Source organism: Macrotis lagotis, chromosome 4 (assembly GCF_037893015.1).
Source record: "Macrotis lagotis isolate mMagLag1 chromosome 4, bilby.v1.9.chrom.fasta, whole genome shotgun sequence".
NCBI lineage: Eukaryota > Metazoa > Chordata > Mammalia > Peramelemorphia > Peramelidae > Macrotis > Macrotis lagotis.
In genome coordinates, this window is record NC_133661.1 from 12,934,594 (window position 1) to 13,078,772 (window position 144,179).

The 144,179-nt window shown below is 39.1% G+C and overlaps 1 protein-coding gene across 4 annotated transcripts; it reads right to left on the bottom strand.

The window, feature by feature from the left end:
• Positions 1 to 3,081: 3,081 nt before the first annotated feature.
• On the bottom strand, positions 3,082 to 105,737 carry A1CF (APOBEC1 complementation factor). 4 transcript variants are annotated; one of them, XM_074232270.1, is made up of 12 exons: positions 105,649 to 105,737; positions 67,181 to 67,324; positions 42,071 to 42,205; positions 38,237 to 38,367; positions 36,845 to 37,083; positions 27,177 to 27,341; positions 19,687 to 19,784; positions 18,282 to 18,555; positions 15,535 to 15,719; positions 10,504 to 10,640; positions 9,521 to 9,657; positions 3,082 to 3,471 (listed from the first exon to the last, which is right to left on the bottom strand). In XM_074232270.1, the coding sequence occupies exons 2-12, from the start codon at positions 67,277 to 67,279 to the stop codon at positions 3,320 to 3,322; spliced, it is 1,752 nt and encodes a 583-aa protein (XP_074088371.1). In that variant the 5' UTR covers positions 67,280 to 67,324; positions 105,649 to 105,737; the 3' UTR covers positions 3,082 to 3,319. The 4 variants fall into 4 exon arrangements, with proteins under 4 accessions (XP_074088371.1, XP_074088370.1, XP_074088372.1 ...); XM_074232269.1 differs by having other exon boundaries at positions 15,535 to 15,743; XM_074232271.1 differs by lacking the exons at positions 67,181 to 67,324; positions 105,649 to 105,737 and adding an exon at positions 44,593 to 45,969 and having other exon boundaries at positions 15,535 to 15,743; positions 42,071 to 42,209.
• Positions 105,738 to 144,179: the final 38,442 nt, after the last annotated feature.

Consider the following 144,179-nt stretch of genomic DNA (forward strand, 5'->3'; position numbering starts at 1 on the left):
ATGTGTATTCACAATATACCAAAAGTGTATTTACAAAAATCTAATAGAAATGCCAAATCTCTTTATGGATTTGTTTTTATTATTCCCCTCATCCATTAATGACCATATATGCATTGGTAGTTCAGGTCATAGCATTAGAAAAGGTTTGTAAAGACAGCTTTCTAACCAGGCACACTGGAATATAAATTACAGAAAATAAAAATCTCACTTCATTTAAACAACTATGTGACCTTCCTTTGAGAATCTGCAATACTCTTAAATTCTCTTTGGTTTCTAAGCAAAGTCTAATCCTAAGACTAGAATATCCTAGAGTGAGGTGGGTGGGTGTGTAGGTGGGAAATGAGCTGGATGACTCTGCAAGGAAGCCATTGATAGGAACTGGCATTCAACAGGCTCTAACACTATGGACATGATACCCAAATGCTCAAAAAGGAAATTTCAACTTTTAAAATAAATTTCCAACCCCACAAATGCTTGAGTGTAAATGACTTCTGTCCTCAACAGAATAATGTCTCAATAGCTCCAAATAGAATTATAAAATAGAATTAGTTAAAAGCCTATTGCCACTCAACATAAACTGAAATTTAGATGGATATTGTTCTGGTGAAAAGTTGTACTCTAGACTGGGAAGCCCATGGGGGCTAGTGCATCCATATTTGTGTGTGCGTTTATATTTATACTATATTAATATCAAAGGAAATATGTTTTAACATGGTCAGTGCTGAAAAATAACTTGTAATCTCATCCCAATCTCAGTGCAAAGGAATGTTTGAAAAGTAGCTGAAAAAAAGATTTGCTTTCTATTACGAGGAATACTCTGAAACCAATTCTCCTGGCCTTAGATTGCTTCCTAGTACCTTTCTTGGTGTTTTGTGAACAAATTCATTAGCTAAATATCTAGTCATTTGGAATCATGCTGAACAAGGACCAGGATGATCATTGAATAAAGTGATTTAATCTTTGAAGTCAATGACTTCCTTCCACTGGCAACTAGGGACTTTGCATCTTGGACCAATGATAAATTTTCTCACCCTAAGAAATATTTTGCAATTCCAATCTCTTGTCAGAACTGATAGAAAGATGGGTTTTCTAGTAAGAGGTGAATTATTTTTGTCCCTTGACTTGAGTTTGTTTGTTTTTTTCAATGTTTTTATATTTCATAGTTTGGACATGTGATTTCATTGGTAAAGAGAATCCCTGGGTGAGGAGATGCCTTCTTCCAATGCAATTGGAAGTCCATCCTTTTCAACTTAAAGTCTTATTGCATTGCCCTAAGCCCTGGGAGGTCATGACTTGCTCAGGGATCCCAGACCCTTGACACATAGAGGTCCTTAGCAAATGTTTCCAATTGGATTTTGATTAGATCTGATGAAAAGAGAGGGAATGATCAGATCAAGAAAGCAAAGTTTGCAGTGAAAGGAAAATAGATCCAAATTGGAGTCCCATTTCTCAAAGGATTTTGGAAAGCCAAATGTGCTTAGTGAGACAGGGCCAACAAGAGAGACAGAGAGGCGGAACACTTAGTAGGTTCTAACAGTGTTTTTACTGCTGGGCTAGGCAGAGCCTGGGGGCTCATGGGGACAAGGTCAGGCCTGGTCTGCTTTGGGATCCCATTATCCCTTTCGAGATATGACATCATTTTCAGCCAGTCTTTTGATTTGAGTCTTATAAATGTTTATGCGGGCCCAGGGATTTCTGAATGGGAATTTGAGTATGTTTTATTGATTTTCCATTAATGAAACTAGAAAGGGGGGGCCTCATCCAGGAAATAGGTGCTTGAGTGGGCCCAAAGCACACAGGCTGCTTGGTCTGTCTCACAAAACATCATTCTGGCAAGTGTGAGGGATTGGGTCTCTTTTTCTTCATCTCCCAGCTCCTCTGTCCCCTTCGGTGTCTCAGGGGAAGGGGGATGCACTCTACTTTTTGGAATGGTGGTAGGGAACCTGGTATTTGGAGAAAAAGCTTGTGATTGTTGGGAGGGTGGGGAGAAGACTTTCCTAGGGAGGCAACAAAACAAATAACTCCAATTTAGCAAAGTTGTTTGATGTTTATGGGAAGAGGAAGAAAGTTAGGGCAATGAACTTTCATGTTGGTTGTTATTTGGTTAGAGTTGAAAGAAAGGTCAGGAACAAAGCCAAGAGAACTTGGTGGTCCATAAGAGCCAGAAGATGATCCATAAGAGCTCCTTCCTCTCTCTTCCTGCTATAAAGGCACATTTTCACCCACTTCTCTGTAGCTGGTAATTCAATTCAGGAGATAAGAAGTAACCTCTTAATTAATTCTACTATGAACAGAGCACTGGCCTTGAAATTGGGAATATCTGGGTTCAAAGTCCACCTCTGACTCTAGAAGTGGACTGCTACTTACCTTAGTGGAGGATTTATCATGCCAGGATTTCCCACACCAATTAAACAGTAAATCTAATATACTGGCATCTGGACATGTGGTAGGGACAAGGAGATACAGAGATGAAAAATGGACAAATTCTCTTGAGGGGTTTACAATCTTCCAAGAAAGACTAGGTCAGAGACTTTGGGGGCTCTTTGGGCTCTCATCCCAATTCCTGATGTAGAGGGCCTAAATAGAATGAATTCAAAAGACATCTACCTGGTTGTCTGTCGGAACTGTGTTGAAAATGGAGGCAACAGCCCGGAGGTAGAAGCATTCTGTGTCTGCACACTGTATTGAAGTCCACTGTACATTATTCCACATTATGAAAGTTCTGGAGAGGTCCTGAATTTACTTGAAAAGTCTTTGTCTTATATAAAATAGAGAGATCCAGCAGTGATTACTAGGGAAATCTCTTGGCCTTTAACTAGGCCAGACTTGTAAACAGAGTCCAGGGTAGAGATGGGCTCTACTGGAGAACTAGGGAATGTTTACTCTCTGAGACTTGGTACCCCATGGTAACCCCATAGGTTAGGGTGGAATTGAATCTGAATTACTGGTCACCCTTTCTGGTCCCTCATCTCTAGAAATGGCTCAGCCTACGCTTCCTGTTGGCTGAATTATCTGACTCCAGAATACACTTTTCTTTGTAAACATACCAAGGGGACTCTTACGGTCTCCAATAATATAGGATATCTCTGGGGGTGGGTGGGTGGAGTTGCCTCCCTTTCTACATTAGAAAACAGATTCATGACCATTTGATTTAATTTTGGAAGCACACTAAAAACCCCATTGTCTAATAAGAACATTTAGGAAATGGATTACTTTAACAATTATGGAGAAAAATTAGGAGAGTTAAGGGAGGCTTTGTCCACATTGAGCTTCAGGTTTCTTGTTTTTAAATAAAAAACAAACATATAAAAACCAGTCCTTAGAAGGTCCCATAGCCATCCCCACGAGCAGCCACGGCAAAGGCAGGGTAGGCTTCGTAAGTAGCATAGGTGGCCAAGTCTTGACCCAGGGCCACAGCTTGTTTCAACTGGGCTGCAGTCACGGTGGCCGCTGCATTGGCGATGGCGTAGCCTGCAGAGGAATGCAAAGGAAACCAGTTAGTAAGCCTGTCTTAGCACTTTCTGACTCACCTAATTGTTAGACCTGAGCTCCAGGGTTGCTCCAGATATCTCCTGGCTGGGTGACCCCAGACAAGATGCTGAACCTCAGAGTGCCCTGATCTATAATAGCTTTTTTGTTCCTTGGGACTTCCTGAACTCATTGCAACAGATCAATGATAATCGGCACTGAGGTTCAAATTTCACTCTACCTTAACTTCAACTTTGTTCAGAAAACCTGTGTGCTCATTTTTAGAGCTACCACTTAAATGTCATATGGATTCTGTATGTGTGTGTGTATGTGTGCTTATAATCAATGACCTCTAAAATTCATACCAGCTCTAAGTTTGGATTGGGCCTGAGGACCTTTATCTCATTTTATAGATGAGTAAAGTGAGACCAAGAGAAATGAAGTGATGTCTTTTCCTACTCTAGCTCATTCTTCATTGGACATCAGCATTGATCTTCCCAAAGCACAGTTCTGTCATGTCACCTCCCTACTCAACAGTCTCCAGTAGCTCCCTATCACCTCCAGGATAAAATCCTTTGTTGGTTAGAGACAGACTTTGTAGCCTGGTTCTTCTTCCACCCCTCCCTTCAAAAGCTTTCCAAGCTTCTCATACCTTAGTCCCACCTAGCCTCCACTCTATGATCCAGGGACACCCCATCTCCAGACTTCAGATGTTCTCATTGATTGTTCTCCATTCCTGGAATGTTTTTAATTCTTCTTGTCCTCTTTCTAGTCCCTTTAAATCCCATCTCGATCTAATATTCTACAATAAGCTTCTCACTATCTCTCTTATTGTAAATGCCTTCCCTTTGGGATTATCTCCAATCTATCTTCTATGGAGAAATTTTACCCACAATTGTTTGCATGCTATTTCCTCCATTAGAGGAAACTCCTTGAGAGGGGAGCTGACTTGTTTTTCTTTCTTTTTTTTGCCTTTCTTTGTATACTCTGTAAATGGCACAATGCCGAAACATAAGTGGGTTTAATACATGCTTGTCGACTCTCTTGGTGTCCTCCTTTCCAGAGAATCCTCCCTTGCATCAAAGTTTTTTTTAAAGTTGAAGGGAAAAGCTCAGAAAAATTAGGCAACACATTTAGAAAGACAAATAGGATTTGATAGGCATTTTTCCAATGAACCCCAGCCTTGGAAAGAAGTAGAGGAAGGAATGGTCTCATGTGTCTTATTTAGAATCAAGCCTGGTCTTCGTTGTTTGGAAAAGTTCACTTTTAATTCTTTTGTGGTTGCCCTTCCCTTTTACATCATTGTATTCGTTGTGTATATTGTTTTCTTGACTCTACAATCAGTTCATATAAGTCTTTTAGTGCTTCTCTCTATTTCTAATGTTTGTCAATCTCATAGCACATAGGCCATTACATTCACGTATCTGTTTGTTTTGCCATTTTTCCAATAGGCATCTAATTTGCTACCAGAAAAATGGTTGCTATATTTTTGTGTATATGAAATCTCTGTTTTTGTCAAAAGACTTATTTGGTGTGTGGGTAGCTAGGTGGCTCAGTGGATAGAGTGCTGACCTTGGAGTCAGGAGGATGGGAGTTTGAATCCAGCCACTTGACTCTTAGAGCTGTGTGACCTTGGGCAAGTCACTTCACCCTGATTCCTATCTGACCACTGGACCCAGATGGCTCTGGAGGAGAAAGTAAGCCTGGTGACTTAGCATAACCCTCCTCACCCAAATCCAACTCGTGTGCTTGTCATAGCATCACCTCCCTAGTGCCATGGTCTTCTTTGAGAACAAAAGACAATGTCTTTAGTATATACACCCAACAGTTGTTGCTGCTTACTCTCCATTTGCAAAGAGGACCAATGACAACATGGTGTAATGTCTTGAATTGTTCATGAATTGGATTAAAGTTACAAAAAATTGCCAGTCTTTCTCTCCCTTTCAGTCATAACAATGGAATCTGTGGGTCAAAGACCATGAGCATTTGTATTTCTCCAAATTGCTTTCCAGAAGGGTTGGATCAATTCATGGTCTCACAAATTTGGGTCATTCTTTCAAATGGCTCTTATTCATTATGATTTTTCTTTTGTGAATTATTTGTTCTTATGATTTGACCACTTTTGACAAATATTTCTATCAATTATCTATATATCTTAGATTATCAAATTCTTTGACACCAAGTTGTGTTTTGCAATTGATATGGTAGGGTGGCTCTAGATGTTTTTTCTCCTACTATCTGAGATGGAGAGAGAGAGAGAGAGAGAGAGAGAGAGAGATTTAAAACTGAGGAAAAAACAAGGACCAGTTTCAAACAATGAGTCCAATTTGACTGATGTGCTGTGTAAGCCTACCCAGCCCCAGACAAATTGATTTTATGCAGCTCTGTGTGTGGCTTTTGCAAATCTCTGTGGCAGGAAACTGGCTGGACCCATCATTGTCATTTTTTTTTCTAAAATTGAAACCACTTCTTAGCTATTCTTCACTGTATTTTAATGCTCACTAATCCACATTCCTTAAGCAGCTGAATCTGTTTTTCATGCCTCTGAGAAGTTCACTGAGAGCAACTTTTATACCTCGGAATTCTTCTGAGAGAAATAATATAAATATACAGTCTAGGGAAGTTTACATCTTAGGGCCTTCTGAATTTTCTTGTTCACATTGGGGTGAGGACTCAAGTCTTTGTAGGCTTTCTTTGGGTTCATGTCCTGGTCTTTGCTTGATTCCATAGGGAGTATGACATATGACTGTATTCCTGTCATTCCCATGGTGATGGGGGCTCTCATGCCCTAAATACTTCTGTCTTTAACTTCAGGAAATAGAATCAGGGACATGATAATGAAAACAAAACATTTGATGAAAAAGAAGTTCCGTTATACATGGAAAAGAGTAAATTTTTCAGGCTGCTGATTAAATAAAATTCTCTCTCTCGCTCGCTGTCTCGCTCTCACTCTCTCTCTCTCTGTTTCTGTGTGTGTCTCTCTTTCTCTCTGTCTTTTTCTACCTCTCTCTCTTTCTCTCTGTCTCTCTCTACCTCTCTCTCTTTCTTCAAGAGCATTTATGTTTGGAAATGTGTGAACATATATATGCCTATACACACACACTTGTCTTTGCAGGCATTAAAGCATTCTGTAAATACTAGCCATCATCATCATCACCACTGTCTGCTGTTATTATCATCATCATCCAAATGGGTAATCATTAGTGTGGAGAACTCCTGATGAGGAAAGTCTCTCCATGAATGCAGATTTCATGCAAGTTATAACCATAGAGAGTTGCCTGGGATTCTCGGAAATAAAGTGACTTGCTCTGGGTCTCACAGTCAGTGAATTAGGAGGAGGTCTTATTCACAGTTCTTCCCATCCTTGAGGACAGTTTTGGGGTTTGACTTCCTACAACATGATAGACGGATCATTGTGGTTCATAGGCTGATAGATTCAGAGCTAATGAGGACCTTGGAGGGCATGGATTCCAACCATCTCATCTTATCAATAGTGGAAGAGACTGAGATCAAAGGAAGTGACTTACTCAAGGTCATAGGTAATAAATAGCAGAAGTAGGCCTTATGACTTTCATTCTAATGCTCTTCCCATGAGACCACCAGATGTCACCTTTCCTCAGGTTTTCAGGATTTTTGCTGGAAAGTCTTAGTAGGTGTTTCCCTTCCTAAATTTCCTTTATTGTCTCTCAGGTTGCCTGATGCTAGATGGGCAGAACCTTGGAGCAGAAGGCCAGTAGATACCTAGCTAAAGGTCTCACACTCTGCTTCTTCCTGGGATCTCTAACTCAGCTAAATAAAGCTATAGGGGATAAAAATAGTTATAAATGAAAATGTATGATCATAAATCATGTAATATTTAAAAATTATAAATATAATGATAAATAATTATGAAAACTCATCAATTTAACCACCAGCCACTGGGTAACGATTAAGACCCAGGCTCTGGAGTTGATGATCTGGGAGGCATGTGGCAGGCCTGGGCTTTCCTCTCTCCATTCCATCCTTCCCAAGTGTGACATGAAGATTCCAAGAGCAAAATTCTGACCTTGTCATTCCTTCGCTTACTAAGGGTCAGTGGCTCTTTGTTGCTTCTTCCTCTTGGCCTTTTAAGATTTTCATGATTTGGTTTCAACGTATCCTTCCAGCCTGATTCTCCATTGCTTCCTTGAATGTCTCCTATGTTTCCGACAATCTGTCATGCTTGGGGTCTCATTACTGTGATGTTTCCTGCCTGCTGTCTCTGAGATGAACTTCTAAGAAAGTCTCAAGTTTGAGACCGAGAAAACCTGACTAGATTTTACAGTGAATTCATTCAAAATGGGCATCATCCACTGTGAGCAAGTAATGAGTGTCAAAAAGTCCTTGGGAATATTCCAGATGGTTCTTACTCTCATCCTGGTCAATTAAGAAGCTCAATATACTGAAATTCAAATTGAAGAAATATCCTAATGATAATCAAGGGGGAACTGGTTCTTGTATAATAATGATAATAATAATAACAACTAATATTTATCTCTACTGCTTCAAGTTTTCCAAAATACATTACATATTAGCTCATTAAATCTTCACAGCGTTATGAAGTAAGTACCATTATTATTATTACCATCTTCCTTTTATGGAAGAGAAAATCAAGGCAGACAGGTTAAGTAACTTGCCCAAGGTCATATGGTTAGTCAATGTATGAAGTCGGAGCTGAACTTGCCAGGTGGGTGACATTGAGTTTCTCTGGGTCTCAGTTTCCATATCTATAAAATGGAGCTAGTAAGAGCATCTACCTCCTATGTTTATTGTGAAGCTAAAATGAGAATGAATGTTCGGTGCTTTGCAACTTAAATGCATTATAGAAATGAGAACAGCAAGGGACCTCAGAGGTTCTGGAAGCAAAAACAACCTCTTTGTTTTGAAGAAGAAATCCATCCTTCCCAAGGTCACATAGGCAGTCACAACAGAAGTGAACATGCACCAGTGCTCCTGACTCCAAATTCAATACTCTTTGCCTTCTTGAAAATAAATGGTCAAAAAATTCCATCTTTTATACAACTTTCAGAAATTCATCCAGAGTGTCCAATGAAATGGAATCAGACTTTTTTTTTTAATAGAGGGGGCATTTGGAATCATTGTTTTAATATTCCTATACATGTATATATTGTAATCTTGGACTACAGGGTGCTATGGTGGATATGACCAGTTCTGAAACAAATCCTGTCTAAAACACTTATTGACTGTATGACCCTGGCCAAGTCACTCTCTCGTCTCAGTTTCCTTGTCTGTTTGGAAGGAGATAATAATACCTGTAGCATTTATTTGCAGGTATTCTGGGGGGATAAAATGAGAGAATATATAAGAAAAACATTTACAAACTTGGATTTGAATTCCACCAAAGACATTTACCAGCTTCTCTTCTCCCAGTCACAGTTTCATCTTTTGTAAAATGAAAGGGTTGGGTTCAATGGCCTTTGAGGTTGCTTCCACCATTGGATCTTGGATGCTATGATTTCCCCTATAAATGCAGACTCCTTGAGAATGAGGGGCTCTTTCATTTAATTTTGAATTTCCAGCATACCATAATTTGCCTGTTACATATTGAGTTCTGAATTGTGATTGATCAATGCAGCTCAGTTTTTCTCCTTCCACTGAACAGATGAGTAAACTGAGATCTAGAGGTGAAGTGATAAATCCAAAGTAACCAAAGTAACGCAAATCAGAGCAAAACCCAAAAGTCTTGGTTCAGCCCTTTGCCATGAAATTATTAATTTTCTTGGCAAACCCTTTTGGTCGTGTGTTTTGCAAAAACAAACAGCATGAACGTGATCCAAATAAATTTTCATGATTCTAAGAAGAATGGAATTACAACTCAAAGATATTTTAGTCCAAACCTTTCATTTTATAGATGAGGCAGCTGGGGATCCAAGAGGGCGAGTCACTTGCCCATGACCACACAGCTAATAAGTTTCAGAGGTTGACTTGAAACCAGAACATTCCAGACCTCTGCTCACACTACTGGAAATGGGATTTCTTTGTGGAACACACATTAGTGCCAGCTTTTACCTACCTGGAAAAGCAGCAGCAGCAGCTGGCAGAGCTTCGCTTCCCTCCATGGGGATGCCCAGGGTTTGAAGGGTGTATTCAGCTGCATATGTCTTGGCTTCATCAACAAAGGCACTGAGTTTTGGAGGAGTGAAGGGGTGACTGTAAGGCAAAAGTCAAATTCGTTTTGGGATCATTTTCCAAGTTTCTCAGCCAAACAGGTACTATTGTTATTCATAGAGGACGCTCTAATAAAGTAGCAAAGATTTGCGGAATCACGGGATTTCGGAGCTGGAAGAACAAGAGACTTGTGGCCTCGTGCTGTCTGATGAAGATGATGGTAACGGTGAAGATACTTTCCTGTTACTACTAGATCAGCTCCTGTCTTTGCACATGAATCATCTTTTTAATTTTTTTAATTTTTAGGTTTTTTGCAAGGCAGTGGGGTTAAGTGACTTGCCCAAGGCCACACAGCTTGCTCATGATTAAGTGTCTGAGGCTGGATTTGAACTCAGGTTCTCCTGACTTCAGGGCCGGTGCTCTATCCACACATAAATCATCTTCATTTTCTATCTATTTTTTTACTACCAATGAAAAGAGAAGGCAAATGTTTTTAGAAGCTATCCAAAGATCACAAGTACATGCATTCAACCCAAGATGTCCCCAATCTGCCCGCTGTTCCTTCGCACTCAAAAATGTCTTTATAATCACTTTGTAAGTAGTCTATATTCATTTCTCTGCACACACACACACACACACACACTGCTCCCTCCAGCATCCCAGTGGAATGTAAGCCTCTGAGGGGAAAGGACTGTCTTGACTTTATTTTCCTAGCTCTAACAGCCAGCAGAGCATCTGACATATTAAAAAGACAAACTTCTAAGTGGCTGTAGATCACCCCATCCTCAAAAACCTTGTATTCTTTTGGGGGCTTTAAAGCTGCTCGTTGAATTGAATTGAACAGAGAGAAACCACCCCCACCAGGCAAAAACAAAGCAAGCTGCCTACATTGCCGGGTTCTGGTTGGCAAGAGCCGGGATGGAGACTTTGTAAAGGAAAAGCTGTCTCTGGTCTTGCCCAATGGCTGAGTGGAGCTGGTACACGGGCTGCCCCCAGTTGTTTTTCTGGCAGATTTCTTCCAAGACCTAGAAGAATAAAAAAAAATAAGTAACTTTTTTCTATTTTTTATTTATTAAAACAAATGTCACACTTGGATTACTTCTCTGACTTTGAGTTCTAACGTACCATCTTCTACATTCACGCTAACGTAAGAAAGCCCCCAAATGCCCCATGGTTTAATGACTCATAGACCTTGACTTGAACCCAGTTTGAACTCAATTGAAAACGGAACAGCCATGAATTCATAAAGACAATTTTCCTACCGTTTGCTCTGTTATGCTTTCTGCATAGCTATTAGCTGTTTAACTTTGTCCACATATCGCAAATTGCAATTTTTAGCTTTAACCTCAATTTTGCTTGCATTTTGACTGCTATTGGGTTGACTTTTCTCCGCTATCATCACATTTAATTTATGTATAGGGCACAGAATGCATTTATAACCCTCCTTTCTTTTTCCCCAATTTTTTTCCAAGTTTACATAAAGATAATTTTCAAAAGTCATTTTTGTAAAGTTTTTTGCCTCCCACTCTTCCCTCTCCTCACTCTAGGATAGCAAATAATCCATTATAAGTTAAACATATGCAATTATGTTACATGTATTTCCCTATTAGTCATGCTAGGACAGAAGAATTAGAGCAAGAAGGGAAAAACCATGAGAAGGAAAAAGTAAAAAAAAAGTATTAAAAAGGTGACAATAGTATGTTTTGACCTCCATTCAGATTCCATAGTTCTTTCTCTGGATGTAGATGGCATTTTCCAATGCAGGTTATACCCTCCTTTCAATTCACAGGGCTACATCCATCAAATGTTACTATTGTGTAGAAAATCTAGGAATGTCCTAAGGTTTGTTCAGGGAAAAAATTCCAAATGGTCAGTCCTATATTGCTTTGTCTGGTTCCTTTCAATTCTCTGATGTATCAAATTGACCATCTGGAATCCTCTGTTTATTAATCATTTTTGTACCTTCTTTCTTTCTAAGGATTTTACCCCCAATCTTACTGATTTAATGATAATAATTGTCTCAGTTTTTTCTCCAGACTAGTGTCAGTTTGGGTGATGACCATTATCTAGGCCAAATGACAGTAGACCTTTGCCATTCAGTAACATGTTTCCAGAAGAGTTCTCAAGGTACAAGACAGAGGAAAGAACCAAGAGCACAGGTGCATGGGAATAATCTTCCAAAGCACCAAGTCTATAGCAAGATCTTATTTCAATAATCCTTCTGTAATCATATCCAGAATCAGCCTGGTCATCTGGTCCAGTACAGATTTGATCAGGAATTACCTCTCTAACATATCTCATGTTATAGCTAATGTCTGTTTTTTTTTTAGGAATTTTTCAAGGCAAATGGGGTTAAGTGACTTGCCCAAGGCCACACGGCTAGGTAATTATTAAGTGTATGAGGCCGGATTTGAACTCAGGTCCTCCTGACTCCAGGGCTGGTGCTCTATCCACTGCGCCACCTAGCCACCCCTATAGATAATGTTTTTAATATATATATATATATATATATAATATTACATAGTATTATATATTATTACATAACATATCTAATGGTCATCCAATCTTTGCTCAATCACCTCCAGTGAGAAAACTTATTCATTTGAGTGGCTCTAATTGTAGCATGGTTTAACCCTTGATATCAGTTAAATTTCTTTCTCCTTATCTTCCATCCATTCTCCCTTGTTCTGCCTCATAGGGACAAGCACAACAAGACTAACTCTTTTATGGAGAATCATAGATCTTGAGTTGGAAGAGCCTTCAGTAGCCACCCAGTCCAACCTCACAATGAAAGAGCCTCCACCATAACGTAGCCAGAGAGCGGTCATCCAGCCTATTCTTTCAAACTTTCTGGGAAAGGGAACCCTCTCCACTTCAACCCAATCCTTTTTAATGTGGACAGTGTTTCATCTACTTGAAGAAACTGATCACATCCCCACCTCAGTCTTCTTTTTTCCAGACTAAGCGTCCTCAGTTTATTCAACAGATTCTCATGTGCAATTTTGGCATTTTCCCCTATCTTGGTGGCCCCACCCCTAGATTCTCTCAAGCTTTTCAAGGTCCTTTTGTAATGTGGTCCAAAAGAGAACAGACCACTCCAGAGACCTACCCAGACACTACTCTGGATGTGGCCCTAAACTGCTTTAGATGTGATCTGGTCGCGATGGCTAGGCGGCACACTGGATAGAGCACTGTCCCTGGAGTCAGGAGGACCTGAGTTCAAATCTGACCTCAGACACTTAATAATTACCTGGCTGTGTGGCCTTGGGCAAGCCACCTAACCCCATTGGCTTTCAAAAAAACCTTAAAAAATGTGATCTGGTATTCCAGATGAAATAGCTTCCCTAGCCTTTAAACACCAGATATGGTCTCACTGTAATCCTACAATGCTCCAAGTATGATCCATTCTAAAGGCCATTTGGATTCACATTTGGCTTTTCAGTTCCCTCCTTTGCTATATTTAGTTTACAGGCTCCATATTCAGCTACCATCATGAAAACACATCATATTTGGGATAGAGATTTCAATTGGAGACAAGCCATCCTCTCTGAACTTGGGAACATTGCTGATCAGAGACCCCTGATTGAGTTAATGTTCTTTTCAGAGCACAATTCTGAGGTCAGTGAAGTTTCCTCTTGGCACTCTCACCTCCACCACCAGCAAGTTGCTTATCAGGACATGCCCACCTCAGCCTCCGAGAACTGTTTGGCTGGCCCTGAGATTTTCCTCAACCCACTAACTGTTAAGGTGTTAGTGATAAGACAATACTCCCAGGTTACTAGTCTCTTAACAAGAAACTCGTGAAAACTCAAGGGAATGAAATGGTTGTGTTGACAGAGAGTGACTCAGGCCTGTGAAGGGTTGATAGTTGGTAGCAGAACTGAAGAACCCTCAAATGACCAACAGTAACTTCTTATCTATTAGGGGAGATAAGCAAGTCTTTACTTGTTCTTAATGAACTTTTTTCAGTGTAAAAAAATCAATTTTTATTCCTATCATTCACCATTGAAAAGAAGAGAAAGAAAAACCTAATCCTTATCTTAATATTGGGCAATTCTTTTTTTTAAATCTTTTTTTAGGTTTTTTTTTTAGTTTTTTTTGCAAGGCAATGGGGCTAAGTGGCTTGCCCAAGGCCACACGGCTAGGTAATTACTAAGTGTCTGAGGCCACATTTGAACTCAGGTCCTCCTGACTCCAGGGCTGGTGCTCTATCCACTATGCCACCTAGCTGCCCCCAAATTAAATTTTTATTAGTATCTTTTTTTGTCATTTTTAGGTTTTGCAAGGCAAATGGGGTTAAGTGGCTTGCCCAAGGCCACATGGCTAGGTCATTATTAAGTGTCTGAGACTGGATTTGATTTGAACCCAGGTCCTCCTGACTCCAGGGCCGGTGCTTTATCCACTGTACCACCTAGCTTCCCCATGATGCTATACTTTTTAAACATTTTTATCAGACTAGAATAAAGACATAGATGGTATGCTCAAAAATTTTGCCAATAGCACAAAGCTAAAAGAAATAATCAACATGTTGAATACAGGATCCAGATACATCTTGTCAGGTTAGGGACAGAATTAAGCAAGGATAAAGTCTTACTCTTGGGTTAAAGAAATAAACATCAGAAGTCCAAAATGGGGGAAGCCTAGGTAGATAGCAGTGTCGAGAGGATCTTGGAGTTTTAAGAGGCTTCAGACTCACTATGGGTCAGACTAATGCCACCTTGGATTGTCTCAAGAGAGGAAAAGCTTTGAGAAATAGGAAAATGATCATTCCATTGTAACCTACTTCCATAAAATGAGCAGCTAGGTACAGTGGGTAGAGCACCGGCTCTGGAGTCAGAAGGACCTGAGTTCAAATGTGACCCAAGACACTCAACATGTACTAGCTGTATGACCTTGGACCAGTCACTTAACCTGATTGCTTCACATCCAGGGCCACCTCCAGCTATTCTAACTCATATCTGGTCACTGGACCCAAGTGGCTCTGGAGGAAAAAGTGAGGCAGGTGACTTAGCACAGACCCCCCTTACTCATATCCAATACATTTGCATGACATGACATCACCTCCTTGATGTCATGGTTTTGAAATTAAAGGACAAACATCACCATCATCTTCATAAGAATTCATTTGAGGGGCAGCTGGGTGGCACAGTAGATAGAGCACCAGCCCTGGAGTCAGGAGTACCTGGGTTCAAACCAGGCCTCAGACACTTAATAATTACCTAGCTGTGTGGCCTTGGGCAAGCCACTTAAACCCATTCGCCTTGCAAAAAACAACCCCTAAAAAAAAAAGAATTCATTTGAAGGATTCACTATCATAGTTTAAGGAGCAGATTAGCTAATGATCCTGCATAGTGAAGGATGACATGACACATGAGGAATCAATTAAGGAACTGCACAGGTTTAGATTGGCAAAAAGGATGATGGTTTTCTTCAAGTATATGAAAGGTTTCCAGGAGGAGGGAAGATTGATTTTATTCTATTTAGAAGGTAAAACTAGGAGCAACAGGTAGCAGTAGTGAAGAAGTCAATTCAGATCCGATCTTAGGAAAAATATATATATTTTTTAATGATTATAGCCATCCAAAAATGATTTGGGCTGCTTCACTAGGTCTTGGCTTTCTCTGCCTGGAAGGTCTCCAGTTAGAGGCCAGAGAGTTACTTTCCCATGTTACTCAAGGAGTTTTCCTTTCATTTATTTTTGGACTAGGGAGCTGCTAGCACCCTTTCCAATTCCCCAGTCCATAACTCTATCCAAATTTATATCTATTTGATGTTGTTTGAACAAACTAAGATAGTTTAGAAGTTAGAGTTTCCATTTGCCTTTAATCCTTATTTTGTTTGGTTGTCTATGAATTTACTTTTTAACTTTATCATTTAGGAAAATCTGACTTGGTGCTTCTTCCAGTTCCTAATACTTACCTGTGGAGCGAGTTTAATCCCTTGAGGCTTTAAGGTAACTGGATTCATGGGAGTGAGCTCCATCCCAGGTAAAATGTCGTAGAGTTTGTCTTCTCCCCTCTTGTCTCCTTTGACCTGATAGCCACGCCCCCGGCCCGGGTAGGCCAAATATCCACGACCGCCCAGTCCTCTAACTCCCGCAGCCCCTACAGGGACATTCATGTAAATTTCTAGGAATGTAAGAAGGTATTAAACTGAATCAAACCACCAGAAAATCACCCTGATTCTTACTGTAATGGAAAAGTTAGTTCCCATCACATTGATTATGCCCCTGAAGTAGGTCATTTCATTCTAATGGAATGAAACTCAATGCAAAGTAGAGTTCACAAAAGAAAACAGAATGACCTTGAAAGGTCACCTTGGAGAGTTCCCTTTGGTACCCATGGCCGGCTGGATCTCTAAGCTAGACAAGGTAACACTTTCAGGTTTGCTCTCAGAGAGATTTAGCCACAGCGTAAGATGGAGGAATGGATGGTGGAATGGATGATTAAGGCATCCCAATGCAATATCACCACCTGTTTATAATACTCCATCTTGCTTTTGGACTTTCCTTCAGCAAAATCAAAGTCACTGTCGGCACATTAGGATATCGGACTAGAAAGCAAACTGCCATTTCGGTGAAGTTCCCCATGTTTGCTTCTTTGTGCTGCCAATGTGAGGTTCAACTTTTCATTGAGTTCATGTGCAGATTACTTTGATTTTAACTTTACTGTTTTTTGGTGTGCACCACATTGCTGATTTTTATCAGAGGCATAAAGGGATAGGAAAATAATTAGGTCAATTACTCTTTCTTCAATCAGCATCATTAGTTCCTAAGTCGTCTTAAGATACAGATTTTTCCCCCATCGCTTAAAGCCCAGAATGACCCCACCTCCTTCTCTTCCCCCATGCATCTATTACAACTGGTTCATTTTAAAGGTTTGGAATTTTGATTCTTCATTGACATGATTTCCCCCAGAATAGTGTAGAGGGCTGCTTCTGGAGACAGAGGAGATCTTTAAGTAAAGGCTGGCTGACCACATGTAGCATGTTATAAAGGAGACTGGGGGAAGGGGAAGGGTTGGATGGCATTCAGCTCTGGGGTCTCTCTGACATTATGGCTCTTTGCACTGTTTGATCGAAGTACAATTAAATGTTCCTAAGTGGCCTTCCTTTCTGCTCAAATGATCCAGGTCCTGGAAGGTTACATATGTGTGGTTCTCCCCCCTCCCCCAAAACCCTCTGTCTTCATTAGATGTTTTATAACAGGAAATAGAAATTATCTGGCAGCCAGACTGATTGTTTCCTTTTCTGATTGGAATTTAATTCCTCATTCTCTAATATCACTCAAGTTAATTTCCTTATTCACATCCCCTTGAGAAGATACAATCCATATTTCTAAATGGAGGTAAGATGAGAATATGCTGCTATATTAGGTGTTATCAGATTAATAATAATGTGCTTTTCATAGACAACGATGGCCCTCCCAAGCCACTATCCGTAGAATGTGCCTTCTGAATTGTTCCTCCATTAGTGGGGAGTGGATGATGCAGAGCTGTTCAGGTTCACACTCAGTCTTTTTGGGTCATAGAATGTAGAGTGGGACAGGATCTTCTTATTTACATCCCTAGCAAACTGCACACTGCCTGGCTCTTGGTAGGCACTTAATAAATGTTTTTTGAGTTGAAATGAATTGAGTCTGGTCCTATCTCCTCATTGGCACAGAGGAGAAAACAGTGACTAAGAGATAGGATGTGACATCTCCAGTGTCTCATGGGTAAATAGTTGTGGGGCTTTCTTAGGCTTCATGGCACACATTTATTCCCGCATTTCTCCCCCCCACCCCAAACAGAGAACATCTTGACTATCCCCTTGATCTTTCCATCATTCTTAAGCGAATTACTGATAATATTCCACTTACATGGTCACAGACTGAAATTCCTTTACTGATCATAATCTTTTGTCATTCCACCTCTCCCTACTACCCCAAGCATCATTCTTGGTCCTCAGGTGAACTCCAGTTCTTTCACCTCTATCCTTTCCCAGGTCTTTACTCCTACACTCTTTCTCCTCTTCCCTTTCCTATCTTGACACATTAATGAACCAATTCAATGCTATGTTGTCCTTTTCTTATTAGTATCTTGCTCCAATTCTCTTTCATTTACCTTGCATGCCAAGGCTCAACTTTAGAAGATTCCTATCTGCATTGGCAGGGACACTGCACTGCCCCATACCAGGGAGAGCTGGTCTCTCTAGAAGCTCATTAAAATGACTTGTTGGTGGTAGGAGTAGAGGGGGGAAAGGAATGAGCTGTGGTTTACATCTCTGGTTGATGTATCTACACTGATGAAATCACAGATGCTTGATGCTTTGAATAATAATAGCAGTCATTACTACTACTCTTAGGATAAGGTTCCAAATTGGGATTTAGATTTATACTGTGCTGTAACCAAATGACCCAGGTCAGAACAAATCATTTATCCATATTTAATTGACTCTGCACTTTTTCTTTCTCTAAATCTCTAGTGAAAATGTGAAAATGTTTACCAGTTGTAATGTGATTGGAAAAAAATTCTTTGCTTAATACAGTGGGTACAATGTGATTTTCAGTGAACAATTTCCATTCTCTAGAACTATATCCCCCCACGTAATTCAGATAATGCTTTTGTAAAACAAATCATTTGAAATCTTTCAATGAATCTTGGAAATTTCTAAGTGACAGATGTTACCTCTAACAGAAGGGGGCCGGATAATGGCTCTGTTGCTGAGGTGTCCCTTGGCCACTGGAAAGTGGAGGTTGGGAATAGCTGCATAGGCCTGTGGGGCATAGAAGACAGGTGCTCCCAGATAGGTTGTGGCTGGGTCATAAACATGTCCCAGTGAATAAGAGTATTCTCCTTGTAGCACAGGACCCCGGCCACCTGTGCCTCGAGTGTATCTCACGTAACTCTCTTTATCCACTGGCTTGGCTAATGTCACTTCAATAGGAGAACCATCCAATATCTTTAAAATAAGAAAAGTAAAGGTAAAGTGAGGAACAGGGAAGACAATCGAGTTCAGGGAATGGCTGTCCCACAGGTTGTCTGCTTTCATTTTCTAGGTTTAATTGGGTAGATATACTCCATGTCTCATAGTTTTATATAATAACTAAGTCATGAGGAGGTGGAAGGTGGTGGGATCGACAATATGGCACCATGAGGGGCATGGCGAAGAATTTGGGTAATTTCTATAAAAGGCCCAATCTTTGGGGAGATGGGTTAAGTAAGGGGAAAAAAGCCCTTTCTGATACTCCTTTATCTTGCCTCCTCATCTGGATTGGTTTGTAACAGATTCTATATGTCTAATATCAATTTGTTGAATCCAATTCTGAGTCTGATACTATCTTCTCAACCTTTTAAATACAAGATTGAATACAAGAAATCCTGTTCCAAACCAGCCTATGGATTTCTATATGCTCTCATCCTGATTTGGATCCTATGTCTCCCCTCAAGGATCCCCCACTTCTCCCACTCTGATGTTTGCCAGAATGATAGGCAAGACAGGTGTTCATCTGGGTGGGATATAGCCCCTGATTCCAATGAAGCCTTTCTCCTTTGTCCCCCTCCTTAGTACATCCCTTCTTTTCATGCACATTACAGGTGACTCTTACAAGTCATGGACCAGTCTGATGGTGGTATGTACATCAAACCCTGAAGGCAACACAGAATTAGATTAAACTTTCATTCTTTCCCTAACCTAGGTTCGGTCCTAAGTATGGAAGAAGCTGGGATTCTCTACCCCAGGCCCACTGCCAGTGCAAGGTAGGTATAACTCCATGATCAAATAGTTGTTGACACGTAACTAAAATATAATGACTGGAATGAGGTTCTGGGTTAAAATCCTGACTCTGTTGGTTACCATAAGGATGATGTTGGGTAAGGAATTTAACCCCTGAGATCCTCAGCATCCTCATTCTTCAAAAAAGATACTTGAGCTACCACTAACTTTGAAGACCTCTCCCCAAACTTAATTCTGTCCATTAAACTGTCATGATAGGCTAACTGAGCATCCACATCAAACTCCTACATTGGACTTTGGTCATTCCATAGGGCAGGTGTCTCTTTTCTCCCTCATTGGTTCACATCTCTGTGTTACCTTTCCATTTAAAGCTTTCATGGCGTTGACTGCATCTTCACGGTTATTGAAGTGTACAAAAGCGTAGTCTCGGATTTTCTTCACTCTCTCCACAGAACCTACAAGGAATGAGAGAGAATGAGAGAAAGAGATTATTACCAGAGGCCGTGTCAAGATGATTTCACATGGTAGCTTCTCAGGCTACTTGAACAACAGAAGAATAGTAAATTATTTAATCCGTGTCATTTAAAATACGTTCTTTTAGAAAGCCTTCTGTTAACAAACACCAAATCAAGTGGCATTTTCATTTGTAGTTTAGTCCAGTAGGAGAGGATAGTATGTGAACTGCACATCTCTGTTATAATGCCCTGCATTTCTTTATGTGTACAAGAAATGCCACAAGTCGCTTTCAAAGCTGTCTTGTCTAAGATTTCTTCTGGCTTTCTTTCTGTTTCTCTTCCTTTTGGGGAAGGAGCTAGGGGGGCATATCCCCACCTACCCTCTAGCTTTCCTCCTTCCCAAATGGGAAAAAAGCCTTCTAAAATATTGATGGCATAAATATCGTTTAAACATATGATATGAATTTAGACTATATATACTATTAATAGTCTATGTGGTATTGATATGTATTCTAAATATCTACTATTAATATTTTTATATATATATATAGTATATATATATAGTGTATGTGTATGTATGTGTGTATATTTATCTAACTACTATTTTTAGGTTTTTTTTTTCAAGGCAATGGGATTAAGTGACTTACCCAAGGTCAAACAGCTAGGTCATTATTAAGTGTCTGAGGCTGGATTTGAACTCAGTTCCTCCTGACTCCAGGGCTGGTGCTCTATTCACTGCACCACCTACCTGCCCCTGATCATTATTATTATTATTATTATTATTATTATTATTATTATTACTATTACTATTGTTATTATTTAGGTTTTTGCAAGGGAACGGGGTTAAGTGGCTTGCCCAAGGCCACAGCTAGGTAATTATTATGTGTCTGAGGCCTAATTTGAACACAGGTCCTCCTGACTCCAGGGCTGGTGCTCTATGTACTGCACCACCTAGCTGCCCTCTAATTACTTTTGATACTGAATATTGAAGGGTTCTTCAGATGTGTGTTAGTGATGATTGGTATAAAAAATAGATGGACCTCAATTTCATTCTACAAAGAAATAGTTGTGTTTGTATGTGTGTGTGTGTGTTTGTGTGTCCATCTCCATCTCCACTCATATGTCCCTGTGTGTGTATAAATGATGCAGCCATTGTGGAAATTTGCTTTAACTATCAATATTTTTAGAAGTTTTTAACATAAAATTTATAGACAAAAATACATGTGTCTATATAAATGCATATGTATTTACATATAAGAATTGTATACACACAAATATTTCTTGGGCTGTGACTTGAGTCCTTCATGTTTTTGCAGGAAACTGAGGAGTATCCATGCTCCGGATTATTGATAATTACTCTTTAGTCTTTCAAAGGTTTTTTACATATTATTTACATATTATCACCGTAGAGCTGTTCTCATGGTTCTGCTCCTCACTTTACTATAGTTCAATTTATTCAAGTTTTCCTAGAGTCCCGTCTCTTTAATAATTTCTGTTGAGATATTAATATTCCATGATTTCTATATATCGTATACTACAATTATTTTCCTATACATTTTCCCTCTTTCTTTGATCTCTTTGGGGCATATAAACATAGCTGTCTGACTTTGTAGGCAGAGTTCCAGATTGCTCTGCAGAATTGCTGAGCCAACTCTGCCAACTACAGGTTAATGTGTTTCCCCTTACCGCCAACCATTTGTCATTGTCTCTTTTTGTCATCTTTGACAATCTGATGCATATGAGGTTGAAACATGGAGCACTTTTTCATATTTATGACATTTTGCTTCCTTCCTCTGAAGAAATTTTGTATTTTTTGTATTCTTTTCCCATTTAACTGTTTGTAATCTTTGTCCATTTATCTTTGGGAGAATGACTCTTATTCTTAAAAGTTTGAGTCAATTCCCTATAAATTTTATATTTTATATATTTGATCTTATTCAGGAATTTATTGCAAAGGCTTTTTTTCTCAGTTAACAATTCCTCTTTTAATTTTAACACATTGATTTTGTTTGTGCACAACCTTTATAATCAAGTCTATTCTATCTGTTATAATCTTCTGAACTCTTTCCCCTTCTTCTGTTCAGAAGGGCATTTTTTCTCCTTGTTGCTCTAATTTGTTTATAATGTAATCTTTTATATCCAAGTCATATATCTCTTTGAATCTTACCTTGATTTATACTGACATATTTGATATATTTAATTTCTACCAGAATTCTTTCCATTTTTTCCCCCAGCAGTTTTTGTCTTATCCCAATTGCTGAGGTCTTTGGCCAAATCTTTCATTTTATAGAAAAGGATTTGTGACCTAGAAAGGGTGTCCAATTTGTCACCAATTTTACAGGTAAAGTAGCAGTGGGCCTTCTCCCTCCAAGCACACCTCTCTCATTCACTGGCCCCGTGCTGCCTCATGGTTTGGCTACCAACGGCCTTTTCAAGAACATTTTGTTGAAAAAACAATATCTATGTTCTGGTGAGAATTAGGCAAGTAAAGGTCATATCTGGAAAACCAGCAAGAAAACGATTTAAAAAAGCAATCTTATGAGGCTTTGCTGGGGTCAGGGTTCTATCTCTAATTAGTCCCTATAATGATGATAATTTGTTTCTTGAGGAGACCTTGGCAATATTTTCAGAGGGCAATGAGATTCTTAGATGTCTTTCAGGCAATGACAACTGAAAATTAAGTTGGAAGTTTCCCTAATCTGGCCCTGCTGCTCATTTTCTTCTAAGACTTTAAGAGAAGTAAGGTCCCAGGGGAGTAAAACTTGGCTCCTTGATAGAACCTCCTGATGCTTTGGGATCTTCCCTCTGGAGGCCATACTTCCCCTTTCATACAGACTTTCACCTCCCTTCACCATCTCTTTGCTATTTATTCTCTTCCAGAGCATGAAAAAGAATAAGCATAATGGGCATCATTAGGGAGCCTGGGCGTCTAGGCAGCAAATTAGGGGACATTCGAATAGCATCAGCTCAAAGGAAAATTACCTTGGGAGAGAAGGTGAATTACTTTTCATCATTCTTGTTCCAACTAATGGGGCTTAGACACAGCACTGACTTACTAGGCTGGGCTGGGTGGAAATGCTGACAAGTGATGAGCCATTCAGCATTTTCTTTGAAATATCTTCCTTTCAAAAAAAAAAGTTCAACTGTAACTGTTAAACATTATGAACATCACTCATTCCTGGTGGGCGGTATGACAGCCAAGAAGGGAGAAGGAAAATGGTTCAAACCATGAAAGACAAGCCAAATTCCAAGTCAATAGGAAAACCCCAGAAAAGGTAACATTTCTCCCTCCTTTTAGTAGAATGATTTTACACTATGGGGACATCAGGCTGCAAAAAATGCAGATGCAATTGCAATAATAGTTGTTTTTTTCTTGGGTTTTTGTTGTTATTTCATGGAAAAATTTCAATTCTGAATGAATGAATGATAGCATCACAGAATTAGAACAGGAAAGGACGAGTCTGATGTCCTTATTTTACAGATGAGAAAACTGAGGCACAGAGAGGTTAAGTGACTTGCTCAGGGTAGTAGAGAGTAGGGAGGAGAAGCAATATCTAGGAATAGCTGTGTTATAAACACAAGAGGTTCAGTTTTAAATGCACTGAGTATTATTAACTCCCTAGCCACAATATGAACCAGGACTGGATGAAACTATCAACTGTTGTTATAGAACGACTTGTCGGCATTTTGGAGGCTCCTAACAACTCAGAAAGTAAGGAATAGCAAACCAACTGCCATGTTTATATTACATCATGGTTGGCAAACTGCTTTCCTCTGTCACAGTGGGTAGAACATTGGGTCTGGAGTCAGGAGGATCTGAGTATAAATTTGGCTTCAGATATCTACTTCAGATTCCCAAGTGTGACCCCGGGAAAGTCATTTATGCTGTTTGTCCCAGGTTCCTCATCTGTAAAATGAGTTGGAGAAGGAAATGGCCAACCACTCTAGTGTCAAGAAAAATCTTTCCCCAAAGGGGTCATGAAGAGTCACATATGACTGAAAATTACTAAACACCACCGCCACCAAAATGTGTTCTAAAGGCACTGTCTCATTTGGCCCTCAAGGTGTTCATTTTCCAGGCAGGGAAACTGAGACCCAGAAAAGATATTTGACTTGATCAACAAGTAAAATTTGAGGCAGGATTTAAACCCAGGTCTTTCCTGGCTCTGAGTTCAGTGGTCTATCCTTTATGGTGGATCCTGGGGATGTTAGCAGCCCTTTAACTTGCAATGGAAGGCAGCAATTCCTAGTTGATGAATGAAAGGAATTGACCAGGTGCACATGGAATTTTCAGATGGGAGGTGTTATGATTTAGAAGGGGACAAAACAATTCAAGGTGATATTGAAAAGTTAGAGAAATGATTCATCCAGATCGTAATAAGTCCTGGAGATGGATTTATACCAAATAGCAAGCTATGGGGCACAAAGCCAAGAGCCCACATACTGATTAAGGAAAGATCCATCTGGGGTTTCTAGCGGAAACACATTAAATGTGATTAGCACAAGAGTAGTCTTGTAACCTAAGACATAGATAAAAGGATATTACATCAAACTAGTCTTTTTATGAGTCTTAATGTTTCTTCTACTTAACACACTGATTCATAGGATCATAGACCTAGAGGTGGCCTGTTAAAAAGAGGTGCCTCTGTGGTTGAAACAAAAATATTATGAAAACAAAAGAGGACAATATATGATAGCTAGGTGGCACAGTGGATAGAGCAACGGTCTTGAAATCAGGAAGACTCATGTGCATGAGTTCAAATCTTACCCATGACAATTACTAACTGTGTGACCCCAGCTAGACGTGTCACCCTGCTTGCCTCAGTTTCCTCATCTGTAAAAAGAAATGGAGAAGAAAATGGCAAACCACTCTAGACTCTTTGCCAAGAAAATTCCAAATGGGGTTCTGAAGTGTTGGACATAGCTGAAAGGATCAGAGAAGAAGATGTGAGAATAATATTAATGGGATATCAAAAGGAAAAAATTAATTACTTCTTAAAATTCAAGTTATTAAGATGTAGTTCATTGTTTCTCAAGTGTCTCAGGCAATAGTTGGCAATATATAGCACATAGGATTAGAAAATTATAGTCTTGGGGTGGCTAGGTGGTGCATTGGAAAGAGCACTGGCCCTGGAGTCAGGAATACCTGAGTTCAAATCCGGCCTCAGACACTTAATAATCACCTAGCTGTGTGGCCTTGGGCAAGCCACTTAACCCCATTGCCTTGCAAAAAAAACCCCAAACCAAAACAAACTAACAAAAAACTATAGTCTGGGGCAGCTAGGTGGCATGGTGGATAGAACACCAACCCTGGATGCAGGAGGACCTGAGTTCAAATCCATCCTCAGATACTTAATAATTGCCTAGCTGTGTGGTCTTGGGTAAGTCACTCTTAACCCCATTGCCTTAAATAAGTAAAAAAAAGTTAAAAGTCTTATGTACTCTACTCTGGGAAAACACATCAGGAGTAGTGTATTGAGAACTGGGCACCACAGTTTAAGAAATGGCACTAATAAACTGCAGAGCCTGAAGAGTAGTTAAGAGTTTGGGCTCTGTAAAGAGCACTTGAATGAGCTGGTGATAGTTATTATGGGGAAGAAAGGTCCCAAAGACAGGAGGACAAGATTGTGCCCTTTAAACATCTTAAGGGTACAGAAGAGGGGTTAGTCTTGTTCCTCTTGCTTTAGGAGAAATGGGAGGAAGTTGGAAAGATGTGAATTTGGGTCTCATATACAACGGATGAGTTTTATCCTTCATTCTTGAGGAAGACCCCAAGAAGATCAAGGGAGGTGATGCATGACATGCATGTGAATTAGATCTGAATGGGGGCGTGTGTGCAAAGTCACTGGCCCTCTTTCTTCTCTGGAGCCATTTGGACTCAGTAATCAGATATGGATCAAGATGACTGGACATGACTCTGAATGTGAAGCAATCAGAGTTAAGTGACTGACCCAAAGTCACACAGCTAATAAGTGTCAAGTGTCTGAGGCCAAATTTGAACTTGGGTCCTCCTGACTCCAGGGTTAGTGCTCCATTCACTATACCATTCCACTGATGGCTAAATTGCCCAAGAATAAAAGCAATCTAACGGTGGAATGGGTTGTCTTGGAAGGTGGCGGGCTTCTTTTTGCTAGAGCTCATTAAGCAGTGGCTGGATAAATACTAGCTGGGGCTTTTGCACTAATTGATGTTCTTCAAGCATGCATCTAAAGTATTTCTGATGGAAATTCTGCAATTCTGTGACCTTTCTAGACATCCGTCAGATAGGTGGCTACCGACACAGTGTCCACTCGTCCTTCATCTGCACAAAGATAGCAATTATTCTTCAATGTTAGAGAGAGGGATTTTAATGATGTTTTCATACAAATGGCATGATCTCCTCATCTCTATGTACATGATAACCCCGCATAAGGAATTTATTTTTTATGAAAAGCAGAAGATAATATTTCCATGGGGTCTTTGGGGAGGCAATAGACTTTACAGGTTATCTTAGCAAATATGAAGAGAAGTCCCATTTCACAGTGTTTCTGATTCAGTCTTAACCCATATTACTTTCAATACTTTAAGAATTTTTCAGAGAAAATCACATTTGAATTAACTCAGAATATCAACAAAGAAGCTCAACATGACCTGGGATTCTCTCAGGGTTCTTTCTAGCATTCAAAATAAATCCTTTTTAAGATCCCTGAAACAGGGTTTCCAATCGTTGCTTAAAAGCCACCAGCCATGGGGACCCCCACTTTTTGAGATATCCCATTCCACATGGGATCAGTTTAATTGTTAGGAAGTTTTTCCTGAAAGCAGTCCCAAGTTTGCATCTTTGTAACTACTACCCGTGGCTCCTCTTCACTGAAGACCACCCAGAACAACACCAGTATAGAAGGTAGTATAGACCTTCAAATGCCCATAGTTCCCCAGATCTTTATGTGTCTGTGCTGTGTCCTCAGTTCCTTCACCCAGTCCTCACACGGCATGCTTGCAGTCAGTTCCACCATCCTTTTGGCCAATGCTCTTCTGTGCTGGCTTTACCTGAGCATAATCCCAGACTGGTCCACCCAGGAGGAAGTACAAGGGGATCACGGCCTTGCAAATCTTGCACACTAGGGCTTCTTGCTGCAGCCGATAACTAGATATAAGATCTGGTCACCGCTTCTCACTATTGACTCATTGAGACTAGAGGCCACTAGCCCCTCCAGCTTCCTCTGAAGAATTAGCTTCTTAGATTAATTCCAAGGCTGAGTTTCAACATGTAATTTACTCTATAAATATTCAGCTATAGAACTCTGAATGAAGGCAATCCCGACCAAAGTGTAAAGACTTGTATCAAGACCAAATGCACGAGCCCTCCCTCCTTCCCCAAATGAAGGAATCGCCCCCTATGGAAGTCCCTACCCGGTCTGATATTGTTGAATTCCTTTTCAATGGTCTCTTCAGAGGTAGACAGCATGAGGTTTCGCACATAAAGGATTTTCACAGAAGACATTGTGTCTTCATCAACTTCCACTTCCGGTTCTGCCCAGTCTACGGCGATGGGATGTCCCCACAGCTGAATTCTCCCTGTTGAGAAGGACCAGAAACATGATTGATAACAGTAGTAATGGAGGTGCCAGGCTTTCTCGTCCTTTGTTACACACCATTAATTATGTGCTCAGAGATTTAGCTCTCAAGGGCAACTTCGTAATCATCCAGTCCAACTCCCTCATCTAGCGTATGTGGAAACCAATGCCCCCAAAGGTAAACTGTTTAAGGTCATCGACAGTCAATGGCAGGCCCCAGCTCCTCTGACTTCCAGTTTCTACAGTACCAATCTGTCAGCTACAGAAATGTTACCCACACTCTGATCCTTTGGTAATTATTGACCTTATGAGAGTCTCTTTGTTTCAGATTCACCCTTTATAAAATGAAGAAGTTGGAGTAGGTAGCCTCTAAGGTTTTCAGTATTAAATCTAGGAATCTGGAGATTAGGAGGCAACATTTAGAGTAGAAAGTGGACCTTGGAATATGTTCTATTCCAGAATCAAAAGTTGTCTGGTGGGGAAATCAGGGTGATAGATTTTTTTTCTCTGCGACTAAAGTGGGAACAGAATTTGAAAATATGTATGAAGAGACCACCATGATGTTTTTAGTTCCTAAACTTATTTACTGGGTTAAATATAGTCAATTAACATTTTATTATGTATTTATTATGTGGCAGATACTGTGATAAATGCATGAGAATCAAAGAAAGTCAAAAGACATTCTCTTTTCTCTCAAGGTGCTTACAGTCTAATGGAGGAGACAACATTAAAAAGAATGATGTACAATAAGGTAGAGGGATAAATTGAAGATGATCATCATAGGGAAAGCACTAGAATTAAGAACATTCAGGGGCATTTAGGTGGTGCAGTGGATAGAGCACTGGCCCTGGAGTCAGGAGGGCCTGAGTTCAAATTCAGCCTCAGAACCTAATAATTACCTAGCTGTGTGGTCTTGGGCAAGTCACTTAAACCCCACTGCCTTGCAAAAAACTAAAAACAAAAAACATTCAGAGAAATCTTTCTATAGACTGAGGCATTTTTGAATGGGACTTGAAAAAAAGCTAGGGAAACTAGGGGTGGTGATGGGGGCAGTGTAAACGATCAGGGAACAAATTCCAAGCATAAAGAACAGTAAGTGAAAATGCCCAGGGTCTGGAGATGCAGTGTTTTATTTGTGGAAGAACAAGGAGGCTGGTGTCATTAGATCACAGAATATATCAATGTGTGGGTGGGATATAAGGTAAAGTAGATTGAAAAGGGGCAGCTAGGTGGCACAGTGGATAGAGCACCAGCCCTGGAGTCAGGAGGACCTGGGTGCAAATCCGGTCTCAGACACTTAATAATGACCTAGCTGTGTGGTCTTGGGTGAGTCACTTAACCCCATTGCTTTGCAACCCCCCCCCCAAAAAAAAAGATTGAAAAAGTGGAGAGGTGAATTTTGAATGACTATTAAAAGAGTTTTTTTGTTCCTCAAGATAATATGCAGCCCTTGATGTTTACTGAGTAATTTGGCGTCATATGGTAGGGTGTGTGTGTTTGTGTGTGTGTGTGTGTGTGAGTGTGTGAAGGTAAAACCTACCCCTTAGGAAAATCACTTTGACAACTGAATTGAGCATGAACTGAAGTGAGATGGATGTCTGTCAGGGAGACCAAGGAAGCGTCTATTGCAATAGTCAAGGTGTGTGGTGATGAGAATCTGCACTAGAGGTGACAAATTCAAATAAGGCATGTATGTAAAAGTTGTTATAAAGACAAAATGGAAATGGATCTTGGGTGTAGGAGTGAAATGTTGACATCTAGGTTGTGAGCATAGATGATGAGGAGAATGATGGCACATTTAACAATACTGAGGAATTTTGTAAGGGGAAGGGCTTTGGGGGTCAGGGAAAGATGAGTTTAGATTTGTGCCTATTGGATTTACTATATCTAGTTTGAGATATCCAAGAGGCCATTGAAGACTAGAATAAATGGAGAAGGTTGTCTAGCAAGTACTAGTTCAGGGTCTGTATCCACGGCAGAATGACCTTCACTGAAAGGAAGGATCCTTGGAGTGTTAGAGTAGGTGCCACAAGGGAGATAAACGTGAGGGAGAATTGCCAAATTGCTGAGTGTTCATCATTTGACATGATCTCGCATTTCCATTCTGGATTTAGGGCACACTTCTATGGAAGGGAAGGGAGGCAGATCACTTAAAAGTTAAAAAAAAAGATTAAGGAAGTAGTAGTGTCTTCTTCCCAGGCAGTGTGAAGGTAATGGACAGGGGGCTGGAATGAAGATGACCTGGGTTTAATCTTGATTGCTGGGCAGGACTTTTAACCTCTCTCTCTCTCCAGCTCTGGCTTCCTCACCTATGAAATGGAGGAGATCATGGCAGTGTAGCACAATATGGTATAGGCCAGGACAATGCGGTGCTGGGTGCTGACGCTGTGAAGACGAGCTAGGCATATGCTAGCTATGAAAACCTGGATATTAGCTCAGCGCTCCCTGTGCCCCAGTCATCTTCTCGCCAGCTCCTGCCTAGCTGTTCTTATAACCTTACATCCGCCACGATCTTTCTAACTCTGGACCATAATCAAACCCACCTTGTCATTGCTCTACAAGAGGGTGTATCAGTGTGTATCTCAGGGGCTCCTCTCCTGATCCCTATAATTCTTTAAACCAAGGTACCCTTCCCCGTTCACTATCCCCTTGTGTGGGTTGTTCCTCTCTTCAAAATGTAAGCCTTTCAAAAGCAATAATTATCTATGCTTTGGCACTTGCACTCCCCTCGCCCAGTGCTTAGTGCAGCATTTGGAACCTAAGCTGAGTTTGTTCATTTATTTCATTCATTTACTCACCTATCCATCCATGCTTCCATTTATTCAAAGTTCTAGAAAGCTTTCTTAGACAATATGTTGCAGCACTAGCACTGATCTGATTTGGTAGAGGGATTTCCTCACTTATAAGGTGCTCATACTAGTGAAACAACAAATCTTTTTTTTAAGAAAAGTGCCCCTTACCACAGTGTTCTGAGGGTAAATTAGGCAAACTACATGGACCATTTTGCCAGTTAAGAAGGCTGTTGTTCTGTGGTTATAATCATGAAACAGGATATATTTCACAAGTAACAAATAATGTTAAATACAACAAATCAAGATGTTGTAAGTTTTGGGGTTGCTCAATTAAAATATGTAGGAAACTAAAATCTCCATTCAAAAACTATTTTTGTTTATTTTGGAAAATGGCAAAAGTTTCCAGGACATGAAAGGAAAGAAGAATAGATAGATTCTGCCTACAAAGAACCCTCTGTTTTCCATGTGTAGTTTATCTAACACAACTAGAGGCTGGTTACTTTTCACTGCCTAGCTAGGCGATGCAGTAAATAGAGCACCAGCCCCAGAGTCAAGAGGACCTGAGTTCAAATCTTCCTCACTTAATACTAACTGTGTGATCTTGGGCAAGTCACTTAACCCTGAATGTCTTGAGTCCAGGGCCATCATCATCATCATCATCATCATCACTTCCTAAACTTATGATGAGCACTTTAGTTGGAATTCTGTCTTCATACACACTAAAGCATATTGAAGACTGGATCGTTATAATTAAATATTGGAGTTTCACCGTCACTGAATGAGAAATAGAACCACATCTTTACCATTTTTTATCTGTTTATTGTCTTTCTTCCAATATGGACTTTAAACATTCTTGTATAATTTATCTTCATTGAGCCACTTTTAAAAATACAATCTGACCATACACTTGTTATTTCCTCTATGATTTCTTTCTGTTTTCAGTTTTACTCTTTTTTTTTCCTTCTCCTGCATTGATTTTCATCTTTTCTCTGACCAGTCATCTATCTGACTGTACAATGGTATATTTTGAAAATGGCTGTTGCATCAGTTAGCAGTCATTTCCTATCTGTTACATTATAATAATTTATTTGATGCTTTCACATCCTGTGTTGACATTTTTCCATTAAGAATTTCATAATCCATAAGTATGATTTATTCACATAATCCACAACCCTTAGGGTCTCTTTAATTTCTTAATATTGAACCATATTTTCCACCATAATTTCTTTTGTGTTATCTTCTTTGTCCAGATCGCCTTGAAGTGCCAGAATATTAAAAATATTAATCTGATTTGCAGGGAATGTTTGAGTTCTTAATACATCTCCACATTTTCATTTTTGACATAGCTACTACTACTATCTTTATGGTTATCTTTTTTGTAAAAGTACTATATTAAGATATGTCCAAGTAGACTACTAAAAGATATTTATCATTTTCTTTGTTATTGCTATACAGTTGTGTCCAATTCTTCATGACCTCTTCTGGGGTTTTCTTGATAAAAATACAGGAGTGGTTTGACATCTTCTTCATCAGCTTATTTTGCTGGTGAAGAAACTGAAGCAAACTGAATTGAGTGACTTGTCCAGGTTAACGTAGCTAGTGAGAGTCTGAGATTGGATTTGAACTCAGATCTTTCTTACTACTCCAGATCCAGTGTTCTAGCCACTGTGTCACCTAGTCACCCCTGCTATTTTCCTTAGATAAAGAATACAAATAAACCCTGCCATATTGCTTCTCTAAGGAAAACCTTTGAATAATCTTTCCATTTGACTGAAAATTCATTTTCCCTTCTGTTTCATTTACAACAGGTAGGTCAATACAGATATGATCTTGTTTCTCCTTTTATTATGCCAATACCCATGTCAGACGTATTGGTGTGGTTTTACTTCGGTCAAGTAAACCCTTCTAATAAACTGCCTTTTCCTGAACACTCCTGCTTGGGGATCACATTTATGCTCATTTGTTTGGGATCAGAATCATTGCAAGGATGAACATATGTTAGCTTCAAGGCACCCAATGACTTGTCGAGATGAAAGAGTGTAACAAAAGGAAGAGAGGGAAAGTCAGCTATATCCCCAGTCATCCAAAAGGGAACTGGAGTTTTTTTCTACCAATCCTAGTGAAAAAAAAAAAAACAAGCTGGACCTAAGGAAAAAAAACATTCAAGGTCAAATTTGTAGCCATGGCGTTCCATTTCTAGCTGTATCAGCACCTTGGCCAGGGCCAGGGCCAAACCTGAACAATGTGGTGAGCTGAGTCAGCATCCTGGCAAAGCTCATTTCTAAACTGCTATCAGTTTTGCCACAGGAACATTATGGAAAAGGGAGGAGGGTGAAGTGTAGTGGAAGATTTAAAGAAGTTTTACAGGGTGTTTGTCTTCAGGTATCAGGAAGGGGAAAAGAGACTTGGCAGGCTGTGTTTAGTTTCAGAAGTGATGGGTAGAAGTCAGAAAAAGCTTAGATGAGGTCAGAGGAAGAAAAAGAGGTGCCATCGAGAGTTGTCCAAATGTGGAATGAGACACCTCAGGAAGTAGCTGAGGATCTTCAGGCAAAGCTTAATGGATGTATTCTAGAGAAAATTCCTTTTCAGGCGTAAGTTGGACTAGGTGGACCCTATGGTGCCATCTCATGTTTTGATTTTATAATTGTATTTAAAAAAAGATGTCAGGCAATAGCCACCATTATTGAACTATTGAGGAAAATGTTCTTGAAATTGTATGCAGAGTGTTTCATTCCCAGGCCAGCCGCCATGAACCTGAAAGGCTGTGGTTGCTCTCTGCAGATTCCCAAGAGATTTCCCTGATATGGGCATGTTTCTCTAGGTCTGAATGGGATGCTCATTCATACCTACGAGTCTTGTGCTAATTCACATCCATCTTGGGCGGCATATGGAAGGTGGCCAGGGCAGCAGGGCTCCTGTCTGCCTTGCCTTTCCTGGATTGCTATGTTGTTCTGTGGCTTCCTTGGTCTCCTGTCAAGCTTCTTTTATCATGTGTTTGTGATTCCAAAGATTTTCTGAGGCAGCCTTATTCACATCTGTCTGAGACTGCCTGGTCATTCCAAGGGTGCTGTGGGAACTCACATGTTTCCTATGCTAGGGTGAGGATCACATAAACTTGTTCTTTCTTCTTTTTGCTGTTTCTCAACCAGTCATAGAACAGAATTTCAAATATTCTGGTCATCCCCTAGTTCAGCAATCATTGGAAATGAAACCTTGATAGCATACTAATGATTGGCTTTATATAGGAGTTAAAGGGTCTATAAAGTGTTAGAATTCCATCATTTCCTACAACAATGTTGTAACATAAAGGCTTCCTCCCTTTTATAGATAATGAACCCAAGGCTCAGCATAGCTGTGACTTGCCCAGGGTCACCCAGGTATCTGTGGCAGAATTCAAATTCAGGTCCTCCTGATTCAAGTCCAGTACTCTGTCCACTATATTATACTAGAAGCACCAGTTGTGGTTAGTTGCTTCTGATCAGTCTAGTCCTTTCTGAAGTCTGGCAGGGAGATTCATGTTGTCATTTCCTGGAGTGATTTAAATAGCCGGTGACTGAGTGAACTTGGACCTTTTTTGTAGCTTGGTCTTACTGAGAGGGCAGCTTGCCTGAATCTTCAAACACAGTAAGTATTTCTGGGCTGGATTTGGAAACAGGAAGACCTGGGTTCAAATGCCATTCTCTGATATTTATTGGATATGTGATCCTGGGGGAGACCGTTCAGCTTTCTGAATCTAAGCATCTTCCTCTGAGAACAGATGCCTGTTGGGGAATGTTCTTACAGACCAATGCTAATGAGTAAAATCTCTACTTCAAAGGGTCAAATCAAAAAAGTTTTGTAAACCTTAAAATACTTTTCATTATCATTATTATCTAGCTTGTTCTTCCCTTCTTCAGGATTCCCGCTTGCACACTCTGGTTCTGTTTCAGACCAGTGAAGACTGGGCAGAGCAATCTCCCCCCGCCCCAACAATGTTGTGTTTTCTAGCAATTGTTCCTGACATTTGGCATGACACTTGAATACAGTCTCTGCCTCTTTCTCTTGTTGTATATGTAACTTGGCCAGATAATTTCAGTCCCAGTTACTTCAGTTGTGGTAAGAGGAGATTCATCTAGATGACCTTAAAGGGTCATTCCTACTTTACATGAACATTCCTAGGGCCCAAGGGGGGCATGCTTTAAATAGAGACACTTTCCATGACGATATCAAAGCCTCTGACGTTTTCACTATATTTGGGTCTATTTTATATCATAAGCAAATCCGGAGTAGGGAACTGATTCAAAGGATGGGATAATCAAGAAAGACTGAATAAATGCTGTGCCACTTTGAGGTGAAGATGATCAAAGTGGCCAAGAGAAATCCTCTCCCAGCCATGGTTCTCTTTGTTCTACCGTTCTTCCCTCCTTTGTAGTTTTTCAGAGAATGTGTGTTCTCCCATTTCTGTGATGCAACAGCACTGACAGTCATGATATTTATGGTGGTCCAACTTTCCATTTTTCCTATTGGTCAATTCGCCTTTTTGTCATTTGGGGTTTTCGTGATCATGTAGGGAGACAACAGTTTTCTTTATCCTCCCTCTCCAGGGATATTCAGTCTCCTTTGAATGTTGCTCTAGTAAAGTTTGTCATCAGTCTAAAATTTTTATTTGATTTCCTGCAATGCATCTAACTTCTAGACTGTTGCTTTTAGTTGCTGAAAAAGAGGATTTGGACTTTCTGATATGCTTTTGTTTTCCAAATCCTTCCTCCTTCCCTCCCTCCATCTCTCCCTCCCTTCCTTAAACCCTTCCTTCCTCCCTCCTTCCCTTCCTCCCTCCTTCCCTTCCTCCCTCCTTCCCTTCCTCCCTCCCTCCCTCCCTCCCTCCCTCCCTCCCTTCCTTCCTTCCTTCCTTCCTTCCTTCCTTCCTTCCTTCCTTCCTTCCTTCCTTCCTTCCTTCCTTCCTTCCTTCCCCCCTCCCTCCCTTGCTCCCTCCCTCCCTTCCTTCCTTCTCTCTCCCTCTTTCTCTACCCCCTTCTCTTTTAATTGGACCATAAAGAATTCAAGTTTTTTTTTTTTTTACTGTGATATTGGCTACAGGTATTGCTGGAATCTTATAAAATCTTTTTACATGTCTTCAGAAGTCACCTCCAGGGTTAATCCTACCATGTGGCGTCCCTAGGAATAATGGGGTAATAATCATTAAGAGCCAGTCATTGTCACCGAGGTTATTTAAGCTCCATCTACCTCAGTTTTCTTATCTGTAAAATGGTTCTAATAATAGTATCTAACTTCCATGGTTGTTGTGAGGAACAGATGAGACAATGCTAATAAAGCAACTTGTAAATCTTCAAGGACTATGAAAATGCTAGTTATTTAGAACTCATGCATATACTTTTGTGTGTAGCTTCCAAAGTATTTTTACACTTTTGTCAAATATTGTGGGAGGCTGCATTTGCTCATGAAAGCTATTGCAGATTGTAGATATTTTCAACAACTCTGTTTTCTTTCATACTAGTTGGACTGGTGCCAGAAAATTCCAAAAGGATTTTTTTTTTGAGATTTTAGTCTAAGCATGTCTGTCTCTTTTTCAAAAATAATTTCAGATGGCAGGCTTCTTTTTGTCCTCTCCTTTATGAGTAGGTGGAAAGGTGGGAGTTTGTGTTGTGTGTTTTGAAACCTGTAGATTCTGTGTCATTTCCCTCTTTCAATTTAGGGATGTTCACAATTGATGCTCTTAATTTTATCTACCCTAGGTCTAGGGAGGGAATGGTATCTTGTGATTGATCTTAGTGGTTTGTAATTCATTGCTGTATGACTTAGAGCTCAGACATTGACAAAAACAGTCTGAAGCCCATATCTTTAACCTGTAATATCTCTAAAGTTTTGAGAACATTATCACCATCACCACCACCACCATTATCAACATCATCATCACCACACCATCCATTATCCCAAACTTAGATGAGCAGCAGAATAACTTGGCCCAAAACAAGGAATGTTCTGATTATGGTTTGTCAGTTTGCAAATGATAACATTTTCAAGACATGTACTGAGAAACAATGTCTTAATTGGGCAACATCTAGTCATCTGCCATATATGCATGCATGTAAATATACAGATATAGAGCTGTTTATGCATATACATATTCATATATGTGTCTATTTCTTTTTTTTTTTTTGGCAAGGCAATGAGTTAAGTGGCTTACCCAAGGCCATGCAGCTAGGTAATAAGTGTCTGAGGCCAGATTTGAACTCAGGTTCTCCTGACTCCAGGGCTGGTGCTCTATCCACTGCGTCATCTAGCCACCCCGGTTTCTTTGGAAATTATTATCAGATCAACTTAATGTGTCTATGCTTCCAAGTATGACTTGTGATATAAAAGAAGGATGAGGTATCCATTTTAGTATCCTGGGAGCTAAAGGGAGATCACTGAGAGCAACTCTACCTACCCCTTTTGAGGCCTAAAAAAGTGGGTAGGCCTTGCCCAGTGTAATAACAGCTATGTGAGCTGCAGAGCTGGGACCTTAAGGGATTCCATTCTTTTTTCTCTTATGTCCCATTTACATGACTTGTGTGAAACATTCTAAAATTTAATGCCCAAGAAGATCAAAACAAAAGAATATTTGATTTTGGATGACAAAGGAGGCAAATCCATTTTCTGTCATTCTCAGTGATAACTGTAGAGAAGGATGTGCTGGGGTTTTTTATGGGGGGGACTGGGGAGAATGACAAACCTGGGAGTAATTTTCTCCTGCCCATGGCTGCAGCTCGGTGACTTTCATACTCCACAAAAGCAAAGCCTCGGTTCTTGGTTTTGTCTGCGGCACTGGGGTAGACGATGACATCAACCACTCCTTCTGTGACCTTTCTCATCTCTGTCAAAATCTCTTCCCTCTTTTTAGTCTTGGGGATTCCCCCAACAAATAATCGACAGTTGTCTACACTGGCACAAACCCCAAGGAGACGTCCATTCCTGCAAGAAAGCAGTTGCTTTACTTGGTGAGAAGCCGTATCATGCCAAATTTTAAATAATTGTTTGTCAAATACCTATTCTTCTGTACCCTGGTGGAGCAGAATGTTTGGAGACACTGAAATCAACCCACCCCCCCACATTTTAGGTCAGGTTGAGTGATTTACCCAATGACTTACCATAGAGAGTGGTGAACCCAAGTCTAGATTCTACGATTCTTGGAGAGTTCATTTTTCTCTCTCTATAAAAATATTCTCTCTCTTTCCTACATGAAAGGTGGGCAATACCAGGCAAATTCACATGAAAAAGCTAATAATTAAGTAGTGGACCTGGGATCTCACTGAAATAAGTGACTCCTGGATGGGTTTCCCCATCCTTTGAGACCTTCAAACTGAAATTGAATGACCACTTATATGTATTAACATGGAGATTCATTTTTAGGTAGGAGTTTAGATGACTGTTGAAGTCCCTCAAAAATACTATAATTTTGTAGTAGCTGCCATTTCCTTAAATTTGCATTCTCTTGATACCACAAACTTCTGTTGTAGATACTCTGGGCCTTCATTTTCCTCCTGATTTTGCCTAGGTTTCAAAGCTAGGCTTCAGTTTCACTTTAGAAGCTCCCCGAGTACCTGGAGCCTCCTCACTCTGTAAATTCCAATTCACCTACAGCCTTCTAACCCTGAAATAATTCTCTATCTGACTGGTCTATTTCTCCCATTGGTGAGTTTTTTCTGGGACTTCCACTTTGTGGAGAGAGGCTCAGGCTGGACCAGCCTTCAGTCCCCAGTGGCTTTGGTGACTTCTAAACCCTGATGCTGCACTGAGAAACTTCATCTATTTTCCTTGCTCCCCCCATATTCTTCAGCTCCCTTTTATATGTTGTCTCCTTAACTTAGAATATAAGAGCTAATCTTTACTTATTCCCCAGTGCTTTGCCTACAGTAAGTATTGAATAAATACTTCTTTCCTTCCTTATTCAATTTTATAGACAATGAAACAATGTCATTGACTTGTCTTCATAATTAATGAATATCTGAAATGGAATATGAACCAATGGCTTTCTTGATCCCCATGGTATCACAGAGACCTTTATACCAAGTTGATTCATGCTTATAATCAGATGGATGATGACATGCAATGAGAGAAGTCTTACCTAATTTCATAATTATTCAGCTGCTTAATGGCATTTTTGGCCTCCTGTTTGTTGGAGAATGTAACAAATGCATAGCCTCGGTTGTTTCCATTAAAGTCCATCATCATCCGCATTTCATAGATTTTACCAAACTATAAAAATACAAAATAGAGAGAAGCCTTAACCTTTTAATACTGGGTTGGGATTCCATGTGACCCCAAAGCTTTTTCCATTTTCATTTTGACATCCGTGTTCCAGGGGGATTGGTTCTAGTTCAAGTTTGCTTTATGACTGGTTTCTGATTCCTTCTTTGCTTTTGCTGGAGCATCTTTTATCAGGAGATGGCAGTAGTTGGGGGGGATGGGAAGGGGACCCAGATCTGTTTTCAGAATGCTGGAGGGGCCTGAACATGCACCCATCAGCAAAAGTCCCTCTAAAGATAGAATCTGAATTTCTGGAGATTCTGACTCTCTCTCTTTTTTCCTTTTATTTAGGGAAAAAAAAAAACACTGAATTTGGAAGTAGCAATTCTAGACTTGAATCTTAGACTTGTCACTAATAGCCTGAATGACTTTGATCAGTAATAACCCTCCTTGGGACCTCAGGTTTCATTGATCTAGACTACCTCAAAGGTCCCTTTCAGGGTAAAAATCTTATGATCCCAATATTTTCATCTCTGTGCAAGGAGCCGTTAACAAAAAATACTGATATCAACCAATCATATGCTCGAGGAAAGCACACCGAGTGTGAGCATACCATCCAGAAATGGAACTAGGATGGCACTATTGGCACAGAGTGCCCAATTTTGACTTTACTAACAATCCTGACAAATTTCTGAGATCCTAGAGAGATTGTACCTCCCCAGTTCAATTCACAATCTCCATGAAGGTATTTCATGGTCTCTTCCCTCCCCACCCCCTTACAACTGCTATTGTACCACTTATCCCAGGCACAAACATTCCTAGTTACACTTGTGATGACTTCTTCCTCTGACCTATTTCTATCCTCATTTCCATATAAAGCAAAGAAGCTAGTTGATAAAGACAGCTGTCAAAGGAAACAGCTGGGAGCCAGTTACTATCATCTTTTGAAAAACAGCAGCATTGTGTGAAAGTAAGTTCAAACATCAAACTAATTAAATTTATACTTACAACTGATTTGTATAGAAATATATATGCATCTTTCCTTTAACATGCATATAATTAGTCCACATACTGATTTGAATCTGCTTTCTTTGCATTATTTTGTATGTTTTCAAATTTATTTATATTCTAATAAAAGTAGTAGAATGAAATTTGATTACATTGAAAAACCAGATTGTTTAGCAATTCCACAGTTAAGACTTATTATATTCTTGGGTTAGGAATAAAATAAATAAAATAATTACCCTTCTCAAGCCCTCTCCCCAGTTACAAATAATGTTAACATCAATGTATGGACAATTTTAACAATGTTTTTAGGTTTTTTTTCCCCTTAAATATGATTATTAGGTCAAAGGGCATGGCTATGATAGTATCAATTTGGAGAGTTTAAACAGATTATTCTCCAGAACAATCCCACCAATTTGAAATTTTGCCAGCAAAGTGTAAGAAATTCCTTGAATGTTAGAGATGGAAAGAGTCATGGAGATCAACTTGGTGAAAACCATCATTTGCTAATAGCAGACATTGAGCCTCAAGAGAAGTTAAATGATTTGTCCAAGATCACACAGTTAAGACCTTAAGCCCAGATTCTCAGATTACAAATGCAGCAGTCTGTCCACTCCCTTAATTGTTTGTTTTCCCCAACCCTGCCTATATTATATTTAGCTATTTATTATTTTGGGGGAGGTATGGATCAACTTGAATGGCGTGAGCTGATATTTGAAATGATTTGTTTGCATTTTTATTAGAGAGCTTAATGAGTTTTAACAGGGCTTATAATTTATTCTTTTGTTAATTGTCTATTTATACTCTTTGAACATTTTTCCACTAGTGATTTTTGTGTTTTCCTGGTAAAGGATTGGTTCTTTGCATAATTTATCATCAATTTTCTCTTCTTTTAGTTGCAGAAATGTTTTCCCAAATTTTTGCTTTGTCTATATCTAACTATGCCCCAAATAATTTGTCCTCTGTTAATTCTCCCATTTGTTTAATAGACATTTCCTTTCAAAGCAATGAATGCTTTGAAAATCATTTTTTTTCTGATTTTCTTCATTTTCTTGTTTTTTTCCATTGAAATACATATTTTAAATTTGTGGAATAAAATAAGAATTTCCATAACATAACACATTTGAAAATTTACAACAAATCTTTCATTTAACCTTTTTATGTACTAGCATAATTTGTTAATCTCTAGAAATACAAAATATTGGGGAAAAAGAGTCCCTACCTTCAAGGAACTTGCATTCTGAGGGGGAGACAGGTTGTAAATAATTTTGTACGGTCATTGAAGAAGTATTTTTGAAACAGTATGCTCTAAGTAGCATGTTAAACTCAGTCTAAAAAGACATAAATAGAATGACACCCTGTCCTTTTTTGTAAAAGGCTTTTGCAAGGCAAATGGGATTAAGTGGCTTGCCCAAGGCCACACAGCTAGGTAGTTATTAAATGTCTGAGGTCAGATTTGAACTCAGGTCCTCCTGACTCCAGGGCCGGTGCTCTATCCACCGTGCCACGTAGCCACCCCTGACCTCTGTCCTTTTAAGAATTATATTCCATTGGGGAGAAACACGTAAAAGAAAATGAAAAATAGATACAAGTAATTACAAAACACATGCAGAATAAATACGAAACGATGGGTTACAGTAGGATGGCATTATGTGCAGGTGATATGAGACGAGCTTTGATGGAGGCTAGAGATTCTAAAAGGGAAAAAATTAGGAGGTATGGGGACCACGGAGTAAATAAATTAAAATTGTTGGATAAGAATGTGGGTGGAGATGAATAATTTGAAACTAAATCTGGGTAGGTAAAACAGACCAGGCTGTGAAAGACTTGAACTCTAAAATTAATAGGGAGCCACAGGAATTTACTGAGTATGGGAATGATGTGGTCAAATCTGTGAATCAGGAATATCACTTTGGATGAAGGATAATTGGAAAAGGAAGTCAACAGATGTGGCCAGGAGCCCCAGAAGAATGAGTTTATAGAAATAATCTGGGCAATGAAAGCTCAACTGTTTAGGTGGACATACCATACTTCAGGTTAATGGAAAGAAAGTAAAGGATACAAAAGGTTTTATGGAGATAGAAGCGACAAGATTTCCAGGCACCCATTTGTCATTGGAGGTACACAAACTTACCTAATGTCTACTGAGAAGGAGGGAAGAGACAGAAAATTATGTGGAAAGTATTTTGTAAACTTTGATTTGTTACAGAAATTAGAGACATTATCTACCCACCCCATCTGTATAGGTAGGAAAGTTTCATCAATGACTCAGTGACTTTAATTTAAAAAAAGCAAACAAGGTGAAAGACTTTATTCTTCCAGTATTGCAACAGAACCTTGAAATTAGTTTATATTGCCTCTTTTTTTTTTCCAAAGAAAATTTTAGGATGAATTTGGACACATTGAATAAAAAGTGATTGTAAAGATCTCTAAGAAGAGATCTCCCAAAGGCAAATGGAGATTCAGGAAGAAGGCAAGTCTGGTGATTATTATGGAAATTGGGGAAGCATTAAAAAAGGGAACAGAGAGCTGGCAATGAGTATCAGGATCCAAGAACTGAGACTTAAAGGATACCTACAATTATGGAAATTAAGCTAGAGAACAAGCGAAGAGGAGGGCAGAGGGAGGTTCAGAGGAAAACAATTGGTCCAGAGATTGCTAGATGTTAAATGATAGTGGGGGGATTATAAAAGGTACCAAAACTCACTTTTTCACAAAGAGGTATAAGTTCATCTTCAAAAAGGTCTCGGGGGAGTTTTCCAACAAAAATTTCACAGCCCCGTTCTGGGGGTGCTGCATCCCAGTCAGGGGGAGGGCCACCATATTTTCTTTGCCCATTTTCCTGCAAGGGAAGAGAGGAAGGAAAAAGAAACATAGTATGAGATGCTTCATTTCTATTCCCTTTGTAGAATTATAGCACATTATATAGCATGTATGGCAAAAAGAAGAGAGTGGCTTTGCTGGTTAGAGCATCAAATATAAACTAAATGATTTGATTTTAATGATTCTAATAGTTTCAGAACTGGAAGAGATCTGAGATATCACCTCATGCATTATACTCATTTTACTGTTGAGGAAGTCATGTTAAAGAAATAGACCCAAGGTCATGCAGTTATTAAATATTATATCCAAGAATTAGACCCATTCAACTGTGTGGTGAAGTGGATTAGAATGGCAAAGCCTGGAGCTAGCAAATCCTGAGTTCACATCTGATCTCAAATATTTACTAAATGTGTGTCCATGGGCAAACAATTGCTATCTGACTGCTTTACATATATAGACAGAGAGAATAATAGCATTTAGATCTCAGGATAATTTTGATGATAAAATGAGAGAGTGGAATCATTTGTAATACTATCTTAAACCTTAAAATTCTGTATGTGATGATGATAATAATAATAGGAATTATAATTCTTCGTACATTGATTTATGGATATGTGAAACTGTTATAATGAAGACTTTAGCATCTTTGATATTTAGAACTTTAGTATTATAAGCAAATTGATTTAAAGTTAAAGTTTTAAGTTAAACTGGATTGGGTAATTGGGTATCATCTTGTCCAATCTCTTCATTTTTCAGATGTAGAAACTAAGTCCTAGAAATATTAAATATCACATAGGGAGAAAATGAGAGGTCAGATTTAAATTGGATCCTCTGATTCCATATTTGGTGTTCTGTCCAATGCAGTATGCTATTTTTGGTTATTGTATTTTTTAAAATAAATTTTAATTTATTTTGCATGAATTTCACTTTTTCTCCCACCACCATCTCTACTCTACTGCTTATTGAGAAACAAAACAAATTCCTGCACTGTTCTTGTTCCTGTCCCCCCTCTCTATATATACATATATATATGTATATATATATATATACATATATATATATATATATATCTATATACATATATATATATATATATATCTATATATCTATGTTAGTCTGCACTCAGAGTCACAGGTTGTATTGATTAAAGTTACTGATGTTATTGTATAAATTGTGCTCCTGATTCTGTTCACTTCTGCATCAGTCCATATAAGTCTTCCCAGGATTCTCTGAAACCATTCCCTTCAAACTTTCCCTTCATATAATAAAATGGCATTTCATCACATCTACATGAACCATCACTTGATTAGTCATTCCTCAATATACTGACTGGATAGTCCCTCAAGTTTCCCATTCTTTGCCGCTACAGAAAGAGCTATTGGCCATATTTATTTATTTAATTAATGAGCATTTATAAAGCATCTACATCAGATGTTCAGTGAGATATAAAATTTTGATTCGGTACTATCCTTGCCTTCATAGGATTTACAGGCCAATACAGAAGGAAAAAAAATCTCCTCTTTCTGTGCCTCAATCTTTCTATATAACAAACAAGAGAGATATAAGGGTGGAGCAATTGGACCCTATCTCAAAGCAGAAATTCAAAATGATAATTTAAAGGGTTTTTAATGCAATTTCAGTCCAGAAGACGGGAAGGCAATGAATTAAGAAAGGCAACAACCCCATGGGTGTGAGGAAGAAACTCATTCCATACCCAATTTCCTCAATTATACCTGTGGTTCCGAGCCAAAGTTGGACCATGGACTTGCACTGTGTCTAGCTCAATGGAAATAGAACCAGCTTAAGTGAGAAGCCTACATTTTGATGCAGGATCTATAGCCTAATGCCTGAGTAATTTTGGTCAAGTCACTTCCCTGTTGTGGGTCTCAGATTTCTCATTTACACAACATGGAGGCTGGATTAGATAGTCTAACTCTGGAACCTCTGGAATTCTTTAAAATAAAAATAGACCTGTTGAATGGTTGAACTATCCTTTTGAGAATGACAGCTAACTCACACAATTAAATATTTTCTCAAATTTTCATAGTGACATACAAGGAGAATCAGGATTTCCTTGGTGGGGTAAGTTCTCATCAAAAGTCCCTCCAGGAAGATCTCAATTCATCTCTGACTTAGCAAATGACACCCAGAGTTGCCTAAGTCTTTAGAGAAACAACTTGACTTCTCCAGTGTCACATAACTCTAGTGATTACCAAGGACAACATTTGAATTTTTTCCTTTAGGTTTTTGCAAGGCAATGGGATTAAGTAGCTTGCCCGAGGTCACAGAGCTAGAGAATTATTAAGTGTCTGAGGCCAGATTGGAATCCAGGAAGTTCTGAGTCCAGGGCTGGTTCTCTATCCACTGCACCACCTAGCCGCCCCACAACATTTGAATTTGAAATAGTCCTTGCAGGTCTTCAAGTAGAGGGAGTTTATACTGGAGATTCCTTTAAGATGTGGAATAGACTGGCTGACCATGGTGCTGCCCTCTTCCCTCAGATTCTGTGCTTCTTTGAAAGCCAGTCTTCCTGGATCTAAGGCTAGAATCCTGTCCGTTCTGCCATGGGGACCACAGGAAGTTGACATTAGTTGTTTAAAATCAAGGTCTTCTAGTTACTAAATCACGCCAGTGCTTGTCCTTGTCCTATTGGCTGACCCAGTTTTCTTACTCAGAGTGTTGCTTCATGAGGTAGAGGGTTAATATGGTTTAAATGATGCTAATGGTGAGGATTAATTATGATTTTAAAATGCACCGTGATGTAATTATTTCAAATATAGCAGGAAATGGAGATGGGAGTATTTCTCATGTTTTAATTTTAACTTTTGACTTCAACAAAACTGGATTTATTTCTGCTATATTAAATATTTAAGTTTGCTTGTAAATTCCTGTGCCTTTATTCCTTCTCTATATTTGGGTCCAATTACAAAAATCTCTGTTTTGGTAATATGAGAAGTGATTTACTTTATGCTAAATCCCTCTTGATGTTCAAAGGCCTAGATTTCTATGATAATTAATCACAGATGATGTTTTCAGAGTGTTTCAGAGCTCATAGTGGGGTGATCTCATCTAAGTCTTAAAACCTTAGAAGGCAAGGTGTAGATGCTGTTACCCCATTTATAGAAGAAGAAACTGAAATTTCCAAAAAGAAATCATTTGCTCAGAATCACAATTAGTAAATGGAGGAAGCAGGATTTGAATCCAGATCTTCCTGACTGCAAGTCCAATGCCTTTTGTTAATGCCAAACATCTTCTCTTTAAAGAATTTTTACCATGTCCATTTGACATTTCTAGATAAAGTCCGCATGGACTCCCAGTATTTATTGGAGAAGCAATAATATGCTTAGCATGTTTTGAACAACACAGCATGTTTCTTAGAGCTATCACCCTCCTAGGAATTTTAAAATAGGATCAATAGATATAAATCTAGAGCTAGGAAAGATCTCAGGTTTCTAGTCTGGCTCTGTCCCCCTCCCAAATTTTATACGTTAAGAAATTGAAGCCCAGGGAAGCAAGCGACTCACACAAAGTCACATTGATTTGTTCTGCAGTATCTCAAAACTTAATTTTTTGAGGGGGGGAGGGGTCCATTTGCTCATGCAGCATTCTTATTTCACAAATATTTCTCTTATTTCAGAGAATGCGCTTTTTTCCCCCAAGCACATTATTTTACAAGTCACTTGTCAAGACTCAGCAAAAGCATTGCTTTGTCTATGAAATCTATCATGATTCCCCCAAAGTGTGCATTTTCTTTCCTTTCAATTTTCTTTGTATTAGACTTAAACTGTGGAGGAATCTGCTAAGTTTGTCCCCCACCTCCATCCCCCCCACCCCCTGCCCAGGGGAATATGTGATCCTTTGGTACAAGGGCTATTTCATTTTTTGTCCTTGGATTCCCCAAACCCAGCAGAGTGCCTAATAAATAGGAGAGGGCTAATAAATGGAGGCAGAATGGAGCTGAATTTTGATTTTCAAAGAAGCATTGGTATAATTTTTGATGATTTCAAAATTTCAAAAAATTTCCCTTCCCTCATCTTCTCTTTCCTTTCCCCTCCCTTTCTTCCACCCCCGCAGCTCCCCTCTCCCTTCTTCTCTTGGTTTAGATACTAGAATTCCATCCCTTGGTAGGTAACATTGATTTTTGAGAATTGTCATCTAACTTGATTTATTTCTTAAGATTGTCTAAAATAGAGAGGCAATCAACAAGCTGGGCCATTCTCAACTTGCCCCAACAGCTAAAAACTGCACCACCAAAATGGTGTCATGCTTGTCTGGGAAAGTCCCTTGCCATTCCCAGGTTCCTTCCAGTCCAGTACATGGACATAGAAGGCTTCGTTTCCTTAGAGAAAGAAATGATTGGATGGGAAGCCTTATGATGGTTCCTCCCCACTCACTCTTGGTGTGCTGTCTTTTGCCACCAGCAAAAAAGACCAGGGGATCCTTTGAGGTCGGTAAAGCCCCTGGCAGGCCCAGAGATGCTGCTAACTCAACACAGCGGGGAGGGGGTGGCCACGTGAATGCTGCCCTCCCGGCTGTTTGGAATGTGCCAAGGCCTACGAAAGACAGGTGTAGAAAATGAGTCATATGAGGGCAGAGAATAGCCTCCAATTCCCATGGACGACAGATGAGGTCTGGAACTTTAGGTCTTTGGGCCCTATTTTTATAAGTTAGGGGATGTAAATAGCCAAAGTCAGTTTAAAACTACCTTTTACCAGCTAAAGTCCTTCTCAGATGACTCATTCCCCACAACTGGAGGGCTGTATTAATAGGAAGCCTAGCAATGCTTGAAGAAAAACAGATATTTTTGTTTTTTTAATATATTTTTTTAATTATTTAAGATATTTTTGGTTTTAAGGCAGAAATGTTCATTGAGCACTCAGAGGGATCCAAGGAAACCTCTGCCCTCTAAAGTCAAAAAAAAAAACCATTAGAAATCTCTTCCACTCAACCCAACTGGGTCAAACATCAAAACCCAAAGGTTCCTTCTTAGTATTGCTCACCCCCACCTGCAAGTGTCTGCTGTCTTTAAAATCAGAGATTCTTCTAAATTAAGCTGAAATTTTAAACATACTGAGAAATGACTTCTGTGATAGAGAGTAATAATAATACTGATACCAATATCAGTAATAGCTCGGAAGTAGAGAGCCCTTCAAGGCCCTTTTTACGTAGGCTATCTTAGTTGATTTTCATGACAACATTGAGAGGTTAGGGTCACTCAGCTTGTTAGCATTATTAGCATTTGAACCTGGCTCTTCTTTAGTCACTATTGAATTATATCACCTAGCCATCTAACCTTCACCATGACACCATAACTGCCTTTAGAAGCCTCTTGGCTCATCTTTTTGCTCTTAGATAAAACTTTAGAAACCTAGCCAGGCGATCATCAATTTAGAGCGAATAGGGACCTTGGATTTCAACACTGAAGAGATGTTCGAGATGAACTAATGCAACTCTTTCATTTTGCATATAAGGAAACTGAAGCCACAGGATCAGCCAAGGTGAAGTGCCATCAAGGGAATTTGAGTTTTTTATGACTCCATTACCTGGCTATTTTGCACTTATTCCTTTCACAAGTGAGTAACCATGGCTTATTGACGGTCAGATGCAGTCAGGAATTTCCTTCTTTATCTATTTTATGGATCCATAATTTTACTAATGCTGGGACCCCTTCTACTTTTGCAGATTAAATCAGTTAGACAATAACATTAATTATGTGCCTACTATGTGCTAGACTAAGCCTGGAGATCCAAAAGAGGCATAGAGCAGTCCCTGCCCTCAGGGAGCTTACCATCAAATGGATGATATACAGTTCATCCACATTTTGTCCAACATCTGATTGGATTGTCCTCCAAAGAGGAGGACTTCAAACAAAGGCTGAATGGTTACTTTGGGTCACAGGCTCATAGATTCAAAGTAGGAATCAACCTCATAAGTCCCTTCATTTGAAAGATGAGGAAACAGATCTAGAGAAGCAAGGGATTTGCTCAAGGGTACTAGGGAGTCAGTGATACAGGTGGGATTTGAATACAGGTCCTCTGATACCTAAGCCTAAGGATTCTTCCTACCACCCCCCCCACCCCAGTTTGTTAGGTAGAATGCTTTATTCTGGTATTGTCTATACTGCATGCACACTTTCAATAGTTTTTGTTACACAGCTACTATTGGCATGATCCTGTGTCTGAGACACTGCTGTTATACACTGCTGATCTACCTGACTCTTGTTCAGGTGTTGTCTACACTGCATGCCCTCATTTAGTAGTATTTGCTATGCAGCTACTATTGATGAGATCTTGTATGTGAGAAACACTGCTGATATATAGTGAAGAAAAGAAACCATGCCTACCCTCAAGGGACTTATATTACACAGGAGTTTGATGGAACAAAATTGTCACAGATAATACAAACCATATACAAAGACCTTTTGACTCTGAAATTCTATGATCCTGTGTAATGTATTATATATATATATATATATATATATATATATATGTAAATTTATTTCATCCACAGGGTGTCCTATCAATGCATGGGAAGCATTTTTCTAATTCTTTTTGTGTTTTAGGAAACCCAACTATTATTTCTCTCTCTTTTTTCCTTTTTTTTAAGGTTTTTGCAAGGCAATGGGGTTAAGTGGCTTGCCCAAGGCCATGGAGCTAGACATTTATTAAGTGTCTGAGGCCAGACCCAAACTCAGGTACTCCTGACTCCAGGGCCAGGACTCTATCCACCACGCACCTAGCTACCCCTACTTCTCACTCTTAATGAAGGTCTGCCCTATTTTCTTTTCTTTCCCTCTATGGCTATGATAATATTTTTCTATTATTTCTGTCACGTAAGTCATCTTTGGCAATCCACTGTAGACTAACGCCACAAAAATTTGCTTAAAGGATTTTACAGTTGTCTTCTCTGAAGCTTGAGTTCTACAAAGCACAAATTCTATGGTACATAAATACTCAGGGATGGGAATGATCTTTATTGGGTAAAGACGTGTAATGGGAAAAAACAATGGGCTAGTCACATGGTGCTAGCATTAGCTATCCAGTAAGGCAGTGCTTGTGCTGCCCTGCCATCCACCCAGCATCAAGAGAAAGTGAGGAAGAGATCCTCTCTAAGCCCCCAAGAAGTTGAGCCTTTGCGGTGAATGGTGAAAGGGAATTGCCAGGATGAGAGCAATATTTATCCATATTGGTGAAAGCACAGATATCTTGGTGCTAGAATCTAGTGTGTGTCATTGGTGGCATCTAGGATACTCCAAAAAGGAAAGATGAAATGGAAGATAAAAAGAGATGTAGAATTCTGGGATTTCAGAAGTGAGTCTAGCATAGAAGGAGCCAGAGACTGGTGAGGAAGGCACAGCACAGGAGGGGCCATGCTGACAGAGAAGTATTGAACAAGCTAAGGGCCTGTGGGAGACACAGTCATTTCTAATCTATAGGAGGCAGTATGGTAAAATGGACTTGGGCTTCTGTCAACATTTTGACCCCTCACCTCCAACACTGTCTATGTAAGCTTGTGAAAGTAACTTAGCCTTAGTTGACTTCAGTTACCTCATTTGCAGATTGTGGAGATGAACTCAGTGATCTCTCAGGTCCCTTCCAGTTTCAAATCTACAACTCTGTACACGTCATACTTTAACATATTTTAACTGGGTCTGCATTCATGCCAAATTTCATGTGCTATAATAGAAGTCACATGGGAATGGAAGTCAAGGCCTTAGTCTTGGCTTTGTCACTTAACTAGCCCTGGAAATCGGGGGAAGTTCCTACCCATTTCCTGGTCCTCTTTTGGGGCCTCAATTGGAATGGCAGAGAACCTATGATCCTGGATCCAATGTGCTATAGTATCTAAAGTCACTAAACTTGGGTTCAAATTTGGTTTAGACATTTACTACCCAAGGACCTTGGACAAGCTTTTTGAGCTCTCTGTGTTTTAACATTACCATGAGGGGATTCAACTAGCCTGTCCCTAAGGTTCTTACCAGTTTCAAATTGAAAATAATCAAAGATATTAATTCTATCTCCTCCTAGATCTCAGTTTCTTCATGGGTAACACAGCAGACTTTAGACAAGACCCTCTCCAAGGACACATTCCACCTCTAATGATCAATGATAGCAACAGTACATGATATTTATAAAACAATTTACATATGGAGTTATCACAAGGGCAGTGGATTGTGCTACAGTGGATAGAACGCTGTACTTGGAGGCAGGGAGACTTAGGTTCAAAAACTGCCTCAGACACTTACTGGCTATGTGATCTAGGCAAATCACTTAACTAACTTCAGTTTCCTCCTTTATAACACGGGCATCTACTTCATAAGATTATTGTGAGGATCAAATGAGATAATAGCTATCAGGCACTTACAAACCATAAGGTGTTATATCTATTATATATTATTGTAGAGCTCCTCATATATAACATGTTATTATTTTAATTCACATATTACATATTCATTCATATATAATAGATTCATATTAGTATATATTAGTATATTATTATAGAATGCATTCGCATTTATTTATTCTATAACATTATATATTATATCATATATTTGTTATATGATATGATTATGTATCAATATATTACCATTTACTTTCACAACAAATCTCTAAGGAAGATGCTTTTATCATTTGCCCCTCATTATAACTTTGGGGAACCAGAGGCTCAGAGAGATTATTTACCTACTGCTACAAAGTGTCTGAGGTAGGGTTTGAATCCAGGTATTTGCAACTTCACATCTCTAGTATTCTTTCCTCTACGTCAGTTTGCCCTCACGTCCCTTCCCATCACTAGATATCAGCCTTCTCATATGTGAAATGAAGGAATTGGACTAAATTCACTGGAGACATTATTTTCTTACTATGCACTCTGCTTGGTATTGGAGATAGAAAACACAAACTGGTTCTTGCCCTTAAAGAGCTTATATTCCATTGGGGAAACAAAATGTACAAAGTCATTAAATACAAAGCAATTTCAAGAGAGGAAGAGTGTTGGAAACCAGGGGAGGGATTAGGGTGTGGACCATTGGAATCATCCATTGAAAGGGGCAAAGGAGATCCTTAGGCAGAGGTCAGGAAGGCACTCATTCTAGGCATGGGGGCTTCTTAGGTAAAGGCAGAGGGACTAGAGATGAGATGAGGAATAGGCAATGCCTCATAATCAGACTAACTAGAAAAGAGAACACATGCAGAGGAGCAACATGCCACTAGCCTGGCAAAGTTAATCAGAGCTATTCTTTGGAGGGTGTCAAAGTCAGGCTGAGGATTGAATATTGCATCTTAGAGGCAATCAAGTCATTGCCAATTGAGATGGACATGTTCAGATTTGAGTTTTAGGAATATCAAAAGTATCTCTCTAAGCTCCCTTCTAATTTGAAATGGCAGGGTGGAAAATCACTAAATCTGTGCTGTGGTTCTACAGTGGAGAACACCAGGCAGCTTAATTATTAGAATTATTTTATATCTAGAGAGGATCATTGTTTAAGACCTTTTCTCTTCACCTGGGGTGCTAACATAGCAACTTAAACTGAAATTAGAAATAGCAAGAAGAGAGCACTCTGTTTGTATATAGAAAATTCAGGCTTGAATTCACACCTTTGCCTTGGCTTGTATGACATAGGAGAATCCACTGACTTTTAAGCCTCGGTTTTCTCATCTTGGCGCTAATTGACATCTTTCAAAGAACTGAAGTATGACCACACATCTAGTTGTTTTCAGATGTGGGGAAAGAGCCCAGATGTTGAGGAAACCAGATGAGCACTACCTAGTATGAGATACTACATAGGTGTTATCTCTGTGTTGTTATCATCGTCATTGTCTTCATCTCCATCGTCTCCTTCCTTCCTCCTCCTCCTTCTTTGTTTTTTGAAAGGCAATGGGGTTAAGTGATTTGCCCAAGGTCACACAGCTAGGTCATTATTGAGTGTCTAAGGCTGGTGGTTCAAATGCCACCTAGCTGCCCCTATACTATGTCTTCTAAAGACCAAAATGAGAATGGAATGTTATTTATTGTCAATTATTGTCATTTATCTATGACTGAATTGATGGAGGACGTAGCAGTCATCTTCTTTGTCTTCCTCTTTGGAATGGTCGTCAGGACTATGAGTGTTGGTGATCCCATTCTTGAACTGACGCATTTGTAAAGTTGGATGGACTTTTGATGCTTTCCTTCATTGTTTGTTACTCTATTGCAAAAGCACCATTAATCATTTACCCGAATCTGAACATGTCCGTCTCAATCTGCAATCACTCAATTGCCTCTGGATCCAAGTTAAAGACTTGGAGGGTGTCAGGGATGGCTTTTTTCCTTGACTTTTGCAACTGGCAGTCTTTCTGCGATGGAAATTTATGGCCATGCCTTAGGGATTGCAAGTTAGAAGTTTGTTGTTATTATTATTGTGATCACTGTTTATTGAAGAGTCTCTCAAACAATAAAAAGGCTTCAGGGTGTTCTTGGTGAGCTCTGATCCTACCTTGGTCAGTAACTGAAATGCCAGCTCAGTTCCAGAAGACTCTTTACTTGACAGCTAAGGGTCACATTATAAAGTACTCTGGGGGTGTGTGTGGGGGGGTGGGAATGTTGATTTTGACCCCACTGGAGTTTGCTAGATTCAATTTAGTTCTTAAGGAAGCTAATTGACCAAAGCCCATCTTCCACATTTTGAGAATGAGCTCTATGTCTCTGGAACTTCCCAGTGAAAACAGAGCATGAATAAGTTTGAAGCTTTGCTGAAAGCCTGAAGGATATTTGGGAAGAAGCCCAGGACTTGAGCACAACTGGGTTCAGATCCTGCCTCTGACACTTACTAGTTATGTGGCCAAGCTTAAGGCACTTCATTGACTTGCTCTCCCCCTCACTCCCCAAGTTTGTTCATCTAGAAAATGGGGATAAATAATGGAGCATTGTGCAATTACATGTCACAGGACTATTGCAAAGCCCACATGATTATAAGGGGCTTTGTCTCACTGATTTTTTTGTAACCTAATATATGAACTTAAGCAAGTCACTGCCCCTCTGAGTCAGTTTCTTATCTATAAAATGCATGAGATGAACGCCTAGCTCTAGATTTGATCTCTTATCATGCTTAGCTTTTTTGTTCTGTGTTGTCTCTTCTCAATTAAATGTTTATTAAATACCTATTGTGTGCTAAGCACTAATATTACAGTGACAAAAACTGTTTAGTCCATGTCCTCATCGAACGTACTTCTAAAAGGGAAGAAAGCATACTACATACATGTAAACATATGTAGAATTATATAGACATACATATATAAATGATAACATGCACCTATACATGAATGTGTAAATTATATAGATGTGTATTCATATGTTTATATGTATGAATGTGTAAATATATACACGTGTGTCTTTCCCATAGATAGCTAGGGATAATAACCTTGGAAGGGAAGACATTGGTAAGTAGCTGGGGGAACCAGGAGAGGCATCACATTGGCCTTAACTCTGGCATTCTATAACCTTTGTTCTATGTTCCCAGCTCTAACATTCATGTTCTGTGTTCTGGTGCTCTTTTGATTCTACTGTTCCATGTTCAATGTTCTTAGGACCTCCAAACTCTCATGTTCCATGTTCCACATTTTGGAATCTTTTCCAGTTCTGCTATCCCACGTTCTAAAACCCTTCAAGATCCTACCATCTCTGACATTTTCTGTTCTAACATCCCTCCCAGATCTGACCTTCTGTTTGAAGGTTCCTCCCAGAGTTGACACCTTGTCTTCTCAAGTCCATTCCACCTAGGCTATGCCACAGTCAGAAGTTCTATCCATCTCTGACAACGTATTTTTTGAGGTTACTCCTAGGTCTGATATTTGGGTTCCATTTTCTGAGGTCCTTCTCAGCTCGAATTTTCTTTGTTCTTAGGGTTTCTTCAGTTCCAACCTTTTCTGACTTTAGACAGTTCCTTACTTTAAACTTTCCTCTTTCTCCCCTCAGACTTCTCATTCCATATTGTTGAACATTCACACCAAGCAGCATTAAGACTTAAGGGCATGTTTGGTTAGGTAATTTATCCATAATAAGGACACAGGGTCGTTGTTTGTGATTTTTTTTTTTCTTTCTAAAAATCCAGTAGCTGCCAGTGGACAGAACATTGATCCTAATAGCCTCCCTTTGCTCCCAAATACTGGAGGCCTTCAAATTCAGGTGAGTCTTCAAGTTAAAACAAACAGCAAAGCTCTTTCCTTCCTTTTCTGTGGGACCCAATGACCTCTGGTTCATAGCATTCCAGAACAATCCCTTAAAGGTCATCTAGAGAGTAGCAGGCATAGTTTGATGACCTAATGTCACTAGAATGTGAAAATAACCTCTCAGATACATTTCCTCTGTGGGGTATGCTAGAACTCCTTGCTTCATCAGATTGTGTCCATGCCATCTACCTATTTTAATGACTTCAAATTGCTCACACATTTAGATACATCCACACCACACTCTGGCATGTCCGGTCAGTGGACACAGGGATTCTTCTGAGCCTGAAAATAGCCCAGGGGTGTGGGCGACTGGGACACAGAGCTTAGGGAAACATGTGGGGGTGGGGGTGGGGGTTAGTTAGAGCTCCATTGACCCAATCCAGACCTAAGACTTTTGCTACCTATTTAAGACATTGGTGGTCATACGTTACATACGTGAGCTAATGTCCTGGGTTGGGCAGCAACTTACAACCGAGAGAAGAAGAAAGCTCTGGGGCTTAGATTTTATCTTCCAAGAATATGACTATTTTGGTCACTGGCAGTTTTGCACAGTGGTTAGGGAAGAGTACAAATGCCAAAGTATTTTTCCACTTGCTCTACTGTGGAGGAAACAACTCTCAAGTTCATGATTCTCATCTGGGCTTTGGCATTATTTATTTGGTAATTGCTAGAAAAAATGGCTTGGTTGTGGTGATAGAGCACCCATTGGGGTGACTTATATAAGACTGTTATCATCAACATCAGCAGCAGCAGCAGCAGCAGCAGCAAGCATTAATTAAGTGCCTCCTATTTGTTAGGAACTCCATTAAACAGTGGAGATTAAGATGTTGTCCCTTCCCTTAAGAAACTCACAATCTAATGGGGTAACAACTTACAAACTGATCCCATAGACATAAACTAAATACAGTGTAAATGGATGGACAATGACAAAAGTTGCACAGGACGGACAGGCAGAGAAAGGTCTCCATCTGCATTCCTAGATGAACCACCCACATTGAAGATATAAGAGATCCATCACAATATTAGAATAGTAGTGAAAATAATAATGACCTAAAGGAGAGAAAGCATGGCATGGTGGATAGGGAGCCAATTGTCAAGACAGGGAGGCATGAGTAAAATCCTGGCCCTGTGCCAGTGGACACAACCTCTCAGTACTCTGGTCAGTTCTCTAGGTTCCAGACTTGTCAACCCTCATTGCTAGAGGCAGTCCTTAATCAGTGCAATCACAGGTCTAGTTCTGTCCCAAACAGTGAAATGAGGATTACAATAGATGACATTTTTGAATACTTTAATATGTCCAAAATAGTCAATGGCAAACACTATAGCCCCTCTAATCTAATACAGATGAAAAGACTATTTCCGGGAGAGAATGACTTGCTTAAAGTCACACAACTGGTGATTATCAGAGGGGAGATTTGAACCCTGGTTTTCTTGGTCCTATGTGAACCAAGGAAGCTCAAGGAACACTTGAAATTCCCACTAAAAGGCATCAGTGGGCCCAATGGAAGTTGAAGTTGATAGTTGAGTTAATTCAAGGATTATTATTTTTTTTGATAGACCTATATATCTTAGAACACATATGAAAGCAATGTTACAAGGGTCTCACATTGATGACACATGGTTAGGATATCCAATGACTATGAACAGGAAGCTGGATTTATTCAGTTCTTTCCTTCAAAGAGAGCAGGGTGCAAAAGATATTCAATTAAGATTTGGAAGGCACCCTTAAATCCTGAAATTCATCCTCCTCAGTCATACATATGAGGAAATGGATATTTGGTACACAGACTGAGGGTCTGAAGGTCCCAGAGGGCAACCACTCCAATCCTCCCATTTTACAAAGAAGTAAATTGAGGTCCAGAGTCAAGCACCAGTGACCTTATCAAGAACAACCTAGCTTCTAAGAGCTAGAGAGTGCCATGGTCCCCTCCCTTCAGCTGACTTCACGGGAAGGGGTGCTGTCTTCAATATGTGATTAGTTCTGGGAACTTAGATTCAGGAATGACCACTGAGAAGCTGGAAAGTATCCAGAGAAAGGCCGTCATTGCTTGAAAGAATTGAGATGTTTACTCTAGGCAAGAGGAATCTTGGGAAGGGGATCACGATAGCCACATTTAGTTATTCAAAGGGCTGTCAGTGGAGGAGAGTTTCTGAAGAATGAGCAATAGTAGAGGCTTGCAATCCCAGAAAGCAAAAACAGAAATGAAACTTGTTAACTTTTACAATGAATCTCAAGTGGGATGGACTGGAAGTGATAGGTGCCCTCTCCAACATGAAGCTGGTGTTGAGTTTGCCAGAGTGACAATTCCTTCATGTTTGGGTGAGACTAGGGACTGCTGAGATCCCTTCCCACACATATTCAGCAAGAGGTTAGGTGGGAAGACCAACTAAGGTCAGAGTGGTCATAATAAAGAGAGTTAGGATTCCTCTGGTTCCCAGTCAAGATCTTTCCACTATTCTGCATTGCCTCTCAGAAGAAGGACAAAGGAACTGAGTCCAATTCCCTTACTTCCTCTTTGAAGATTTGTTAGACATTTGAATGAATGATTCATCAAAATCCCCACTAACTTATCACATCACATATGGCCTACAAATTCTGTTTGTTAAAGAGTTTGTAATGATAGTGAATTAGCACTAGCATTTTGGAGGAGAAGACGGTGTAAATATAGAAATGATTTATTAAAAAGAGACCTGGACTTGCAATCAGAAGAGCTGAGTTCAAATCTTGACTATTCTAGTTTCTATTTGTGTTGGGCAAGTTAATTAATATCTCACAAAAGCCCAGAGTTAGAAGGAAATTTCTTACCCCTCAGTTCCTTTCTATCCCTTTAGCTCACAGTCCTCTTCTTTTCAAGGGGACCCAGAGTTAGGGAATCCATTGCTATGGAATATACCCCCCAAAAGAACATGTATCAGGATAAATCATCAGATTCCCTTATTTCTCTGGATGATGAAGGAGGCTAGGAGTCAGTGGGTCTTGCAATAGGAAGTGAATAGGAAGTGCTCAACCTGTGTAACCTTAATGAACTCGCAACTTCTCTGAACTCCTTCTTACCTCTGGGCACTGGACTAGGTGACCTTAAGCAATATCCATTCCAGTTCTATGTTTCTGTGAACTAGCTGTGACCTTAGAAAAGTAATTTCCACATAACTAAGCTTTCCTCAGTTTCCTTATTTGTTAAATGAAAGGTTTGGATGAGATGATCTCTATGGTAAAATGAATCCTAGCTCTTCAGGAGTTCACATTCTAATAGGTGATATAACGTGTAGATAGCTACAAGATGCTTGATGACATGGATGCAGAGATGAGAGATACCCTTTGAGAGGGAGGTGGGTGTTCCTGACTGGGAAAAATATCTTTGAGAAATTGGTAGTGGAGCTGAGTCTAAAATAAATCAAGGGGTCTAAAAATTGGGAAGAGAGGATATTGTAAGACTGGAGTCATCCATATTGTGTGTGTGTGTGGGGGGGTAAGAGTTGTTAAAGGGTGGAATGATGGGAATGAGCCAATGTAGAAAAGCTCTAGATGCCAAACAGTAGAGTTTACATCTGGCCCTATCACCTGAAAACATCAAGATTACAGAGGCAGATTGAGGTTTAATGTCACAAACAGCTTTCTAAGACTCAGTGACCAAAAAGCAAAATGGGCTCCATCTCATGGACAGGTTTCAAGCAAAGATTTATCAGGTCCTTCTTTAACATTGTGTGGGATTCTTTTTTTGGACGTGGGTTACATGAGACCTCTTCACAGTTCAGCTCCCCAAAAATCTGTTAGTTTTTAAAACCTTTCACAATCTGATCCCACCCTAGGTTTTTAGTCTTCTTCTGATTCAGTGCTGCCAGTCTCATTACTTGGTCTCAAACATGACATGCCATCTCCTAATTCTGTGCATTTGGGCTAGACACCCCTCTTGTTGGAATGCTTGCCCTTCTTGTCTCTGTTGCCTTCCTTGGAGATGCTGCTTAAATCTTAAACATGAAACCCGTCTCTCCCATTAGAAGATGAACTCTTTGGCAGAGACCATGCTTTTGCCTCTCTTGGCTCCCCAGTGTTTAGAAGGATGCCTGGCCTATAGTAATTCCTTCATAAAAAGCTCATTGACACAGAATCAGATGAGAAAACTGAGGCAAGCAGAGTTAAGTGACTTGCTCAGGGTCACGCAGCTTGGAAGTGTTTGAGGCTAGATTTGAATTCAGGTCTTCCTGACTCTAGTCCTAGGGTCTCTACTTCACCTCCTCACTGATTTGGGTTCATAGGCTTGGAGATACAAAAAAACCTTAAAAATGATAAACTCCAGTCACCTCTAATCCTCCACTTTAAAGACGAGGGAACTGAGTCCCAAAGAGTGTCTTAAATTTACAGGAAAGGGATCGTCATCCAATGCCCTTAATTTACAGATGACAAACTTGAAAATCAGAAGGAAAGGACTTCACCCCACTAGATGTATAGTATATAGCAGAGCTGGGATTAAACTCGGATACCCCAAATCCAGATTCTTCCTATGCTATTAGGATTCAAGAATAAAGTAGACAGGGCCTCTAAGGCCAGACCCCTCATTTTATATATGAGGAAACTGAGTCTCAGAGAGCTTACATGACAACACAGGTAATATTCCCTTCAGGCAGGATTTGAACTCAGTTCTTTTTGAATCTATTACCTGAATTCTACCCACTGTGTCACCTTGCTAGCTCTACCATCTCACCCAAAGCTCCACCACACCATAGAATAAGCACTATAGTTATTATCACACCCATTTCATGGATGAGCAAACCAAAACTGAGAGAACTTACCTAGACTTACCTAGCTAATTGATGTTGGAAATAGGATCCAACCCAGGCCATTCTGCCTCCACGTCTAGCCCCCCGTCTTCCATGCCTCACCATTTCTTAAGTCAAAGTATATTCTATTTTGTGTTTCTCGGCTCTATCATTCCTCTGATGAAAATGAAATTGCTAAAAGGATTCTGTTTCTAATGTTCTCCTACACTTAAAAGTTTTATCATGCTAAAAAGCCAGTCCCAATCAACCCACAGAAATGAAATGTGCCCCTAAATGCAGAAATGCCATTTATTTCAGGCATTTCCCCCCAGGTTTTTCCTAGTATCAGCATCTAAAGTAAAACTAACACTATACAACAGGGTTTCTTGAGGTTCATGTGCTCTCTTGACTCGGCCAATGGCTGGAGCTTATTGGTCACTGTTATCAAGTAACCCCCAAGACTCCGTCACAAACAGCTGTGTTTGTCTTTCAAGGTGATAAGAAAAGGAGCCCAGAAATAGAAACGTTCAGGTAATACAGTTCCTCCAACCTTGCCCCGTTTCAATCTTCCTTCTATGTGAGACAGATCTGGTGAAATGTTATATTATTCAACTTGATCTCAGAAAGACAATGACTTTAGATCAAAGATTGGCAGCTGAAAGGAATGCTGGAGGTCATCTAGTTCACCCCAGTTTATAACTGAGCAACCTCAGGAGGTCCCAGGATTTTAAGTGACGTGTCCAAGGTCATATGGCAGGGTTTGAACCTATGTCTCTGATTTGTATGTCAAAACTCTTTCCTTGGAGCTACATTTTATCCCCCAAATGACCTCTCTTTTGGTTGGAACCGAATCATCCATTCTACCCCTGCATTTCATAGATAAGTAAACTGAAATGTCCCTTGAAACTGGTAGTATTTATTTCAATATAGCATGTGAGTATTAAGTGCTGACTCTTTCAGGTGAGAGTTAGTATGACAAACAAAATAGAGTGCTAACCCAGGTGTCAGGAAGTCTTTCGAGTCTCCGACTTGAAACCGTGCCTATCGATGCAATTCCCAGACAATCCTCTAAGTCTAGAAATGGCCAAAACAATTGTGCTTCTTCATTGGAAGAGGGACTTTCCTCTCTGTGAGTTTTTATATGAGTTCAATTACAGACCCAATCTGTCACCCACAGGTACAAGTGCTAGAACAAGTTTGCTATCTTCAGTTATTTCACGGACTATCACATGGTAGTTGAATTCACCTCTTTTTCTTAACCCCAGAGGGGAAAATTGGGAACAATGGTAGAAATGGTAAAAAAAAAAGTAAATTTAGGAATGATGAGAGCTGTCCCAAAGAGCAATGGGCTACCTTAGGAACTGTCTTGACTGGAGGAGTTCAGACTCAGGAGGACATTTCCAGGGGTACGGGCGGACCACATGATCGCTTTGGTTCTTTCCAACTAGTAGCTTCTGAGAAACTGAGATCCAAGGAAGTCAGGTGACTTCATTTTAGTCATTCAGGACGTAAATGACTGAAATGTGAACTCAGGCCCTTGATTCTGAATTCAGTTGCTGTGACAGTTTTACAACTATGCTTGAGACTTCAGTTAACGGGAAAGACACATCAAAAATCAAATTAGTCCTGAAAAATTAATTATAGTGCTACTCAGCTGAAATCAGAAGTCGAACATTTTCTTTGCATATCTTCGAATTGTAATAGTTAAATCTGCTGCTATCAAGATCATCGTTCCACCTTCTTTGTCTTCCAATGGCATTGAAGAAGAAATGAGACTCCGTTGTCCCGTACCTTTGTAAATCTAGGCTTTCTTTGTAAACATCTGTTATACTTCGAACACCAGCAGTTGTTCCATTGCTACTCTTTTAAACAATGTGTGTCCTGTTTGTAACATCACATCCATGAATATTTACTTGAATTATTTGATTTACTGTAGGAACATTAACATTTGTTACAGTTTCTTTTCTAAAAGTAGCAGTTGTTATACCATTTTTGTAGCATTGTTAACATTTCAAATGTACAGAAATGGCCATTGATTTTTTCAATCTTAATTTTTTTATCCTCAGAGCATTCCTACAAATAATAACAGAAAGAAAAATCGTTTCCCCCTCTATTCAGCAATTCCCATCCCAGCCGACATAAAAATGTCTTCATTATACTAAATATCTTTGTTTCTGCACTAACTAGATTTTTGATGATTTCAGATTTCCCTCTAGATCTAGAAAAGTGTCTCTTTTCTCAGTGAGCACCTTTATAGAATTGTGTCATTAGCCACTTGGAGACTCATATAAATTACTTTTCTGAATGGGGGCCACGTTCTTTGTTCACTGTCTTCTCAATTGGAAACATCTTGAAGGTCTCTATTGAAATCTTAAATAAAAACAGAAAAACTAACAAGAAGTGTTCTGGCTGAAATCAATGCTTGAACATCAAACTCAAAAAAGACTTCCAAATATGCCTCAGACACGGTTGCTAGGGTCTGGGGATGTCTAATCCACAGCAAAATTATTGCTGCCCTAAAGGATGTTCCATTCTAGAGGAGGATATAGCTTTGAGATAGATCTCTATCTCATCTATCTCTATCTCATCATCTCTATCTCTATCTCATCATCTCTATCTCTATCTCTCATCTATATCATCTATGGCTATATAATATATATTTATAATATATTTAATATATATCAAATATATTATATTGTATTATATTATATATACATCTATATCTATCTATCTATCTATCTATCTATCTATCTATCCATCCACACAGGCAAAACAAATACCTATTGATTTGGGACAGAGGAGAGGAAGTGCCACTAACTGAGGGCACTAGGAAAGACTTCATGTAGAACATGGTTTTTGAGCTGAGTCTTGAAGGAAATGAGGAATTTCCTGAGGTAGAGGTGAGGAGGTAGTGTAGTCCAAGCCTGGGGAATGGCTAATACAATGGCTTAGAGATGGCACATCATCTATGAAGCCCGCAAGTGAGCCAATGTAACTGGATTGTAGAGTTTATAGAAAGAAGCAATATGGAATAAGATTAGAAAGGTAGGTTGAAGTCAAATTATGAAAAGATTTAGAGGCCACATCAATCCATCTATGATCCTAGAGAAAACAGAGAGTCACTAGAGTTTGTTGAATATAAACGTTGACAAGATCAGTTTGGCACTTTAGGGAAAAATTTTAGATAGAGAATGGGTTGGGGAGGGAATGATCATTTATACTGTTTTAGATATGTTGCTTTTGACTTGCTCTTGGGACTAGTATGTGTGTCTATGTAAAACATTATATAATATGAATATGATGTATATAGTATTATGAATATTTTAAATGAAAACTATTATACATATATGATGTGTGCATTTTCATGTTTAGAATGTTTACATAATGGATATGATATATCTATAATAGCAATAGTATGACTGTTCTAAATATTACAAAAATGAAAATGAAAATAATATATACCTGTATATATATGTATCCATATATTTTTATATGTGCATGTGTGTGTATTCCCATGGACAACTGAAGATGAACATGTCCAAAACAAATTCCCTCCAAATCTACTTAGTTTTAAAAATTGCCCATTTCTGCTGAAGGCATTACTTTCCCCCCCATCTTCACAACCTTGGTGACCCCCTGGACTCCTCACACATTCTCACTTGCCTCATATATCCAAGAAATTGCCCATCTTCTTGTTTCTTCCTTCACTTCATCTCTCAAATATAGCCCCTATGCTGCCCTGGCAGTCACCACTCTCATTCAGGACCACCTAATGGACCCTTGCAAGAGTCTCCTGGTTGGTCTCCTTATCTCGAGTGTCACCCCACTCCAGATCCTACTCTGAAAGGCTACCAAAGTGATTTTCCTAAAGTATCACACTGAAGATGTCAATACACACATATGGATAGATATGCATTGTGTGAAATGTATATAAAGATACATATAGACACATATATCCATAGGTACATCTATCTATCTATCTGTCTGTCTATCTATCTATCTGTCTGTCTATCTATCTATCTATCTATCTACCTATTTATCTATATATATATATATATATATATATATATATATATATATATATATATATATAATCTGAGAAAAGAAGACTCAAGTGAGAAAAAACAAGTTGTCTTCAACCGAGGGTTGAAGGTACTACAGCTTTTTTTTTTTTGCTAGAATCGAGAGGCCAGACTCTTTAGATGCAATGAGTGAAGGCTGTAGAAAAATTGATTAAGGTTTGATTAGCCTTGTCCCAAAGTGGGATGCGTTGCCTTGGGTGGAAGCAGGAACTGGTTTGAAATGTCTTTATATTATAGGAGGGTTTTTATCAAAGGATAAGGTGGCCCTGAGATCCCTTCCAGCTCCGAGAGTCTGTGATTTTGTGACCATTTATTTTCCCAGAGGCCAAGGCATTTTCAGATCGGTTGGAAAGTCAACAATGTAGAGAAACTGAAACAAATAAATGTCTGATAAGAAAACTGAAACATGTTTGAGGCCGCTGTTATCTACACATGAATTAGTTTGTATCAAGATTAGACCTGTGGCTCAGAGGAGTTGGAAAAAAGCATCCGGGAGAAATGAGACAGTCGTTGAATGAAAGAACAGACCCTTTTGTTAGAACAGTGGGAGTGTTGTCTCATCAAGTGAATGTTTTAATTTTCTTCTAAACCTGCTTCAGTGTTCAGAGCATCCCCTAAAGGCAGATGATTGACAGCTTCATGATGCTCATGTTGATGATGAGGACAGTGATTAGAATGGATTAATAAATACATTTAAGGTGGGCGATTCTTTGCCCCCTCTAAAATGGAGAGGTAGGAAATCGTAGTGCCACCAGGGTCAGTTAGTTTGCTAAGCACCTGTGCCCATACACTGGGTGGGTTTGATCCTGATACTATATATTGTGGAAATAGTAGGGGTAGTAGAGGGCCCGCCCAAGAGATGGTCTGTTGGGTACCATCCGCAGATAATGTTATGTAGTTACAGCTGTGACCCCAGAGGCTAAAGAAGGGACCCAATTCCATGCACTATTTGTTTGATCCTTAGTTCATAAAATTTAGAGCTGGAAGGGAGCCCAGATATCATTGAGTCTATCTTACTTATCTTATAGATGTGGAAACTGAATCTCAGAGAGAGAACAGTGTCTTGTCCAAGATCGTTCCGATATCTGGGACTTTTCCACTAGATCTCGAAGACTTGTCAGATTTACTGGAGCATTTAGTCCCTGGAGCATAGTAAGTGATTAACAAATGTTTTCTGATTGATTGACTGAAGAACTGGGATGCACATGAAGGACTGGACTGGTTCTGCTTGGCTATCAAGGCTCAACTGAGAGAGTGAAGAGTGTGATAGCTTTGGAGTCAGTAAGATGTGATTTGAATACCTCCTCAGACACATTTTAGCTAGCTGCATGACCTTGGGTAAGTCATTTCACCTTCTCACTGTCTCAGCTTCCTCACCTGTGAAAGGGGATAATCATAGTACCTACCTCACAGAGCTATTATGAAAATCAAATGAGGACACTTTGCAAACCTACTAAAAAGTTTTCATTCTTATTGGGGTTAATTGGTGATCTTATTGGTGGAACTTGCTGAGAGGCAGATTGCTGCTCACTGTAAGATGTCATGAATTGGGGAAGCAGAAGGGGGAGTAGGGGGTCCTGAGGCAGAAGTCGGCTTCAAACCCCGCCCCTCTTCCTGCAGATCCTGTGTTCATGGCACTGTGCTCTCCTGCCTCCTTCACCCATTCCTTCTTTAGCTCTCAATTCTCCTCCCACTCCCCAGTCCAGCACTCTAACACTTAGCATGAACCTGGGATAAAATAGGCTGCTTTGAAGGATAGTGGATTCACTGGAAGCCTCCAAGCAGAAGTACAAGAACCACAAACAGGTTGGAGACTGGCAGGGGCAGCCTGACTCAGTTACCCATTGAACTAGATGCCTCCAAGGTCTTTCCCGCTGTGGAGTCTATAGAGGAGCTTGGCTCAGTTACACATTGGACTAGACAGCCCCAAGGTCTTTCTTGATGCTGAGATTCTCTGAGCATCCAATGTTCTTTCTTGTAGAAGACTGAGGGGCCAGGTATGTAATCATGAATCAAAATCCAATACCCAGAAGGCTGGAAGGGACTTGGAGCTGAGATAACCTGGCATTTTGAATCAAATGAGATTCTGAGAGGTGAAGAGATTTTCTAATGGAAGAGCTGGGTCCAGAGCTCACCGCCCCCCCCCCCCCCGAATTCTAATCTAGCCCTACCACCATTTTCTAAAATTCAGACAGACCCAAGAGCAACTCTTTCCTCTTTGACTCTATATATCTCTGAAGGATTTTCATCTGAAGTGTTTGATATAAATATTTTCCCTCCCCCAATATTAATGATTGTTTTCTCATTCTAGTTTTGTTTTAATGGAAATTTAAAATTTTATGAAATTAAAGTCATTCACTTTGTCTTTTATAATTTTATTTCCTATCCTAGCCTTATCATATTATAGTCTTGGAGGTGGAATGAACTTTGTCATAAGGTCCAACCCCACCTCTGCTCATTTTATGTATGGGGAAAGAGAGATTAAGTGATTTGGCTAAATGACCCTAAAAGAAGTGCATCTCCTAAAGACAGATGATTGACAGATTCATGATGCTGATATTGATGAGGATAATGATTAGAAGTTATGAATATATAGATTTAAGGTGGGAGGTCTTTGTCTCCTCCAAAATGAGGAGGTAGTGAATAGCAGGGCTACCAGAGTCTCAGTTTGCTAACCAGCTTCCCTTATACTCTGGGTTGTTTGATCCTGATTTCCTGAATTAGGGAAACAGAAAGGGGAGTAGGGGGTCCTGAGGCAGAACTGGGCTTTAAACCCAGCCCCTCTTACCGCAGATCCTGTGTTCATGGCACTGTACTCTCCTGACTCCTTCATCCATTCTTTCTTTAGCTCTCAATTCTCCTTACCAGTACCAGTCATTGTTCTCCTCTCGTTTTCATATACATAATGGTGCAGCAAATTACCTTCAACAAGACCCAGCCCGATATATTGCTTTTTAGGTTTTTCCAAGGCAATAGGGTTAACTGGGTTGCCCAAGGCCACACAACTAGGTAATTATTAAGTGCCTGAGGCCAGATTTGAACTCAGGTCCTCCTGACTCCAGGGCAGGTGCTCTATCCACTGCATCACCTAGCCACCCTCTCAGCCCTATATTTCAAAAAAAAAAATCAAACAAGTATAGTATTGGAAGGGTCTTTATACAATAGGATCAAATTACACACATCAACATTTCTGTTTATTTGGTCTATTCCAAAAGAGTTCATATGTTGTATCATCTAAGTCTAGCAATAATGATGGGTAACCACTTTGGAACTTTAATCTTTGAGGGCTGTCAGCAAAATTGGAAGTTATACGATCCCCCTAGGGTCACATAGAGAATATGAGACAAGTGAGATCTGTCCTTTTTGTGAGATTGGTCCTCTAGTTTTGTCATCAGGGAGCTCCCTCAATAGATGAAATAATAGATGAGTACCCCCAAAAAATGGTTCCTGTAGAATACCATGAGGGTAGTAATTGTAATTGATTTCAGTTTTGTTTCTCAAACTTTAACACAGTGATTAAAAATTGCTTAATAAATGTTTATTGAATTAAGTTACATGGAAATCTTAATTATGCTACACTGATTCCTCAGACTGGGAGTAGCCAGATGGAATAGGAGATAAAGAAATAGCCTTGGAATCAGAGGATCTGAATTCAAATGCTGGTTATGCTTTTTACTCTCCTTATCTTGGATCTTCCATTTCCACACTGATAAAATAAAGGAGGTGGATCAACCTTATTCCATCCAAGGAAAGTGAAATCATCTCTCCCACTAAAGGATAAAAACCTTGTTTTAAACATTTTCCCACCAGACTTCTTACCTTGAAGGAGATGAGCCATCTGTGGAGCTGGATGAGCCAATGTTGACCTCATGAGGCCATCACCCCACCAAGACCAGCCCCATGCAAGGTCACTTAGATAAGAACTCAGATCGTATCACTGAGGGTTCCTACCTGGACCAAGCTATATCCTGTACGCTGAATGAGTGCTCGGAGGGCTCCTTCTTTCTGAGTGCCGCTCAATCCATCCCCGGATTTTTGATTTGATTCCATTGAGAGTGATTATCAGCAAAAAATCAGGTTAATTAGGGGTGCTCACTGCAATCAAATTTAAGATAAATTAAGAAAATTAATATTGCCAAGGTGACAAATCTCTTTTGTGGAGGGTATTTTTTAATCAACCATTTAAAATAAATCAATCATTCATAGTTTAATTAACTAACACACAAAGTCCTGTAAACATATACCATTACATTTGTAAAACATTTCCTAGGTTGCAAACTGGATTCACAGACCTTAAAAGTGGGGTCTGAGGATTATGACTTCCCCCTCTTCCCACTGAGACCCATGCCCACAGAAACTAACTTGACCAGGATCATACAACTGGAAGCCTTCCCATAAAAGAATTAATTAGTTAATATTCCTAAAATACAGTCTTATCATGCCACACTTCTTGCTCAAAAAGTGGCTTTCTTTTGTCTTAGGATCAAATACAACCCTTTGGGGTAGATTTTAAAGCCTTGGACAACCTGTGTCTGTCCCACCTTTGGAGCCTTATTGCAAATTCACCAACTTTATGTATCAGATAAACTGGCCAGCTTACTGTTCCTCAGTGATGATGATCCATTTCTCACTTTTATGCTTGGTCCTCCATGCCTATGATATATCACATCCTGCATCTCTTCTCTGATATCCTTGAAGGATTCACCTCTAGGGTCATCTTTGTTAGCAGGACCTTTCTGATTTTCCCAAATGCTAGTACCTTCTAAAATGACTTCTCTTGAATTTTATGCTCACATTTATTCCTTTTCCCTCCTTATAGAATATAAAATCCTTAAGGGCAGAGCCTGTCTTTGTATCCCCTGTCCAGCATTTGGGACCTAGAAATGCTTGTGGCATTAAAATGAATTGAATCCAACAGAATTAAAATTGGAGACTTCTGAAGTCATAGAGGTAGATTTAAAGCAGATCTGAAGCAGAGTGGTGGGTAGATGTGCATCATGGGGGCAGGACCATCAAGGCTACATATGCCCTGAGATCTTCTGACCTCTTCTTCTCTATGGTTGACCATTCATCTTCGAGTTATCTGCAGGGCCTTCATCTAGGTCCCATCTCCTCCCATACATTCATCCCAGGTTTCTGTCCTGGGTCCTCTTTCCTGCTTTCTCTGCACCCTCCTATTATCCCAGTGGTAGGTAAGCTCTTTGATGAGAGAGAGTGTTTCTCTTCCATATTTGTATCCCCAGCATCTGACAGTGCCTACCAGGTAAGGCATATATTTGTAAGTGCATTCAAGTCAGGAAAGAGGTAGGGATTAGCCCCAGTAACCCTCTGAGGTTAACTTCCCATCCATCAGGTAACACCACCTTATACATGGAAGGCACCTAATCAATTCTGCTTTATTTTCATTATTTACAAAAAAAGAGGGCCCTGGAACAATACTCTCTAAGTCTTCTAAAGGAGAGGAAAAGTAAGTTGGTTTAAGAAGTCTTGGATTCAAGTCTGGCCTGTGCCAGATACTTGCTCTGGAACCGTGAGGAAGTCATTTGATTTTCACACGCCAGACAGTTCTATAAATCTCTAAGCTGCAAAGAAAGACGCTGATCTAAATTGGCAGAGTGAGTTTCCTCACTGGAAGTCTAGAACACAGAGACCACTGGTCCAACCAGATCTTTCCTGAACTTCCGACACCCACCATGTAAGTGCAACACATATTATCTCCAGTTTGCAAATAAGGAAATAGAGGTTTAGAGAGATTTGTTTTTGATCACATAGCTAGTGAGACAACAAGGTAGAGTTTGAAACCAAGCTTCTCCTGATTTCATGTCCATTCTCTTTTCTTCTTTTCCAATTTGGATCTGAGATTTCCAGTCTCGAAGATTGTCATCACAATGATTCTTCTCCCTAATCACTCCTAAATGCTGTCCTCTGACTCAGTACAATTTAGAAGGATTTTATGTGTGTGTGTGTGTGTGTGTGTGTGTGTGTGTGTGTAGGGGAAGGGATTGCAGGAATTTGTCAAATTACACAAAAACTGGGTGTTGCAATTCCAGAGAGGTCAAGAATTAAAGAGCAAGATCGTGCAATATCCAAAATCATCAGTAAGATAAATCAGAACAGCCTGTGCACTTCAGGGCTTCCCAGAAACCGGCTGACCAGCAACTTCATCTCTCACACCCGAATTAAAAGGAGCACTGACTGTTGACCCAAGTTAGAATGGAGAGATTCTTCCCATAATGACACATCTCTTTTCCCTTCTCTTTGTGTTTGTTTTTGCGGAAAAAATTAACTTGTAGTCCATCCTGAACACCATTAAATTTCATCTTATATATCTGGCTTGTCAAGATAATTTTGGTTCCATATGCTGTCATTCTGTGAGCTAACTGCCCCATCTCAGCTTCATATTAATTGAAAATCTGATGAATATGCTATCTAGGTAACTTTTTTTTTTTACAAGACAATAGTGACTTGCCCAGAGTCACACAGCTAGGTAATTAAATGTCTGAGGTCAGATTTGAACTCAGGTCCTCCTGATTCCAGGGCTGGTGCTCTATCCACTGTGCCACCTAGCCACCCTGATGGATACCTATTTCTAAGTGGCCATGGGACCATTAATGACCACTCCAATTCTACACACTCATTCACTTAGAAATCATCCAATCTTACTAACATTCAATCTATACTCTATCTTTTCTATAGGGATACCATGAGAATCTTAGTGGTGAAGTGGTTAGACCACTGGACTTGGAGACAGGAATTCCTGAGTTCAAATCCTTTCTGAGAAACTTTCTAGCTGTGTGATCTTGGACAAGTCCTGACCTTTACCTTCCTCAGTATCCCCATCTATAAAATGGGAATCACAGGGCTGTTGGGAAGAACTGAATTCATCAAGGAAAGTTAGGAGTCTTCTCATTATCTTCTATTTCCTTTGGCCTCTCATCCCAATATATGTCAATCCAACAGGAGTTGACTCTTGAAAGGGTTTGAATAAAATACAGCTCAGAAGACATATTAATCTAGTTATCAAACCTCCCTAATTTTCTGAGCACAGGATTTTTTTCCTTTTGCAAGTCACAAAACTGATTTTCTTAGGCATTTTCTTTATATCTTCATAATATAAAGCTTAAATCCAATTCCTCAGAAAATAAGTTTTTTCAGTCTAATTTCTTTCTTCTCATTTCACCAATTCATGAGTTACCACAGCCAAAAAAGTCATGACCTCATGGTCAATCATTTTGCAATGAACCTCTAGTAACTAGATTGAACCTTGCTTCTAAATAGTGCATGGCCAGGTTCATAACTGAAACCATTCCAACATGATAATATTCAAACCAACTGATTTACTTTCTATTTCCTGAATGTAGTGCTGCATCTCCCACATCTCATTTCCAATCTCTATGCCTTTGCCCAGGCTGTTCCCGATATCTGGAATGCTTGCCTTTTTCTCCTTGGCTTCTTAAATTTCAAAACTCAGATTAAGTACCAGCTGCCACAGGAAACCTTTGCTGATTAGCTTTCTGTGATAATTTTTCTTTTAATATGTTCTAATCTCTGGAAAGGATAGGCCTTTACTGAGGTTAGAGATATATTTCATTTTTCAGTATTTCCATCCTACATCCCAGCACAGATTTGTGTATATACACACACACACACACACACATACACACACACACACACACACATATATATATATATATATATATATATATATATATATTAGATACTTAATAAATATTCACTGAATTTTATTGACCCAATAGGACCTGTCAGATTTTCCATTCAACATCACACAACCTGGGAAATCTGAGACACTATTACATTGTTGGTGGAGCTGTGAACTCAACCTTTCTGGAGAGAAATTTGGAACTACGCTCAAAGGGCAATAAAATGTGTGTACTCTTTGATCCAGCAATACCTCTACTGGGTCTATACCCTGAAGAGATGATGAAAAAGGGTAAAAACATCACTTGTACCAAAATATTCATAGCAGCTTTGTTTGTGGTGGCAAAGAGTTGGAAATCAAGTAAATGTCCTTCAATTGGGGAACGGCTTAGCAAACTGTGCTCTATGTACATCATGGAACACTATGGTTCTATTAGATATCAGGAGGGATGGGAATTCAGGGAAGCCTGGAGGGATTTTCATGAACTGATGCTGAGTGAGATGAGCAGAACCAGAAAAACACTGTCCACCCTAGCAGCAACATGGGGGTGATGTTCAACCTTGATGGACTCATTCATTCCATCAGTGCAACAATCAGGGACAGCTTGGGGCTGTCTGTGGTGGAGAATCCCATCTGCATCCAGAGAAAGAACTGTGGAGTTTGAACAGAGACCAAGGACTATTAACTTTAATTTAGAGAAAAAAAACCTGCTATCTTATTGTCTGATCTTGCTATCTCTTATACTTTATGTTTTTTCCTTAAGGATATGATTTCTCTCTTATCACATTCAATTAGGATCAATGTATTAGAAACAACGGAAAGACTAACAGACTGCCTTCTCAAGGGGAGTGAGGGGAGGGAAGTAAGATTAGGGGGAAAATTGTAAAACTCAAAATAAATAAAATATTTAAAAAAATCACACAACCAATAAGGATGCCAGGTCACCCAGAGTCCACCATGAAATGATAGAAAAGGACTATGGTTTTTTTTCTCTTTACCAAAACTTCCTAGACCACTATTGGGTTTCTGTTTAAAGTTACAACATGACTAGGTCCTTGGAAATTATTACGTATTTAGGTAAAGAATTGGGTAAAGAATTGACAGCATCTAGAACTGTCAGAGACCTAAGAGATCACCTGGCCAGGTTCTTTCTTTTAAGAGAGACAGAGCTGAGACACTGTGAGAACCAAGAGCAGAAGATAAATACAAAGTGATCATTTGAATTCACATTGTCCCATTTCCCTTCTAGTCTTCTAAGCACTATTCTTTAACTTTTATTGGACCAGGTTGGTTTAAGGGGGTGGAAGCTAAAGGAGAATTTTGTGATTGGGGATATGATTTCAGAAAATCAAAACCTTAAGAAATAACATTTTTTAAAAATATGGAAGGAAAAGCACTTGGTAAAAAGATAATTATCAGGAAAATACTTTTTAAATGCAACTTACAAAACCAGAAAGAACCAGATCTGCCTGTTTCTCATAGAAGGATTTTTTTCAGGGTCATGGGGGAACATTCCCATTGAATTATAAAAGAGGAAAATTTTCTTTCCTACTAGAATAAAACATAGAGGGTGGAGACATGGCCATTCAGCCTGGAGATGCTTAGGCAAGAACATAAGGGCCCATTCATGAATCTGACTATTTTCATTTGGGTGACATTGCATCATGGCCCACTTTAAGAAGCTCCAAACAGGTCAACATTCTTGATAATTTCCATAGTTTCCATTAGAAAAAAGGCATGCACTTGTGTAGGCCTTACGAAGGTCCCAAGGCAGTATGGTTAACATGATCATATCAACCAATCATATAAAAAAATTTCTTTCTGACTTCACAGAACTATGACCAGGAAAATATGCTCTATTCCCCAAAGCACTCCAAAAGTGGTGTTTTATTCTGAAATTGTGATATGTACAGACGTGATGAATTCACATATGACTCTTGGTGTTCTGTCCCAGGGTTATTAGTGATAGTGGACAAAATAAAGAGTGATGTCATTTATATGCTTCAAGGTATGGAAAGCATCTGATATAAATTATTATCTCACCTTTGATGTCTGCAATCTATGTGACCTTAGACAAGGCACTTCACAAAAGTCGAGCTTAGAAGTAAAATGGTGGAGAATATTGGTCATTAGACATGCAGCCAAGAAGAGCCAGGGTCAAATCCCACATTAGACATTCACTAGCTGTGCAACCCTAGACATTTAATCTCTCCATTCCTTAGTCCTCTCATCTCAGTCTTTGAGGCCTCTTCCAACTCGAAGTTTCTGGTCTTAGGATATACAAAACTTGCAGCAATCCTGAGAGGTGGCACTATTATTATCCCTACTTGGTAGATGAAGAAATTGAGGTGAAGTGATATCATCTAAGCTCTCATGAAAAAAGTATCAAAGGAAGGACTGGAATTCTGACTTCAAGTGATATCCAGTCTCACATTCTTTCCATTAAATTTTTTGAATCTGCTCACAAAGCATAGCACATGAGAGGTGATTAATAGCATTATTAATACTTTTATTTAGTCATCAATTTAGTCAGCAAACTTTGATACAGCATTTAGGGCTGATATTCCCCATTGTATTTTACCCTAGTCAGATCATATCAGGAATACTGTATTTAATTCTAAGTGAGCCATTTTAGGAAGGATGTTGATTGGTTAAGCTGGAGGAGGGTCATATTGGTGGAGGATGTCAGGGTCATAACATATGGATAGATAAGAAGAACAGGGGCTTTTAGCTTGGATAAAGGAAGTCTTAGGGAGAACAGGGGAACCGACTGGATCTATATGAAGGATTCCCATCTGCAGGAAGAATCAGGTTTATAACCCCGAAGGTCATTACTAGAAGCAAAAGGACAAAGAAGTAAATTCAAGTATGATAGAAAGAAAAAAAATACGAAAGTGGAATTGTTCTTCTCTTGTTGAAGGCTTTGGTATAGAAACTGGTAATGGATTGGACTGATAAGTTAATAATTAAGCAAACAGCAATGATGAAGATGATAGTAGCATTTACATAGAGTTTAAGGTTTTCCAAATACTTTGTACATATTATCTCATTTGATCCTCACAAAAGCCCTGGGAGATATATACTGTTATTATCTCCATTTTTACAGATGAAGAAACTGGCAGAAGTTAAGTGACTTGCCCAGGGTCACACAGCTAATATTATGTCTAAAGTTGAGTTTGAATGGAGGTTTTTATTGACTCTAGGAACTGGGGCTCCCTCCATTGCATTATCTAGCTGTCTCTTTTACAGGGCCTTTCCAACAACTTTGATTCTTTGAGCTTCTTCTAGACTTTTCATTTATTAGTCTTGATTTGTCTTCTATATCAAACTAGTCCCCAGACTTTGTCAGTTTTCATACTCCCCATTTTAACATTGCCATCTCCAGTATTTAGCTTTTTAAACTCATCTTCCTACCTTCATCTTTTAATCCATTTGACACAGCTATTCTCAGACTAATTAATCAAAAACACTATTTTGATCATCTCATCCCTTTGCTTAAAACCACCATGAAGAGAGGTCAAATGGAGAAGAATCACTGACACTATTGAGTTTATTTTCCATGTCATTTCATTCCGTTCCAGTCTATAACCAATTATCAAGCAGACACTATTTGCCTACTTGCAGAGCCCTGCACCCAATGCTGGGTTTACAAAATCAAACCCTTGCCTCTTTATATTCTACAAGGCAGATGTGACAACTATGCAACATGGACTACTCTACCCAATAGTCAATCAGAACCAAAGTGATATTGTGTTGAAAAACTATGAAAGCTTTAAGAAATAGTTATAAAGAAAACCTGCTTCAAAGGTCCTCAAGAATATACTTTTGATGATGATAAGGGTCCAACTCTCTCCTCAGAAGATCACCTCCCAGTATAAGTTGAGATGAAGGTAGAAAGAATGGGGAGCCTTAGGCATTATCACGAACTTCCTTAGGACTGTTTGGATCCCAAAGCAACACCTTGTGCCCTTTGGTGATTTTTTTTTTTTGATACAGACCACCTTTCCATCAATACGGTCACAACAGATGAAACTAAAGTGACAAGTTCATACTTGCAAAATCTGCCTTTCAGTTAATCATTAGGAGAGTGTGGAAGATGAAGGTACTTTGGCATCAAAGTCTTGGATGCTGAGTTCCTCCCAGCTCAGGTTCTTAGGTCACACATGAGAACACTATGAGAAAAAGAGCATTGGCCTAGAAGTCAGAAGACCTGGGTTCAAATCTCCTAACATTTATTTCCTTTGTGATTTTAGCTCTCTTAGCTTCCTTAGGCCTCATTCTCCTATAAAAGGAGGGGTTTGGTCCCCATCAGCTTTAACTTTATGATTCTATTAGATCATTGACTTCAGATCCAGATTTTATCTCAAATCAGAATGAAGTCTTTTTTTCTACCTTTGAGGACTCCACTCCCCTCCCCTCGAATAAGCAATTCTTTTAAAAAGCTAAATTTAGGGTGGGGCAGCTAGGTGGAACAGTGGCTGGAGTACTGCCTCTGGAGTCAGGAAGACTGGCCTCAGACACAATAATTACTTCATTGTGTGACCTTGGGCAAGTTGCTTAACCCTACTGCCTTAAATAAACAAATGAATGAATGAATTAATGAATGAAAACAATTTACTGCCTCCTCCCCCAAACGTAGACAGTGAGAATATACAATTCCAAGTATCATTGCAAATATGTTGCCATAATCTAGTCCAAGAACAATCTTTCATTTTTTATACTTATTTATTTTATTTTTAATTTATAGGCTTAATGAAATATTTTCATAACATAGTATAATAACGTGACTGCAGATGAAACTGCAAATCTATTATGTACAACCTGCTATTCCTTTAAAATATATAATACAGTTACCCTTAAATTTTTTCCTCCCCCCAGGTGGTTCCATTATTATTACAAGATTATTACAAGATTAAACTGTAAACTAGTTGAAAATTGGGTTGATGATTAAAGATTAAAACTTGCTTATAATAAGAAGATACTAAAAATAAAATATAAACAAAAAAGGAAAAATGAGTAAAGTCAAATGGCCACAAGTCTGAAAAAACTTCTTGAAAAGAACTTAAAAAAGAATTCAAAAACTAAATAAGAGAAATCAAGTCAAAATTAGGAAAAAATAAAAGCAATCCAAGAAAATTATGAAAAGAAAGTTAACAAATTGAATAAAGAGGGACAGAATCTAAAGGAGGAAAACTAAAATTGGGCATATGGAGTCAGATGATATTATAAGACATCAAGAAATAATAAAAATAGAAAAAAAGAACCTGAAGCAACTCATCAGAAAAATAACTGATTTGGAGAACAGATTGAGAAGAGACAATATAAGAATTATTGGACTACCTGAAAGTATTGATCAAGACATTGTGTGTCTCATCAGAGGAGTGGAGCATAGTGGAAGGTCTGTTGCTCTGAGATGCTAATAATGAACAGCAGAGAGCAAAAGGCCACTCTGAGTGGCATTATGGTAACTGGGAAAGAAGGAAAGATTGGGTCCCATGGGAAAAGCCTTTTATACTGCAATTATATGAGAAAATGAATTATATTATTTACTCAAATAAGAAAGGGTGAAGGGATGAGACATAATCCTGAGGACGCACACACACACACACACAAACAAACAGACAGTAGTTCAGTGGAAAGAGTTGCTGTGTTTAGTGCCAGAAGACCTGAGTTCAAATGTTATCTCTCTCACTACTTGTATGACCTTGGTCCATTTACTTGACCTCTTTAACCTTAATGTTGTGTATAAAATGTGGAGGTTGAACCACAGAGGACCCAGAAAGGACCAAGGCCTTTAGAACCCTAAGACTATAATGCTCAGGGCTTGTCACATCTTTTTTGTGCCTTCTCAATATCTGGTGATTTATTTCCTGTATTCTGAAATAGATAGGATCAAGAAGAGGAGTTGATATCCCAGTCTTGCCTCTCATAACTCCCTTGAACTCTAGGGATCTGTGGAAGAAAAATAGAAGCTGCTGGTATTTTATTCAGTTTTCTTACTCTGGTCCAAATTTTGATGGAGAAGGGTCCTCTTATTGTATGTAATTTATGGCCAACCTTTACTCATTACCTGATGGTGCTAAGTCAACAATATTTGAGACTTGTTAATAAAAGGAATAAAGGTTAATCGATGCAGCAGAACATTTCCATAAAAAGTATATTGTCCTGTTAGAATGCTGTCTTAGGATGGGGGGGGGGACTTAACCATCACCCACCCAACATACAAGTTCAGGATACTTTCCAATTTTTAAAATACTTTCCTCATGACAGCCCCTGAGAAAAGAAAGATTATAGTGACATTTGAATTCTGTTTGTTTACTGCTTGGATGACCTTTGGTGAGACATTTCCATGCTCAGGGCTTCAGTTTACTAATTTATAAAATAGGTGAGTTGGCCTAGATACTCTCTGAGTTTTCTTCAAGGGCGAATGAGGTCATTTTTATTGGATTTAGGAGGCTTTATTAGTTTGAATCTCATTTTGTTTGACTCTTCTTCCATTAAATCATACCATTTATTGGAGAATATTGGAGAGGTAACTCTTGGTCGGGAGCCCATTGGACTGGATTGCCTTTAAGGTTCCTCTCAGGTCTGAGAAGCTGGGAAACCCAGGTGTTGACTCAAGATCCAATGCTCTTTTTTTTAACCATACCTCACTGATTGTCTTCTTACTTAGGCTGTAAACTTCTTGGGGGCAGGCAAGCTGCCCAGCTCTGGGATGGAGAAAGTCAGTTAAGTTGTCTTAACCTTGGATTTCTTATCAATCAATCATTAAACATTTATTAAATGCCTACTGTGTACCAGGTGCAGGAGTAGGGATAGAGACTAGATCTGGGAGCTCATTGGCATTGGGACTTCCAGGTGTGGAAATTTGCTCTGCCAGTTTAGGTCAGTACCTTCTCTGCAATTTAGCATCTTCGAGTTTCCTGGACAATGACAGTTAGGGGAGGTATTCAGTGTCACACAGCCACCATGTGTCCAAAGCAGACCCGAAGCCTATTCTTCCTGGCTCTGAGGCTCACTATCTAGCCACTACATCACCACTGCCAATTAGGAAATTAGATGCTAGGAAAATAAAGAAAAAAGTCAAATAATTCCTGCCTTCAAGGAACAAACATTCTGTTTACCAGTGGAATGTGTAAGGAAAGCATTACGTAAATCTTGGAGCAGTGGAGAAATGTGTTATTGTTATGGCAATTATCAGTACTTCTTATGTATCCTGCCTCTCCCACCACCATTCCCTCTAGTAATGGGTACATAGGGAGTTCTTAAATATGGGCTGAAAGAATGCATCTGTGCTGTGGGGACAAGAGATGGTTGTTGCTGGCTTACTTTCTTTGGCTGTATGGGTACTATAGGCTCTCAGTGGGAGAAGATAAAGGGAAAAATCCAGGATACCAGGAAAGAGATGACATATGGTACATCAACTAAACTATTCTATACTCACTATTAGCAGAGGCCTGGTTATTATTTTTTCCTTTTACTTTTATTAACTGTGTGACTGTGGATAAGTCATTTTATTTCTTTGGGCCTCACTTTCTTCATCTGTCAAATGTAAAAAATAATACCCTTCGGAGATGATAAGAATGATTTTTCTGTGATGAAGTCAGGATCAAAGAGGATAATGTATTCTATATAGGTTAATATTTTCTGAGGGGGGGCAGCTAAGCAGCATAATGGATAGAGCCCCAGTCCTGGAGTCATAAGGACCTGAGTTCAAATCCTGTCTCAGACACTTAATAATTCCCTAGCTGTGTGACCTTGGGCAAGTCACTTAATTCCATTGCATTGTTTTTAAAAAACCCACCCAAATAGAAGAGTGGTGACTATTATAGTTTTGGGACTTAGAAGGTACTTGGGAGATACTTTCCTCCAAAACTATCATCATACAAAGAAGGTGGCACAGCCAGAGTTGATCATATTGATCCAGGGAAACATTGCTCTAGGATTTGAATACAAGGCCTTTGACTCCAAATTTAGGCCCTTCCTGTGATATCAGACTGCCTCAACAAAAAAGAAGGGAAGTTCTCAGTAACTTCTTTTTTTATCCAAGAATTTTCCAGAAACTCAGTTTTCCCAAGAAACCTAGAATTTCAAGGAAATAATTGAAATCACTCTTTCCAAAGCAATGATTTCCTCAGAATATTAGTTTCTTGAGAGCAGGGCCAGATTTCTATTTTTGTGCTACTTTGTCCAAAGTCTGACCCAGGGCCAGTTGCATTCTATGGGGTTCAGTAAATAAACATTTGTTGAATTATCTGAACTTAAGAGACCAGAAGTCTTGTGTTGATGGAGAGAGAATGGATGCAGACTTCCAAGTAGCCATTTTCTCCTTGACCTTCCAAGTAATCTGTGCATCCTTTCTTAACAAGCCTGTGGCTCTAATTATCTGAAATTCCGTTCCATTGACATGGGAATTCTTTTGGAGCTACATCTGACTCTTGGCTGGAGCCTCAGCTTTGGTGGGGGGGGGGTTCTAGTTTTGTTCATCTACATTAAGAATTTTGCTTGAATAATCAATACATAATAAATGATGTTACTCAAGATTTAGTTGCCAGGATAGAAATGTACTGCAGGCTCAGGATGACAAAAATCTGACATTTGTATCTTATGGATGACTATATTATAACACTGTCCCCGTTGCTACAGACAGTAACTGCCATGGTATAATTAAGAGTTCTAGGTTTGGAGTCCTTCTGGGACACAGTCACCAAGCAGTTATCCAGATTTAGCCTGATGCTGATGAGAGGGATCCATTCTCCTGAGCATTTCCTTAGCTCCTAACTCAGATTACATAGACCAAAGAAAGGCTACCACCTCCCTCTGAAAGATCTGTTACCTCATTAAATTGCCTCTTTCCCCCACCTCTGTCTCTATCTCTGTTTTCTATCTCTGTCTCTCTCTCTCTGTCTCTCTGTATCTTTTGGTCTCTGTCTCTCTGTCTGTCTGTCTGTCTGTCTCTCTCTCTCCTCTCTCTCTGAACTTGAATGTACCTTAGAAACCATCTAGCTCAACTTATAAGTGAAGAAATGAGGCCTAGAAATCCTTGCTGAATGAAATAGAGATGAATAATAGAGAAAAGACTCTTCACCTGGATTAAATTTTGAATATGCAGGAGAAACTTCTTAAGGATGCCAGGACTTCTGGGAGTTTTAAAAATTAATTTATAAATTGAGCCATTAAATGTGATTTCACCATCAATGATATCCAATGACTTGTGAGTGCCAGGAAAGATACTGTCATTATTTCCATTCCACAAACCTTTTCTTGTAGATTATAACCAAATGTAAAACACAGTCTTGGTCCTAAACTGCTCATCATTTTGGCTTTTCAAATGGGATTAATGAGAAATTTTGAAAATAAATGCAGGCGTTTCCAATGGCCAGAGGCCAAGGTCAACTGGGTTTTATCTGGGATCCAAATTCGATTGCATAATTGGTGGCCTAATTGAAAAAATCATTTGTGTTGATGGTAGAATCAGATAAAGTAGGTACAAGAGTGCTGCTGAGGATATTCCAAAGTCATTTAGCAGTTCATTTAGTAGAAAATGCCCTTTGTATATCCAGGTTATGCCCTTTGACTATCTAGAGCTTAGTCTGAAAACAAAAATGGTATGTGGAAAGAGAACATTAATCTTCTATGGTGTCCTGCCAGGCAGAATAGGACTTTGAAATGGACCTGCCTAGGATTTCATCTCCAGTTCCCAGCTGCTGAGTCTTTCTTTGCTTTCATGGAGGATACCAGGTTCCTTTGGACTACCCCAGCGTGAATCCACTCACTCCAAAACTCCCCTTCTCACTTCTCTGCTTGATCCACATGGGAAATCTTCATGACATGCTGCAAATCACTCAGTTGTGACCATTGGACACTCTTCCTAATTAACTTTTTTTTATTTAGGTTTTTGCAAGACAAATGGGGTTAAGTGGCTTGCCCAAGGCCACACAGCTAGGTCAAATCCCTGAGATGGGATTTGAACCCAGGTACTCCTGACTCCAGGGCTGGTGCTTTTTCCACTGCACCACCTAGCCGCCCCCTAATTAACTTAAAAAAATTTTTTTTTAAATTTATTTAAAGCAGTGGGGTTAAGTGACTTGCCCAAGATCACACAAGCAATTATTTAGTGTCTGAGGCTCGATTTGAACTCAGTTCCTCCTGACTCCAGGGCCAATGTTCTATCCACTGCACCACAAAGCTGCCCCCGATTACCTATTTAACCTATTGAATCTGGAATGCTTAAATATGCAAATAGAGTTGCTATTCACATGTCTACCAGCAATAAAAAGCGTGACCCATCTGGGCCTGCTTATCCTGGGAGACTCCTGTTCCTGACTTCTAGTAGTTCATCCAAGAAGCCCCACCCAGATTACTGGGTCATTCCTCGATTTCTCCTGCAATCCCAAGGAACCAATGAAGGACTTGTGCGCACTGCTGATTATTCTTGGCTCAGACCATACGCTCACCCCGCCATCTTTTTCATTCATTGCTTTCTCTGATGACAGCATTTACTTCAGCTCTCCTTTGCAGTTCCTCCAGATCTTCCCCCCACCCCCAACCTCTCTATTGATTCACAGAAGAGCAATTTTCAAGTCTTTGGAGGCTGTTGCATTTTGTGACTCTTGGCCTGGAAGATGACTAATAAAATCTATTCTTTTGATTCTGGGAAAGCTTGAAGTCACTACAAATTTCCCAAACCCCTGTAGCTTGAGTTCCTCTTCCTAATCCTGGGGCTAGTTCATTCATTTACACTGTCAGTTTATTCTACATCAGTTTTGCAAATGATATTCCATAGTAGAGCCCATCTTTACCATTAATCAATCACAATGCTAGGTGTTGTGCTAAGTGCTAAAGATACAAAAAAATTAAAGACAATCTATGCTCTCACAGAACTTACAATTTAATGGGAAAGACAAAATTCCAAGCAATCTATATACAGAATATATAAGAGGTGATGATGATATTTGTCCTTTGTTTTTGAAGAAGACCATCACAGCAGGGAGATGAAGCCATGACAAGCACATGAATTGGATTGCAGTGGGGGGGGGTGCTATGTTAAATCACCAGTCTCACTGTCTCCTCCGGAGCCATCTGAGTCCAGTGACCAGACATGAATCAAGACAACTAGAGATGGCCCTGGCAATCATTTGGCAATCAGGGTTAAGTGACCTGCCCAAGATGAAACAGCTAGTAAGTATCTGAGGTTGGATTTGAACTCCTGTCCTCCTGACTCTAAGGGCAGTGCTTTATCCACTATCACCTATTGAGAAAGGCAGGAGATCAATAGGGCAGAGGAGGGAGAGGGTTTTAGGCATGTTGGACAGAGAGAAAGAATGCCCAGAGTGGAGAGATGGAATGTTTGTGCAACAGCCAGGAGACCAATGGCACTGGATTGAAGAATTTGTGCTGGGGAGCAAGGTGTAAGAAGATTGGAAGGGTAGAACAGGGCCAGGTTATGAAGGGCTTTGAATGCCAAAAAGTCATTTAGTATTTGTCCCTAAAGGAAAAAGAAAACTACTTGAGTATACTAAGGGTGGGTGATCAGATCGCTTTAGTTGGGGGAGTGGAAAATTATTTGGAATGGGGAAAGACTTGAGGGAAGAGGCCCCATCATCAGCCTACTTTAATAGTTTAGGGTTGGTCAGGTTAGGAAAAGAATGAGAAGGGAGGCCACATTTGAGAGCTATTTCCAAGGTGGAATTAGTAGATCTTACTTGGCTATGAAGAGGATCAGGAAGTGGAGTGATCTGCAGTGAGACGGCCAGAATTACTTCTAGGTTGTGAGCTTCAGTGACTGCAAGGACGGCATTGTCCTCTACAGTAATGAGGGACACAGGATTGGAGGGGAAGGCGTGAAAGATAGTGAGTGCTCTTTTAGACATAATGAGTTTATGGTGTCTAAAGGCTATCCAGTTCAAGATGTTTCAAAGGCATTGGAGATGCAAGTTTGGAGGTTGGTAGAGGGATTGGGACAAGATGAGCAGATGTTGGTGCCATTAGCATAGAGATGGCAATTAAATCTGTGGGAGCTTATGAGATCCCAAGTGAAGTAGCATAAAGGGAAAAGAGAAGAGAATCTGGGAGAGAAAGTTAGGGGGCACCCATATTTAGAGAATGTGATATGGGGGATGATCCAGCAAAGGAGTTAGAGAAGGAGCAGAGAGGTAGGAGGAGAACCAGGACAGAATGTGTCTAGAAAAAAGAATATCAAGGAGGAGAGGGTGATCAACCATAACAGAGACTGGGGCAGCTAGGTGATGCAGTGGATAGAACACTGCCCTGGAGTCAGGAGGACCTGAGTTCAAATCCAGTTTCAGATACTTAATCACCTTGGGCAAGTCACTAAACCCCCCATTGCCTTGCAAAAACCTAAAAAAAAAACCATGACCAAGGCTGCAGAAAGGTCAAGGAGATTGAAAGATCTAGAGAATATAAGATCCCATTAAATGTACTATTTGCTAATTATAAAGATGGACTTTAGTTGATATCTTAAAGGATCTCTGTCAACAAGGAACATTCTGTGCATATATCAAAACTCTTCAATATTTCTTGAAAGATAAAATAAGAGAGATAAATTTGATGAACTGATCATGACTATTAGGTGAAGTCAAAGGACTGTCATGGAGGAGATACAGCTTGGATTTCAATTTATTTATTTTTTAGGGTTTTTTTTTCCCAAGGCAATGGGGTTAAGTGGCTTGCCCAAGACCACACAGCTAGGTCATTATTAAGTGTCTGAGGCTGGACTTGAACTCAGGCACTCCTGACTCCAGGGCCTGTGTTCTATTCACTGCACCACCTAGCTGCCCCTTGGATTTCAATTTAAAAGGGATTTTCCATGGATGAGGAGCATCTCCAGGTGCTCCTGTTTGTAAGATGACCTTGTTTCATGTCTCCTTCACAAGATCCACCAGCACTTAAAAGAATATGGCTTAATCATCTATAGGAAATGACAATTGGATGAAGAATATTACCTAGACTATAGAATGTGGTCAGATGAAGCACATCCATCTGTATGTTTATCTCTGATAGTGTGGTAATGTTTCTCGGACAAAATACAGATTCCTCAGACTGACATTTACAGTCCTCAGCAACATGGCTCCTCCTATTTCTAAATCTTATTTCATATGGTCAGCCTTCAGTGCTTGGCTATTCCAGTCCCAAGGATCTACAAACTGTTCCCTATATAAGATAATCTATCTCCTACCTGTGTGCCTTATGTTTTACCGTGTCTGGAATACACTGATTCTTTACCTCACCCTTTTAGGATCTTGAGTTTCCTTCAAGACACCTTCTCCTCAAGACTTCCCAGATCCCATGAGTGCTTAGCATTCTCGGCGTCTTGAAGCTACTTTGGATTACTTTGCCTTTTTGTTATATTTACTTCTCTGTTTACATGTTGTATCCTGCTAGTATAGTTTAGGGTCTTAGAAACCCAGGTCAAGTGGAATGCCAAAGAATCTCAACTTCATGCCAAATAAAGATTGATTGAAGTAAATGTTGTTACTTAGCCTAGAAAAGGAAAAATGTAGGGTTGGGGCTGTTTTCCTTTCTGTCTTTGTGTCACTAATGCTTACAACAGTGCCTAATATATAGGAGACACAATAAATATTTTTAATTGAGTCAAGTAGCCTGAAATCAATCAGAAGTCACTCCATGTAGCTGCCATGAAAGACTATAATACTGTCAAAAAAACTTATAAAGCTACAACTGAAAAATGTTACTTGGTGCCTGTGGGATGAGACTAGCAATGGTGCCACCAAATTGGAGGAAGTTTGTGTCAAATTGTCCTTCAAGCTAAACTCATCTCATTTCATCCAGTCTACTTCCCCCATGTTATATAAGTCAAATCCAACTCGATCCTATTCTATCATGTTAAAAACATTTATTAAGGCCATCCTCAACGGTAGGCATGAAAGTTAGGAACTGGAGGCGGGGTATGGGTGTGCATGTGTGTGTGTGTGTGTGTGTGTACAAAATAGTCCTGGATCCCAAGATAATTGCCCTCTACTCAGAGAAACAACATGTACTTTGAGAAGCCAATATAAAAAGCACACAAATTAAGGACAAATCAATTTCAAAATAAGAATCAAACCTTCCAGAGTTTCTGAGTTCACATGATCTGGACTTAATCCTGGAGGCTTGACCCCAGTGAGGTTAGTCTTTCTTTCTGGTTTGTGGACAGAGTTTAGTCCAGGAAATTTCCAAAATAAAACAAACCTTTGTTCTAGCACATATCTAGTTGGGTTTTTTTTCAAATTGAGTAACACGGTCCGCAATTCCTGCACAGACATGAATTAAGCTAAAAACACTTTGGTTCAAGGACAGCTTTTGTCATCCCCCTCCCCTCCCTCAAAGTGCATGCCATTCAGAGAATTCAAGAAAGGATGAAGACATGAAGTGAGCATACAAATAGCTCATCCTTCCTTGGTCTTCCCATCCTCTTGCCCTCCAGGGATCTCTACAGGAAGAGCCTTGGAATAGATTATGAAATGCTAGGCTTATGACACATAAAAGCACGTACACTTTCCAAATATGTTAAATGTATTAGCTGGACGTCCCCAGGAGGCATTGCCACATAGGATGCAAATATCTCTGTGTGTGTTCATGGACACTATATTGTCTACAATCCTGGGACCAATTATTTTGTGGCAAAGAATAGCATCATTTCATGAGTTATCAGGATTGAATTTTAATCATTTCCTGATGGACACATTTACTTCTCTCATTTCAATTGTATCTTATCTTCAAAGCATTATTTTTGAGGCAAAGCTAGTGTTCTCAAAGATATTTCTCTCAACTCTTTCCTCATCATATGCTTTTGCCCAGTAGACAGAGCAACTGAAGTTGTGGCTTAGAAGTCCACAATCTCCAGACAGGATTCCTAGTTCCAATTGCTATCCCTCTTTTTAATTGAGTGTCTTCCCTTGGAGCAGGTAGATGATAATCCCTCTCCCAATGCTATCCTGATGAGTTTCTGGGTTTAGGGACCCAGGTCATTTGAGGTGCACAGGATCATTTATGGATCAATAGGAGGCATGAGTGGCATGCCTCTCTATGTTCAGCTCTATAAGAATCTGCTGTCTGACAACTAGAAATACAATGGGTTTTTTTGTTTGGTTTTGTTTGGTTTTAGGTTTTTGCAAGGCAGTGGGGTTAAGTGGCTTGCCCAAGGCCACACAGCTAGGTAATTATGAATTGTCTGAGGCCGGATTTGAACTCAGGTACTCCTGACTCCAGGGCTGGTGCTCTATCCACAGCACCACCTATCTGTCCCAACACAATGGTTTCTTGTTGCCTTTTTGTGAGGGACATAGCCCACTCCACTTGGGGATGGCTTGAATTGTTAAGATGCTTTCCTTTTCATCAAAAAGACTAAATATCCCTCTTTTGCAATTTACTCCTAGTTTTTCTTTCTGAATTTAAGCAGAACAAAATAAATCCCTTCTCTACATGATCACTCTTCAATTGCTTGGAAAAAACCTCTCCTCTCCCCCCGAATCTTCTCTTTTATTGGCTAGGTATCCCCAGTTCCTTCTATCAAATCTTCTCTGACATGACAGTCCCTTTGCCTCATGTTTCAAAGTCCCTTTAAACATTTATTTGAAAGTACATTTTTCTTTTTTTTTAAATTATTTTTGAATTTTACAATTTTTTCCTAATCTCACTTCCCTCCCCCACCCCCCACAGAAGGCAGTCTATTAGTCTTTATATCATGTCCATGCTATACATTGATCTAAATTGAATGTGTTGAGAGAGAAATCATATCCTTAAGGGAAAAAATAAAATATAAGAGATGGTAAAATTACATAATAAGAATTTTTTTTTAAAATTAAAGGTAATAGTCTTTGGTCTTTGCTCAAACTCCACAATTCTTTCTCTGGATACAGATGGTATTCTCCATTGTAGAGAGCCCTAAATTGTCCCTGATTGTTGCACTGATGGAATGAGCAAGTCCATTAAGATTAATCATCAACCCTATGTTGCTGTTATGGTGTACAATGTTCTTCTGGTTTTGCTTATCTCACTCAGCATCAATTCATGCAAATCCTTCTAGGCTTCTCAGAATTCCCATCCCTCCTGGTTTCTAATAGAACAGTAGTGCCCCATGACATACATATACCACAATTTGTTCAGCCATTCCCAATTGATGGATATTCATTCAATTTCCAATTCTCTACCACCACCACAAACAGGGCTGCTATGAATCTTTTTGTACAAGTGATGTTTTTACCCTTTTCATGATCTCTTCAGGGTATAGACCCAGTAGTGGTATTGCTGGATCAAAGAGTACACACATTTTTATTGCCCTTTGGGCACAATTCCAAATTGCTCTCCAGAAAGGTTGGATGAGTTCACAGCTCCACCAACAATGCATTAGTGACCCAGATTTACCATATCCATTCCAACATTAATCATTGTCCTTTCTGGTCATATTGACCAGTCTGAGAGGTATGAGGGGTACCTCAGAGGATGCTTTAAATTATGTTGCTCTAATAAGTAATGATTTAGACCAATTTTTCATATAACTATGGATTGCTTTGATTTCCTCATCTCTAAATTGCCTTTGCATATCCTTTGACCATTTGTCAATTGGGGATGACTGTTTTTTTTTTTTTATAAATTTGACTCAGTTCTCTATATATTTTAGAAATATTAATTGTAAAAATTGTTTCCCAATTTACTCCATTTCTTTTGATCTTGACTACAGTGGTTTTGTCTGTGCAAAAGCCTTTTAATTTGATGTGATACAAATTATCTAGTTTGTTTTTAATGATGCTCTCCATCTCTTCCTTGGTCATAAACTGCTTCCCTTTCCCATTGATCTCCTGGTTTGCTTATAATATTGGCTTTTATATCTAAATCCTATATCCATTTTGATCTTATCTAGGGATAGGGTGTGAAGTATTGGTCTAATCTAAGTTTCTTCCATACTAACTTCCAATTTTCCCAGCAGTTTTTATCGAAGAGAGAATTTTTCTCCCAATAGCTGGACTCTTTGGGTTTATCAAAGAGCAGATTGCTATAAACATTTCCTGCTATTGCACATAGTCTATTCCACTGATCCACCACTCTGTTTCTTATCCAATACCAGAGAGTTTTGATGACTAATGCTGTATAATATAATTTTAGATCTGGTAGGGCTAAGCCACCTTCGTTTGCACTTTTTTCATTAAATCCCTGGCAATTCTTGATTTTTTATTTCTCCATATGAATTTACTTAACAATATTTTCTAACTCATTAATGTAATTTTTTTTGGAATTTTGATTGTAGGGCAATAATTAAGTAGTGTAATTTAGGTAGAATTATCATTTTTATTATATTATCTTGGCTTAGCCATGAGCAGTTGATATTTGCCCAGTTTTTTAAAACTGAGTTTATTTGTGAGAGAAGTGTTCTGTGGTTGTTTTCATAGAGTCTGCCTTGGCAGGTAGACGCCCAAGTATTTTATATTGTCTGAAGTTATTTTGAATGGGACCTTTTAAACTTTTAAAGATATAATGATAGAAAGAATTAACCTGGCTCTAATGACAGAGCATTTTGCTTTAAAAGTGTCTAAAATGAATAAACAAATACCTCTCCACTAGAAATAAAGTAGGAAGAAACAGATGATATTCTCTTTTCTTTCTATAGGTCATCCAGTTGACTAGCCAGCATTTTAAAATGCCTAGGGTGTGCCACAAACAGCTAACTGTAGGGAGTATAAAGATAGGCAAAAGACTGTCTTTCCTTTTAATGATTTCACCACCTATTGTTTTAAATTGTTTCAGTCATATCCAATTCATTGTGACCCCATTTAAGGTTTTCTTGGCTTTTTTCAAGACTCTGGGGTGATTTCCATTTCCTTCTCCAGCTCATTTTACAAATGAGAAAACCAAGGTAGACAAGGTTAAGTGACTTGGTCAAGGTCAAACAACTACTAAGTGACTGAGATGAGATTTGAATTCAGGAAGCTGGAGACCTAGCACTCCATCATCTAGCTGCCCCTCACAGTCTACTGCAAGACTCTACTACATTAGAGTCTCTGAAGGATAACCCTAAAATTTAGTGGGGGATAGGAAAGGTTTCTGGCTCCAGCTTGGATTTTAGCTGAGATTTAAAGGAATGTAAGGAAGTAAGGAGACTGAGATAAGAGAAAGATTCTCAGGTAAGGAAGGCCATCTGAGAAAATCGTTGGAGTCAAAACATGGAGTATGAAGGAAAAGCAAGGAAGTCAGTGTCACGGACTATGGGCAGGTGAGTAAGGTGTAAGAAGACTAGAAAAGTGGGAAGTTTGTTGAATAGGGGACTGACTTGGTTAGATGTAGAGTTTAGATCTATCAGCTTAGCAGGATTGATTGAAATGGGGAGAAACTTGAGGAGGAAGACCAATAATACAGGTGGGAGGGGATAAGAGCTTATATCAGGTTAGATGTAGGGTTGGAGGAGAGAAGGGACATATGTAAGAGAAGGATTTTGGGGGAAAGAAACTAGGCTTAATTCTGGAGATATTGAGTTTAAGGTGCTTGGGGAATATGTTCAAGATGGAAGACTGGAGGTCCAGAGAGAGTTTAGGCTGGATCAGGTAAAGCGGAGAGTCTTCTGAACAGCGATGATAATTGAATACTTTGGAACTGATGATATGACTAAATAAAATATCCAGGGAGAAGAGGGCTCGGGACAGAGCTTTGAAGGACACCCATAATTGGGGGCTCAATATGGATGAAGATTAAGTAAAGGATCAGTGAAGAAACAGTCAGAGAAGTAGGGGGGAAACTAGGAGAGAAGAGTGTCATGAAAACTTAGAGAGAAGAGAGTGTTAAGGAAGAAAATGATTGATGGTGTCAGATGTTGCAGAAAGATTAAGTAGGATGAGTATTGGGAAAAGGTCATTTGATTCAGCAACTACGAGGCCCTCAGTAGCTTTGGAGAGGTTAACCATAAAAGGTAGTAGAGAAAAAAGATTGTAGATAGTAGGGATGGGTATATGCAGCAAAGATTTGCTGAGGACAGTGGACATGGGTATATTTGCAGGCAGTAGGGAAGCAGTCGGGAGACAGGCGGCAATTGGAGAGAGTGGTATGATAAAGGGGTCAAGTTTCCATTAATGGGATGGAATAGGATCACCTAGTGTGGCAAAGAGAAACACTATCTAAAGGAATAGGTGGAGAAGGCTGTAGAAGGCATTTGGACGATGTGAGATGAGTAACAGGAGATAAGAGGAGGACTTCTATGAACAGTTTCTCTTTTTCTCCAATGACATATGAGGTAAGGCATTCACCTGAGAAATTTGGGGGAGAAGGAGCAGTGGAAGATTCATGATTGGAAGAAGGAATATCACAGTTCATGAATATGGATCTGAAAGATCTGTGGGAGGTAGCAAGATCAAGACCATCACTATGTACAGATGATGCGGTTTCAAGGAGTGGGTCATTGGAAATGAGTAAGTTAGGATGTTTGAAAGAGTAACAATTTGTAAATTGAAATTGCTGAGTATGAGGATAGAATTTGGGAAGGAGAGAAAGCCAGTGAGATAAACATTGAACTCAGTAGGGAAGGAAGGAAAATATCCTGGAGGTAAGTATACAACAGACAACAGAATCTAATTTGGTTGATGCATATTGATTGTATTGTATGGAACTCAAAGACAGGTTAGCAAATGATGATGGTAGAAGGGAAACCTCCAAGTGGACATGGGGAATAAGAAGTTTTCTAACTCTCATCAAGTCTAGTGAGTTGGGTTAAAAGACATAGCTTTACTGACGTTCGAAAGGGTGAGCAGGAAAGCTGTGACATTAGGAAGGAGCTTGGTCTAAGGGAATACAAAGGAATTAGATAACCAAAGATTTAACTTGAAGGTGAGTTTGTTACCTCTGAGGCATGGTGGAGGGATAACATGAGTGAGATGTGGGGGCTTGGGCCAAAATAGATGTGAATATGCATGAGGGTTAGGTTTGGGTTAGTGATGAAATTATGGTTAGGGTCGAAGGGGGACGGAGAATAGTTTGAACAATGGCCACTGGGACTTCAAAACCAGTGGAATGAATGGATATTATGAGGTTAAAAGGTAGGCCTGGATGTGGAGAAAGGTGCCCATAGAGGATTTCCAGGAATAAGCAAGGCAATACCTATGGAACAGAAGTCAGCCAGAGATAGTACCTGGAGAGGCTGGAACACAATGAAATAACTCCAGGGAGGTATCCTGGTGGTATCAGGTTGATGCTATGAACTTAACAGGGTCAAAAGAAAACTAATGCCAATATCACTTGGCACATTTTTACTCTCATTAAAATTTGTTGGACTATGACCTGATTTCTCTCAGGCAGTTAATTCATAAATAAATACCATGATCACTGGGGTCTTGGAAAATCTTGGCAATATTCTTTGTGATATCACTTTGATAAACTAATGGGAAACTATGGAATCATAGAATTATAGTTTTTTGGAGTTGGATCCTCTGAGCATATCTAGTTTAAACCATTCTCACTCAAAAGCACAACTGGGAAGCCATCACTCAGTCTTTTCTTGAAGACCTCCATAGAGAACCCATTAACCTTTCCTTGGGAAAGGAATTTCCTTTAAAAGCACATAAAAGTTATTTAATCATCCAAATAGTTGACAAATTAGCATTTTCCACCAATTTGAGCTGCAGAGGTTTTCACAGCCTTTACTGATTTTTGTTTAGGTGTTGACTTTATGGGTGCTTTAGCAGCAGAATATATTTATATACTTTGTTTAATTTTTTTTTTGCTTCCTCAGTAGTTATTCATACAAAACTTTTAAACTAGGTTTCTTTTAGGTCATTGCTCCAGCAAGAGAAATACTAATGATAGCTCCCTCAAATTTTACAGTTTCTATGTTTTTTTCTTTTTGATCTCTTTCAAGTCTCCTTTCTTGTGTTTTCCTTTATACATGGGGAAACCCAGTTGATGTGCTGGGGACTTGACATTGATGTTCAACAATGGCAAAGCCTTTGTATTGGTCCAGGCTCACTGGATGTAGCTAACTCCCAGGTCCATTTAAAAATGTATTTTAATGATTTTTAATTTTTATATCATTTATACTTTCCAGTGTTTCTTTCCCCTCCACTTCTCTCAGAGAAACAGAGGAACCTCCTGTCAGAGAAAAAAAGAGCTCAGAAAATTCACTGAAAATGGATCCATATCAGTAGGGTTGCATACCCTTAGTACAAGTAGATAGAGACCTTTCCTTATATTTCTTCTTCTGGTTGAGATATAATCATTAAAAATTCATAGGACTACTTCCCTTTCCCCTAAGAAATATTTTATATCCTCTAAAGTCTCACATTGTGACCTTTATGACTATGGGAATAAGTAAAGAGGTATATTAATTTTTTTGTTTTAGATACACTTTTGATTTTCTTCTTTTTTATATCACCATAATTTTCCCCAGTATTTCTTCCTTACTCCCTTATAAAGAACCATCCCATATAGCAAATAATAGTTTTAAAGACAAAAAAGAAAAAAAAGGAAAAAATCAGCACAATGAATTACTGCCTTGAAAAAAATCTGAAAATATGCACTATTTATACTGCAGTGTGGACTTTTCATCTCTTCAAAGCAATGGGGTGGGAGGATCTTCTCATATCATTCTCTTAAGTCTTGCTTGTCCTTTAAAATTTTTATTAAATTCTTGATTTTTTTGGTGATTGATTTAAATTTACATCATTATCATTGTGAATCTTGCTTTCCTGGCTCTGCTTCCTTCACTTTGTGTCAATTGATAAAGATCTTTCTAAGCTTTTCTGTATTCATTACATGTGTCATTTTTTCAAATTGTTGGGGAGCTGTTTATGGAATAGGTGCTCCCCATCTTGGGGGAAGGATGTTCCCTCAGCTTTGCATCCTTAGTTTTGCTCCTTTTTTCATGATAAAAAAAAACCCTGATCCACATAGGAAACCAACCTTCCCAGGGAGAGAAGATATCAGAGAGAAGATAAATCAGAAGAAGAGTACTAAAAGGGATAAGATCAATGTTCTACAAACTCCTCTTCTGATGCCTCCCGATGGCATGGCAGGGACTCAGAGTTCTTAAAGCCTGACCAGTAAGACCAAGTCTGAGCAAGTCCTATTAAGCTGGAGAGATTTGAAGTAGAATTCCAGTAACAAGCTATGTCTTCTGCTCAAGGATCAGCCTAGACAAGTATGGAGAGGCTCATTGTCATGAGAATGCTGAGAGGATGATAGGTTCTTTGACAATAGCAACTTTTGAAAGAAAGAAAAATACAAAAATGACCCTGAGTTCTGGGCATCCCCCTGCTGTTTCTATAGAGACAGTTTTGGATCCTGTAAAAACAATGGCAGAAGAGGGTAAGATTCTAAGATTCATAGGTTTTTTTTTTTCAGACTACCCATAGGCATTATTTTCATAGTTGGGATCTCAAAGTAAGAACATTTCCCAATAATTACTTATTCAATATATTCCTGCCTTAACTGGAGTATGTCAACATTAACATTCTGACAAAAGCTAGGACATGGACGCTATTTGCAACGATAGTACCATGTCTGTGTTCCCATGGTGAGCTGACTTGTGCCATTAATGGATGATAATTTTTTAATGTATTACTAAAGTATTTTCATTTTAATGGGGAGCCTTCTGGAGACACAATGCCTAAGTCAAATGGAGTGATTCTAATGGGGAAGGGGCCATTAAGTTAGTCCAGTTGGGGCCCAGTGAGACTTTTGAACTTGCCTCACAGCACACTTCCAAGTAGGACTGGCTATGCAGACATTACAGAAATCAGTTCATCTATTTGATTGTCCCTTCCACTGTGGGAAAAGCAGATTTTCTTTCACTTAAATCCTGAGTCACTGCCTTGCTCTGACTTCAGGTCCCCTGACCTACAGAGATCTGCTGCTACATGACTACTTTCCTTATAATCTCAATACAGTCATTGCCTCCAATTGAAGTTTAATATACTCGGGAGCCTGGAGTCTGTCTGGAATCACATAATACATTTCCTTTCATCTAGAAATTAGCTCCTTTCTGGCTACCTCTTACATGAAGGGTAAGTCATAATTAATGGAAATGTATCTGAAAAAAAATCTGCTTTATTAAATGGCCATTTCCACAGCATGGTAGGGACAAAGACTGGACTTTGGATTTCATGGATATAGGAAACTTCTGCACGAAGAATCTCCTTTTCCCAAGGTAGGTCAGCAGCTCCTCTGCAACCAAGAACCTTAAAGAGTTACCTTGGACAATGAGAAGCTAAGGGACTAAAGTCATATAGTCAGTAGGTTTCAAAATTGAGACTTAAACCCAGTTCTATCCAAAGCTATACTATGGCATTAAAAAAACTAATTATCTTAGATTGTGTTAAGAGTGATGTGGTATGCACAACTAGAGATATGAGAGTTCCAGTTTACTCTGCTCTGGTGAGGCCACATCTAGGGCACTGCATTGGTTCTGGGTAATACATTTCTTTGAAAGTCATTGATAGACCATATGATGTCTAGAGCAGGGTTCTACTATATGAGAACCAGTTGAGGGAACATGGTAGATTTAGCCTGGGGAAGGGCCCTATCTGTCACATTTGATTCCATCTCACATGGGAAAAGGATTAGGCTCTTTCTGCTTGACCCTGTGGGACAGAACCAGAAGGAATGAGGGGGAAAACTACAAGGAAGAAAAATTCCTAATGCTTAAAGTCATCTCGAAGTGGTGATAGATTCCTGCCTATTGGAAGATGTCAAGCAAAGATTGTATGTCAACTCAAAGGGAATATTGTCAAAGGAAGTTTTCTTCCAACACAGGTGGCATTTGATGTCCTTGAAGGCCTCTACCAGCCATAACATGCTGGTTCTTGGTTTCTGGCCAGGACCCTGGTTATTCAAGAAAATAATCTTGAGGCAGGATGGAAAGGTAGACCTTTTCCCTCCATGGGAGACTTCCTTTCCTCAGGGCTTAGCAACTTCAATGAAATAAATCTGAAGTTCCACTCAAGTCTTCTTCCATGTGCTGATAGCTTACAATAAATTGAGGATGTTTCCTTCCTTCTACAGAATCAGCAGGATGGCTTTCTGTTCCCCATTTCATTTATGCAGAGAGACATTTTGTTGACACAATGACCAATAAACTCACATCTTCTGTGGAGAAAGATTTTTGATGATCGATAAACATGTTTATAAGCATGACATGGTTGGAAGTACAGGCTGGAGGAATTTAGCATGTAGTTTGGAGACAACAAATATGATTGCTTTGCATTCACTTCTAGCTCCCTAGGAGGGTTCTTCTGAAGACTAATTGGAGTTCAAAAAATCTTCAAAATACTTCATATTCCTCAGAAGACAATGACTAGGCTCAGTGGATAGAGCACTGGCTGTGGAGTCAGGAGGACCTGAGTTCAGAGCTGACTTCAAACACTTAACAATTACATAGCTGCATGACCTTGGGCAAGCCACTTAACCCCATTGCCTTGAAAAAACTAAAAAAAAAAAATTAAAAAAAGAACACAATGACTGGAATCTATTTTTTCTTCACTCCTCTGATTTTAGCACCAGCTTAAATATCAAAGCCCAGTGCAGAACTTCCTGTTCCAGTCATATAGTATCAGTTAAGGGAGCTGAGTGTAGTTAACTTAAAGAAGAGAAGATTCAGGAAAAGCCAGAAAGTTGTCTCCAAGTATTTGAAGGGATGTTTAGTAAAGAAGGGATTGGGTTGTTCAGTTTAGGTCCAGAAAACAGAACCAGGAGGACTGGGTAGAAATTGCAGTAGATATCTGCCACTTTACCTTGTTTCAACACCAAGGAATGAGATGCCCCTCCTAGGAGAAGCTCCTCATTTCTCAACTCACCCCCACGCTATTGACTTTATGCTTGATTGACATGACCTCTCTCAGCCTCCTCTCCCCTTTGATCGAAATACTTGAGGACAGAGCATCAACTCCTCCCAATGTCTTCCTTTATAGAGAACAGAAGGTGAACTCCCATATTTTCCCCTTTACATCTTTTTTTTCTGACTGGTTTTAGGGCAGAGAACAAGATGGCCCCATCCTAGGTCCTTGCTGGCTCAACTTCCCACTTCCCTGCCTCCTAGTGTGTGTGTTGTTGCTTATTGATTTTGTTTATTGATTATTGGCTATTTCAAAGGGCGCAAAGTTAGGATTGAAATCAGGAGGATAAAGAGAGCTGCCCCAAAGTGGAATTAGCTGCATTTGAAAGAAGTAAATTTTGCATTATTGAGGTCTTCCATCCATTTATTAAGGATATAACAGTGGAGGTACTGAGGCAGGTATTAGTTAATCTAGATGACCCCAGAGATCCCTTACAACTGTGAACTATCATGAACTTGTCTATATTCAAATGCCAGCCATAGATTGGGGTGCTTCTACCTCAGGTACATGGATTCTTGGAAATATACTTCTAAACTCCTTCAAAGGAACCTGCTTAGATCTGACTTCCAAGTTACTTTCTCCAAACTTTTCTCCTTCCTGTCCTCTATCAGTTTCCATTGTTCTATGCCATTTATTGGGAATCTACTTAGAGGCTACATAGAATTAACTTTACAAAAATTGGGACAGAATGATTTTCAATTGAAATATAATTGAACATAACAACAAAGATGAATGTCTCATTTTTATCAAATTCTCCTATTCCAATTTAATTTTGGTAACCATAAAAATTCTAATTTTATGGAGAAAAATGGGCATTTTTGTTAACTTTGAGTTACATATTTTTTTTTGCAATCATTGCTTTTATCCAATCTAAGGGTCATCATGATATCAAAGAATTATCAAGGTTTAATGGGAAAAGGAGGTGTGCAGTGGAAACAGGAAGACCCTTTCCTTCCTTCCTTCCTTCCTTCCTTCCTTCCTTCCTTCCTTCCTTCCTTCCTTCCTTCCTTCCTTCCTTCCTTCCTTCTTTCCTTCTTGGTTTGTAATAGGGTTAAGTAACTTGGCTAAGGTTGTACAGCTAAGTAATTATCAAATGTCTGAGGATGGATTTGTACTCAAATCCTCCTGACTCCAGGACTGTTGATCTATCCACTGCACCACCTAGCTGCCCCTGACCTTGTGTGGAGAACTCTAAGATGCAAATTGATAACTGTTCTGTAATTTACAATCTTAGAGAGTTGTCCAAGGTCTTGAGAGGTAAATCTGTTTGCCCCTGGTTACATAACTTTGGCTTTCATAACTGTTGTAAGTCAGGCCTTTCTAATTTCAAAAACCAGCATTCTCTCTGTTGTAGCACCTAGTTAGCAAGAATAATTAGTTAAATTAGGAAGCGACTTGATAATAATAATAAGAATATCCATTTATGAGTCACTGTAGCATTTAATTGCCCTTTAGAGCAACTAAATTTTCCTTTCTTAGTTTAAACATAATTTTACATCCTGAATTCAAAAATTTGATTTGAGTTGCTTTCATGTCACTTGCCCTATTCATGTCACTTGCCCTATTCTTCAAAATTAATTGATAGTTTGATCTTTGTTCATATTTTTATTGGCCTCTGCCTCTCAAGACTCTTGCCGCCATCTGGTTCCTCTCCTCCAGTCCCCCCATTATATAGCTGTTAATTTCATCTTTGTCATCAACGGGACTGAGCAGCTCATTTCTCTGCTCAAAACCCTTCAGTGGCTCTCTACAAATCACCAACTAAAATCTCAAGTCCTGAGCCTGGTTTAGAAGACATTCTAAAACTTGGCACCATTTTGCCTTTCTAGGCAGTCTTCCCTAAGAGTATGGCTGGCCATTGACATGATGCTGCCACTTGAACGGACGTACCTACCTTTCCTTGCATTTGTCCAGCCTTGCCCTTTGTTAATGCTTTTTCTTGATCACAAGATGCTCAAAGGATCTCATCCTTTATAAATCCTCCCTAGTCTTCAACATCCAACTTAAGCCCCCCCCTCCCATCCTCCAGGAAGCCTTCCCAGATTCCTTTAGTTACTCCTCCAATTTCACACAACTGTGTAGCCATGATGAGCTCTTTTTTCTCTTCTATCCTACACTAGAATTTCCATCTAACTTTGACATTCAAAGGTATATTTCTATATATTTCATTTTTTTCTTTTTCATTTTTTTTAGGTTTTCTTTGCAAGGCAATGGGGTTAAGTGGCTTGCCCAAGGCCACACAGCTAGGTCATTATTAAGTGCCTGAGGTAAGATTTGAACTCAGGTACTCCTGACTCCAGGGCCAGTGCTCTATCCATTGTGCCACCTAGCCACCCCTATTTCTATGTATTTCTATTTGAATTATGAACAAATGCCGACCATAATATGTGGAAGGACTTGACTTCCTTCACCAATGAAGATCAACACCTATGCTGCAAACTTACAACTTTTGAGAGCTGCCCAGGACAACTAAGAGACTGTTCCATAAGTGTTAGGAACCAGATGAACTCAGGGCTTCCTGACTTAGAAAGTGGCTTCTCTTCATGTAGACAGCTTCTCATTTTGCATAGTGAGTTTTAAATAAATCCTTTTTGAATGTATGAATATTAAATGTTAGACCATAAAGGGAAAGGAAAATGTTGAATTGAATTGAATTAGAAGGATATGTGAGGCTTCCATAGTTAACTTTCTCCTATTTTTCATTCATCGTGGGGAACAAATGGCAAGGGGAACTCCTACGGAGTATCACATGGGTATCTCATCCCCCCAGGAATGTCTGGCAAGTCTCTCAGAAAGTATCCCAAGAAGTGATGAGCCATCTAGCTTAGCTGTCTGGTCCACCACCCCTGATCAGTTGTAGTAAGAAGTTTCTGAGCTGCCCTGCCACAGGGTTTGGATGCTTAGTTCTTTGGTATCTATTAATCCCAAACGGAACTCTTCAAAATACATCAAGAACCCTGGAAATATGGGTGGTTTTGTTTTTTCAAACTGGAAAGATTAAGCCCTAGAAAATATTGCATTGTTAAAAAATTCCAACATGGTTCTCTCTTCGTGATGGAAAGCTTCCAGGGCAGAACACTAGGAGTAACCTTCTGAGTACCTATTAATTTAAAAACAGATGCTGTAGTCCTATCAGTGGGAGCAAAACAAAACAGGTGAGGATGTTATTTTACATGGTCAAAACAACACTTACCATCCATCCTTAAGTAACAGTTATGACACCAAAAGAAACTCCACAATCAATGCCTTAGTTATTTTTTCTGAACAAATATAAGAATAGGGAAATATTTTCTTTTCTGACAGATTAAAAAACCTAAAGACTATTAGAACTGGATCATTTAAGCAATCTCTTCTCTAATTTGGGGATGAATCCAAATGGACTTGACTGTTTTCTCTCTCTGGCCTTTGGCTGCAATTACTCTTCAAAATGGCCAGTGAACTCTTAGTCGCCAAGTGCGATGGTATTTCTTAGTCCGCATTCTACTTGAGCAATCTAAATTATTTGAAATCCTCCCCATCCCCCAACCATGCACTCTCCTCCGGAATCCTCACCTCCATGGATTTTCAAGAGATTGATTTCTCTTTGGGTTTTGGTTTCTTTCTGGTTTCTCTTTGCTTTTCCTCTCATGTAGCTGACCATTCCAACTTAGTCTCCTTTGCTGGAGGATTTTTCATGGTAAATTATGGATCTTATTTAAAGCTCTGTATTTGGTATCTCTCTCTCCCTCTCCCTCTCTTTTTCTCCCTCTCTCTTTTTCCCCTACTTTTTTATGTCCTCCTTTCTCTGCTCTGCTTTAAACTGTTCCTTCCCCTCTCCCAGTATTTCTTCTTCCTTTCTCTGTCTCTGCTCTGCTCTACCTTTCTTTCCCTCCCTTCTTAGCCCTTTCTCTCTTCTTCCCTCACTCTTCCTTCTTCCTTCTTCTTCTCCATCCCCTCTTTCTTTCTCTTCTCTTCCCTCCTATCCCTTTTCTCTCTCTCCCCTTCCCTCCCTCCCTCTCATTTCATTGCTTCCCAAGTGTTCAATGATAAATCTCAATGCTGATGATTCAGACATCTTTATACTCAGCTCCAGTCTCCTTTGAGCACTGCTCTTGCATCAGTTACTGCTTATTGGATCTTTCTATTTATTCCACTGCCATTTCACTATGTCCTAAGCAGAACACAATCTTTCTCCTTTAACTCATTCCTTTTACTACCTTTTCTATTTTTTTTGGCTTTGCAGTCTCAGAATTTAGGAAAGAACAAAGTATGGTATTGATAAGTGCTTATAAAATGAATAAAGTAGCCTCTCAGTATATATAGGTGTGGGGCAGATGAACAAGGAGATTCTCCTGAGGGCACCATCATCCTTTTTATTCCCCAGGTTCACAGCCTCAGACACAATTAAACCCCAGACTTTTCCTTGCTTCCTAAGAGTCAAACAATCCCCAGGTCTTGCCAATTCTCTCTTCACAGTTTCTCCTGAATCCAACCTTCTCTCGTCCCTCACATTCACTACCCTAGTTTAGGCTCTCACCTTAACTCACCTGGACTATTGCAAGTTAAGACCCCAAGTTTCTCCCTTCTTGGATCCATCATTCCCACAGTAGAACTTATAAACAAAGGCAGGGTCATGTCACTTCCCTGCTCAAAGGCTCTAGGGCCTCTCTTATCTCAGTTTGCCATTTCAAGTCCTCCAAGGTCAGCAGGTGTATTGCCCATTGCCCTATCCTCTCTTACATTACAACCGAACGGGACACCTTTGTGTGTTCTTTCCCTGGTATTCCATCTTCTCTCTCCAAACTTTCCCAAGACTGTCCTCCAAGTCTGACCCTCTTCGCCTCTGACTCTTAACAAGCTTTCTCATTTTTCCTATTTCAATTTGAGCAACATTTCTTCTACAAAGTCTTCCCTGACAGTTCAGTTTCTAGTGGCTCTCTACACAAATGGTTTAAGTCGGATTCGAAGTGTCCATGATTTCCCCTCCCAAAAGAATGTGAGATTCTTAGGGGAGAATATTAAACCGTTTTGAACCTTTTCTCTGACATTTAGCATAATGGCTCTCAGAACAAACACTAAATAAATGCTCGCCAAATGAATAAGTGAACGGAGGTTTGAACCTGGGTTTTTGACAGGAAACCCAGTCTGTCCGCTGCATTACATTGACATATGGCATAGCAAAAGCTAAAGATATTAAATGGTATTTTAGATTAGTTTGTGGTGGGTCTGAGAAAATGTAAAAAACCCCTAAAATATCAAAAATGATATTTTTAAAAAGATGGGGGGGGGCAGCTAGGTGGTACAGTGGATAGAGCACCAGCCCTGGAGTCAGGAGTAGCTGAGTTCAAATCTGGCCTCAGACACTTAATAATTACCTAGCTGTGTGGCCTTGGGCAAGCCACTTAACCCCACTGCCTTGCAAAAACCTAAAAAAAAAGTTGAAACTATGGGTTTGAATCCCTGATTATGACATGGGACATAACTCTTCCTTACTCTCAACCTCTGTTTCCTCATCTGTAAATTATGTGTTGGAGTAAGTCATCTCTAAGGTCCCTTTCAGCTCTAAATCTGTCTTGATTTAATACTAATAGATTGACAGATTTTGGAACACCACATCAGGGCAATGGATGGACAGGACATTGAAAATCCTACAGTCTCTTTTCCATCCCATCCTAAATTAAAATGAAAATCATGTAAAACAATAGCCTTCCCCTATTTTGGTGAATAGCTGAGCCATGTGTTTCCCATTCACACAATACAATTACCTAAAGAGAGCTTATTTTAAGAGAATTTCACTTCCATGATTATCACAGGGATCAAAATACCCTGGCCTGGGTATTTCCCTTCTATTCTGCATCATGGCAAAAGAGTTGATAGCAGAATAAAAGCATCTCTTAAGGGGAAGAGGAATTTGATTTAATATAGAGAAGGGAAAGTGAGTTTCTCCTTTCTACTTGCTTTCCCTGGGAAGAGTTGTGCCTATTGGAACTGCTCTTTAGAGGAACCTGGTTACATGAATAAGATAACAGATAATGTTTATCCTTTGTCGATCCATACTGCCTTATTTGAGCTAATGGAGCTACTCAGAAGCACAAAATGCAAGGCAAACCATTGGACAACAGTACTAATCCCCAGGAACCATAGCAGACTTCAAGAACCTTTTGATTTCATCTTTTCTTAAAGAAAAACCTTATTTGCCTTTTAAAAGCATATATAATTGTCACTTCCCAATGATACCTTGCCTCAGCTGAAAACTTCCTAGTAACAAAAAAGGAGAGGGACTGGAACTATTATTTTAGTAGTGTAGGGAACTCCTGGGTAGTTGATTTCCTCCACCAGTGCAGTTCAGTACTTTCTCCAACTGGTAGTCATAGTAAGTAGCCCAGAAGACAGAGATGTTAAGTAACATACAGCCAATATGTAGCTGTAGTAGAACCTCGTCTTTCTGGTTTTACGGTTAGCTCTTTAGCTCTTTATCCATTGTATCAGGTTCCCTTATGGTGTCTGATACATTCTACATCAGAGGACAACATTTTTGATGAATATTTGGAATAAAGAAACTGAACCAGGCTAAAAAGTCAATATATTGGCTATGTATTAATAGTATATGTGTTATAAATGTCCAAAGTCCACCTAGCTTTCTTTAGAGCTGGAAGGCATGCTTCACAATTAATACTATGAAGTTGTTATAGGTTGGGTGCTATCCCTCTAAATTTATTTATATAAGTTTTAAAAGAGATCATTTTTATCATCCTGATGTGGGAATAACCTTTCACACATCACTGTGGAATCTTTTGGATCCCAGAACAAATAATATTTTTGACTGACTGAATATTTTCCTTAAAAATCTATCCATGGGGTGGCTAGGTGGCGCAGTGGATAAAGCACCGGCCCTAGAGTCAGGAGTACCTGGGTTCAAATCCGGCCTCAGACACTTAATAATTGCCTAGCTGTGTGGCCTTGGGCAAGCCACTTAACCCCGTTTGCCTTGCAAAAACCTAAAAAAAAAATCTATCCAAATCTGGGATCGTACTTAATAGTTATAACTTTGGTAATAATTTTTGTGATAGTTCTCTTCAAATTATATTATTTTATGTGGATGTATGTGAAATATTAACTATGAAGTTAGCTAAGTGGGAAGTAGACCAGATAAGGACATGGAAAACACCCTGTGCCAATGGTATGAGGTCTCCACTACTCTATGGGTCATCCTTGACTTTGATTCGTTGGTGATTATGATGTTGCCAGGTTTTCAGCTATGTCATATTATCCGGATTATATTTGTATTGAAGAGATGGGTCCTTGTGCCAGGAAGCAGGTTGAGGCCACTGGAAGCACTGGTCAGGTTCCTGAATTCAAGCCAACGCACCTTTTGCCTCCTACTTAACTCTGGTCCAACTTATTGGCCATTGGCCCATATTTAAGTAATTATGGTCTAATTCATTCATTTTTTTAAATGAGCATTTATTAGGCTCCTACTAGATGCTGCTTTCCTGGGCACTTAGACAGAAATGAAAACGATTCATGTTAATAAGGAGTGCCCAATGGACTGACTGTCCAATTGTGAGAGGAAATAATGGACCAGAAAAGGAAGTAATCTAGGCATGTAGCAAGAGAGAATGATTATGGAAGAACACCCTGGTACTCTGGTCCCCATGGGCTGTGATAGGCTTTAGAGGAAGATCTCTAGCATTTTGGAGGGTCTTCTTTGGAGTATCAAAGGGACAACATGGTTAAGAACTCTACCAGAAGATAGATAGTTAGAAGATATAATTTTCAATGCCAAGGGAAAGAGAAATGCATCGAAGTTATGAAGCATAACATGAATTCCCTGAGCTGAAGCAATTCTTAAGACACCCTCCCTTCTTCCCCATCTTGCTGGATAATGAGCAGGGGAGGAACCTGACAGTAGTATCCAGGTATTTTCAATATCTCTCCAGAAATTACAATCCCATAAAATAGAACTATGGTTTGCAGCTAGGTGGCACAGTAGATAGAGCATCAGGCTTGGAGTAAGAAGACCGGGGTTCAAATCTGACCTCAGATACTTACTAGCTATGTGACCCTAGGCAAGTTACTTAACCCTCTTTGCCTCAATTTCCTCATCTGCAAAACGAGTGGGAGATGGAAATGGTAGACCACTCCAAAGATAAGAAAACCCCAAATGGGGTCATGAAGAGTTGGACACAAATGAAGCAGCTGAATGACAACTTGCATGTTTGTCTCAAACTTTTGACATGGGAAAGCCTGGGCACTTGGAGAAGCACGTCATATTTCTGTTATCAGTCAAACAATTGCAGATTTATTAGATCTCTACTAGGAGCTAGACCCCAGGGAAACGCAAAGAATGAAACAATTACTTTCCAGAAGCTCACAAAAGACCTAGATGTAGTCCTAAATTAGGTAGCCAGAATGCTTTTGTTATACCCACCAAATTATAAATCAGCCTTGAAGTGGAAGGCCCTTAGTATGTTTAGTGGGTCTCTTTGGGGGTGATGCTAGAAAACATACTTCCTCTTAGACCAGACTGAAATAAACTGTCTACAAGTGATCAGCAGGCTCAAAACCAGTCCACATGGGGGAATCTCACATTGGGACTTTTGGGGCTTCCTAGAATATTCCCCAACTCAGGCTAATGATAACAATTTTTAAAAGTATAATCTGGCTTTCACCAAGGAGGCTGATGACTTCAGTCTTTCTTTTTCAAGGGAGAATATTGTGTCAAAGCTCTCTGAGGTGACACTGCTAGCCAGAACCCACTGGAAGAAGACCATCTAATGATTAGCCCAACCTATCTAAGCTTTAACAACTCCAAAGCAAACTTTCTCCCACCATATCCCATGGTCCACTTCTTCATTTATCCATTTATTTATTTGGCATAAGTAGAAAGTGTTCCTTTTAAGGGCATTCATTTTTTTTTTTTTGTGCAGAGGGAGATTTTTGGCAATACCTTTAGAAGAATGACAAGAATAAAATAATAATTTTTATTGCTGGTAATAATTATCCAGCAGGGTACAACTGTCTTATCATTTGGAGAACGGGGTTCATTCTGGTTTGGGTTTCATCACATACTGGTTGTGTGACTCTAGGTAAGTCCCTGAACCTCCCTATGCCTCAGTATTCTCTTCTATAAAATGGAGTAATAATAATTGCCTCACAAAATTGTTGTCTCCTTACCCCCAGAAGAAATTTCTAAGGCACACAACGATACAAGTGACAGAGAACAGCCTCAGGGGTTTCAAAACCTCTAAATACACTTGAGCCTCCCAATAACCATTTAAGAGAAGTGCTATAGTTTTTTTTAACAGCTCCATTTTTCAGGCAGAAAAATTGGAGCTCAGACATTATTTTCCAGGGTCTACACAGTGAAGAAGTTTCAGAGGCAAGATTTGAACCCAGATTTTGCTGCCGACAAGTCCTATACTATCTCTTTTAACCACTAAGCACTGAATAAACACCTTATGTGCTGGGCTCTGCTGTAGCAGAGAAGTCAATTATATAGCCTCAGAGTGAGGAGGGGAACATTGAGGAGTCAGTAACTATTTGGAAGTTGGAGGCAGAGTTTGGGAACTGGGGACCTAAAGGGGAATTACAATGGCGAGTCACTTGAATCCTCACTTAATTAATATTTCCAAGAGAGCAGGTCTGCAGGCCACCCTGCTATTCACTACTATGGGTGGGCCATTCCCCAAAGGGACAAGTCAATCCTTTTGTCACTTCTCAGAAATGTGCTCCACACTGTCAGTCAAAGGGCCAATCATCCTAATACCTAATGACACAGTGTCCAGAGCCACGTTCTCCTTCAGGGAGAACAAGACTCAATATGATCATTGGTCCATAGCCCTTTTTAGTCCCAATGAGGCTCCGAGATGCCCTCACCCAGTGCCCACTGTTCACCCACTACATAGATTCAAAGAATTCAAATGGCAAGAAGCAAAGCCCAGGTACCATACCTGAGCCCTTCCAGCGATTCCCACCCGGAAACTCGTTTCTTGGTTATGGAGAATTGGCAGCAACGTGTCGCTCTGCTTATTCCCTATTCATCATATCAAACTCCAAAGGTTCAGTGCCTTTGAGTTTGGTTTAGAATCTCAGGAAGTTAAACATTAACTCAGACTATCTCCCCTGTCCCAGCAGCCCTTTGACCAGCTCAATCAGGTCACTAGAGCCAGACAGAAGTTACGAAGCCACAATTGTTTACCAAAGCCGCTGAATTTTGTTGGAAAAACAAGTCATCCCAAATTTGATCATTTTGAAGTCCACCAGTTCCAACACAGGGAACCCTAAAGTTCTTATCGGAAATCAAGCATTACTTTGAGGAAAACCTTTCTTACTTTAAACCAATAGAGGATCACACAGCTAGTCCACCTAGTTGATGCCATGTGATAGTCCAACCCACTATTTTGGAGAGGGGAAAAAAATCACACAACTATCATGAATCAAAGGTCAGATTTTAACTCAGATCTTTCTGATTCCAAGCTCTGGACATTTACAGGTTTACCATAAGAAGAACTCTTAGCTAGACCAGGCTACCCATTTCTCAGATAGGATCTAAGTACACTATGCTAAATAGAGTAGATGCTGGGGAAAGGTGAATGCAAGGGTACAGTAAGTACAAAGATGACTATGAACCCCACTGTCTATGAGGTCAGAGGAAAAACATAAAGAAGGGCTTATATTTACCTTTGGAGTGAAGAGAATAGATAGTTCTCTACTAGAAAAGGGAGACCAGAAACCCTGGTTCAACATTGCTCAAAACCTCTGGGGTAAATTACTCAGTTCCAAATTTGATTTGACATTAGACAAGTCACCTCCTTGCTCTTTGCCTCAGTGTCTTTATATGTATTAAATGACCTCTAGGGTTCCTTCTTGCCATTAAGCAAGATTCTATGATCAACAAATATTTATTAAGGACCTATTAAGTGCCTACTACCTATGGACTTACATCTGAATACAGGGAATAGGAAGTTAAAATTAGCTTCTGCCCTAGAAACTTCTATTCCCTTGTGGGAGATACAACATTACATAGATCCATAAATATAAAGGGTATATAAATTAATATAAATAATGCCAAGAGAAGGGAGGGCTAATAATTGGTAGGGAGGGTATCAGGAAAGGCATACCATAGTAGATTGGAAATTCTATGAGTTGGGGCTAAAGAGAGGACTACAGACCTAGAAAGCCATTTGGTCACAGGATTTTAAGGTCATTTGACCCAATCTCCTAATTTTCTGGGTGAGCTAATTGATGTTCATAAGTAAGTCATCCAACAAATAGATGAAAGAGCTTGGGGATTTGGACCCACGTCTCCTGACTAAATCCCTCTCTTCTATTATACCAGAACTGTTTATTTCCCACTTTAAATTCATTTCAATATAAAAATTTCATTTGTTATATGTCAATCTGGTCATTAGAGATTCACAGAGAAGAATAATCCAGATCCTATTCTCCAGGAGCTTCCATTTTTCTTGTGCTGGGGCAGAGAAGTAGGAAATGAGGGAGGGATCCAATGTCATATTCAAGGCAATAGCTAGCAAGCCAACTTGAGTGGAGCAGTTTGCCTTCTTGTGGATAAAAATTAACACCACAGCTATTCTACTGTCAATGAGGGGAAACTTAGGATTCTAAACTTCTTGATAACTGGGCCTCAGCTTACAGTTTCAATTGACCTCTGTGAAACAGAGTCCATTCCTTCTTTCATTTTTTAATTTATGAAATAAAGTAAGCATTTCCATAACACAGAACAAAAAAGATTATTGTAATGAAACTACAAATCTACTATGCACAGTTTGCTATTCCTTTCAAATAAACAATAAAATGAAAATTTCTATTTAAAATTTTTTTTCAGGGGTGGCTAGGTGGTGCACCGGCCCTGGAGTCGAGTACGTAAGTTCAAATCTGGCCTAGACACTTAATAATGACCTAGCTGTGTGGCCTTGAGAAAGCCACTTAACTCCATTTGCCTTGCAAAAACCAAAAAAAAAATTAGTTTTCTTCCTTTGACTCCCTCCTGCCTCCTAGTCATTAGCCCCAAATAGTCCTGTGTGTGTGTGTGTGTGTGTGTATGTGTGTGTGTATGTGTGTAAAATTTTATATACATATACTTCTATTTATCAATTCTTTCTCTGGATGCAGATAACATCATTCTTCATATGTCCTTTATAGTTAATTTGTATATTTATAATAGTCAAAATAACTTAATTGCTCAATCATTCTTAAAACAATATTGTTATTACTGTATACAAAGTTCTCTTGGTTCTGCTCATTTTGCTTTTCATGATTCCATGTAAGTTTTTCCATGTTTTTCTAAGATCATCAAATTCATCACTTCTTATAGCACAGTGGTACTATTCCATCACAACCATACACCACAACTTGTTCAACCATTCCCCAATTGGGGGACATCTCTACAATTTCTAGTTCTTTGACACCACAAAAAGAGTTACAATAAATAGAACCTAGGAAATTCTTTTCCCTTTCCTCTAGTAATCTATGGAAATTTCAGTTTAAACAGAGCTTCTGAAAATCATGACTCCATCTGGCCTACTCTGCCATTTGGGCTAGTGCTCTATCTTGATTAATTTTCTGTTTAGGAGTTAGAAGCTCATTTTCTTGAGACCATCCTCAGAGTAGTCTTCTTCCCTGGGAAAGGGATCCTTAGGGTGAGTCAGCTAGCTGTAATACTGAATGCACAAAGGAAAACCAATAGGCTCAACAGAACTGCAGAAATGGGGGATGGAGGTGACTCAAGGAAGTTCTGGAACATGGGCCTTTTGATTTTATTTTTCTACTTGTAGACATGTTCTTAAGCCCGATGGAAGTCTAAATGACTTCCTCTGCTCCGGACTGATGCCTGGCTGGAGAACTTTTAAACAGTCTGTGTGTGAGTGGGTATGGGTGCGTGTGTTAGGTGTAGATAAAAACAGTTTTCTAATAAATTTGACAAAACTTCAGAGGGAGCATTGATGGTGCATTTGGGTAAAGTAGTGACTCTACAGCTATGCCCAGTCAAAGAGAACTGATGTAAGGGGAGGCTCCAGCTCATGGATACATATGAAGTTAGTGTGTGTGGTCTTTCAGTTATCCTCTATAGACATGATCCTCATATGCACGGAAGGTCTTGGCACCTAAGCCAAGAAAAAATTCAAAGGAGGACAGATTCTGGAAAGTTGGATGAGAGACCTTAGTTAAGTCAATAAATCAATAAATCAACGTTTATTGAGGACCAACTATGTACCAACCATTGTACTAAAGAGTATCTTACATACCATTGGAGGAGACCACATGCAAACAAAAATTTACAGAGTGAGCTTTATACAAGATGTCATTGTTTGCCCTTCATTCTTGGAGTCAACCATGACATTAGGGAAGTGATACCATGACAAGAACATTAGCTGGATTTGAATGAGTGGGGGCTATGCTAAGTCATCAACCTCACTTTCTCCTCTATAGTTATCCAGATGGAGTGGCCAGATATGGATCAGAATGACTGGAGATAACCCAGGAAGTAAGAGAGAAGCCTGCTCTGTGTTTGGTAAGGGTACATTTGAGCAAGATAAACAGGAAATAATTAGTATAGGGAAGGCAATTGGGGAAGGTTTCCAGGAAATAGGGCATTTATTAGTCACTTGCTACATGCTAGACACTGTGCCATACATTTAAAAAGTGTGACGATCTCTACCCTCAAGGAGCTTCCATTCTAATGGAAGAAGACAGTTCATTAAAAAGTGTAGTGTGAGGGAAAGGGTCATAGTGGGAAAGTCTGGAGAGTCAGAATAACTTGGAGAGTAAAGAAGGATGACTGACTTGAGCCCTTCTACAAAATTCATGTCTTAGGAGAAGCTTGTGAATGGCAGGAAGTTGCAAGGGCAGAGCAATCTTCCAGGGTGAGAAGGTGGCTGTTGACAGTTCAGAGTCAGAAGCAGAGCTAATAGAGAAATGACTTCAAGTTGGCGGCATGCTGTTAGGGTAGTTAGAGGCTGTAGTTGGAGGCAGAAAGACCTTGGGCAAGTCACTACCACTTTGAATGGTTTCTTTCTTTTTAAAATAAGGACAATATAATAACTCTAGGCCCTACCTCACAGGGGTCGTGAGGGTCAAACATTACATATTAAATATGAGCTACTACTAGTATTAATGAGCACTTAATAATAATAATAATATAAATAATAAAAATAAAGTTAAATGACATCATCTTGTCTCATTGTAGCTGGTGAATATGTATTTGATGAACATAAATAATTTTGTAAACTTCAAACAATGCCATCTATTATAATAATGGCCATAACCTGTGAAGGCCCTTAGAGATTATTCTGGTCTAAGTCCCTCATTCTACAAATAAGGAATCTTTAAGACCTGAGGAGGGGAAGAATGAACTTTCCAATGTCACAGCATTACCAAGTACAAGAACAAAGACTTGAACTCAAGGCTTCGGACTTCAAATTGAGCACTTCTCCTCCCAGGAGCTTAGACTCGATGGTCATTGAAATTCCTTTTAATTGTCAGTCTCTGTGATCTATAATCATTAGCTCATTTCATCTCATCCTAGCAAGAATCCAAAGACAACTCTCCATTCCACTTGTATTTCGTTGCATTTAAGGCTATTGCGCAGATGAATAAAATAACTGCGTTTATCATTAAAATATTAACATATCTCCTCTCCTTTTGGTACAATTCTAGTGGTAGATGAGGAAAATTAGGCAGCTCATCCTGTTCCCACTTATGTTTGCTCTCTTCTATTAGGTCTTCCTTATTGGAAAGTCATTCATTCCATGTGTGAAAGAAAGAAGAAGAGGAAGGAAGAAGGGAGAAGAGAGGAAGGAAGAAAATACGGATGGAAGATTAAAAATTTTATGTCAATATTCATTGGAAATGTTCTTAAGTTTGTAAAAATCAATGTTATAGGGGCAGCTAGGTAGTGCAGTGGATAGCATACCATCCCTGGAGTCAGGAGTACCTGAGTTCAAATCCGGCCTCAGACACTTAATAATTACCTAGCTGTGTGACCTTGGGCAAGTCACTTAACCCCATTGCCTTGCAAAAAACAAAAAAAAATCAACGTTATATCTAGGTGATTGTGGGCCATAGCTAGGTCTGTTATAATGGTCTGCTTTCAATACTATTGATTGGTTGAGTTCTTGGAATATTTTAAGAAAAAATATTTGTAGTATGTAGATTTTGCCATCTGTGACTCCATAAAGGCTAATAAACTTCTAATGTAGAATTCTAGCCACATACTTATGTTTTGTGAGGTATTCAGGTGGTGCACCATTTTTCAACTTCTAGTGATGTATTGCCTACCCGGACAATACTGCTTATCAAGTGACAACAGTGCATGTAATAACACATCCATCAGAGACCACTTCCTGGCAACTTGGCCACAGACTTGTAGTCAGTGGGTTAGACCCTGGGTGCTCAGGTCTATGTTTACATATGAGCTACATACAGAACTAGAAAGGCCTTTCTGTACTTTAAAAAAACGTGTTGGTTTTGTAACTGGAGCCATCTAGTGTTAAGTTCATTTAAAAAACACATGAACGTACATACCAAAATGTCCAGATAAAAGTTCAGATTTTGTCTAGTGGTCATCTTATTTGACCCTTTGAAAACTATACATTGAAGGCCAAGACTGGAAGAAACCTTGAGAAGATATCCAGTTCTTTACTTAAGTTGAAATCTCACCTCATATTTATTTTATTTTATTTTATTTTTTTACATTCACATTCCTTTTTTTTTTTTAACTAATTTTACAACACCCATGTTAGTTAGTGGTAATGGTGGGAGCAGGAAAGACCGCTTCATGGTGAATGCTTTGTGTTAAAGGAATATTGTTTCCATGAATCAAACTATCAGCAATTATAAATTTCTGGGGATAAGATATATCAGAGGAAAAAGTAGACTGAGTACAGTGATATCCTTAGGTAGACATAAGAGAAAAATGAGAACTATTATTATTGACTACAAAGAAATTTGGAGATCATGAAATGCCTTAAGATATTCCAAGAACTCAACCAATAAATAAGATTGAAAGCTTTCCGTTAAGGTTTAAGTATCATATTCACTCTTTAAAATAAAAGGCAGGACCTAGAGTCTGAAGAAGTTTTGAGGCCAGAGTCATAGGATCATAGCTCCAGAGCTGAAAGAGGTGTCAAAGGTCTTCATTTTACAAATAAAGATACTAAGACCCATAGAAGTTAGGTGACTTACCAAAAGTCACACAACTAGCAAACATCAGAGTCAGGATGCAACTTAGATCCTCTGACTCCATTGTACCTTGCTGCCTTCATTGTACTACAATGACTCAGTTTACAAATGAAGAAACTGAAGGCCAGAGTAATTTGGTGAATTTATTAAAAATCGGACATCTGGTAAGTTGCAATGCTGGAATTGGAAACCAGGTCCTTGGATCATCCATTACTTTTCTCTATGACTTAAACTGTTCCAACCTGAAAAAATCCTCTTCTTTTTGTTGCTGTTTGTCCTTTGTTTTTGGAGAAGACTGATGTCCTCATGGGCAATGGTGATCTTGACTTGCCTGTGAATTGTCAGTGTGGTAGAGTTGCTCAGAGTTATCAGCCTCACTCTCTTTTCCAGAGTCACTGAGGGCTAGTAAAAAGCCAAGAGTGAAAATAACTGATGATGGTCCAGGATGCAATGCATGACCTTGGTGTCTTTGACATCTGACCAAACTCTAAGCTCTTCACAATTCCTACTTCAACCACTTTTATGCTCAATGGAACCAATGCTTCTCACTTGCCCATTCCACTGGAGGAAGTCCTCACATGCTTGGAGAGATCTTCCTCCACCCCATCCCCCATCTGACTGGCAGATTTGAGGCCTGTTTGGTTTCGCCCATTTGCTGAGATGGTTTTTACTGGGGTAGGACCACAGGGAAGGTTACAGCTTTTTGGAATGACAAGTGAGAGCTGGGTAGTAGATAGACACCAAAAGTGAATTTGGGGTGTTCAGATATGAGAGTTTTCTGATTCCCTTTTTAGGGTTGCTTATCTATACTTGGGGTCCACCTGATCCACCCAATTCTCATCTGTTGAATAAAGTTTTCTAGCAAGTCAGAAATTTAACAAGATCAATTATGAGAATTGAATTCTGTGAAGCTATTCCTGTGTGGCTGGGAAACTGAATCATCTCTCCCTGATGTCTGGGTTCTTAACTGAGAACCTAGGTTATGCTGAGCAGAAACCCAGTCAAATCCAAAGATTGATGTAAGGAGTTTTCTCATAGTTATAAATCTCATACAGTCCTAATGTCTTATCTGAAAACTGCCTCATGTTGATCCTTTGATTGTTCACTGACACTTGGGAGGAGTGGGGTACCTCTTTTTCTGATTTCATGGAAATTCACTTGTTCACACTCCCCCTCTCAAATCTGGAAATCCCTAATTTTTCATCCAATTAGAAATCAGATGATTTAATGTTATGTTGTTTCTTTTTCATTAAGTGATCGTACTTAATTGTTTTTAATGTATAAGTCTGTCTCCCCCGTATTCAGACCTAAGTTGAGGAAGGGACCTGGTCCTGATTTGTTTGGCAAGTGGCATGCATTATTTAATGCATCAAAATGTCAAGAAGCTCAGTCCTTTATTTCCCCTGTCCTCTCATCTTTCACCATTATGATGAAGGCATCTATTCTATAACCTTTGAATCTTTTCTTCTCCATCTTAATATGCCGTTTAATTAATTCCTCATGTTATCATGGATCTAAGTCCCTATATTATCCTGCTTGCCTTCTATACATTCTCCAGTTTAACTAAAGTCATTTTTCAACTGTGGTACTGAGAATTGAATACTTATGTTGAGAAGATATTTGACAAAGTCTGTATAAAGAGAAATTATCACCCATCTGTTTCTAGAAATTATGCCCCCTTAATGAAATACAAGATTATATTAGAGTTATGACTACTGCTGCATACTAAGAATTCATATTTAGCCCACAAACCCCACAGATCTTTTTCAGAATAACTGCTGCCCAACTATACCTCCTCCATCTTCTATCTATAAAGTTGACTTTTTGGGTACCAAAGGGTAAGATTTCACACTTATGACCAGTAAATTTCATCTCATTAGATTCAATCCAATCTGCAAATCTTTTAGATCCTGACTGTCATCATCGGCCAGTTATCTTGCCTAACTTCCTGCCATCTAAAAATATGATGCACTCCAGACTCAGAGCACATACCCTGAATTTATTTTGTAAAAAGATGCCTCTCTTTTACTGAATGTTCATCTTTCTTCATGGATTATTAGGCTCAGGTTGGTAAGATATAATATTTTGGCTGGCATCTTGAGTTCCTTTGATTTTTCAGTTAATATTATTATATTCTTTTCTTGGCAGTTTCAGGTGGGTTGGGGATATATTGGATTATTAGAATTGCCTTTCCTTTATATTTTAAGGCTTTTTCCTAATCATTTTCAGAATTTATGGTTGGTCACTGGAATTGTTAAATTTAATGACTCTCTAAGTCTATTATGGAAGATTTTTTTTCCTGGAGGTTATGTTTAGATTCTTTTGATTTGTTCTCTGTTTTCTGTTTACAGAAGTTCTAAGCATATTAATTGCTTCAAAGGGTTTAGGGTTTTTGACTTGCCATGTTCTACTGAGAGGCCTATGATTTCTTCATGTATTGCCTTCAAGAGTAATATACTTTAATAATAATAAATAATGGAGCAGCTAGGTTGCCCAGTGGATAGAGCACTGGCCCTGGAGTCAGGAGGACCTGAGTTCAAATCCGACCTCAGACACTTAATAATTACCTAGCTGTGTGGCCTTGGGCAAGACATTTAACCCCCATTGCCTTGTAAAAAATAATAATAAATAGATGGAATGGTCTTTTAATATTATTACCTTTTAAAAAAACTTTTCTTCCAGATTTTTTGATCCATTATATTTGTATTCCATAGCTATAGGTCTTTCTTTTGCTTCTTTTCAAAGACTTGACACAATTAACTTTTTTATTTTGCTAATTATTTCAGTTCTGTAGGTCATACATTTTGCCATGTGTTAGCTTGTAAATTATTCTCTCAAGATTCCAATTTGTTTCTTGAATGAATATCCTGCTGCTGTAGTTTTATTCTTTGTTGAAAATCCACAAGGGTCTGTATTTCATCAAGTGTTCCTTTAATTTCCTTTGTCTTACTACATTTATACAAAGATGCTTGTGATCTTTTAGATGCTATGTTACTCATCTTCCCTTCTAATTTTAGCATCTTCTCAGTTGGTTTTTCTGTCTGTATTGGCTAAGAGTCAAATCTAGGTTTTATGAAGCCAGGTCTTGTGTTCTTCCTACATAGTCACAACTGCTTTTTAAAAATTATTTTCTCACCTCTATAATTCAGACTACAGAAAGTTTAAGTTGAGAATTACCCAAAGGTCAATTCATTCCTTCAACAAGCATTTATGAAGCATCTGCTAGGTAGCAAAGTGATGCCATAAGATGGGGATACAGTAGTTAAGAGAAAGTAAAATAATACTTGTTCTCAAGAATTTCATCATCATGGTGCTCACATTCCTTATGGCAGAAAGATGTAGGAATGGGAAAAAAGATGGGTCTGAGGTTATAAGCAACATTTTCCACCAGTGCATCTCCTCATTGCATTTCTCCTCTCTGTCCTTCCCCCCAATCCACCCCCATTACTCTTTTATCTCTAATCTGGGGCCAGGTTTATTCTTTATTATTTTGTAACATTCCCATTTGTCTGTGTTGAGATTTCGCTATGTACGTTGCTACTGTGTATATTGTGTTTCTTGTTCTGTTTACTTCCTACTGCATCAGTTCATGCTGTCCTTTGATGCTTTTCTCTTTTAAATATAACATGTAGGGTCAGGAGTCTAGGGAAGGTTAGGGTTCCCAGCCCTTTACCTTTGTTGTACATCAGCCACACCATACTACCTACCTCCTTACAAACATAAATTTTGTTTAATTCTTCTTGGTTGGAAGGCTGCAGTTGATAGAGAATACCATGTCTTTGTTTTTTGAATGGTTGATAAATCTTCAGTCCATTCCAAGAAATGTTTACTAAATGTCCTATGTGCTGGACCCTGTATTAGACCCTGGAAATACAAAGATCAATCCAAAATGGTCCCTCCCTTCAAGGCGCTTACATTCTTTTAAGGAAATACAAGCTGCATCCAGATAAATATAGAGTTTATATAAGGAGTTTTGAACAAGGAAAAAACACAAATTATTGGAGAGATCATGCAAAGTCTCATGCATGAGGTGGCACCTGAGTCCTGCCTTCCAATCTTGTGGAATAATGGTTCAAAACAGAAGTATCTATTGTTAATTTCAATTCCCCAAGCAAAAGAAAGTTAAAGAAAATGGGTTTCAAACCTGCTAATAGGTTCGATTATTTTAAATTGGAAAAACATTTCTTTGGAATCACTGTTAACTTTGAATGACTGTTACTCGATTGCAATCTTATTTTTAAAATTGGAATTTACATGCCGAGAGATTAAACTTAATTTGTTCTCTCTTATGACTATGCCTAGAGAAATTGGTATAAAGGTATAGTGGGAAATGCACTGGATATGGAGACAGTGATTCAAAACTCAGGTCTTTGCTGAATCCATTTTTTAATCCGTGTAACTAACTTTTACTTTTTTGGGCCTCAGATGACTCATCTGTAAAATAAAGAGAATGGACTAATTGGTCTACTGGATCTTTTGACTCAAATTTCTGATGATTTGAAATCACTATGAAAAGGATAGTTATGCAATAATCATTTGTAAGTTTCCTCCAATTCTCTGATCCTTAGTATTTTCCTGATCCTATCTATACCCTAAAGCCACTTTCTTTCACCTCTCTATCATCTCTCCTTCATATGTGCATATTGGGAAGCAAGACTTCATTTTGGTCATGTTCTTGTGCCACACGATTGGTGGTGAGAGCCACAATGTAGTCAAACACGAACAATACAATTGTTAGGGGTGAGGGGAAAGAACTCAAAGAAGTGGTATGTACTTGGAATACTGAGTACTTGCAAGAAGTAACAACATAAAACATGCCTTCTGATGTTTCAAGCTCTTTAGTTTCCCAAAAAAATCATAAATAAAAAATTAGAATATGATATCCAGTGACTGTCTGATAAACAGGGTTACCTTTCAGACCTAGGTCCTGCTTTTGATGCCTTGGCACAACCCTGTGGAGGAACCCTGTGCTTATAGACCTGATTTCTTTTTCAATTCTACCCCAGACTTGGATGGTGAAGATAAATAAAGGTGGGAGGGAAAATTTTCTGGGGAGAAATGGGGATCCAAAAAAGGTAAAAAATGGAAATATTGGACATTAGTCAATTTGTGCCAGGTATATATGCTAAGAAAGATGTAAATGTAATTTCTGAATGTTTTTATTAAATTGGCATTCATTGGCATGAAATCATAAAATGTTAGACATGAAAGAGATCCTGGAAGCTGGCTACTTTAGTCCATCCTTGGACAAGACTCCCTCTATAGCATGACCTGAAAGTCTCTAGTGAGGAGCAACTTGCAACCTCTCAAAAACATCCATAGATTAGCAGCCCCAATAGGGTTTGACAGTCACTTGGATATTGGAGTTGAGAAAGAGAAAGAGTCGGTGGTGGTTTGAGTGAAGTAGAAGATAATCGCTGACTTCACAACAAAAGAGAAGTCAGGAAGAGGGGAAAATTTGTTCAGAAAGATAAATTCAATTTTGGACATGTTGAATTTAAGCCATCCAATCTGAGATATGCAAGAGACAGTTGGAGAAACAAGAATAGTTAGCAGCAAGTTTAGGACCAGAAAAATAAATCTGACATTAATCTGCATAGAGATCATAGTTGGATCCATAGGAACTGATGAGATTACCACATGAAATAAGATGGAGGATCAGGCTAGAGAGCTAGGGTATATCTAGTTCATAAATATGGTCAGAATAAAGACCTCAAAATCTCAAAAGGGTTGAGACAGAATGGTCAGGCAGGCAGGAGAAGATCCAAGAGAGAACAATGTCACAAAAACCTAAAGAAAAGAAAATAATTAAGGACTTCAGTAATCAGAATTAAACTTGGTAGAGACATCAAGAAAGCTAAGGTTTGAGAAAACATTAGATCTGGCAAGTGGGAACTCATCGGTAACATTGGAGAGAGTATTAGTGAATTTGATATTTTTTAATCCAAGTGCAAAAATACATACGTATCCACATTAAATTTAATCTTATGCATTTTGTCTCATTGTAAAGATTTTTTTGGATCATGACTTCATTGTCCAATGTATTAGTTCTCCCTTCCGGTTTTATGTCATCTATAAAACTGATAAGCATGCCATCTGTATCTTTAGAAAACTAATTGAAAACACTGTTAACTAGAATGGAACCCACCCCTTGGACATTACTACAGATAATTTCTCAAATTGATGTGAATGGACATTGTTGAAACTGGATGATAACTTGGATAATGAGATTTTAAGAGAGAAATAGAACTGGTTTAGTCAACAATGCCAATAAAGAAGCCTTCTACTTTGCTTACAGACTTACAAGAGAATTGTCAGCACCTTGGGAATACAGCAAATCTTCCATCTCTCGATTTTTCAGATTAAATTTTACAGATAGGCAAAAGGTCACCATTGTTATATTTGATGAAGAATGTGTACACAGGTGAAATTCCATATTTACCAAAAGGTCAAACAGGGTCAAACCCAGCAGAGAGTACAGAAGACCTTGGATTTAAGTCCTGGTTCTGCCAATAACTGGGTGATTTGGGGGGGGGGCATGTTATAGCCCATCTCTGAGCCGCCCTTAGTTTCCTTATCTGTAAAATGAAAGAATTAGACTCACTTTATCTGTGAGGCTTCTTCTATCTCTAACACTGGGATTTTTGCTTTATCTGTGTGCTTCCACTCTGTTCTACTCTATCATTCATAGAATCAGATGTTTTCAGTTGGAAGGAACCTTAGGACTCATCAAATTCCATTCATAAATTAACAGACATTAGAGTTGAAAGGAACCTGGAGATCTATGCCCTTCTAACTCCTTAATGGTGTAGATTCATCCAAATTCAACATGTTCTTATAAGGACCTACTATGTGTTGGATTCTATAGTAGACCAAGAAGACAGAGAAATGAAAAAGTAAGAAGTAGGAGCGATTGGTAAAGGTGGAATCATGGGAAGGGGTTAATCAGGGCAAACCCAAGATTGGTGGATACAGAAACTTCCCAACAGAGTCAGGCAAGAATGGAATGGGCTTCTCTGGAGATGGTGGGTTCCATCTCCCTGGAGGTCTTTGACCACAGATTAGCTGAACAATTGTCAATTATTTTGGAGAAGGGATGTTTGTTGAACCATGACTTGGATTATCGCTTCTTGAAGCTAAGGACAGTTTTGAGTTTGATTTTGTATCTCTAGTATCCAGAGTAGTTAGGTGGATAATATACTGGACTTGGAGTCAGGAAGACTGAGATCAAAACCAACCTCAGATACTTACTAGCAGTGTGATCCTGCAGTGTCTCTCTTTTTTTTAGGTTTTTGCAAGGCAAATGGGGTTAAGTGGCTTGCCCAAGGCCACACAGCTAGGTAATTATTAAATGTCTGAGGTCGGACTTGAACTCAGGTACTCCTGACTCCAGGGCCAGTACTCTATCCACTGCGCCACCTAGCTGCCCTTCCTGGGTAAGTCTCTTAATTATTTTCCTCAGTTTCCTTATCTGTAAACTGAGCTGGAGAAGGAAATGGCAAACCACTCTAGTCCCTTTGCCAGGGCCCAAAGGGGATCATGAAGAGTTGGACATGACTAAACAAAACAGAGTACCTATCACATATTTCAGAGCTGCTTAATAAGTGTTTGTGAGCTAATTGGTCAAGGGTCTCTGAGCTTTTCTTCAAGCACTGGCATTCTGTCTTCAGAGTTCAGGCTGAGGATATGCTCCCGGGGAGCATGGAATGACCTTCTTGTTATTACCCTGGAGAGGGAGACTGGATTATGATGTATGGCACGTCTCTTTGCTTTGGACAGCCAAGTTTTCACTGGACCCTGAACTGAGCACTTTTTTGACCTGGTTCTAAGATCCAATTACTTCCGACCCATTAATACAACACAATGAGGCTCAGAGTGGCATAGAATAACTGCTCTACTCTCCAGTTCTGTGTGATTTCCTACATCACTGAATCCTCATCCCTCTGTGTTAGTTTCTGCTAACTCTTGGAGCTCCACAGGGACAGCAACTTTATGGCCATGCTCTTGGGAAAAGACCACTCAGCATTGTAGACTTTACAAGTGTGTTGGAGTCAGCAAAACCTGATTCTTTCGGAAGGTTGTGAACTTATCCTTGGGTCTGAATCTAGGTCAAATCTTCACTTTATAAAAGAGGGTACATTGTTGTTCCTTTAAAATAAATTATTCTAGAAAGCAGAGGATCTCCTCAGGCAATCAAAGGGGACTCACACATATAATCAATACTGACTCGTTTCTTAAAAAAGAAAAAATTGTCCCAGGAGCAGGAGTCCTTATTGTCATGATTCCTATGCTGATATACATACTTTTTAGGATTCTCATATTTAAAAATATTTGGGTTATTTTGTTTTTGTAAGGCAATGGGGTTAAGCAACTTGCCCAAGGTCACACAGCTAGGTAATTATTAAATGTCTTAGGTTGGATTTGAACTCATGTCCTCCTGACTACAGGACCAGTGCTCTATTCACTGTGCCACCTAGCTACCCCCCAAAACATTATTTTTTAAACATTCTTTTCTCTTAAAAATTTGAACTTCCCTCCCCTATTCACTGAGAAGACCAGCAAAATGATCAATTATACATATGAAATTATGCCTCCACTACAGGCCTCTTTCCAAATTGACGTGAATGCACTTTGTTGAAACTGGGTGATAATTTGGTATTGAGATTTTTAAGATAGAAATAGAAAGGAGAGAAATATTAGCCATACTTCAAAAAGAGAGCAAAAAATGAAATAAAGAAAGCAAGAAAATTATACTTCAATTTGTATTCAGTTCATCAGTTTTCTCTCTGAAGGGAGATAGCATTTCTTCATCCCAAGTTCTTTGGAATTGTCTTGGATCGTTGTTTTGATCAGAGTAGGTAGGGCTTTCACAGTTGATCATCATTACAACATTGTTGTTATGGTGCCCGACATCTTCTGTCACTTCACTTTGCATCAGTTCAAAAAAGTCTTGTCAAGTTTTTTCTGAACCCTCAACCCATTTTTCTTATAGCACAACAGTGTTCTATTACATCCATATACTACAACTTATTCAACTGCTGCCCAACCAATGCCTCAGTTTCCAATTCTTTGCCACCATAATAAAACCAGCTATAAATATTTTGGTACAGAGAAATACTTTTCCTTCTTAGTGTTCTCATTCTTTAGATGCTAACACCAGGTCAGCATCACGAGCACTCCAAAATAGGGCAACAGAGGAGGATTGTACAAACAAAGCACCTCCTAAATTCAGTTCAATGAATGCAAGGAAGAGACATTGTGAAATTGGTTTAATCAGAGAATTAAAACTGAAAGGGACCTCAAAACCCATCTAGTCCATTTATGTTACAGATTAAGAAACTCAGATCCAGACAGGTTATAGGTGACTTTACCAGAATCATACATTATTAAATGTATGGCAGAGCCAGGATTGGAACCCATAACTTTGGGCTCCAAATCTAGCCTTCTTTCTGCCATGACATGATAACTCTTCTAGTTCCATTGTTCTCAAAACACCCAAGAAGAAATGAACCAAGAAGGATTCTTGTAGGGAGGCCCTGGAACCTTAAAATAGTACATGGGATTGTATAGAGAACATATGCTCTTAATGTCAGATCCTTAAAGCACATTTCTAAAACTTCACAGCAGGGTTACACAGAAAGAATACTGAATTTAAAGTCAGAGGTCCTGAGTCCAAATTTTAGCATTGCCAACTAATATCTCTGTTAATTTGGACAAATAATTTAATCTCTCTGGTTTCAGTTTATTATTATTGAGTCATTTTTAATCATGACTGACTCTTTATGACCACAAATGAGATTTTTTTTTGGCAGAGATAATTGAGAGATTTGTCATTTCCTTTTCCAGATCATTTTACAGCTGAGGAAACTGAGGAAAACAGGGTTAAAGGGTTTGCCCAGAGTCACATAGCTACTAAAAGTTGAGATTGGTTTGATCTCAGGAAGAGAAGTCTTCCTCCTTCCAAACCTAGTGCTCCTTAGGAGTCTCATTTTACTGATATGTAAAATGAGGAAGTTGACTAGGTGATTTTTAAGGTCCCTGTAAGATCTAAATCTCTGATCCTGGGATCTTTCCTAGGTAAGGGGATCAGTGAACATCAAGTTATATGGTGAATTATTTGAAAGCAAAAAAGCAACTATTTGCAACGAATACTGGATTTCTGACTACTGGCTTCTCAATACTGTTATTACTGGTTAGAATTTTCTAATGGTCAAATATAATTTCTGTGTCAGAAAAAAAGAAAATATGTGTTGGGGAGAGGGAAGGGAATATGAACAACCTGATTCCATTGGCAAAGGAAATTTCCTCCAAAGAAATTCTCTCTACCAGTTCTGCTTAGCACCTGCTCTGCAATTTATAAACTCAGAGAGTCAGCAATAATGCCAACCTTAGTCTGGAAGCAGTGTGGAGGATAAATAGGAGGGAAGGAAGACCTGAAGCAAGACAAGTTGGGTTATGGCTCTTCCAGGATCATGTTTTGCGAGCCAAAAGAAATACCAGAGGTCAACTAATTCACCCCTCCCTATTTTACAGATGAGAAAAACTGTGTCCCAGAAAGGTTAGGTAAAAAGAATATGTGATAGAGACAGTTTGCAATCCAGGACTTCTGATTCCAAGTTCAGCAATCTTTTCACCACTCTGTGGTTCCTGTTTTTGATTTCCAGTTTCAGAAAAAAGAACTTTTCCTACAAGATTCCTAACAAATGATATTCACATTTATCTGCATATATTATTACTGTGCTTGAAGACCTTGGTATAGCAAAGCTGGTTTTATGTCAAAAAAGTTTGGTTTTTCAGTGAAAGGCCTGGAATCCAAATATTACCTCTAATAAATAGCATTTATTTGACCTTGGGAAAATCACTTAATATTTCTAGATCTCAATTTCCTCCTTTATAAAATGAAGAAAGTTAACTAGATAATGCCTAATGTACCTTCCGGCGCCATATCTGTCATTCTAGGACCCTGTTCTTCTTGACGCTATCATCTCTCCCCGAATGGGGCTTATTGTGATTCCAGCAAGAATTCACTGTCACTACTAAGTAGTGAAAAGAACAAGGTAGTAGAGATATAAAGGCAAAAACAAACCAAACCAAAATGAATTCCTATCCTCAGGGAGCTCATATTCCACTGGAGTTTACATTTTTGAATCAAAGAAAAATTATCATAATTTTCTGTGTTCATTTCCCCCCTCAAAGAATTATATATTCTAAAAGGGGGATGAAATGTAATCACAGAAAACTATAACAAGCATTGCTGAGACAGGAAAGCAACAATATGTGATCTTGATGATAGTATAATTGGTTGAATTCGGAACTGATTGAATGACTGGACCCCAAGAGTAATCATTAAGTATTTGATGCTATCTAGGATTATCTCCATTGGAATACCCCAGAGATCTGCTCTTGATCTTATGCTATTTAACATTGTTATAAATAACATGGCTATGGCTACCATGGTACCCTTGCCCAATTAGCAGATGGTACAAAGATAGAAGGGATATCAGTATTTGGGTGATAGTGTCAGAATGGAAAAAAGTCATTATTGGGCTAGAATTTTGGCCTGAATATAATAAAGGTAAATTCTAATAAAAAGAGGAAAATAAGGGAGGAATCTGAGGAGGAAACTGAGGAGGGATTGCGGACTGCAATCTCAGTATGGGTCAACAGCAAGATCTGGAAGCCAAGAAACCTAATATGACTGCAGGTCGTCAATTCAAGTCAAGGAGTGTCAAGTATCTACTTTATCCTAACACAATGAGAAGTAAAAGATGGATGATGTTCAGGAAAGGGGAGGTAATGGTCCCTTTGTACTTTATTCTGGTATTCAAAATTGGAGCAATATTTTAGGAAGAATATTGACAAGCTTGAGAGAGTACAGTGGAGAGCAACCACGGTTGTGAGGGACATTGAATTCAAGTTATATGCATATTCCAAACTGTACTAAAACTTTTGGAACACCTATGATTGTTAGGCAAAGGAATGGATAATGTTCAGCTTCCATGAGGAACAAGCTAGCTATCTTCAAGTATTTTGAAGGACTGTTCGGTGTAAAAGAGATTCTTTTCTTGTTCTTGACTTGAAGGAGAACTAGGTGTAGGCAAAGTTCTCATGAGGCAAATGTAGTTCAAGAAAAATTTCCTAAGGATTTGATATGCCCCTGAATAGAATGGGGTGTCTTGGGAAATAGCAGGTTTCACCTCTTCCGTGGTCTTCAAAAAAGGCTCTTTGACCACTTGGGCATCTTAGAGACTAGATCATCAGCCTCCAAATTATTTTATTATTTATCCCACCATTTTGAATTGTGCCCATATTTTAAATATGTACTTATTTTTTATTTATTTACATATATTATTACTGTATTATAATTATGTATATTATAAACCTTAATAAAATAGATGAAAAGCATGAAAAAAATTTGATCCCAGACTCAACATAAAGCCACTAGACTTTATGGTTAGGAAAATGTTTAGAACTGTGCTTTAAGAAAATCATGGTGGTAGCTTCTTGGAGGATGGACTAGAGTGAGGAGAGCTTTAAGGAAGGGAGAGCAGTGAGGAAACTATTGATGTGTTCTAGACATGAGATGATAAGAGACTCAAACTATGGTTGTTCATTTGTTAATGGAGAGAAGGGAGTATATGTGAGATAGGATTTATAAGGAGAAATGATTTGGCAGCTAATTTTGTATGGGAGCATGAGGAAAAAGTAAGAATTAAAAGCAAGTTAATGGATGCAATAATCGCCTTAAAGATTGCTGACACAAGAAAGAGTAGTATATGAAAAGTTAGAGTGCAGTAACAAGTTTTTGGGTGGAGAAGAGTGGCAATGTGGTGACCAGAGAAAACTTTAAGAAAGGTAGCCTGTGTCGATGATGATGTCTATTCTCCATTCTTGAAGAAAACCATGACATAAGGGACGTGATGTCATGACATGCACATGAATTGGACCTCATTTTCTTCTCTGGAGCCATCTGGGTTCAGTGGCCAGATATGAATCAGGATGACTGGAGATGACTATGGATGTGAGGCAATCAAGGTTAAGTGACTTGCCCAAGGTCACACAGCTAGCAAGTGTTTCATTTCTGAGGTCAGATTTGAACTCGGGTCCTCTTAACTCCAAGGTTGGTGCTCTATTCTTTGCGCCATCCAGCTATCCTATGTCTGAGATATGAATGAAGCTTTGAATGAAGTTAATAATGATGAGAAATAGAGATGATATAATAATAGAATCTCAGATCCAGAGCTGGAAGGAACACTGGAAACCATTTAGTCTTATCTCATAACTGAGGCCCATCAAAATTAAGTAATTTTCCAAAGCCATATTTGAGGTAGGGATATATTCCAGTCAGACAAAATAGCCCCATGGGCTAGAGATGCGAATTCAGAGAACTGCAGGTAATCCGATTTGATTGGAATGTTGATTATGTGCAGAAGAGGAGTCATGTGAGAGGAGGCTGGAGTGGTAAATGGGAGCTAGACTAGGACATCTTAAAAAAATTGGTGGAGGAACTTGAATTAAAGCTTTGAAGTCATAGGGAGCAAGTGAATGTTCATGAGTGTGGACAGGTGTGACATGTTTGATGTTTAAAGATTTTTTTTTGGCAATGAAAAGAGGAGAGCTGTACTACAATGGTACCAATCCAAAGGTCACAGCAGTCATTTATGTACATGGAAATGAAATTAAGAATGATGGTACTTGCTTATATGAATGGAAAGAAAATGATTGTTCTGAGATCAGCTAAACCCAACATCTGACCAATGGTCCATCCAGTGAGAGAGATTGTTAGGGGTCAAATGATATCACAGAGAACACATCCAGTATTTTGGTAATCAGCTCCTCTTTCTGTAGAGCCATCGTGACCAAATCATTACATGTGACACCAGAAGGACTTTGTACCAGATGGGCATCTTTGGGCTTTTGGGTGAGTTTGGGTGGGGTAAGGATTCTCTCATGCTTCTGTAAATGGAGATTAGCTCTCGGGTATATTTAGGCTGCATTACTGATGACCCAACTTTAAGCAATTGGGGAAGACAAGAGAAGATAGACAGCCAGTCTTTTCCTCCTGCACATTGCCCTAAGGCTTACACTATATAATAATTACATCAAGAGACTAGACTTCAGTATTAGAAGAGAGTATCTAGGGATTAAGCCTTCTGAGATGGATATACTACCCAATGCTAGACTTACATGAATCTTATAGAAACAAATTTTAAAAAGATCTAGGGACCTTCTAATATAATCTCTTCATTTTGCCAACAAGAAAATTATGGACTGAGAAGGAAAGTAATTGGCATAGGTGGGAAGTGGCAGGTTTAAAACCTTTCACTCCACTGTACCTCGCGGCCTCTCAAAATGACCTTGAAAAATGGAGATAGGCTAGGATGCAAATAACTAGGAATAAGAGGATGCCTTTTTGTGTCTATGGGGCTATTTATTAAAGAAGACGCAGCATGTGTTAAACTAGAGTGTGAGGAACTCGGAGCCAGTACACATCCTGCCTCAGATAATTCCTAGTTGTGTGCTCATGGGATAGTCATAAAGCATCTCTTTGTCTAAATTTCTTTATCTGTAGAATGGAGAAGTGAATACTTCTGCTACCTTTCACAGGGGATTGATATAAAGAAAATTCTTTTCAAAAGTTAGAGTGTCATGGAAATGGGACTGTAATGCGTTACTCATCAGCAGTTAGCAGGGACTTAATTAATACTCATGACTTGGCTTACCGAGAACTCAGCAGAGGGAAATACTCCTGGGTTTGGAATCTCCATCTGGTTCTGCACTTTTTATCTTGAGAGCCTTGGGCAAGTCACTTAACACCTATAGGGGTAGAAGGGGGGAGCCCAGTTTGGAAGCTGCTACAACTATCCAGACAAGACATGATGAATACTTGACTAGAGTGGTAACCCTCGACTAGAGAAAAGGTCACAGATATCTGTAGAGATAGATTTAACAAGACTCAGTGGCTAACTGTGGTGGTGAGGGAAAAGGTAGACATAAGAGGATTACTATGTGGGGAAGACTGGAAAGATGGTGATATCTTCATCAGATGTTCAGAAGCGAAGGCAGTCTAACCAAGATAATAGCGTTAGGGTTGAAAAGGACTAACTAGTTCGGCCCAGCTCATTTTATGGATGATGTAACTGAGGCATAGGGAGAAGTGACTTTTCCTAGATCATACAGGCAATAAGTAGTACAGACGGAATTTGAACTCAAGTCCTTTGTATCCAAATATAGTACCCCTTTCAGTATAACATAGTGACTAATATGGTATTTCAAAATGTCTACTCCTGAAATTCTTCCATTGTCCTAAGGGTGTCTACACTATGAGAGGGGCCTAACTTATAATAACATCATCACCACCACTATTTAGGCTATGTGGTATAGTAGAAAGTGTGTTAAATTGAAATTTTAAGACCTGCTTGGAATTTCCTTCTTCAGTACTTACTGTGTGACCTTGTGATGGTCATTTAGCCTCTCTCTGAGTCTCAGTTTCCTTCTCTGTAAAACTGATCAGCATACTTGCTCATATTTGTGAAGGAAATTTCTGTTCATCTTTAAAATGCTATTATACTGCACGTGGATAGGTCCATTCACAGTTTTGGAAGCAATTTCCCAGACCTTCATCTCAGACTTATAATAACTATAGGAGGTGGGAGAACCCATATTATTAGACTTCAAACCTCTCAGAGTAGAAAAGAACCTTAACTGACCAGGAGCAGCTTCCATAGGAGTGGTGGGGAATCTTTTTATTTCCAGGGGCCATTTAGATGTTTCTAAGATCCTTCATGGACCACACAGAATTATCCATATGAAAATTAGCCTGTTATATTTGGTCAAACATTTAATTAATTCACTCATAAAAGCTCCTAGATTTATTGAATTTTGAGTTCCACCTACAGCTGCCACTGTAGCATCAGACTAAATGATTTCTTGGGTGGCACTTGGGCCAGATTTTGCTTGCCTCTGCTTTACAGCTTGCCTGCAATGGTCTATTCTTGAAAACCTCCAGGGAGGGGACTCTGCCATATTCTGAGACTGCTCATTCCTCTTTGGGACAGTTCTCATTGGTACCACATTTTCCCCAATATCAAGTCTAAATTTACTTTTCTACAATTTCTAACTGTTGATCCTTATTGTGCCTCCTGCAGTTAAGTAGAATATGTCTAATCCTTTTTCCTATGGGACAAGCCAGAAAAAAATAGGGGTAATAAAATTGAAGTGAGAGTGCATTCTGGTTAAATGGAGTGAATCTTGGACCAGCAGTGAAGAGTCTATGCTCTAATCCTGGCTGTGCCATTGATTGGCTACATGGCTTGGGTGAGGACACTTCACCTCTCTAACCACCTAGCTGCCTAGATCTTCCATATGACCAGTCCATCATCTCTTGATTGTCACATATTTCATTGATGATATTTGCCAACCATGCCCCTCTCTATATAAAATCTGGATTGTGAAGGACCAAACAAGGAAAGTCCTACCTTCTCTTCCCCCAAGAGGCAATAGGGAGCTATTGATGTTTCTTAAGCTAAGAAGTGGTATTGGAAGATCTGTGCTTTATTGCAAACATGAGCCTTTACCTCAATGGAAACTTGGATTCCGTGAAGGAGTTTTCCAGTTTTCTAAATCCAGTCCACTCTATTCTATTCCTTTTCAGTTCTGAACCTAACTTATCCATCTGCATTTTATGTTCTAGACCTATATGTTATACATGGACAAACTTTGTTTACAGCCCAATTTATGGTGTAATTTTGGTAAGAGCATTTTTTATCCACTTGGTCTTTCCTGTGTGGATGATTGAGTTAAACCTCTGACAGATGATAGATCTACTTTAGGACACTGTAACATTTCCAGAACTTGAATCAATCACAATATTATTCATAAACATAAGGATCTTCCCATATACAGGGAATCCCCTTTGAGTTAGACTCAGCTCAGTATCTCCTTTATCATCTTGGAGAAGGCATTTAGGGAACATCCATCTCCCCATGTATACCTTGACTAATATTTATTGCAAGAAGATCATTGAAGAGGGTTATTTATACATCTTTAAGAGATCTAGAAAATTTTGATGCATGGATTTTACCTAATAAAAGCCTATAAGTTTTTTGTTTGTAAGGTTTATTCTGCAAAATTAAATGCTTTTAATAATGAATAAATAATATTACAATAAAACTTTGCATTATTGATCTTTTAGTTACTTGTAAAAAGTTAAAAATGTATCACATGGCTAAAAATCACTTGCCAAAGGTTAATTATTACCCTCATCAAGTATGACCTTGCTTGGTGCACAAATTACTAATAAAGATATTGTGGACATGAAAAAAGAGCCAATAAGCATACAGTGGGGTTTTTTTTAGTAGTAAGAAGTTCCAGGACTGTTTTCCATTCCCTTGGGGTCTTCTCCTCTTTGGGATACCTGATAAATTATTCATTTATTGCTCTCACAATGGTGTTACCACCAGAAGAGATAACCTCTCTACACACTTTATCCAACATAGCTGCACTACTTTCTGGTGGTTGTTCTCTTTAGGGCAATGTGCATCTCTTCTATCAGCCCTACCAAGACTGATGCTACATCCAAGGATTATGTTCCACTCTTTTTAATGGAGACAACAGTTCATTATATTGGGTTCCACTCTTCTTAATGGAGACAACAGTTCATTATAATGATTTTAGAAACTTTTTTTCATTTCTCTTTTGTTGTCATCTTTCTATTTTTATCCTTGAATAGAATGCCCTTGGGATGACTTTATTGGTAGGATCTCTTCACAAGTTTTCAAGTAATTTTATCCTCCACTGCTTCTCTCTCTTTCATGAGCAGGAACTGCTCATAATTATCCATCATCTCTTGAAAAGTTTGACAGTTGAATTTCTATCTTAAAATGATATTACCTCCTCAATCTTTCCCCTCTCCTTAGCAAATAAGCCAGATGATTGTAAACTAAGGGGCATTCTGTGTTTTCTTTATTTCCTTGTTATGATAATTTATTTAAACTGGCTAAATTTCCAGTTGAAACTATTGTACTTGGTTTTAATGTCATTTCTGTTGTCTGTTGCATATGTCAATAATCTATATAAATAGTTCTGTTAAGTTGTTCCAAATATATGCCATCATCTCTCTTCTCATTACTCTGACTTATTTTTGTTTTGATAGTTTTACTAGTTCTGAACTTAGCTCTGAAGAATCTTATAAAAATATCAGGGGTACAAAGATAAAACTTTGCATGGGCCCTACCCCCAAGAAGGCTACAGTACTTGTGGAAGCATGTTGTTATATCACAGTGGATTCTATGTTGGAATTAATGTAAAGAAGTCTCTACTTTAAGCCCACTTTTCACTTATCAGTTCTGTAACTCCAGGCAAAGGTCTCACCCTGTTTGAGCCCCAGTTCTTTCTTAAAAGTGAGGGTAATAGTTAAAGCAATGGGTTACCAACCCAAGGACTCTAACTCCAAATCCAGGATCCTTCTTGCTACACCACCTTCCCTTTTATGAATGAATGAATTTCCTTTGAGTTAGACTCAGGTCAGTATCTCCTTCATCATCTTGGAGAAGGTGTTTAGGGAACATCCATCTCCCCATGTATGCCTTGAGTAATAGTCATTGCAAGAAGATCATTGAAGAGGGTTATTTATATATCTTGTATGTATTACACAGTTACACAAATTACTCAGTTATATAACTGTGCCATGACCTGGAAAAGGGTTAGAATTTTAGATGTTCTAGGACTGGGTTGTTATACAGTTCAAGGTAAACAGGGTCCATGAAGTGCCCTGAAGACCTTGAAGTCTATCAATCAATTGACCAGCATTTTTCAAGAATTTACAATATCCTGGGCCCTATGCTAAGTTCTGTAGATATAAAGAAAAGTGAAGGCATGTCAGTTTTCATTAGTCTAATCATAATAATGTACATTAGCAACATATGCAGGCGAATAAAATAAAAGGGAAAGAGAGAATGGGGGGGGAAGATGAGATTCAGACAAAGAGTTCTGGAACAATTTGGGCAATCAGGGCAAGAGTCAGGAAAGTTGACTTGAATGTCTACCCCTCTGAACACTGTTAAGTTCCAGTTTTTTTTCCTTTTCTTGGTTTCTATATTCCCAGTGCTTAGCAGAGTGCCTAGGACATAGCACATGGCTATGAAGTAATTGTTAATTGACTGATAGAATGCAAACTCCGTTGGGGGAAGGATTATTTTATTTTTATCTTTATATCCCATCATTACTAGAGTCCCTAGTACATAGGAAGTGCTTCATTAAACCTTACTGGGAATAATTGACTTGAAGGACAAAGGAAGAGAAGGTCTATGATGATGGACATGATGAAGGAAAGAATTCTCTCTCCTGGGAATGGTTCAGTGAAGGTGGTGAAAGCTGGTTGAGATCATGATATAGCTAGCTTCTTAGTTCATACAAAATGTAGAATCTGTTAAGAAAAGGAAATGTGAATAATACTCAGGAACTTATGTTAGGTCCTTTTCTCAGTTTCACATCAGTCATTTCATAGTTTGACAATTGATTTCTCCATTCATTCATTCATGGAAAAAGGAAGGTGGTATAGCACGAAGGGTGATGAAATTGAAGTTAGAGGCCTTGGGCTGGTAACCCAGTTCTGCTAGTTACTTCCCATGTGACCTTGGATAAGTTACTGCACCTCACTGTCTTTAGTCTCTTCTATAAACCAAGGGCCTTGGTTGCCAGTGCTGAAACCTGTGGTTTTAAGTGAATTCCCCTTCCTTATTTAAACTTTCTCTGGGCTTTCCCCCTAATTTATCCATCTATTCCCCATTTCTATTTGTAACTGGGGTGTCCAAAGCTGTTTGTACCCACTTTCAACAGTCTCAGCCCCAGATTGGTACAGAAAAAACTCCCAGCATACCACCCTCCCATTTGTTGCCTTTGCCCGTGATGGAAAAACAGGTCAGTGACAAATTTAGGACTTAATTTTACCAGGTAGACTGGAACGGTGCCAGCACACCTCCCCTGGAGTCTTCTTTACCCAGCTCACTCCTAGCGGACACACTCTCAATGTCCTTTCCTCTACATACAGCAGTAGGAAATCTCCCATGTGGAGCAAGAGATAGTGCTTCAAATTCATATTTCCCCAGGGTTCCTGTATTCAGATCAGAGAGCAGACCCACTTGTGGGATGGCAAGTCTCATCCAAACTTCCAGTTGGCATTTATCCATGGTTACTGACTGTTCTTTGTAAGCAAGGGGAGAGGGGCATGGTCAGAGAGAAAGGCCAGAAAGACCCCTGCTGAGGTGGGAGAAAGTTTCCATGGACATTGAAGTCTCTCATGCCATATGCATCACAGCTTAGAACTGAACAAATTCAATTACAGTGGGGATGGATAAATAAGGGTGCATGGTTTCACTAACTGTTTTTTTGTTTTGTTTTTGCAAGGCAATGGGGTTAAGGTCATACAGCTAAGAAAATGTTAATTGTCTGAGGCTGGATTTGAACTCAGGTCCTCCTGACTCCAGAGTCAGTGCTCTATCTACTGTGCCATCTAGCTTCCCCTGTTTCACTAACTATTGCAAGAGCAATGGGTTGAGGTTGCAAAGGGTCAAATGTAGACATAAAATAAACAAAAACCCTCCTTTAACCATTAAAGCTTTTGATAAGTCCGTCAATCAATAAATATGGATTAATTAAGCATCTATACCATCAGGTTCTATTCTAGACATTGAAGAAAAGAGGAAAAAAATGAGACAGTCCCTCCTCTGAGTTTACATTCCATTTCATAAGAGAAGGAGAGAGATGGTAACTTTCTTATGGTCACATGGCTTGGATTTCAGAGACAGGGCCAACTGTGGAGAGGGCTCCAACCCTCCCTTCTTGCTCTTATCAAAGAAGTGGGAGGGCTGAATTAGCTGGATAGTGAAGGTTCCTTCCAGCTATATATCTGTGATTCTATAACTCTTCAACCTGCTGGACTGTAGCATTTTAACTCGAATGGATCCTTAGGTCTGGGGCCCTGGGCAACAGTAGGTAGCAGGAACACAATATGTGCTTATGGGAGTGGCAGGGAAGATATCTTGTGGAAGACCAAGGCAGGCAGGACTAGAGAGAGCTCTTCTGCCAGTAGGGGACTCTAATGGCTATCCTTCATTTTCGAAAAGACCATGATATCAGGGAGAGGATGTCAAGATAAGCACATGAATTGGCTTTTGAGTGAAGGGGCGCTGTGCTAAGTCAGCAGCTTCACTTTCTCCTCCAGAATTATCTGGGTTCAGTGTTCATATATGCATCAGGATGACTGGAGATGACCCTGGATGCGAGGCAATCAGGGTGAAGGAACTTGCCCAAAGTCACACAGGTAGTAAGGGGGATGTGTCTGAGGTCATATTCGAACTCCTGTTCTCCTGAATCCAAAACCAGTGCTCTGTCCCCTATGCTGCCACCTAGCTGCCCCTGGGGAGACTGGCATGGAGGATTAAGAGTTGGAGATGCTGATTCCTGAAAGTCTAAAGCAAATGCAGCTTATTAATCCATTCCAGTTACTAGAAATGGATAACTGATTCCCAAGTTTCCCAGACAGGAGTCAGTTGGCTGAGCCTAAGGGGATCAGTCAGGAAGACTGAAGCAAAGCAAGGTTAACTTCAAGGCAAGTGTGAGGGAAGGAGCAGTATTAACTGAGAACTGCAAAGCTTCATCATCAGCTACCTAGGCACTCTCCACACACTGCTTTTCTGTCTTTGGGTTTCAGTTTTCTCATCTTAAAATCAAGATGTTAGATTAGATGACCTCCAAGATCCTTCAAACTCTAAAACTGTGACTCCAGGTAGTTAGGTGGATCAGTGGATGGACTAAGGGATGTGGATTCAGCAAGATCTAACTCCAATCCAGCCTCAGTTATTAGCTGTACAATTCTGGGCAAGTTCAGTTCTGTCTGCTCTTGTTTCTTCATCTGTAAAGTGGGCATAATAATAGCACCAGGATTGCTATGAGGATAAAATGAATAGAATAAAGTATCTTTTGCTGCAAAGGACTATTGAAATAATAACTGTTTGTTATTCTTATTCTTATTCTTTCTTTATAACAATGAAATATGCTGGTTTTGAGGTAAGCCTATGTATTTTTTCTATAGGTCATGTCTCAACGCCATCCCGAGATAGTGGTTATTTTACTAGTGATTTCCTATTACAAGAGGATTTATCTCCATTGTCCTTAACATGGCTTCACCCTGCCCCCCTCTCCTCAATTTCTCTATAGCTTTGGGTGTCCTTTGGTTGAAAAAACCTTTGAAAGAGGCTAAGAACCAGTTACCAACAAGTGCCAGCTGTATTATTAGCCAGCAGTACACTCCTATGTCCTAAAATTACAGTTCTAAAATTACCATCCTAGAATTGAGGACACCAATTAGATTTCAGGTCACCCCCTCCCTTTTTTTCTCCCCTCACAGTCCTGTCTGTAAGAAATAAAATTATCAGCATAGATTTCTATAACAGGGAGGGAGGAACATGTTGGCTTGCTTTCAACTATGGACATGTAAAAACTCAAGCTTGTCTTTTTATAAATACAACAAATATAGAGTACATCTCTATTCAGAGGTCAGTTTTATTTATGTAGCCTTGTTGAAAGCCTTCTAATTGAATCTAGGAATGCAGGGTTGGATTTGAAGTGAAGGGAGCGGTAAGGAAAGAGAAGAGTGAAATGGTATAGTCAAATCAGCCTGGGGACCTACGGCTCATTCTGAGGCTACTTATGGCTATCATGAATTATGCCCCATAAAAATTAGGTTTGGGTAGCTAAGGGAATGTGGTTAGGGAAATCAGCTTATTTAATTATTCCCAGTGAGTATGGTTGTTTTTTCAGCCTTTGGGGAGTAAACTGAGGAGGAAACACCAAACTGGATTTGGAATCATAGGGCTACAGATTTAATTCTAGAAGGGACAACAGAGGTCACCTAGCTTCATCACCTCATTTTGCAGTTGAGGAAATGGCGGCTCAAGTTGGTTAAATAACTTGCCCAAAGTGACATGGGTAGCAGGTATTAAGAGAAGGGATTTGAACACAGGTCTTCTCACTCCCAAATTTGCAAAAATCAAGGCTTTTGTAAAAGGGGGTTAAAAGAAGAGCCTATTTCCTTTAAAACCCCTTCCATGCTAAGAGATTACAGAATAGTATAATGGAAATACCTTTATTATTTGAAGTCATAAAACCTGAGTCTACCAATGACTAGCTCTGTGCTTTGGGGCAAGTCGGTAGAGATTTGTAGAGTCTCTGTAGAGACTATATAGAGAAACAAAGTTCCCATTCTGGCTGGTAGATTATTGGCACAATAATTACAGTTCAGGAATTGGCATCAAAGGACCTGGGTCAATTCCTAGCTTATCCATTTCCTATTTTGATGATCTTTACCAAGTCCCATGACCTTTCTCAGTCTTAGCTTCCTAAAGTCATTTTTTAGCTCCAAATCTATGTTCCTATTTGGGTGACCTGGATTTCGCCTCTTTGGCTCACAGTTCCATTTTTAATAAAATAAGGATCTTAGAAAAATGATGTCTAAGATCCCTTGCAGCTCTAAATGGATGATCTAAATAGTATCAGTCAAATGAGAGGATCTTTTTAAAAATCTCCCCTAGATACTGATATAGGGTCTGAGGGCCAGTATGATCCCCTCTGACTGTCTCATTTCTATGGTCTAGTAATCACTAACAGTTTAGACAGGATTATAGGTGACTCAAAAAGCCTGGAAAGAAAGGTGTCAAATGTTCTTGGGAGGTTTGCAGAGGTGCTGGGGATGGCAGATGGCAAGCCATGGAAGAGAGGCATTTCAAAGGTCAGGAGACGCAAGGGACCCTGCAGAGATCAACTGGCACTGGATGGAGGATAAGAAAAAAGGAAGCAGCTCCTTTGATTCAGGAAGATAGCCGAGCTGAGTTGGTAGGATAGGGAAGGATGAAGACTGATTCCAGAAGAGATGAGGGAGCATCCTCACCAGGGATTCTCCAGGTGCTCTTTGCATCAAGTCTCTACCTCCCTTCAAGACCCAATCTCCAGCATCTCCTTCTCTTGAAACCCTTCCCTATTTTCCCAACTGCTAGTCTTCTTCCTCCCAAACCACCTTATATTAAACTATGGTGTGTATCTCTATTTATTCCCTTTATATTTATGTTGTATATGCTTAGTTGAGGATATGTTTTCTCCTATATAAGCTCCTTTCATTCTTTGCAGTTGAATCCCAGATGCCTTGGCACACACAAAATAAATGTTTGTTGATTGACTAATTGAGCTGAAGAACAACTCTGAAGTCTGTGTTTAGATTAAGTCAAATGAACAATCTTTTATTAAGTTCCTTCGGTATCAGATACTTTACTTTAGGCTGGATCATATTCAAGGCAATCTAAAAGTCATTCATAAGGAGCCTACCAAGTTCACAAGGCCCTCGGCTTGTTTCCAGGGATACAAATACAAAACAACAGCTTCCCCCACCCCCATGCTACCCAGACCATGCTATCTTTTCAACTTCATTCTCTACCAAGGGCTCCAGGCTTAGGCACAGGGTACATCCCGGATACAGAATCAGGATGACCCAACTTCAAACTCTTGCTCTGGTACTAATGCACTTTGTGACTGTGAGAAGTCATGTTATGCCTTAGCTTCTTCATCTGCAAAAAGGATCTTTCTCCCAAGGTCTTGGGGAGGGCCACATAATTCAGATAAAAAACATCCAAGTGCTACAAAAATATAAAGTATTGTTAGTGCATCTAGTGCTAGCCTTGAAGCTGGGAAGACCCTTGTGCCTCTGACACATACTGACCATGTGACCCTGGACAAGTCACTTAATTTCTAGGTTCCCTAAACAATACATAGGTATGATTAGGAAAAAAATTAATTTACTTTCCTACTTTTAGACCTTGGACTCATGCAGTTCTCTGCCCACAGGTGGAATTGTAGGTATCATCTGACTCAATTTCCTCATTTCACTGAAGCCCTCAGAAAGGAGGTGACTTGCCCCAAATCTATGTTCCTATTTGGGTGAATTGGCAGTAACTGGTAGACCCAAGTTTTATGACTTCAGATAATAAAGCTATTTCCAATATACTATTCTGTAGGCTCTTAAGATTGGGAGGGTCTTAAAGGTCATGTGACTGTGCCTCTAACCCTCTTTGACAAAAGCCTTGATTTTTGCAAGCTTAGTAAAGGTTCTTGTTGATTTGATTCCATTTAGGTTGGAGGGTTTATGGGCTGAGTTTCTAGTTTGGTTTGTTCCCCTCACACTCTCCATTTCCATATCTGCATCAAGATCTCCCATGTCTGCTGTGATTTAAAAACAGACTAAGGCAGCGATTAGACCATCCCAATCAGTAGGGAATCTTAACTAGTCATTGTTGGTCTGATGAGGGAAACGTGCTCATTAAGAAAGAAAATTGGAAAACAGTATTCTCTTTTCCATTTCAAATCAAATTGCTCCAGAGCTCTGCTTTTGGAGGCATTAACAGATATAACTCATTACTGGTTTCGAAGCTATTAATAATATGCTCTCCTGCATTATTGACAATGACTGGTTTGTTCCATCACCAGAGCTGGCCAGGGCCCATCCATTTTGTTCTGCTCATTATCAGGAGTTACAGAAGCCCGGTGGAATTAGGGTCACAGAGAGAGAGACCCAACCAAGCCAGTCATATAATAGAACAAAACTACCTGGCCTCCACAGGGATCCGATTTATGATTGTGGAGTTCATTAGAATTCTTCACTAATGAACTGAGCTAATGATTATCTGCAGGTATTGGTGATGGAGTGGGACTGTATCTGCAGAGAGAAAGTAGCATGGTGTATTGGAAAGAACATTGGGTGAAGGGGCAGAGCACTCAGCAAGTTATTAGTAGCACATGTGTATTGGAGGCTGGTCTGCTGAGGGTCCTAGTTTTAGTCAATCAACACCTGGGTTCAAATCCTACCTTGAATAATTTACTAGCGATCAACCCCAGGTAAGTTACTGCGCCAGAAGAAAACTGAAAAACCTATTTTCAAATGAGGAAACTGAGGCCTATAGAAGTTATTTTATAGATGAGGAAACTGAAGAAGTAGAAGTTAAGTGATTTGCCTAAATTTATATTAGTAGTAAGTAAAGGTAGGATTTGAACTCAGATTCTCTGAATCCAAAGCCAGAGCTTTTCCATGTTGTACTATAGACGTTTCCAGGCCAAAGTTTCCCTATCTGGAAAATGAAAAAAGTCATGGAATCTCCAGCAACAGGAGGAGAAGGCATTCATTGGGGCATTTAAGGAAAAGGAATGGTGTTATTTTGTTGATAGGTTGTAAGAATGGCAGAAATTCTCCTGCAACTGTCTTTTTAGTTGGACAGAAACTGGGTCCAAGTGAACCATTAAGGCCTGAAGAAGGGTACAGCTGCTCCATGTGACTCTCTTCCTTGTATGATCTCCAAGATGATGATTTGAAGGAAGGGTTAGTCATCGAGGAGCATCAAGGTGTCTTTCAACATGGAGCCTCTTGTGTGCTTTGAATGTACTTGGTATCTCTCAAGAGAAGGAGCTTAGATCAACAGTGGAAAAGATCATGATTCTGTAGCTGCTCAAATATGGCTCGGATGCAGCCCAGGCAGATCCACAATTTGTGGGTGGAAATCTGACTCACAGTACTTACATTTTAGAGTGCAAACATATGAAATAATTATGGTTGTGCAATTTTCACAATGGTTAGATGTATGTTGGAAAATGTCTTCTAAATATATAAAATATATGTATATGTTATATTGTATGTTGGCAACATAAGTCCTCTAAAATAATAAAAATACATATTTCAGTGCACCATCTTTAATTTTGCATTGTTGCTATACTATTATTATTATTATTATGTCTTTTTCAATGGAGGTGAGTAGAAAAAAATTCAGGGACAAATCACTATCCTCCTATTGTTCTTTTATATTATTTATAGAACTATTCTACAGGTGATAACTTCTTTTTTTGTAACTGAATTGAGATATGAACCCATCCTTTGTAGATACGTTCAAAGCACTTTCAGACTCCAGTAGCAGGCAGATGACAATGATGGCATTCATCTTGTTCTGCTTCCTTGATTACAGTGTCTTCTTCAGAGTCTTTATATTTAAATAACTGCTTTTTGTAATTGAAAACCTTTTAGAATGTAAGCTTTCCTTCAGATAGTCTCAGGATAAATCTCATAGCTGACAAGATGCCAGGGATATTTTATGTCTCACAAAATTCCCGCATGATTCTCTTGTTTCTATGGATCATTGTTCAGTATATTTTCATATCCCACAAATACATATGTGTGTATACTTCAATTACATGTTAAATTTTGTAAACATTTTTTAAAGTTTTGAATTCCAAAATATATCCCTTCCTCACTCACCTCTTTCCATGAAATGATAAGCGATAGGTCACGCAAGTGCAGTCATGTAAAACATTTCCATATTAGTCATTTTGTACAAGAAGACTAGAATAAAAGAAAAAGAATGAAAGAAAGTAGAGCCATATTATTCTTCAGTCTGTATTTAAATAATATCATTTCTTTCTTTCGAGGCACAAAGTGTGGTTTGTCATTAGATCTTGGAATTGTATTGATGAGAATAGCAAAGTCACTCACAGTTCATCATACGACATTGCTGTTACTGAATACAGTGTTCTTCTAGTTCTGCTTACTTCACTTGGCATCAGTTCAGGTAAGTCCAGGTTTTTCTGAAATCATCCTGCTTGGCAATTCTTTTTTAAGATTTTTCAAGGCAATGGGGTTAAGTGGCTTGCTTGAGGCCACACGGCTAGGTAATTATTAGGTGTCTGAGGTCAGATTTGAACCCAGGTACTCCTGACTCCAAGGCCGGTGCTCTATTCACTGTGCCACCTAGCCACCCCCGCTTGGCAATTCTTATAGAACAATCATATTCTATAACAATCATATATCATGGCTTGTTTAGCCATTCTTCTTTTGGATTTCCAGTTCTTTTTTGAACTGCTATGAATATGTTTGAACAAATGGGTCCTTTCCCCTTTTATGCACATGTCTAGGATGTAGACCTAACAATGGTGTTGCTGAATCAAAGGGTCAAATATACTTTTTTTTGATGGAATTCTCCAGAATATTTTGAGGACTGTATTTACTTCTAATCATCTGAATATCTCTGCTCTTCTTCCCTTGAACTCTAAATCCTTGGATGCTGTTTTCATGAAATGTCATTTTTTTCCCTCCTTCCTCCAGCTCAATGATCCTGAAATTCTTCTTTTGAGAGTTTCACCCCTAAGACTCTAGAGCAGGGATGGGAGATATCCAGGCCATAGATTGTCTAAGGCATGCAAAATCATTTGATTTGGACTGCCAAAGCTATCACAAGCAGAAATCAAAATTCAATAAATCTAGGAGTTGTTTAGGGGTGAATTAAATGTTTGAGCAAATTTAGCAGGCTAATTTTTAAGTTTGTATGGCTGGAGAATGAAGTTATAAAAATCAAAATGGTCAGAAAAAAAGTTTCCCACATTTGCTTTAGGGAATGCTTGGACAGTAGTCCTTGTTCTCACTATACACAACTGCATATTTTATTTATTTTCATTTTAAAGTAGAACTTATATAGTAGTATTTTTATTTATAGATTTTATTTATCTTTATTTACACTTTTTACACATTATTTACACATTTTATTTACCTTTATTTCCTAATCTCTCTCTCTTTCAATTCCATTACCAAGAATTAAACACAAACAAAACAAAAGAAAAAGTCCAGTAAAACTAACCAATACATTAAAAAAGCTTGACATGTTACACTGTGTACTCCACTCATATTCCCTAACTTCTGTAAAGAAGGGACAGAGTGCCTTCCCCTACATAACTTTTTGGGGGGATAAGATTTGTTATTAAAATTTCATAGCACTCAGTTTTCATTGTTTTCCTGTTATTGTTCTTTCTATTTTCATTGTGGTTTATTGTGATGCTGTTTTTTCTTGACTCTCTTTACTTTGTTTTATATCAGTTCATAAAAACCTTCCCGATGGGGGGTGGCTAGGTGGTGTAGTGGATAAAGCACCGGGCTTGGAGTCAGGAGTACCTGGGTTCAAATCCTGTCTCAGACACTTAATAATGACCTAGCTGTGTGGCCTTGGGCAAGCCACTTAACCCCCTTTGCCTTGCAAAAACCTAAAAAACAAAACAAAAAAAACCCTTCCCATTGTTCTCTATACTCATCATAGTCATCTGTTCTTATAATAGTTTATGTTCTAAACCATCATTATCTTTTGCTTCCATATTTCTCATCTAAACAAACAAGCCAAATGTTTGATGACAAAGGTCTTCTTTTGCTCTCTTAATATAAATTAACTTATATTAGTTGAACTGAATAAAATTATTATAATCACTCTTGATGCCCTTTTTCATATTACCCATTTTCTTTATTATTGGTGTTCTTTGGCATTTAAAGCTCTTGTCACCCAGGCTCTCCCTCCCTTTTTAGTTTTCTTACAGATGACTCCTCACCACATATTTTATAATCCTTTCACTTCATGTGTGGTGCTCCATCTCCAGTCTCCATGCCTTTGTACTAGCTTAATGCCATACCTAGAAAATTCTCTCTTCTCTAATATGTATTTTGGAATCCTTGGTTTCTTTCAAGACATGTTCATATTTCATCTTTTGCAGAAGGAACCAAGATCTCTCTAATGCATCATCCATACCTTCTTGTCCTATATGATCCTTGATGGAATCTTCCACTAAATGTCCCATAAAAACCTTTTCTAGTCCAAGTAGGGGTTCTTCCTCTTCTAGGTCTTTTTATGTCAATATTAGGCTATTCACCTGCTATCCCTTATGTCCCCACATGATCTAATTGCTACCTTTTCTTATTACATATGCCTTTTTTTGAATGTTATTTTTTCTAATTACACCCATAGATTACAACATTTATCTTTTTGTCAGCCTTTGAGTTCCACCTTTTTTTACCTCCCTTCTTTCCCTCCCTATCTCCCTACAGATCAGTGAGTAAGCTGATATAGGTTACACATGTTTAATTATTATGTATTCCTTTGATGGTATCCTTTGCACTATCCTTCATGCCAAGTCATCCTTGGTAAAGTGTTATGACCTGTATACTTCCATCAAGTATCCCTCAGTTACCACTGTGGACACCTCAAATTTAATTCTTTAGCTATTCCTTGACTCTCAGCCACACAGCATCCCCAGGGGACAGTGGTCCTAAAGGGATAGGCTTTGCACTGAGTCAACTAGGGCTACTGAAAGCTCTCTATAGGTTTCCAAATGAAGTTCTACTCTCTTTTTCCAGATTGTTTTTGGATCCATCTCACTGCCAATCTCTTGGAAAAGAGAAGTATTCTGGTGTTGTCTGTTCTGTTGTCCATCATACTTAGGTGAAAACATTTATTAAGCAATTGTCTTGTGCCTGTCACTGGACTAAATGATTTGAAAATATTTCTGTATTTGAGAGTCCTGTACTTACTATAGGTCATAATTTAGAATATTCACATTGTTCATCCACTTGGATTTTCTTATGTGCATGGTTAGATTGGTCCTTCAACCAATGACAAAAATGACCAAACTTTTAATTTAGAGACTTAAGGTAGTTTAACCATAAGGAGTGAGGGATCTTTAATTTTCCCTGAAAATTATATTATTGGTTTCTGTCTCTGTGTAAAACTGCATATGAAAAGATCTAAGACATGTCTGATACTGCTTAAAATCGTTCCCAGTTACATACTCATTTGGGGAAGTTATTTTTCGAGTAGCAATGAGAGAGGACCTACTGTACTTTCTCTGTGACCAGTTCAATTTAGACTCCCCCCCCCTTTTTTAACCCTACCACTAAGAGGTAGAATGGAATAAAGCAAAGAGGTTCGGTCTTAGAGTCAGGCAGACCTAGGTTTAAAGTCTATCTCTGACAAATGTAAGTCACTTAATTTCTTGTACCTCAGGAACTACACATGCTTCATGTGTCCCTACTGGAAGTTCCTTATATAAGTGAAATTATAGTTCTCAATCTTCCTCCATTCATCCCCCCAAAGTACTACCGACTACAAAGGACATACTGAGTTTTAAAGAGACAACCCACAATCTTTTATTGACAGTAAATGGTGATCAAGGAACATCTTAACTTCCTAACTTCAAGCATTTTTACTGTCCGAACTGCCGGTAGGGAGGTCTGAGTTCATGAATTATGCAGCATGGCCCAGGCTGTTGGGCTTGGATCTTCCAAACAGATCTCCAACTACTTGCTCACATTGATTCACCTTGCCACCATAAGACATTTCCATTTCTTCTTGATGAGGTAAGAAACCACTTAGTGGCCTAAGCCACTTCTAGGCCTCTGCTCCTTTCTTGAGTTGACGATGTTGAAAAGTTGTTTGGGGATCATTCCCTGAAGTCATAGCAAAGTGTTGATGTGAAGTTGGAAAAATTTGAAGTCGACATCATTTAAATGTTTTAGAATCTTTTTGCTAAGCTTTATGATTTATGGCCATGCTTTAGAATAGGATCTGCTTTGGAGTAGAAGGGGAAAGGAAAGTGTTCTGTAAGTTGAGACAATTGTATGCAGACTGTGAACATGGTGTCCTTTGATTACTGGAAACTAGGCATGTTTGTGCAGAATCTTGTGGTCAGTAGTGTCCATTTAAAGGAGGAAATAGCCTTTCTTGAGGTATTAGGATTGACCAAAGTGTCTCCACTTGATTTTTGTGTTCAGTTCAGCCCCATCAGTACCAATTTGTGGTTTCACCAATGTGGTGCTGTCATCAGTCAGTGTGATTGTATTGAGTATTGTGTAGAGAATTATACAGATCACAGAGACATGGACCCCACCCCTTTCATGGATTAGAGAATGATTTATGGGAGTTACTGTAACCAGAAAGTCCATCATCTCGTGTTGAATAATGGATATGGAAGGAATAACTACTCGTTTGGAAGGTCCTCAGCCAGCACACATGCCTGAAGCTTTTCTACCTTGATAAAGCCAAAAAACCCATGTGTTCCATTGCAGAGGTCACTTCCAAGTCATGAAGAGGCACCTGAGGGAAACTTAGGAACAGCATGGTAACCTGTCCCTGAAGTCAAAAGTCCTGGGTTCAAATCTTGCCTCTGGTGGCTACTACTTGGGTAAATCTCTAGAATTTCCAGAGTCTGTATTTCCTCATCTATAAAAAAGGAATGGGGTGAAACTGACTTCTCTTCCACCTCTAAATCTATTTATCTTATAAACTCAGGAAAACTGATATTAATAAAAAGTTGGTTCTAGTTCTTCTGAACAAAAAACAATGCACACATGTCCATGAGCCCATGTATTGCTAACCTCAAGAAG

Excerpts from the sequence above, each read along its gene's own strand:
- A1CF (XM_074232271.1), bottom strand. The coding sequence starts at position 44,774 with ATGTCAACTTCCTGTGGTCCCCATGGCAGAACGGACAGGATTCTAGCC. Across the intron at positions 18,556-19,686 it reads TGAAAGCTTTAAATGGAAAG|ATATTGGATGGTTCTCCTAT; the intron begins GTAACACAGAGA and ends CTTATTTTAAAG. Across the intron at positions 10,641-15,534 it reads GGATTAAACTCGCTCCACAG|GTCTTGGAAGAAATCTGCCA; the intron begins GTAAGTATTAGG and ends TTATTCTTCTAG.